The 144,179-nt window shown below is 42.7% G+C and overlaps 2 protein-coding genes across 4 annotated transcripts; both read left to right on the top strand.

The window, feature by feature from the left end:
• The first annotated feature begins 575 nt into the window (after positions 1–575).
• Positions 576–111,867, top strand: MARK1 (microtubule affinity regulating kinase 1). Of its 3 annotated transcripts, XM_060178461.1 has the most exons (18): positions 576–850; positions 54,897–55,100; positions 56,305–56,358; positions 66,703–66,751; positions 68,673–68,738; positions 72,194–72,264; positions 78,341–78,397; positions 83,732–83,968; positions 84,056–84,175; positions 90,541–90,640; positions 91,723–91,835; positions 95,071–95,224; positions 95,519–95,712; positions 97,254–97,354; positions 98,418–98,582; positions 100,323–100,574; positions 105,974–106,018; positions 109,742–111,867. In XM_060178461.1, exons 1-18 carry the CDS (start codon positions 602–604, stop codon positions 110,094–110,096), a joined length of 2,586 nt encoding a protein of 861 aa, XP_060034444.1. In that variant the 5' UTR covers positions 576–601; the 3' UTR covers positions 110,097–111,867. The 3 variants fall into 3 exon arrangements, with proteins under 3 accessions (XP_060034444.1, XP_060034445.1, XP_060034446.1); XM_060178462.1 differs by lacking the exon at positions 105,974–106,018; XM_060178463.1 differs by lacking the exon at positions 98,418–98,582.
• Positions 111,868–129,270: 17,403 nt separating this feature from the next.
• Positions 129,271–140,573, top strand: C19H1orf115 (chromosome 19 C1orf115 homolog). The gene is made up of 2 exons (XM_007521328.3): positions 129,271–129,630; positions 138,371–140,573. The coding sequence occupies exons 1-2, from the start codon at positions 129,355–129,357 to the stop codon at positions 138,488–138,490; spliced, it is 396 nt and encodes a 131-aa protein (XP_007521390.2). The 5' UTR covers positions 129,271–129,354; the 3' UTR covers positions 138,491–140,573.
• The last annotated feature ends 3,606 nt before the right edge of the window (positions 140,574–144,179 follow it).

Consider the following 144,179-nt stretch of genomic DNA (forward strand, 5'->3'; position numbering starts at 1 on the left):
GGGGCCGCGGCTGCGGGCGGCGGGGCGCGCGGGCCGACTGAGCCCGGCCCTGATTGGAGGCGCGAGTTCACCTTCAAAGCCCCGGCGGCCCCGCAGCACCCGGAGCGGGGCGCCGGACGCCGCCTCCCCGGCTCCCCTTCCCCGCCCCTCGGCGCGCCGCCGCAGCCTTCCGGCCCGCGCCCGGCAACCGCCCTCGGCCCGGAGCCCCCGCCGCCGCCGCCGCCGCCGCCCCCCGGCCGCTCCCCTCCTCCGCCCCGGCCGCGGCCTCTCGGCGCGCTCCCCGCCGCGGCCGCTTGTTGCACCGCCCCGCGGCCTGCGGGCGCCGCTCGGCCCGGCCCGGCCCGGCCCCCCGCGCTGTGCCGCCGCCCCGGGACCCGCACCCTGTCGCCCCCGGCCCGCGGCGCGACCCCGCCGCCCGCACAAGATGTCGGCGCGGACGCCATTGCCGACGGTGAACGAGCGGGACACGGAGAATGTGAGTGAGCGCCGTCGCCGCGGGACCCTCCCCCGAGCCCTGGGGCCGCCCCGCCGCGGCCCGAGCCCCCTTTCCGCCCTCCCCGCCCTCCGCGCCCGAGGTCGTCCTCCCGGAGGATCCGGGGTGATGGAGGGCACTGAGGCCGGGGAGCCGGGGAGGGACCGCGGGGACCCCGGGATGCTGGCCTGGCTCCCCGGCGTGGCGTGCGGTGTCCCCACCCGCGTGTTTGCGGGAGCATCGCGGACGCCCCCTCCCGCCCTGCGCCGCTGCTCGGTGCATAGCCCTCCGCACCCTCCGCACCCTCCGCACTGCCCCATGACTTGGCTGTTTGGGACCCGGGTGCACGTCTCGGGTCCTGGGCACCCGAGGAGGCAGGTGGGCAGTCCGGGGGACCGGGCGGCGGGACCAGGCTGGCTGTGTGTTTGGGGGTGGGAGTTGGTTCAGCCCGCAGACTCTTGAGCCGGGAAGAGTAGAATTCCGCCAACCGCTGGGGTGGGGGTGGGGGTGGGGGGGTGCAGGATGGGGGGGCCCGGCGGGGCTGCAAAAATGTTTCAGAGCCAGACAGAGCCCAGAGGCGTTTTCTGCGCTTCCTCAAGTCGCTAGTCTTAAATCAGGGCAGGATTGACTTGAAACCTCTCGCCTGCCTCTCCCAAGTGTCACAAGGTGCATTTCTTTGAAGGAAGGATTTTCTGCGCCTTTGATCCACTTGCCCTGCAGACTTGGTGTGGACATGCAGAGGGCCCCCGGGTGCCTAAACTCTTACAGACCCAAAGAACAAGACCAGTTGTATTTTTCACCTTCTGCTAAGTACAGTTGTGTGTTTAATCCTTTGTGGGAAAGGGATTTTTTTTTTTTTTTTTTTTCTGTAGAAATCCCTTCCTGACCTGTACATAGGACCTTGGCTGGTTTTGCTGGCTTGCTGTAGGGGATGGAGGGTCCTAAATTGTGATAGACTGTTTGTGAGCTCCTCCAGGCTTCCTGCTCTTGGGGGAGCAGCGCCATAGAGGCTTGGTAAGAAAACGTGATGAAGGGCTTTGGCTTTTTTTTTTTTTTTTTTTTTTTAAGACAAAAGGCATCAGAGAGAGGATCACATGCTCACCTCTGAATCTTGGAGGGAGGTATAAACTGATTATTTCATCTTGGTGGGTAGGGAACTTAATATTCATTATAGCATAGACAGGAGAAGGGATTTTAGTAAGAGACCTTTATTAGCAGTCCCCGGAAGATATTTCAGAGCATGCTTTTGTCTTCTCTAGTGTCGTGCTTTTCAGATGGTTTTAGGAGAGTGTCAGGCTGCTGATCTCGTCAGTTATAACACATTCTGCATCATAACTGCTGTTTTGAAAATCTGATGTTTATACTTGACTGAGGTTTATAGATCGAGGGAGAGATGAAAATTTTGGATAAAGTTCATTTGAAAGCCAAGTTGGTGTGGATCTTTTCCCTTTTTCTTTTTCTTTTTTTTCCCCTCCTTCCTTACAGGAACTTTTTTTCTTTTCTTTTTCTGGTATTCACTGTGTCATCTCAGTCTGAAAGAAAACTAAGAGGATGCTGTCCTTGGGTTTTACTAGCAGTCCACAGCATTAACCTAGGAAGGGTGGAAAACACATTGTTTTTATCTTCTTTTGGGCTTTGCCTAGTACAGCTTTTTTTTTTTTTTTTGCACTTGCTATGAATAAGGGACTTCATGCAGACATGGGAGAGCATTGTAGAAAGAAGCATCTAGAATAGTACAGAATGTAGCATCACATGTAAAACGGGGACGGGGGGGGAATTGGTTTGCAAGCTAGGCAGTAGTACTACTCTGACAAATTCTCTTCTACCTTCTGGAAATGATAATGCTGTGGAAAGCCATCTGCTCTGTCTCTGAGCAGAGTATTTCAAAATCACTGTATGGTCTTGTCCTTTGTTGTCATTGTATTGTGTATTATAACCCGCCCCCACCACTTTGCTTACTTTACCTTCTTTCTGATTGTCTCTTAATTGTGGCAGAAAATAGTTCCCCAATAACTAGGCACTCGGCTCTAGTCCTGAGGCGGAGTGAATTCACAAGATCTAATAAGGCCTCTCACCTTCTGGAGTTTACAGGAAAGGAAAATATAATCTCAAATAAAGAATGTACTGTCCATTACTATGTTCATACAGAGCTGAATTCGTTTATAAGTGCTGAAAAGCATTTTGTCAAAGGGACCACCATAGATAGCTATTAAGTCACCTTTTGGAGTCTCGCTTTATTCTCTAGTTGATAATAAATGTCATTATCAGTTCTTATCGCTCATCAATGAGATAAAGTAACAAGCCTGCTTTTTATCAAACATTAATACTATTAATGGCAGTCGATATGTGCATTTGTTTGTGGTGGTGTCAGTTAAAGTGTCGTATTTTTTTTAAAAAATGATTGAAAATTTATAATTCTATGCCTACTAAAAATAAAGACTTTTACGTCATTTGGAGTATTAATAACATAACCAAATTTATTTTTATCACTTCGAGAAATCAAAATAAGCAAATAATGGTAGTTAAAAACTATTTGGATATTTTATTGTCATTTACAGTTAGCATAAAACTGTGTTTCGTCATGGGTAGGCGTATTTGGATTTTGCATCCTTGGGAATATGTTATATTTTCCTTCCCCTTTATCACTAAGTGGTATTGGGGGTAAATTAAAAATTCAAAAGAAGTATGTTTGACCTCCTGTATACACACCTACCGCATAGAGGAGTGAGAATGAATTGCTTTCCTTTGAGAGTGTTCTGTGTGTGCTTTCACAGAAGTATTTTCTTTGATGAAAGATTTGTGTGTACTGCTAATAGGCCTCAAATGACTAAATACAACAGAACAACCAATGATTAACTTTAAAGGCAATAAACACTTCACAGTGGAGTAGAAAAAGGCACACTGCAGATGACAGAGTTAATTTATGCAAGAGTCAGGCTAGAAAAATAATGGACAATTGCCATAACTCTCTTATTCTTCTGTTTGGCTATGCTTAGATGATTCCCTCATGGAAAGAGCTAGTAGTTCAGCATTATGTTACTCTTGTATGCTTTTAACTGATGCAAGGAAAACCTTTCTGGGTGTGTTTTGGAAATTTTGATGATGCTAATTTTTACAGACTCCCACAATGCCCAGACTAGCCTTTTTTTAAAAAAAAAAAAAATCTGTATTTATTTATTGGATAAAGATGGCCAGAAATGGAGAGGGAAGGGAGTGTTAGGAAGGGAGAGAGAGAGAGAGAGAGAGACAGACAGACAGCAAGCCAGCCAGCCACCTGCAGCACTGCTTCACCACTCACAAAGCTTTCCCCTTGCAGGTGGGGAGGGGGCTCAAACTTAGGTCCTTGCGCACTGTAACATGTATGCTCAACCAGGTATGCCACCACCTGGCTCTCAGACTAGCCTTTTTATTGGGAAGTTTTGATCAGTAAGAAGGAGATGTAAATGACCTCTACTTGGGGTGTTTGAAGATTGACCAAATTTATTTGGAAACTTAATAGCCAAACTCTTGGTGGAGATTCTTTTGATAGATCTGAAACTCCGTGAGGATAGTAGGGAGTACTTAGTGGCTGCAAGCATCCACCCGTCTTTGACCTGGCACGTTAGGATTGGTCCCTCCTCAATCGCTATCGAACAGGCCATGGCCGGTGCGCCGCTATGTTCCATCGCTGGGGAGCCAGAGACGACCCGAACTGCCCCTGCGGCTCCAGACAGACTATGACCCACATAGTCAACGACTGCCACCTCTCCAGATTCAAAGGAGGTCTTGAAACTTTACATCAGGCTCCACCTGACGCTGTTGACTGGCTACGGAAGAAGGGCAAACGCTAGAAGTGGCTCACAGTTGCTTGTTCTGTGGGCTTCCTTGCAAGAGGGAAGTCTGCCTTTGCTCTCACTCATTTTAACCTCAGACTTGCCCTCTCCCTTTCATTCTCTGTCATACTGCCCAGCATAGTGTCCAGTGCTGGTATGAAATAGATCACTGCTTTACTTTCTCCCTTTGCAGCTAAGGACATGAGATGGGAAAGACAGATCTTGCTGCACCCTACAAACAGTTTGTTGAAGTTAAATGACTGGCCCAAGGTCATAAAGCATCTGATATTTTCACTTGCTAACCTCCTTGCTGTGGCATTTTAGAGGTAGATGTTCCCCCCCTTTGGATCATTTTGTTTCTGGTTGTAGTTTTTTTTTTCCTTTATTTCCTTTTTGTTGCCCTTGTTGTTTCCGTTGTTGTTATAGTTATCCTTGTTGTTGATGTTGTTGTAGTTGGATAGGACATAGAGAAATGGAGAGAAGAGGGAGTCGGGCTGTAGCGCAGCGGGTTAAGCACACGCGGCTCAAAGCGCAAGAACCGGCATAAGGATCCGGGTTGGAACCCCGGCTCCCCACCTGCAGGGGAGTCACTTCACAGGCGGTGAAGCAGGTCTGCAGGTGTCTGTCTTTATCTCCCTTCTCTGTCTTCCCCTCCTCTCTCCATTTCTCACTGTCCTATCTAACAATGACAATATCAATAGCAACAATAGTAACTACAACACAAATGAAAAACAACAAGGGCAACAAAAGGGAAAATAAATAAATCAAAAAAAAAAAAAAGAAATGGAGAGAAGAGGGGAAGACAGAGAGGGGGAGAGAAAGATAGACACCTGCAGACCTGTGAAGGGACTGACTCCCCTGAAGGTGAGGAGGGAGCCGGGGGCTCGGAAGTTTTTTTTTTTTTTTAAAGAACATATAAGACAATTAAAGAAAACAGGTTTATGCCAGACTTTTACTTCTGAATGTTTGCCATTTTCTGCCGGAGTGCCCTTCTCCTCTCCCCCTCTCTCTAAGTCTTCCTATTTTCAGGAAGTCTTCCATAATGTTTCATTTAGAGGTGCCTTCTGCATGTGTCGATCATGTCGTTGGTCTCCAAACTTGGGTGCCCATTATGAGAAAAAAGTGTCTTTACCTCTGTGACTTCCCTGCTCATTTAACTGCGGTGGTTAAAGCACATGCTCTTTGCAGACCTTGCCACTTGATATAAAAATTATTACCATTAGGTTGCCCTTCCTCCTTTCATCTCCATCTTCACTGTGGGAGTCAATGTCTCTCTCCCTTTTGGTGAGCAGTTGTTACTGATCAGCTTTCTTTTTCAAAATTGAATGTATTTAAACCTTGTTCTTGAAAGATAGCACTGCCCAGTCCAAGTATCTCTTCTAAGTTGACAATTGCTTTCTTTCACTGTGCTGAAGCTAACATCACATTGTCCCCGGATGTCAGTTGCTTTTGTTCAGAAATCATCTGCTAGTGAACTTCACCCTCTCTCTTTTAAAAAAAAATTTTTTTTATTATTTATTTATTCTCTTTTGTTGCCCTTGCTGTTTTATTGTTGTAGTCATTGATGTCATTGTTGTTGGATAGGACAGAGAGAAATGGAGAGAGGAGGGGAAGACAGATGGGGAGAGAAAGATAGACACCTGCAGACCTGCCTCACCACCTGTGAAGTGACTCCCCTGCAGGTGGGGAGCCGGGGGCTCGAACCGGGATCCTTACACCGGTCCTTGCACTTTGCCCCACCTGCGCTTAACCTGCTGCGCTACAGCCCCTCTTTTTTTTTTTTTTTTTTTTTTTTGAGATTTTCAGTTTTTCCTAGGTGTCATGTTTTCCCTGCAGTGTGTTACTGTGGATTGTTGGTGTAGTCTAGAGGAAGGGCACTACACTGGGGCTTACTTCAGAGCCACAGTCCCTTCCTTCTCTGTGACGTTAGAGTTGGTCCACACATGGCAAGGCAGGTGCTATACCCAGTGGGATATCTCTCCAGTGCTAACCTGAAATTTTTTTTCCTGCTTGCTTCCTATGTCTGAAACTATATTTTCCATTAGTTCTGACAGTTCTCAGTTGTCACTTCTTTGAGTATCGCCTTGCTTCTGGTCTCTTGAGAGTTTTCTTTCGGGACTCTCATTTCCCTGCTCCACCTGCCTTCAGCTTCTCATTGGGTTTCCCATGAGTTCGGTACCTCTCTGTTTTTCAAACTATAATTTTGTTTAAGCCTAAACTCTGTGGACCTATATCTTTCATCACTTTGGAAATGCACCAGATGTCATCTCTTGCAATATAGCCCTGCTATTATTCTTTCTGTGTTTCTGGTATGCTGACTACATATGCTAATTTCCCCTCCTATCTTATGTATACCTAAGCTCCAGTTCAATCCCTCCAACTGATTACTTTTCCATACTGCATTTTCCAATATCATTTGAAGTAGAGTATAGTTACTGTATGCAGCACATCTAAATCTTATGTTTCAGCTCACTTAAATTTCTTTAAAAGAGTATTTAAATCACGTGGTCCGGGAGGTCGCTCTCAAGCAGGAGGTCCTGAGTTCAATCCCCAGCGGCACATGTACCAAAATAATGTCTGGCTCTTTCTCCTCCTATCTTTCTCATTAATAAATAAAATATTTTTTAAAAAGAGTACTTAAATCACTATTAACTTCTCTCTAGGTTTTTTCTTTCTTTTAAAAAATTTTTTTAGTTGTGGTAAAACCAATATAGACCTACCCTCTTAACAGATTTCTAAGTGCACATACGATATTGTTAACGATAAGCACAATGTTGTACAGCAGATGTCTAGAGCTTTTTCATCTTGTAGAACTGAAACTTTATACCCACTCCCATCTTCGTCTGTGGCCCAGCTCTACTTGCCACTGCTCTAAGTTTGACTGGTCTAGGTAGCTCATTTAAGGGGAATTGATCATGACCGCTTAGTTTCAGTTAGTAATGTCCTTAAAGCTTACCAATATTGTAGCATTTGATAGAATATCATTTTCTGGTGGGAATATATTCCACTAGTATATGCATATTACACATCTTCTTCATTTGCCCATTGATATACATTTGGGTAATTCTCATATCTGGTAAACAGCACTGCAGTGAACATGGGAATCCAGATCTCTTTGAGATCCTGATTTTTTAATTTTTCTGGATAAATACCTAGCAGTAGGATTGCTGGGTCATGGATTAGTTGTTCATGCCATTTCTCATAGTAGTTGTACCATTTTATATCCTTTCTAGTAGTGTACAAGGATTCCAGTCACTCTACATGCTTACCAATATTTGGTAGTATCTGTTTTGTTCTGTTTTTATTTATAATGTCTATCCTTACAGGATTGAGGTGATATTTCATTGTGATTCTGATTTTCATTTTCCTGTTGATCCATGATGTTGACTCTTTTTTCTGTTGGCCTGTCTTCTGTATACCAGCTGGCCATTTGGGTATTTTTCTTAGAGAAATGTCTATTCAAGTGGTTCACCCTTTAGAAGGAAAAGTCTGATTTTTTTTTCACTGAAGTGAAAGAATTCCTTATATATATCAAATATGTGGCTCGAACATATCTTCTTCTATTCTGTAGGTTGCTTTTTCATTGTGCTTATCATTTCCTTTGCTGTGCACACACTTTTTAGCATGAAGTGATTAATTGAGTGTGATCAGAGCAGTCTGGACTTAACACAAGACACTTTTTTTTTATTAGTGATTTAATATTGACTTACAAAATTATGTATCAACAGGGGTATACTTCTGCACCATTCCTGCCACCGGAGCTCTGAGTCCCCAATCTCTCCACTGCAAGCCACCTAAGGTTGCAGACATGGGCCAGTCATCATCTCTACAACTAACTGTCTACATTTGTACATGATTGCCCCCTTTTCTTCCTGGTCTAATCTCTCTTCCCCTCCAAGCCACTCATGACACCATCACTACATCCAAATGTTCTTCTCCTTTCCCTCTTCTCTCTCTGGGTGCTGATGGAGCTGGAGTTCAGAGCCCTCTTATCCTCTTCCTCCTATCACTGCTCCCCCACTGGGAATATGGATCAAGAGTACTTTTGGGGTGCAGAAGATATGAGTTCTGGCTTGTGTAATTGCTTCTCCACTGGACATGGGCATTGGCAGGTCAATCCACACCCCCAGCCTATTTCTATCTTTCCCTAGTGGGCTAGAGCTCTGAAAAAACAAGGTTCCAGGACATACTGGAGAGGTTGTTTGTCTGGAGAAATAGAAGACACTATTTTTTTCTTTCTTTTCTTTTTTTTTTTTTTAGCTTCATATAGCCCTACCTGTCTGTTGTTACCTTGGTTGCTACAACCAATGTAATGAAACTTTCCCCATGTTTTCTTCTAAAATGTTAATAGTTTCAGGTCTTACATTTAAGTATTTTACTTGTTTTGAATTGATCTTTATGTATTAGATAAAAGTCCAGTTTTATTCTTTTGCATGTCGATACTCATTTTTCCCAACCTCATTTTTTTTTTTTTTAAAGCCTGCCCTTGTGTATTTTTGGTATTTTTGTCAGATAATTTGACCATATAAATATAGGTTAATGTAGATCCTGATTTTGTTTTATGTGTCTGTATGTCTGTCTTTAGGCCGGTATATTACTTTTTGAGTACTATCGCTTTGTAACATGACTTGAAGTCAGGAAGTGAGCCCTTACACTTGGTTTTTCTCTCTTCAGATTGTGTTGGCACATTAGGGTACTTGTGTTTCATATGAATTTTAGGGTTTTCTTTTTCTCCCTTTCTCTGTAAAAAAAAAAAAAGTACTGTTAAGTTTTTGGTAAGGATCACATTGAATCTGTGAATATCCCTAGGTCGAATGAATTTTTTTTTATCAGTATTAAATTTTATAGTCCAAATTTCTAGTCAAAATTAAAATTTTCTTCATATTAGCGGCAAGAATGGGTATTTTCGCCTTGCTTTGGTCATGATTTCAGAGTAAAATTTTAGTTTTCACCTTGGTGTCTAATGCTAGATGTGAGATTTTTTACATATAACTATTATACTTGTGTATAACTATTATATTGATGTAATTGTTCCTAGAAAGTTTAGAATTTTTATCATGAAAGGTAGTTGAGTTTTCCAAGTGTCTTTTCTGCATCAATACAGATATTCATCTGATTTTTATTCTTGGTTCTGTTAATGAGGTCTATCACTTCAACTATTATATGTTGATACATCATCACTGAGATCAACTCTTCAAAGTATGTTACCACATGCAATCCACTACTAAAGTACCAATATCTCTTCACCAAAGTCTATTGGATGTCCTGTATCCTTACAACTCACTACCTCCGTCAGTCTCCTTTAGTAACCTCAATTCTTCAGTTTGACTCTAATCTAAAGACCTGTTTTCTTTCTTTTTCTTTTTTTATTTATAAAAAGGAAACATTGACAAAACCGTAGGATAAGAGGGGTACAACTAGACACAGTTCCCACCACCAGATCTCTGTATCCCATCCCCTCCCCTGATAGCTTTCCTATTCTTTATCCCTCTGGGGAGTATGGATCCAAGGTTATTGTGGGATAAAGACCTGTTTTTATTTGACTTTGCTTATTCTATTTCTTTGTTTCTTCACATACTCTTTATGAGGTCATTTAGTATTTTCCTTTTGTGTAAGTCTCTAACATTTCATATAGGGTTCATTGGTTTGGTGATAGAGTTTCTTTAACTGTTATTTCCGGGGGGGAAAAATACCTCCTTATTATGCCTCCAAATGTAAGTGATAACCTAACTGGACAAAGAATTCTTGGATGTAGGTCTTCAGAGTTCTGGATGGGACAGACCTTTAGACTTTTCTTTTGAGGAGTCAGTTGGTAGTCTTATGTGGGTTTTCTTACAGGTGACACTTTTTTTCCTTCTTGCTGCTTTTAGGAATCTTTCTTTATCTTTGATATTTGCATTTTAAATTATAATATATCTTGTTATATATCTATTTAGGTTTCTTTTGTTTGGAACTCTTAGGGTTTCTTGGACCTGAGTGTCTCCTTCCATTTGAAGAAAATTATTGGTTATTATTTCCTGAAGTGAAAAATCTTCCCCCTTTTTCTTTCTTCACCTTCTGCTCCCCCTATGATGCAAATATTGTTCTTTTTGATGTTCTTCTATGGCTATTTTATATTATTATTATTTATTTATTTGAGTTATTTTTTTTCTTTTTATGATGTGTTCTTCTGTCTGCATTCAGATGCTTTGCCCATTGAGTGTGATGGCTGGGAGCTTGAACCTGGGTCTTCATGAATGGTTAAGTATGCACTCTACCTGGTGCACTATATCCTGCCCCCCTCATATTATTGTTTTTTTATTATATTTTATTTTGCTTCCAGGGTTATTTTTGTGACTTGGGTGCCTGTACTACTAATCCACTACTCCTGGAGGCCATTTTACCCCTTGTGTTGCCATTGTTGTTTGTTGTTGTTATTGCTGTCGTTGTTGTTGGATAGGACAGAGAGAAATGGAGAGAGGAGGGGAAGACAGAGGGGGAGAGAAAGATAGACACCTGCAGATCTGCTTCATAACTCTCCTGCATGTGGGGAGCCAGGGCTCGAACAGGGATCCTTAGGCCAGTTCTTGAGCTTTGTGCCATGTGTGCTCAACCTGCTGCACCACCACTCAGCCCCCCCCCCTTGTATTATTTTTTAAATGCACAGACTCTTTGAGCAAAGTAATACATACATGAGTCATGTAAATATTCCTATAGTGGCCCATACTTTGAATTTTAAAGATAGTAGTACTTGATCAGAAGTCTGAAGATTATTCTATACCATAGAGCTTAGCATTATCCTATATAATTCCTTTCTATGAAATTTTTTTTCTTCCTATGTAAATTGAAAATGCATTGATGTCATAGAGTACTTCCAGATTACAGTTTTTTATATAAATATTTCATTTTATTTTAGCAGAGCACTGCTCAGCTCTGGTTTATGGTGGCATGAGGTATTGAACCTGGGACCTCAGAGCATCAGGCATTAGAGTCTGTGTAACCATCATGCTGACTCTCCCACCCCCATATTACTTTTGTATATCCTATGTTAGCTACTGTAGTTTTCAGCATTTTTGGGTACTCAACAATTTAATAAGCCAGCATTTTGTTTGCTCATTTGTTCTCAAGTATATTGAGTTTATGAACTAGCCCAGGAGATCTTTTCAAATTCCCCTTCTCTAAGCCTTGTGCCCTGTTCCTGCTCTGTTCCTCTAGGGTGGGTTATTTTCATAAACCACCAAGGAATTCTTACTCAAATAATACTGACTAGGCTTTGAAACATACTGATTTATATAGTGATATAACAAATCTCACCTTCCCACTGACATGATTTATAGTTGATGACTATATTATTGAAAGTGGAATGGGAGAGACGATAAGTTCTACTAACAAAGTGGGAAATAACAACAAAGAATTCTCTGGCGTGGGCATAATGGGTAGACTTATGTGGCATTTGTAGCCCTGATTTGAAGCAGGGCCGGCGAGACAGCTGCCTCCCCAGGAAGGCACTGCTTTGCCCTGTGTATAGTTCACCAGATTTTTGCTGGCGAGGTCCAGCAGAACGAATGAGTTCCCCGTAAAGGGTTTCTGGTTATAGACTGAAACTTTCTTGCAAACGAGTATTAATATTGTTTTGACCACTGTCTGTTCCAGTTTAGTTTCTGTTGTAAACAAATCAGAACCTGAGGAGCAGCTCAAAATGTTTCTTGAATTAGGGATAAGGGATACAGCCCAGCCAGTCTATCTTGGCGTTACTCTTGATCGCACTCTTGTCATTTCACGAACATCTCATAAAAACTGCAGCAAAGGTGGGCGCGAGGAATAACATCATTGCAAGACTGGCCAGCTCCTCATGGGGCGCGAGCGCTGCCACACTATGATCATCATCTCTGGCATGATGCTATTCCACTGCAGAATACTGTGCCCCAGGATGGTTCCGTAGCCCCCATGTCCACTTGGTCGATTCCAAATTATACTCCTCCATGAGGATAATTTCTGGAACCATCCGTTCCACCCCGGTTCCATGGCTGCCAGTTCTCAGCAACATCGCCCCGCCAGATATTCGTCGGGATGCGGCATCATCTAAGTTCATTTCCCACGTCTACGCTCGACCGGACCTGCCAATATACGCGGATATCTTCGCCCACCCTGTCCAACGCTTGACGTCTCGTCACCCAATCTGGTCCCCTACGCCTACACTGAACTTCTCTGCTCCAGACTCTTGGAAACAGAGCTGGCAGTCAGCTGAGGTAAAAAACAAACACTTCATCACAGACCCCTGCAAGCGTCCACCCGGCTTTGACCTAGCACGTTATGATTGGGCCCTCCTCAATCGCTATCGAACAGGCCATGGCCGGTGCGCCGCTATGTTCCATCGCTGGGGAGCCAGAGACGACCCGAACTGCCCCTGCGGCTCCAGACAGACTATGACCCACATAGTCAACGACTGCCACCTCTCCAGATTCAAAGGAGGTCTCGAAACTTTCCATCAGGCTCAACCTGACGCTGTTGACTGGCTACGGAAGAAGGGCAAACGCTAGACGAAGAAGGGATACAGTAACAGTTTTATTTTAAATCTGGGAAGAAAATATAACTACTACCTTGTCTTTGGGGATCAGCAATGCTGCTTTCACCATTTCAAAAGAGAGTTTGCTTTTTTCCCTTTTCTGTTTGTTTCCTCTCAGTTGGAGCCCACGGGGAGACAAAGGCAAATGAAACCCATCTCCTGCCCTGGTGGGGGAGAGGGGAGGGAGAAGGAGATAGACAAGAGTCCAGCACAGTGGACAGGTCCACCTCCCCAGCTGCTGAGGGATCAGAATGCAGAGAAGGAAGAGGGAGGTGGGCAAGGGGGCATGCTCAAGAAAGTCAGCCATTGAACCCAGGCTTCAGAGAGAGGTACTCTTGTGCCAGGTGATGTAAACAGGTTCCCCTGGGACAGACCGAATGGTGCGCTTTGTGTGTTAGGTGTGTGGTAGAACACTGTGGTTTTTAAATTTAGTGGACTGCTTCCTTAGGGTCCCTGACAGCACTTCTAATGCAGACTTTGCTTTCTTTTCTCTTTCTTAAAATTATTGTCTTTATTTGTTGGATAGAAACAGCAAGAAGTCGAGAGGGGAGGGAGTGATAGAGGGAGAGAGGCTGAGAGACACCTTGCAGTCCTGCTTCAGCACTTGTAAAACTTCCCCCTACAGATGGGAACTGGGGGACTCCAACCCAGGTCCTTGTACATTGTAACATGTGCATGTAGCATATGCACTCAACCAGGTGCGCCACCACCTGGCCCCTAATGCGGACTTTCTGAAAGCCTTCTCTGGCAGATGGGATAAAGACTTGAGAGAAAGGGAAAGGCCAGTGTTGGGGCAACTCTCTCCTAACCCAGGGCACCTCTGAGCCTTCCTCTCTACACAGCTTTGACCTTGTCCTTCAGGGGCTGTCCTCTTCTTAGTCCTTGCAAAGAGTACTGCTGATTCTAAGTCAGTTTAGGGGGGAAACTTCCACTCTTGATATCTGACTGTCCTGGGAGGATAATCAGAGTCCTCCTCTCCTACCTTTGTTGTCTAAGTACTTGACACTTGTTTAGCAAGAATCCTGCAAGGCCAGTTCTAGCAACATCTCCCTACCCCCCACTCCCCCACACCCATTTCTCCTCTTAATCACTTTCCATCCAGGGAATCTCCCTTTCTCTGCCCCTTGACTATAAATCCTCAGTTGTCTTTGCTGCTATCAGAACTGATCTGTCTCCTGCTGTCATGGTTCCATTTCAGTGTCCGTCCCTTCCTTCCTTCCTTCCTTTTTGAATTCTTTTTTTGAATGATTTAATAACAGTTTAAAAGATTATTAGATCACAGGGGGCATAATCTTGAATATACTCTTCCTTATTGTTTTAAAAAGCGTCAGTTATATACACGATGGGATACTACTCAGCTATTAAAAATGGTGACTTCACCGTTTTCAGCCGATATTGGATGGACCTTGAAAAATTCATGTTAAGTGAAATAAGTCAGAAACAGAAGGATGGATATGGGATGATCTCACTCTCAGGCAGAAGCTGAAAAACAAGATCAGAAGAGAAAACACAAGTGGAACCTGAACTGGAGTTGGCGTATTGCAGCAAAGTAAAAGACTCTGGGGTGGGTGGGTGTGTGGGAGAATACAGGTCCAAAAAGGATGACAGAGGACATAGTGGGGGTTGTATTGTTATGTGGAAAACTGAGAAATGTTATGCATGTACAAACTATTTTATTTACTGTCGAATGTAAAACATTAATCCCCTGATAAAGAAATTAAAAAAATAAATAAAACTAAAAAAAAGCATCAGTTATTTTAACATCATTTAAGAAAAGACGCATACTGTGTAATGAAATTCCATACACGTCTCATTGTGGTCTAGGATGTTTGCAGTAAGCCTAGAGACACCCAAAGACCCTAACAGTGTTAGTAGACCAGAAGGCAGAGACTCCTGACTCTCCAGGGCAGGAGAATAGGGTGGTGTGAATGGGAAGCAAAAGGCTGAGATTGAGAGCTCCCTGCCCTCTCTAGACTTCCTGTCTTTGTGATTCTAATGAATGCTGAGTACTGTTCCTCAAGAGGAAGATTATTTAGCTACCAATGGCAAGTGAATCATTAGTTAATGCCGTCTAACCTTTTTCCTGCTGGCACTTACTAGGACTCACAAATGGTCTATTGGGTTGTTGGAAAAGTCATGACATTTTTTTTTTCTGTGCAAAAAATGCATAATGACTTTTAGAACGACCTAATAGCATACTTTTTTTTCTTCTGATTTTTAAAATTTTCTTTCTTTCTTTATTGGATAGAGATAGCCAGAAATTGAGGGGAGGGGGGAGATAGAGAGAGACAGAGAGATGTCTGCAGCATTGCTTCAACACTTGTGAAGCTTTCCCCCTTCAGGTGGGGATGGGGGCTTGAACCCAGGTCCTTTCACATTGTAGCATATGCACTCAACCAGGTGCGCCACCACTGGGCCCCCTAGCATACTTTTTTTTTTTTGGTAGAAATCGTTTATTGACTGCATAGCATCACTACATTGCACCATTGATCCTTCTGGCCACTCTTGGGCTCAAGTACCAAGGGCCAGAGGAAAATGCATTATGTACCAGTGGCCACTTGTTTAAATCTGGGGAATTAGCTTTCTAGTAAATTCCCAAGTACTAGTGCTGGAAGGACATGGCTAGGGAGAAAGGCCTTAAATCGAGAAGGTTGGCACAGTTGGACTGATTACTTCTTCCCTCTTCTCCTCCTTTCCACTCCCCAAAGGGAGAACAACTAGGGAGGTGGGAAGAGTGTGGCCATGGAGAGACTGCTGTCCACACTGCTAGAATTGAACTTCATGTGCACTTTGCCACAGTACTTTCAAGCTCTGCTGTAATTTTCTTAAACCTGTCCCACACATGGTACTACAAACTCCCTTAGACTAAGAACCCTGTTTCTGATTCCCATGTCAATCAGTCAGTGATGCCTGACATAATTGGCTTTCAAAAGTTTGCAGGATTGCTTGTTGTGTTGCATTTTAAACAGGAAGAATATGTCAGCAGAACACCTTCCTAAAGTACTGAGAAAAGAAATCCTCAAACTCTGCAACACAGCTACTAGGTGGATGTTTAGTAAGTGGGTGCAATTGGGATCCACTTTTGTGGAAGATTATGAAGTGCTTCAAGAATCTGAGGTGGTGCTATGGAGACAGGCGATTTGCTTTTCAAACTCTGGTCATTCTTACAATGAACTTAGGCAGTGTTTTGGAGAGAGGCACCATGCCCTACACTCTTCATACTAACGTTCCTAAGTTAATCAGTTAAAATTTCACTGAAAAACTTATTCAGAAAGTGTATTGACGTTTAAGATAATGTGATCTTTAGCTTATATATTAGGAAATAATTACTGGATTTTGTTAGATTTACTAAATATATCTGAACTGAAGGTCTTAGAATAAAGCCTTCACTAGTAGGGTGTTAAATTCAGTCAAATCCAGTGATTTCAAGAACAAACACCCATTGTAGTTTCTGGTAGGAGTTTGCTATAAGACTTTTATATTTGTGGGAGTGAAATAACCAGGAAGTTTCTAAGAATTTAGTACCATATTTTTTGGCATAATTTAGGCAGATGTTTTTTTCTTTTCCCCTGAGGACTTAGTTGTGCTAGCTCAGAATATCTTCTGGCAGGCAATAGAGAAGGCCCTCCCAGAGGAGTTTTTGGGATACATTGGAGTTATTTTAAGGAGGAGGACCTTAAGAAATAAAATACTGGCTCAACTGTTTATCTCTTATAAAGGGGTCTTTGTCCTCTGCACCCCCACCCCCAATCCAGATAGAGAGGCCTATGTAATTGCTTGGTGAAGGATGCCTGCTTTGAAGTCCAACTGTGCAGGTTCTAATCCCAGCTCTGCCATGTTAACTCTGTGACCTTGGGAAGCCACTGAGTTTCTTTATTATGTGCAAGTTCTATTTCTGTAGCAAGTAGAATAACAGTGGTGCTTGCCATATAAGGTTACTGGCTTTATATGATTGGGCACTTACAGTGTCCCAGCGCCTGGCACACAGGAGAGTCTGTTTAAGGTGTTAGCTATAGCTTCTGTTATTATCTTTTACACTTAGATAAAGGAAGTCAGTCTGCCAAAGATGTAAGTGCTTCCCTCTGTTTTACTGAATTGTAAATTATGTTTAACTTACGAACACGTCTGCATTTTGGGATTCAGTCACCAGATAGCATATGCCACAGTGGTGCTCTGACCTTCCTTTTGTGAAATAAATCTCTAATATATGTATATGTATATGTATATGTATATGTATATGTATATGTATATGTATATGTATATGTATATGTATATGTATATGTATATGTATATGTATATGTATATATCAGTCCTTAGAATTGCCTGCATTTTAAGTCATGCATTTATATTCTTCCTTATGCCTAGATCATAAAAATTACATTAAATGTTAACACAAAATTACATTTTGTGGGGCCAGGCAGTGGCACACCTTTGGTTAAGTGCACACGCTGCAAAATTGCATTTTGTTTACAGTATGAGGTATTACTTTATATTAACAGGACACTTAAACTAAGTGTAAGAAAAGCAGGTGGGAAGCCAGAGAACCCTCAGGTGACATGATAGATGAGGCAGTGGAGTGGCCAGAGGACAGTTGTCCAGAGACAACGCTGCTCTGCGTGTGAGCAGCCTTACTATGGTGGTGTGTCATGCTTAGAAGCACAGACTCTGTAGAAAGGAGATTCCTACGGTTGACATATTCCTAGCTTAGGCATTTAGAAGGTGGATAACATTAGGTTAGTGTTCTTATCTGTAAAGTGAGTAGGATACATACCTGTTGGGTGAATTGTCACTGCTCAGTTATTAAGTGTATTTAACATTCTTTGCAGTGGCCAAGTGTTCAGTGGTGATGCCAAAGGAGCCAGGAGTCAAACTGATGGTGATGAGAATGTGTACAGTTGTGTGTGATGTCATGTATTCTTTCTCCTACCCTCCAATGATGAGTACACACACCTGAACTCAAGTTCTTAGGGTGGCCTTTTCCCCATGTCTGTGTACTGTTTTCTTCATGTCAGTATGCCCATTCTTCAGACTGAGTACAGGTCTACACTTGAGTTTTCTCCTGTTTTAAACATTGCTAGTGGAATCTCTCTTGAGATTACATTGATTTTACTGAGCTCAAGTGTTGATAGAGAAGCAAACTTCAAGTCAGGCATTTGCGTGCTGAAGATACTTTTGACAGTGTCATTGTGTATGCTGGAATATAATTCTCTTCTTTGTCTTTTTTGGATGCCAATTCTTATATTTTTGTCCGTTAGAAATTATAGATAGTGGCTTGGTAGGCAAGGTTTGGTGGAGTGATGGAGAAAGTTCACTGATTTCATCATTTGTTCTCTTTTTAAAGGAAATGCTTTCCCCTGCCCCTAAAATTCATTCTAAAAATTCCTAATGAGTATTTTTTAATTCAGAAGAATTAATTTCTTCCTAGACAAATTTACATAGTAGCGACTTAAATTAGAAATACAGTTCTGTGTTCAACTACTTAAAAGTAAGAGCACTGCAGCTTTACCCATATTGCTGCATCTGAGTTCAGCAGGGGCAGGAGGCTCCTGTGAGTGGGAGCTCTGGAGTTCAGTTAGTTACACAGATGTGGGGATTGACTCAGCTCTGCCTGGAGGTGCTGCACTCAAGCCTAGGATTCCAGGGCCCGGAACCTGCCTGCAGGGCCATCAGTCAGGAAGGAAAGGCAAATGAGAAGTGGGGGTAAACAGGACACATGAGGGTCCTTGAGAATAAGTCAGAAATCCTAGATGTCATCACTTCCCGACCTCTGAGATGGTGACAGGTGTCCTAGAGGGGAAGTGTGTCCCCTGGAAGAGGGTGCAGAGAAGCTCATGCAGGTGGTCAGTAGATTGGCTCCATGATGCTTGAGCTGCAGCTGTGTCTGGTCCTGCACTAGGCTTCTGTGCCTGTCAGTGGCCATGAGGACTATTCCCAAACCTGTACACATGTGGCTTGTGACCTGTGCTCACCCAGGAATAGAATTCTGGGAAATGTAGCATTGGTTTAGTTGAGTCAGTATAGGTATCAAAGCCATCACAGCTCATCCATGTCACCTCGGTCATCCCTTTTAAATAAGGAATGTGATCACATTTCCAAACAAGGGTAATAGCAAAATTAGTGATTTCCCTAGCATGATATAGCCATCCCAGATAAATCAAACACCACGCTCTCGCTCTCAAAAGTGGATGCGAGTCCCTTTGTCTTTGAGTGATACATCTCCTCTGCCTTTTTACCCCCTGTAACTGCAGTATTGACATAAACATTAGCTCATATTGGGTGATTGAGAACTGAAGGAGGGAGATTATAAAAAAAAAATACATGAGAATTGGGTAATATCTGCACAGGTATCTTCATAAGCCTAATGGTCCTTGTCGCTGCAGCTGGCCACGTGGTCATCATTGGTATTTATAGTCACCGCCTTCTGCTACCAGTTCCATAGTCTTTTGGCCTTGGGTCAACACTTCAGTTGACTATAGCTCTTTGGCTGGAGAGGCAGCCCACACCTTCATTCCTGAAGAGTTTGGACCATCCAAAGTGCTGCTAGTATTGGGTTATTGTAATTTTCCACGGTCTTGTCTTAGGACACGGGTAATAAGAGGTGCCCCAGAGAATCTCCTGCATCGAAACCTCCTCTTCCTGAAGCTGTTCTGTAACAGCAGCCCAGTTTCCTCTGGATGGCCAGGATAATAACTCCCTTCTTCTCCTGTTGATTTCCTGCCATGAAGGAGTCTCAACTTGCAGTTTAGTGGAACATTGCTATGACACCTGGTGGGAGTATTTCCTCTCTCAGGTACTCTCTCAGGGTCACTGAGACCAGAAAGAGAAAAAGGATCTCTGCTGGGGGCCAGCTAAGGGCGACAGTATGCAGAGCTGTTCCCACGTGTGTCTTTGAGCCCCATAAATCCTGGTTGTGCACTGTCGACTGGTCACCAACAGAGAGAACATACTTGATCCTGGAAGATGTTACTTTACCTCTGTGTTGTCAGCCAGCTGGCATTGCAACAGAATCTTTCAGAGGCCACTGTGCTATTCCAGCCAGCCAGCTGCTTCAGGGCAGTGGGGGCAGAAAAGACCGGTGAAGTCATCCAGGTCAACCCAGAGCCCTGCTTCATTTGCTCTACTATCAACTCCTTGTGTAGAAGCAGAGCCGACTGGCATATCACCATGATGGTGAAAGTGTGTGCTCTGAGTCTTCCCGTGGTGGTCGTGGCATTATGATTCATGGGCACAGTGGGTGTTTTTCCCCAGTGACATCACAACACGACCCTCCTCAGATCAAAGGGGTTTAGAAGAAACCACCTGCCACCAGGTAACCTCTATCCTGGGAATCGAGTCTTTTGGGGAGCTCAGTATTACTCCTTGCATTTGGCTGATCAGCCTTGGTGAAGTGTTCATCCTTGTTGCTGGGAAGATGGGCGGCTGCAGCAAGCACTGACATCTCCAGCCTGAGTCACCTTTGATGAGCAAGCACATGGGACGCAGTGGTCTCCACATGTTGTGTCAGTCACATCATTTCCCCCAGTCATTAATATTCAGATCAGGTTCCTCCTAAGTCCATGAGCTTTCAGCCAAGCTCAGCCCCAGTGTGCAAATCTCTACAGAGTCAGACATCACACATGCTCTCTTTCTAGGCAAGATAAACAGTTAGCTGCACTGCTTACAGCTCTGCCCTCTGGGGAATCTTCTCTTGGCCCTTCTTCCTTCAGTGTCACCCTGAAGGAAAAAGGGGAATGGGTGATACAGATTGTGTAGGGCCAACTGTACATAATGCTGGAATGTTTTGCTCCTCCATCAGCCAGTCACAGGCATTCCCTGAGACCAATGGTGTGGATTAGAAAGAGCAGCCCAAATAGAATACTACTCAGCTATTAAAAATGGTGATTTCGGGGGTCGAGCGGTAGCACAGTGGGTTAAGCGCACATGGTGCAAAGCACAAGGACTGGTGTAAGGATCCCAGTTCAAGCCCCCCGGCTCCCCACCTGCAGGGGAGTTGCTTCACAGGCCGTGAAGCGGGTCTGCAGGTATCGATCTTTCTCTCCCCCCAGTCTTCCCCTCCTCTCTTCATTTCTCTCTGTCCTATCCAACAACGAATGACATCAACAACAACAATAATAACCTCAACAAGGCTACAACAACAAGGGCAACAAAAGGGGGGAAATGGCCTCCAGGAGCAGTGGATTCATGATGCAGGCACTGAGCCCCAGCAATAATTCTGGAGGTAAAAAAAACCAAACCAAACAAAACAAAACGAAACTGTGTTCCCGGGAGGTGGCACAGTGGATAAGGCATTGGACTCTCAAGCATGAGGTTCCAAGTTCAATCCCTGGACGCACATGTACCAGAATGATGTCTGGCTCTTTCTGTCTCCTCCTATGTTTCTCATAAATAAATAAATAAAATTTTAAAAAAAAGGTGACTTCACCGTTTTCAGCCCATTTTGGATGGAACTTGAAATCATGTTAAGTGAAATAAGTCAGAAACAGAAAGATGGATATGGGATGATCTCACTCTCAGGCAGAAGTTGAAAAACAAGATCAGAAGAGAAAACACAAGTAGAACTTGAACTGGAGTTGGGGTATTAGAGCAAAGTAAAAGACTCTGGGGTGGATGGGTGGGAGAGTTCAGGTCCAAAAAGGATGGCAGAGGACCTAGTGGGGGTTGTATTGTTATGTGGAAAACTGAGAAATGTTATGTATGTACAAACTATTGTATTTACATGAAAGAAAGAAAGAAAGAAAGAAAGAAAGAAAGAAAGAAAGAAAGAAAGAAAGAAAGCAGCCCATGTGCAGGAATTGGGCTGGGGCATTGGAGCCTCCAGCATGTGTAGCTGACCTTCTGCCTTGAGGACCAACTTGTGCTACATCAATGGGAAGTTGGAGCATTGCTGTGAGTGCTGAATCTGACAAAAACCAGGCCCTGGTGAGCTGCCTTTGTCAAACAGTAACCCTATGGCCTGCGGGCAGAACCGTTCAGTCTCTGCCTGGACCCATGAAGAAACTGGAAACTGTTTCTCTCCTTCTCTCTCTCTCTCTCTTTTTTTTTTTTTTGGAGAGGGACGTGGCATAGGCTCAGTGCCTGATTTCTGTCCACCTCCAGAGCTTAGAGCCCCAGTGAGTCTTCTAGGCTCCTGTGTCAGATAACAGCTTCAGGCAGAGCCCTGTTTTTCTGGCTCCCACTCATACCTAGCAGGCTCTCAGATGGTCTGCAGTGGCAATAAGGTATGTGCTAGCTTCAGCATCCTCATGAAGGAATGGGGGACCAGAAGCTTCTCTGTACCCTGGAAGAGATACCAGGACCCCATACACACTGTTTTGACCTCTTGGGGTGCCCATGTGGAGGCAGGTCCTTGAGTTACTGTGCCCTGTATCCTCACTTTCTGGAACACATCAGGTGTCTGGAGTAGTCCTTTCTCACTGCTTTTATCCTGTCACTGTCATTTCAGCATAGCGGGCTGGTCTGATGTCCTGTAGGTGGAAAGGTGACTGAAGCAGGTCCCTGGAGTATCAGTGGCTCTCTGCCGGTGGCAGTTCTGCCTTCTCAAGGACATTGGACAATCATTTTTGGTTATCACAATTGCTGGGGTAGCTAGGGGGAGGCAGGATGCCCCACTGTCTGTACAACTGAGGTTGCACTATTTCAGACTAGATTCCGACTCAAGGCTGCAAGCTTGAAAGCACCTCAAAGCAACACAGTGACAAGGCTGCACTCTGTGCCCGGTGCCCTCTGCTTACACAGAGAGAAAGAAGCTTTCTCCAGCTCATTGCTGCATCCCTGGTGCCAGGAGTGTTGATTTGACCCAGCAGGGAAACCACATCCAGAGGATCAGCTGTAATTCTAGCAGCCGATTAAGCTTTGATAACTGAGTCACCTTCCAGATTTATCTGTCTTTCGCATAGGCCAGGTGGATGAGTGGAATGGAGCAAAGGTGGAAATGGCCATCCTCATGGAGATGCTGATCTCTGCGGTCCCCCCAGGAAGCAATGGTGCCTTTGGTTTACTGTTTTGATAAGACTGCACAGCTCTGCTGGGTTCCACCAGCGCTTATGCTAATTCCCAGGCCTGGGCAGCAGTGGTAGGCCCTGGCTCCTGCTGAGCAGATGTATTCCTACTGTGTGTTCCAGAAGGGGGGGAATGTGACCACAGGACAGATTTGGGGGCCCTCTTTTCTCCCTGTGAAGTCAGCTTGTCCTCAGCAGTTCAACCGTCACCTGGTTTCCTCAAGTACCAGCTTTGATGGGGGTGGGAAAGTGGGGGGAGCCCAGTGGTCTTTGGGGTCCCAATGAGTTGTTGTTCCTGTGCGGACAATTTGGATGTACCTTCAATGCGTCATTCTCCCTATAATTTCTCTTCTGTACTCTCTCTGGGGAAAGCTGCAAGGGAGAATCATTGGGGGGGGGTCTCGAATGTTGCTTTTCCTTCATTCATGGCTTTGAACTTACTCACGTCTGGGGATTGTTTGAGAACTGTGACTCTGTTGTGATTCAAGTCACAGCATGAGTTGCAGAGCACCAGAGCATAACATTCTGCCTTCCGGATCAGGTACAGATTCCTTGAGGCCAATATATTCAAAACCGTGAGCGCAGGGCATTTGGGAGAGATTGCAACATGGCCAAGTTGACAGCATTACACTATCAGTTATGTGGAGCGCAGAGGGTTTGCTGTTAGATCCACAATGGATTATTCAACCCTTCAGGCTGATCTCTGCTGCTTCTATATGACTATTCAAACACTGCTTCAGTTTAGTAACCTGTTTGGAATAGCTGAATGTGGGTACAAGTCCAGGAGCACCACTGGTATGACTTAGATTGTGAGGGTTGAGTCGGGCGGTAGTGTAGCGGGTTAAGCGCAGGTGGTACAAAGTGCAAGGACTGGCTTAAGGATCCCGGTTTGAGCCCCCGGCTCCCCACCTGCAGGGTAGTTGCTTCACAAGCGGTGAAGCTGTCTATAGGTGTATGTCTTTCTCTCCCCATCTCTCTTCCCTTGCTCTCTCCATTTCTCTCTGTCCTATCCAACAACGATGACAACAATAAAAGAAGGGCAACAAAAGTGAATAAATAAATAAAATATTACAAAAAAAGAACATGAGGGTTGTGTCCTAGAGTTCACTGTGCAACACAGTGAAATGGCCAGGATTCCTGTGTGGCTCTGTGTGGGACCAGCATAAGGAAGCCATTCCTGGCTACTGATGCTGGAAATGATACTGTGCAGCTTTTGTGTCCAGATAACATACACAGGACACAATTTTCTCTGCAAATTTTGGGCAGTGTTCAAAATAATAGCTTTCACAAATGGAATGCCTTTGAACACACTCTACTCCCCCCTTAGAAAATTGTTGAAATTTTATATTTTTTTATTACATGTTCATTTAGAACATTTCGTGTACAGACTGAATGTGCACAGATCAATATTGCTAGTATTCTCCCAAAATAGGCAGCACCTTCTTACTTTTCTCATTCTCTGCAGGTTGGGGTTGCCTGTTCCAGAACATCGTAGAAGCATTCCCTTACTTCTTCCACTTAACTGTAAGAGTCACCCATGTTGTGTGTGTCATTTAGGTGTTCATTTTTCTTACAGAGTAATATTCTTTTCTCTAAGCATACCAAAACTTGCCCAGCCACTGTCCATACTCCTGTTCATGTAGATTTGGGTGGTTTCCAAGCTAGTTCAAGGCTCTTAGGAATAAACATCTGTCACGACCATTTTTTAAAGCTTAATTTTATTTGTTTATTAATTAGAGAGAGGAGCAGAATATCACTCTGGCATGTGCAGTACTAGGGTTGAATTTGAGGCCTCATGTTTGAAAGTCCTGCTCTGTATACCACTAAATCCTCCATGGCCGAATCTGAACAGTTTTGCACAAGAGTTTTGAACTTATATTTTCATTTCTCTGGAGAAAATATGTAAGAGTGGATTTTTGTACCCTCATGAGGATAGAAAATGTGACATCAGTACCATGTTAGCTGGGGAAACTGGAAACAAGCTTCGCATGTGATGATCAGAGCGGTCATCTGTGTTCAGAGGCAACTAGGAACAACTCCACATGGGGTGGAATACAGTTCTGAGGAAATGATTTAGGGTGACTCATAGGGAAATTGAGACTGTTAAAGTGTGACTGAGAAGTATGGAGCATAGAATGAAAAAGTAACAATGTACAGCTAATAACCATTCCAGAAAGAAATAATAGAGAAAAATCTTGGGGAGACAGCTTTTTAAAAGATGGTGGCAGGGAGTTATTTAGGAGAGGATATGTTTTCATTTTGTTTAACAAGGAACACTGAGCAAAGAAATTCATACCTAGTGGAGTTGAAACCTCAAATAGAGGGAAAAATCTAAATAGTAGTTGAGAAAATATGAAGAATAGTAGAGTTCTTATCAGTAAGGATAGAGGTGTTTTCAAAATTGGATAATGTCTTTCTCTATATAACTGCCAACCGCAAGTTGTCTTAACCAATTATTTGAGTGAAAGAACAAATAAAAGCCATTCTCAGATCAAATGAAGGTCAAGAGTTTTCCTTCTATATGTTCTTCTTAAACTATGAAAAAAATAATAGTAAAGAAGGGTATTGAATCTAAGTAAAATAATTGAATAGCAAAAGTTATAAAAGGCAAAGAAATTTAGGTTGACAAATACTGATTAGAAAACTAACAAAAAGAGGGGCAGGGTGGTGGCGCACCTAGTTGAGTACACATGGACCTATGTCAAGCCCCTGGTTCCTACCTACAGTAAGAAAGCTTTATGAGTGGTAGAGCACAATGCAACAAGTGTCTCTCTGTCTCTCTTCCCCAAACCTCTCAATTTATCTCTGTCTCTATCCAAAATAAATTAAAAAATATTTAACAAAAGAGTAATTGCTTATTTTCAGTGTGTTGAGGTGGGGGGTGGTCAACAAAATTCCTAGATAAGAATGACACAGGAAAATATCAGGGAACACTGAAGCTAAAATACTTGGGGCATTCTACAAACAAGGAAAATGAAATAGTTTTTAATTTAGAAAACATTGTACCTTTTTAAAAATTTTCTTTATTGGGAAATTAATGGTCTTGGACACTTACAGAGTATCTCAAACACTTACCAGGTTTTGGCTATTACAAATTGTGCTGCTATGAACATAGGTATACACAAATCTTTTTGGATGGGTGTGTTTGGTTCCTTAGGATATATCCTTGGTAGAGGAATTGCAGGGTCATAGGGTAGGTCCACTGCTAGCCTTCTCAGAGTTCTCCAGACTGCTCTCCACAGACATTGGACCAATTTACATTCCCACCATCAGTGCAGGAGGGTTCCTTTGTCTCCACTTCTCCAGCATTTGCTGCTGCTACCTTTTCTGATGTATGACATTTTCACAAGAGTGAAGTGGTATCTCATTGTTGTCTTTATTTGCACTTCTGTAACCATCAATGACTTGGAACATTTTTTCGTATGTTTGTTGGCCTTTTGGATCTCTACCTTGGTGAATATTCTTTTCATATTTTCTCCTCATTTATGGATGGCATCATTTGTTTTCTTGTTTTTGAGTTTGGTGAGCTCTTTATATATTTTGGATGTTAGCCTCTTGTCTGATGTATGGCATGTAAAGATCTTTTCCCATTCTCTAGGAGGTCTCTTTGTTTGGGTGGTGGTATCTTTTGCTGTGCAGAAGCTTTTTAATTTGTTGTAGTCCCATAGGTTTATTTTTGTTTTGGTCTTCTTTGTAATTGGGTTTGTTTTATTAAAGATGTCTTAAATGTAAAAAGAGTTCTGCCAATATTTTCCTCTAAGTATTTTATAGTTTCTGGTCTAGCGTCCAAGTCCTTGATCCATCTGGAATTTGGTTTTGTGTTTGGTGAGATATAGTGGTTCAGTTTCATTCTTCTGCATGTTTCAACAACTAGATTTTTCCAACCCCATTTGTTGAAGAGATTTTCCCCATTTAATAGTCTGGGCACCCTTGTCAAAGATTAGATGTCCATAGGTGTGGGTGATTACTTCTGGGCTTTCAGTTCTATTCCATTGGTCAGTGTGTCTTTTTTATGTATATTACTTCTTTTGAAGTCATCCCATGTGTCTTTGTTATTGTTTTCAGTACCTCTTAATCTCTTTTTTCAGTCTTTTTACTTCTTTCTTAGTTTTTTCCATTGCTAGTTCTGTATTCTGCCTTAGTTATTCTGCTCTCTCCCCACTGTTGTTTTCTGTAACTCAGCTGTTTTGTTTCCCTGTTCAATATTGTCTTAGCTTGTTCAGCTAGTTGTGCTCTTAGCTCAGCTATTTTAGCTTTCAGCTTTCTAATTACCTCAAGATAATTAGTATTTTCTTTCAGAGTCTCACTTGTTGTTTCCCCATTTCTAGCGATATTACTTTCAAAAGCTTTCCTCACTTCTGTCACTGTTGGATCAATTACTGTTTGGATGTTGTCCTCATTCTTATGTGCTTTGGGGGGCTTTTATCTGGGCTTTTGTTCTGGTTCATTTCTCCAGTTTCCTCTGGATTTATTAACCATTATATTTGGTGTCTTATGAGGTCCCTCTCTCACTGCTTTTCAATCCACTAATCACACTTGCTTTTACTGACTTGTGTCTAAGTAAGGCACTTAAGAGTTCACAGTTGTGAAAAATTAACCATTGTTTCAATGTTTTCTCAGTCCCTGAGGTGAATCAGAGTGGCTGTTAAACTATGTAATTTATCTTCCCTGAAGGCTGTGGGAGCCTGTAGGCTTTTTTTAAAAAAATTTATTTATTTTCCTTTTTGTTGCTCTTGTTGTTGTAGTTATTATTGTTGTTGTTATTGATGTTGTCATTGTTAGATAGGACAGAGAGAAATGGAGAGAGGAGGGGAAGACAGGGGGAGAGAAAGACAGACACCTGCAGACCTGCTTCAGTGCCTGTGAAGCAACCCCCCTGCAGGGGGGAGCTGGGGGCTCGAACCGGGATCCTTACACTGGTCCTTGCGCTTTACGCCATGTGCACTTAACCTGCTGCGCTAATGCCCAGCTCCCTGCCTGTAGGCTTTTTAACTGTAAGTAGAGTTTAACCACTCACTTGTTACCAAGGGATAAAACAGGGTGGGGGATCCATAGCACAGTGGTTATACAAAGAGACTCCCATTCCCTGAGGGTCCAAAGTCCTGGGCCCAATCCTTGCTCCACTCCCAGCCTGAGCGGAGCCAAGCAGCACTCTGTGGCCCTGTATTTCTGAGTAAATCCTGATTTCTAAGGAAATTATTCACCCTTTTTCCTAATTTATCAGGAGAATGATGTGAAAAGGTTCCTACTATATAGCCACATCTCCAGACCACCAGGAGTGTAGATTTTCACCTGAGTCACCCAGCCAGTTCTTTGCCCCGCCCGCCCCCCCCCCCCCCGAACCCCCACCCCATCAGTATAGGGCTTCCCTGCTGCTGTCCCATTCCCTGAGGAGCAATAGCATTGGAGACCCACAGTTGTAATTTAGGTGATCTTCTCCTCCCTTCGGTAGTCTTTTTGTTGCTAAAACTCAGACCAGAGGTGGTGCATCAACTAGAAAACTGTCGGACTGGTAGCAGCTGCTCCTGAGTAGGAATGGGCTTTTAGCCCCAGGAATCTCTCCTTAAGCCCCTTTCTGTCAGTGAGCCACATGTGTTTGCACTCACCCGTGGCTTGGAGGGTTCCTAAAGTGATCCTAGTCCTGTCTTGTGTTCTCAGGAAATCTTCTTTGCTATTCCCAGTTGATCAGGGAGAGAAAAATTCAGCTGCTGCTACACACATTCTACTTTTTAAAGTTTAAAAGAAATAGAATATATACTAACTTGAAGTGAGCACAGAATTTTTAAAAAATTTATTTATTTTTCCTTTTTGTTTTTTTTTTGCTTTTTTATTGTTGTTTTAGTTATTATTGTTGTTGTTATTGATGTTGTCACTGTTGGATAGGACAGAGAGAAGTGGAGAGAGATGGGGAAGACAGAGAGGGAGAAAGACAGACACCTGTAGATCTGCTTCACCGCCTGTGAAGTGACTCCCCTGCAGGTGGGGAGCTGGGGGATCAAACCAGGATCCTTCTGCCGTCCTTGCACTTCATGCCACGTGCACTTAACCTGCTGCACTGCCGCTTGACTCCCAAGCATAGACTTTAAAAAAATATTTTTATTTATTTATTATTGAGAAGGAAGGTGGAGATAGAGACACCTGCAGCCCTGCTTCACTTCTTGTGAAGCTTTCCCTTTGTAGGTGTGGACCAGGGGCTTGAACCTGGGTCTTTGCACACTGTAATTTGAGTGTGTAACCATGTGCACCATTGCCTGACCCCATGAGCACAGAAATTAAAGTAAACTAAATTCAATAGAAAGGAGAAAAAGGGGAGTCGGGCTGTAGTATGGCGGGCTAAACGCAGGTGGCGCAAAGCACAAAGACCGGCATAAGGATCCCGGTTCGAACCCCAGCTCCCCACCTGCAGGGGAGTCGCTTCACAGGCGGTGAAGCAGGTCTGCAAGTGTCTATCTTTCTCTCCTCCTCTCTGTCTTCCCCTCCCTCTCTCCATTTCTCTCTGTCCTATCCAACAACAACAACAATAATAACTACAACAATAAAACAACAAGGGCAACAAAAGGGAATAAATAAATAAAATAAATATAAAAAAAAAGAAAGGAGAAAAAGGAAAAATTAGGTGAAATAATCAGAAAATAAATGTAAGAGGATTAGACTTTCCTGTTGAAAGAAAAGGTTTCTCAGCTTGCATAATGATGACTAAAACTTAACTCTAGCTATTTAAAAGTCACCAGAGCTTAATGACAGTGAAAGGTTGAAAAAAGGTGATAAAGCTTGGCATATTAATATTAATATCAGATCAATAAGATACAGGACATATTATAAAGGAGGTCATTACTGTGAATAGCCAAAGCCAAGGACACTATTCATAAGGAATTAGATTAGTGAATCTATAAGCATATCATAAAATGATACCCAAAATATACAAGAAAATTTAATATATGTATAAAATAAATTTTTTTTAAAAATATTTATTTATTATTTATTCCCTTTTGTTGCCCTTAAAAGAAAATTTTAAAGCATTTCTTAAATGAAATAAAATTTGTAAGAACAAATAAAATATGAAAGATCAAAATAGTTATTTTCAATGAACATGTACAGAATTATCTACGAAAAGCAGAACATACTCTTCTAGGAGCTAGGTGGTAAAGCATTTAGTTAAGTGCATATGTTGCCATGCACAAAGACAGGGGTTCAAGCCCCTGATCCCCACTTCCACCTGCTTCTTGAATGGTGAAGCAGTCCTGCAGGGGTTTATCTCCCCTCCCTTTCTGTCCCCTTCCCTTTCAATTTCTCTTTGCTCTATCAAGTAACATAACATTTAAAAACAAAAAGAATGCATAGATCTTTGAACACATAGATTGTTTTAGCTAAAGTAAAATTGAGATGAATATTTATTACCCAAAATGTACATATTAATTAGAAGACAAGGGACTGAAAAATCAGCTAGTTTTAGAAAAAGAAGGCAAATCAACTCAGGACGGTTTTGCAACCCTAAGAACAGGTTAAATATGAGGAAAGCAGAAGGAAAGAAATAGTGAAAATTACAGCAGACATTAATGAAGAAGAGGAAATGAAGGATGAAAGAAACCCGCAATATCAAAATCTAGCTGTTTGAATGGATGACTACAGCAGAAAGGGTGCTCAGGGCAGGCCCCAGTTAGAAGGGATGTAGAGCTGGAGATGAGGCACAAAGGACATTCGGTGACTGGCTAGGAGGACAGTCTGGGGAGTGTGTGTCACATGCCAAGAGAATAAAGAATGAGCAGCAACTGTGTCACATGCAGCTGTTGGAGTTTTTGACATAGAAGCAACTGGTGACCTTACAAGATAAGTCCCAGTGGAAAGTGGGGACAAAACCAGTTGTAACCAAGTCCACTGTTTGCAGACAAAACTGGTTGCAAAGACAGAGATCATGGCAGCAACTTAGAAACATCTAGGAAAGCTTCTTCTCAGAATGTTCTCTCTGTGGGGAAGCAAAGAAATAGAGCTGTAGCTGGAAAGGCATCTTGGTCATGGGAAAATGCCCTCCCTCATGCACGTGTGTGTGTGTGTTGGAGGGGAAGATAAGATCCAAGACTCCTCATATGTGAGAGACATGCACTCTAGAATTGAAATATCCAGCTAAGCACTTTCTCCTCTCAGATGAGATTCAAGACTCTGTTCATGCACTCAGTCCATTTTTAGAGGGGAGTAATTGCCAGTGCAGTCCAGCCAGACTGAGTGCAGGGCTGGAAGCCATTGGGACAGTGAGGTCAGGACCCAGAGTGTGGCTGGATTTTGGTAACAGCTGGGCCATTTCATGAAGACTGTAGATAGTGTAGTATAAAGTGGTTTTCTCACTTCTGTATTACTAATGAACTCTGAAGCAAAATCAGATGACAGGTGGAAGTGAAAGGAGGGAGGAGGAAGCATGACATGGAAGTTTAGAGTGGGGTCAAGTGAGTGTACTCATAATGTAGAGGACTGGGTCCTCTGTCGGATTGTGGCTAAAAAACAAGTGAAATCAGAGAGCCCACTGGTATGTGTCTGTAACAGGGACATTGTGAGTTGTTCAAATGCAGGTGTGAGGTCAGACCAAGTTAGATGCACCTGGGAGAGTTTGTCAAGCAGAAGTGGAAGAGGGAGCAGCGACTGAGACTTCTATTTGTATCCAGGGACTAGTTCTGAGGAAGAACAGGCCCTGGCTTAGGAGGACACCACCGGGGCTAGTGAGAATGGGGAGGGGCCGGTGGGAATTGCAGATTTGAGCTTGAAGAAGAACTAATAAAATATTCCAGTGTGAGAGCTGGGGACAAGAGTTAACTCCTGAAATAAATGCTGTAAATGCTCTCAGCTTCCCTGTGCCAGGACTTCCTCGGGTTATGTGACAAGAAAATTCAAGAGCGCAGGTTGATTACTGCACTTGCATCCTGCAAGGCAAAATGGAAATGTTTTCTGGAAAGACCATATAATTTTCAAGCACACGGTCATCACATGTTTGCTGATATTGCCTGAGTTACAACTAAACTCTGTTGGAGGGGTGTAGACAATGACTATGCTCATGTGGCTCTTGCAAACTGGGCCCGGGTGGATGAAGAGACAATGCGTCAGTGAGACAAAGGACCCAGTGTTTTGCATTTGAAGTTTGGCCAGGCAGCTGTTAACTATGTTCTGTTCACTTCTAGATGTTCTAGGCTTCAGAATTTCACTCATTAGAAATTGTAGTAAATCAGTGAATAAGCAGACAAAGCCAATTCATTTAAAAATAACATAGTTTTAGGTAGTTGGGGGTTAAGCGCATGTGGCGCAAAGCGCAAGGACTGGCATAAGGATCCGGGTTCGGGCCCCCAGCACCCCACCTGTAGGGGAGTCGCTTTATAGGCAGGTCTACAGGTGTCTGTCTTTCTCTCCCCTTCTCTGTCTTCCCCTCCTCTCTCGATTTCTCTCTGTCCTATCCAACAACAGCAATAACAATAAGAACAAGGGCGGGAAAATGGCCTCCAGGAGCAGTGGATTAATAGTGCAGACACCAAGCCCTAGCGATAACCCTGGAGGCAAATAAATAAATAAATAAATAAATAAATAAATAAAAATGGTGACTGTGGAAATGTGGCGCAAAGCGCAAGGACTGGCGTAAGGATCCGGGTTCGGGCCCCCAGCACCCCACCTGTAGGGGAGTCGCTTTATAGGCGGTGAAGCAGGTCTGCAGGTGTCTATCTTTCTCTCTCCCTCTCTGTCTTCCCCTCCTCTCTCCAATTCTCTCTGTCCTATCCAACAACAAAGACAACAATAACCACAACAATGATAAACAACAGGGGCAACAAAAGGGAAAATAAATAAATATTTAAAAAATCTTTTAAAAAATAACATAGTTTTTTATAATAATAAGGGGTATGACGATAAAAAGGAGAGGGAAAATCCCACAGTGCACCTAAGTGACAGTTGAACAGAGCTCTTTGGAGGAGCTGCATCAGCACAGCATCCACCCATGTGGTGACCTGGGGACATTCAAGGGACTGACCCATGGTGGTACAGATGATAGCTCCAGAACCCAAAGTTGAGGCTTTCAGCCAGTCCTCAACCCCATCTCATCATCACTGTACCGTAGACTACAGAACTGAGTGATCCAATCATGTTTGTCCTGGACCCAAGCTTTCTCCATTGTGCTGTCTTCTTTCTGTAAAGTTCACTGTAGATCAGAGTTTTTATTAGAGGACAGAAGTAGTAGTAGTAGAGGACAGTAGTAGTAGTAGTAGTAGTAGAGGACAGTAGTAGTAGTAGTAGTAGTAGAGGACAGTAGTAGTAGTAGAGGACAGTAGTAGTAGTAGTAGTAGTAGAGGACAGTAGTAGTAGTAGTAGTAGTAGTAGTAGAGGACAGTAGTAGTAGTAGTAGACAGTAGTAGTAGAGGACAGTAGTAGTAGTAGTAGTAGTAGAGGACAGTAGTAGTAGTAGTAGTAGTAGTAGTAGAGGACAGTAGTAGTAGTAGTAGACAGTAGTAGTAGAGGACAGTAGTAGTAGTAGAGGACAGTAGTAGTAGTAGTAGAGGACAGTAGTAGTACTAGTAGAGGACAGTAGTAGTAGTAGTAGTGGACAGTAGTAGTAGTAGTAGAGGACAGTAGTAGTACTAGTAGTAGTAGTAGTAGAGGACAGTAGTTGTAATAGTAGTAGTTGTGAGAGAGAGTTGGAAGTTGAAATGGATTATTACATGGTGAGCCAGGGCAGGGGCCTTCCTAGTCATATATGGAGCACAAGTTCAGTCTCTCGCACAAAAAATCCAGCCAGGAATACTTAATTATTTACCGAGATCTTTAGTTTGGTAATAAACAAAATGGAAAGCAATACATGAGTGACTTTTCATTTCTTTCCCTTCTCTATGATTTTCATTTACACAAATGCCTCAGAGTTTGTTGTGCCATGTTCTTTGGTCTGTGATTTTTGTGGCTTTGTTTAGCCAGAGGGCTACTGTTGCTGATGGGCATTCGCAGCTGCCTGGAGGAAGCCAGGTCACAGGTCTGTGCAGTTTGGGATGTTTGCTCATTCAGTCCATACTCAAGGCTCTGTTGGTGACTAGGTATCTTGTACAAGGTGCTTTGGTGCAAGAATAAACACATTAGCCCCTTTCTGTCCCCTGGAAACATACAGATAATTATTTAGTTCTAGCAATCATCTCAGAAGGTGAAAGACCAGATGTGCATGCAGATGGCTTCCCATAGAGAATCCAGATAGGGCCCGGGTGGTGCCAGGTGGGTAGAGAAGATGCGCTGAACTGCAGTCAAGTGGCCCGAGAATACCTGCTTTGTGTTGGAAGCGGCGCCAGCAGATGGAAAACAGCATCCAGTGTGCATCTGCCGTGGCTGCGTCAACACAGCACAACTGTGCGGTTAGCTTTCCCTTCTCACATCAAATAGTCGAGGCCATTCCCTATAATACTGCGCATTCTTTCTGTAGTTGTGGGCTCCCATAAATGTAGGTTAGATCAGACTAAACAATTGGAGCTTAATGGTTCCATCTTAATTCCTCAAGTGAGAACTATCTTTTTTTTTTCCCTTTTTCCCTAAGGCAATTTATTAAAAAACTAAAAGAGGACATTCTTTGAAATACAGACATACCTCACTTTGTTGTGCTTTGTTTTATAATGCCTCTCAGATATTGCCTGTTTCACAAATTGAAGATTGGTGGTAAAAAGATTGTGTTGCTGAAGGCTCAGATGATAGCACTTTCTAGCAATAAAGGATTTTAAAAGTAAAGGCATGTGCCTTCTCTTTAAGAAGTACTGTCACACAATTGAGACTACAGTATAGTGTAGATCTAAGTTCTGCATGTTCTGAGGAGCCAAAAGATTTGTACAAAATGTTCTATCATGATACTCCTTTTATTTCTTTGTTCTGGAAGCAGACCCACACTATCTTTGAAGTTTCGTGCCCTTCTTTCCTCTTACTGTATTCATGAGTAGATTGTTTTCTCATTCTTTTTTTTTTTTTGAAAGAGTGCTGCTCATGTGATAATCTAGCATAGTTTAAAATATCAGTTTTATGCAAAAGGAGTGGAAACCTCCCCCAGGTGTGGAGCATGATGCTCATAGGTTCCGTAAGGCACCGATGGCATGAAGTATGGAATAGCAGATGGAAAAAATGAGTAGAATTCAAGGGAGAAATTTGCGACCACAGCCTCCAGCTATTTTTCCACTCATTTCTCATTGATTATTTCAGCTGTGGGTTGAATGTCCCCTTCTCTCAGCAGTGACCAGCACTTGGAGTCTGGGAATGCCTTTGACCAGCTAATCAACAATCTCACTGCTGATCTCACTAACAGTTCAGCACCCAGCTTGGAACCACCTGTACCCAAATGGGAACACCCAGAGAATATCACTTTAGTGCAACTAGGTAAACTGTAACAGACATCTTGAGGTTGCCTGTAGTGTTTTGGAGGAGTAGATGGACAAGCTGAAAGGAGGGAGTTTGCTCATGCTTTTGCTTTTTTGTGAGTGCTGGTTGCTTGGGAGGCCTCTGGTCTGGGATCTACTGCAAAGCAGCATTTGGAGCAAGCAATTAGGGATAGCTGGGGGGTGGGGTGTGCAAAGGCCTCAAAGGCCTCTCCAGTCCAAATGCACTGGCTAGAGATTGCCTCAGGAAACAGCCCATGCCATGGTGGCCTGTGGGAGATTTCCAGTGGGATCTTCCTGTTAAGATTATTCATTCATCAGGGAAACAGACATGGAGGATACTTAAATCAACCAAGAAGAAGTCCAACCAACACAGGGTGTGGGCGAAGTCTGTTTGATTGTTACATGCTTGCTGCCTATTTCAGAAGCAATTGCAGAATGAAAATAAAATATGGAGAAAAAAAAAACAGTGAAGGCATATGAATTTCCTAAAGCAGAAATTGTGATTGATCCAATTTAGCTACCTGGGTGCCCCGCTGTCTATAGCAGTGCCTTCAGGTGAAACCACTGCTTTCATTATGTTTCTGTTCAGAGGATGGACACAAAAAAGGACATCACTGTATTTGTAGTGGCTAATATATTTTTTTATCAAGAAATATTTGACACAGTGCACTGATTTTTGGATTCTCTTAGAAGTGAAGTGATTTGAAGTTGAGAGCAAAAGAAGGCTTGGATAGAAAGAGGAAATGAGGTCATCTATTGATACAGTGACTCCTTTACCATGATTTATACTGTAAGCACAGAATCAGATTGCTGTTACAGTTACAGATTACTGTCAGCAAGAAGACTAAGCAAACCTGTCCTGTAAAGGAGAGAAATTCCAAGGGGATGATAGGGAAGGAAAGTTAAGGCATACTATTTTCCACCCTCTCTTCTTTCCTTTCCCCACTCCCTTCCTTCCTCCTTTATTTCCCTTCCCCCTCTCTCCCTTCCTTTCCCTATAGAAAGTCAATCTAGTCATGATTGACTGGGCGGGGGATAAAAAGAATGTTCATTAGACACTGACCCCTTCCTCCCACCATCTTGTTTTTAGTATGGACAAAGCTGAGCAGAACAGGGCTCATCATGCAAGTGAATGAGAGCTCCATGAACACTCAGCTTAGACAGGATTCTTTTGTCATTTGCAGACATACTTAAGGTAGGAATAGGAGGGTTTGAGCCAGTAACAACATACTCCAAGAGAGTATGGGCTGTAGAATAAGACAGACTGGGCATTGACTGCTGGGGCTGGCTTTTATTTGTTATGTGGTCGCTGGCCAAGCTTCTGGTATCTTATCTATAAACCAGTTATTAGCTTCTCAAGTTTACAGTGAAGATTAAATAAAATCACAGAGGACATTGTCTACTGACCAATGATAGCTGCTGTTACTGTTATTGGATTAGTAGTATCATTTTGCCTGTTTTACAGATTATAAGTAGTCGCTAAAGTATCCTCGTCACAGTGAGAGAACAACACCGGAAAAGGCAGATGAGAGAAGCAAGGTCCAAGACAAAAGCTGTTTAATCTTCCTTTATGTGTTAATAGATAATATTGTCACACCATTGCTCTAACCACCAGAATTTCCTAATTTGGATGTCTCTTGCAGACCAAAAGTATTTACACTTGAAACTGTCTTTGATCAAATAGATCAAATAGATCAAACTGTCTTTGATCAAATAGTCTCTGGAGATTACACCATTCATTCCTAGGGGCTTTTTTCATGGAAAGGAAATAATGTGAGTGAATTTAAGTACTATGCTTGCTGCCCTCAGGCAGTGTGATTAGGTTGGGCAGGTAGTTTCCAAGCATACCAATATTCATCAAATCAATAGATGAATTTATATTTACATGAATAAAAAAATCAAGTGTCACTGATAAATAACATCGGATTAGTTGGAGGACTAATCTGATGATAGTTGTCTGTATTAGGAAGTGATCACTACAACAAATCTACTTAACATCTGTCAGAATTAATTTTTCCAACTAATGTTTTTGTTTTCTTTAGACAGATATCCAGAAATAGAATTGTTGGATCGTGTGGCAGTTCTGGTTCTTTTTTTTTAGGAGTGTTCATATTGTTTTCCATAGAACTGTACCAATTTCATTCCCACCAATAGTCTACAAGGGTTCCCTTTTCTCCACATCTTCATCATCATTTGGTATTTGACTTTTAGATCATAGCCGTTGAGGTACAAGCTCCTTGGTTTTGATTTGTACTTCCCTGATGATTAGTGATGTGAATATCTTACATATACTTGTTCTTGCCATTTATATATCTTTGGGAAAATGTCTACCCAGATCCTCTATCCATTTTTGGCCAGATTGGTTTTTCTAAATATTATTTTTTTATTGACTTAATAATGATTGACATGTCTGTTGGATAAGAGGGGTACAATTCCCACTCTCAGAGTTCCATATCCCATCCCCTCCATTGGAAGCTTTTCAGTTATTTATCCCTCTGGGAGTATGGACCCAGAATCATTATGGGGTGTAGAAGGTGTAAGGTCTGCCTTCTGTAATTGATTCTTCTGCCTATTTCTATTGTTCCCTAGTGGGGCTAATTTTTTTGTTGTTGTTACTGAGTTGTATGAGTTTTTTTTTTTAAATGTGTATTAGATAGATACATGGCTTACAAATATTTCCCCCTCTTGTAGACTGCCTTTTCATTTTGTTGATAGTTCCCTTTGCTGTTTAAAAATCTGTTTTGTTTGATGGTGTATTTTTGTTTTTGTTTTCTTTGTGTTTGTCATCAAGACATGAAATAAAAAATAAAAAGTTAACATATAGGATTCATCCTACTACTTAATAATCTGTTTATTTTATTTAAGTATTTTGACTACAGGTGATTTATTCCAGTAGATAAAAAAAATTAAAAGGCATGCCAGTGAGAAGTTTTCTTTGAATTGTCATTTCCTGAGTTTGTTTTCAGAGCTATCTCATGCACACACAAGCAGAGTCTCCCCCTTTAAACAAATGATACATGTGACCTCCACTCTGTTCCCCCTGCTTGTTTTGTCACTCTTGGAGGTTATTCCATAGCACTTCATAAAGACCTAGTGTTTTACCGTGTATTTAACCAAGTTCCTTGCTGGTGGCCATTTATATTGTTTCTTGACTGTTGTCATTAAACGTTTTATTGCAGTGAACAAGCCTGTCTTACTTGTGTCATTTCACATTTCTCATTTACCGGAGTTTATTTGTAAGCTGGCTCATAAAGTAAAATGCCTCTGGTAGGGCGTGGGCAGTGCCTGTGTTTTACATAGAAGAGAAGGAGAGTGAGAGTTACAGCAGGTTCATATATTTATGGTATAGAGAGAGAAAGAGATAAGTAGAAAGGGAAGGGGAGATAGAGGGACAGAACTCCGGCAGCACTGCTCATGTATTCAACCAGGTGTGCCACCACCCAGCCCTCTTAGGCTCCAGTTTAAAGGAAACCTTTTAACATTAAAGCTTCTTCAGGCTTTTCCAGATAACCCAGCTGACATATGAAACCTAGAATTGGTGATTATTCTTAATTTAAACTTGAATTTTAAAAATATTTTAATTAATTAGTTATTGGATAGAGACAGAGAAATTGAGAGGAGAGGGAGGGATAGAGAGGGAAAGAGACAGACACTTTCAGCTCTGCTTCACCACTCGTGGAGCTCTCCCCCTGGTGGGGACCAGGAGCTTGAACCTGAGTCCTTGCACACTGTAATGTGTGCACTTAACCAGTTGTGCCACCACCTGGCCCTGTTACATTTGAGTTTTTTTTTTTTTTAATCAAAATGCTGTAAGTATTTGCTTCATCCTGACATCTGACAGGGTCAGTAATGCTGTAGGTTCCAGTATTGACTGGTGATTCAGGCACTATGCTAAATATCTTTATCCATACCATTCTCATTAAGCACTCTTTGAGGTTAGGTAATATTGACGGCTCCATTTTACATATGAGTCAACTGAGGCTCAGGAGTCACATAGCTAAGGCAAAGGAGTGGCTAGATCGTAAGTCTGTTAAGCTTTGTAGCTTATCTTCCTAAATATCAGACTACTTCAGCTTGCTTTCCATTTGTATTTGCTTGCTGGATATTTTCTTTTTCAGGCCTTTCTTTGTACCTTCTGTTACCTACCGTTCATCTTTTTTTTTTTTTTTTCCACTGCACTGGTTTTTGTTTGTGACCTTTGCAGGGAACATGTAGGTGAATTTGTGTGCCAGTGAAAAAGTGTTGTTGTTGTTTTTTTTTAATCTTGCATAGGTTATTTTGAATGATCCACTTATGGCTCCATAATATGATAGTCATATCTAGGTTCATTGCATTGTTTTGTTTGCTGCTTCTTAGTGCTTCGCAATATCTGCACTTTCTCGGGCCCTTGAATACAACAGTATGAAATAAGGAGCTATAGGGAGGAGGGGATGGAAAGCTGAGAAGAGGAATCTGGACAGGGACTTGTGTTGGGGAGAGGAGTTGGCCAAACAGGTGCCTGAGAGCACGGCCCAGGCTGAGGGAAAGCTTCACCAGAAGGTCCTGTTGTGTGAAGGTGCCAGCTGGACTTGAAAGACAGCTGTGAGGCCTGGCATGGCCAGAGGGAGTGCATGAGAGTGGTGGCATGAGGTCAGGCCTGCCTCTGACCTGCCAGATTGTTATTCTGAGAAAACCAGGTTAGATGTAGAAGCAGGGGTGACGTGGAGCTATTGCATTAATCCAGGGAGCTCAGAGAGTAGGGTTGTGGGAGTAGCTGGACTCTGGGCAGGTGTGTGAGAGCCACCAGGAGCTCCTGAGAAGTAGAATGGAGCAAGAGAGGAGGCAGAGGGCACTTGGGAGTTAAGAAGGACCCCAGAGTTCTGGGTCTGAGAACCTAGAAGGCCAGCTTTGCCCTTAGCTCAGGTGAGGAAGCCGTGGCAGAGCAGGTTTGGCAGGGTTTGATGGTGGGGATCAAGTTGGGACTTGTGGAGGCTGTTTGATCAGACACCTAAGTGGACATGTCTGGGTGGCTGGCCAGAGGCAGGCAGTGATGCCAGAGATAGGAATCCTGGAGTTGTCAGCACACACACTAGTTTAAAGCTGACGCTCAGGTGGGGGGAGACACCCCTGGGTGAGTACACATATAACAGTAAGGACCCAGAGGCCCAGGTTCAAGCCTTTCCCCACCTGCAGGAGGAAAGCTTTACAAGTGGTGAAGCAGTGCTGCAGGTCTCTCTTGCCTTCTCCTCCCATTCCTCTCAATTTCTTCTTCTATGTCCTACATAAATAAATAAACTTTAAAAGCATATTAAAATGAATACATAAAAAAATAAAGCTCAAGTTGGGTGGGATCATCAGAGGAGTTAGTCTGTGTGGCCAGAACACCAAATCTGTGTGAGAAGTTAGTCTTTGCAGCAGACAGTAGTTCTGAATTCTGGGGCCTTTTAGGAAGAGGGGAGGGAAACACAACATCTGAGAAGGTGCAGTCTGGCAGGGTAGTGGGAGAGCCAAGTAAAGAAAGTGTCTGAAGGAGCAGGGAGGGACTACCTGTTTGAGCCCTGTGAGACTCCCGCTCTGGTCTCTTAACATCTCCTGCTCATCTGCAGTGGAGGTGAGAAACTTGACCTTGGGGCTCAGCTAGGAGGGTGCTCTGCCTGCAGCCCAGACTCAAGCCCAACCCAGAGCAATGGAGGAAGCTTCGGTGCTGTCATGTCTCTTGTCTCCACATTCTGGAGCCCTGTGTCCTAGGGTTCAGGCTCAGCGCTGCCATCTCCTAGCTCTCTGGGTACTGAGGAGCCCCAGCAGGTCAGTTCTTGTGTCCTTGTGACACAGCTTCATTAATAATTGCCAGCTGTTTGGCTTCTGGCACAGGGTGTCCCAGGTTCAGCTTGTAAGTCTCCTGCCCCCTAGACCTGGGATCAGCTGCTTTTCTTAAGAGCGCTGCTGAGCGCTTGTGTTTTTGAGGACTTTTTCATGGACAGAGTCAGGAAATGGATTTTATTCAAGTGAAAAAGCATGAATTTTTGCTGCTATTTCTACTTAAAATTTATTATTGCACAATCTGAATTTTGCTTTTATACTGAAAATTTTCAATAGCATTGATAACAACTTAATTTGTTTTATCTTACCATATATGCCCATGTATAAAGTACATATGTGCACATCTATAAAATATAATCTCTACTTAAAATCACCTTTAGTAAGACTGGTAAATGATATGTAAGCTATTCATCTAAGAAATATGTACAACTAAGGATAGACAGTAGAGCTATGGCTGTAAAGTCATTTCAAATAATTTCTGGTTGTGTTTCCTAGTCAGCATACAGACATGTTCATTAGGTTCAGTCATGGCTTCCCTAGCGTTTTCCCCTCTAGATCCTGAGGTAATTCCTCATCCATGCCGAGTTCTTCATCTGGTCTCCCTTCCCTGTACCATCTAGCGTCTCTGTATAGCTATGATGTGTGTGATGTTGGGATCTTTTATGTAGTTCATCCTTCAAATGGGGAAGTTTTATCTAGACTTGCCTATTTGCTCAAGAATAATGTAGCTGGGCTTTCTTTGATTTGCCTCCTCACTTAGTGGAAATAGAAGTAGAACTAACATACTAGTACAAGTGTTGAGAGGTTCAAAGTCTCTTTTCAGTTATTTAGTTGCCCGAGGGAAGTGGTAAGTTCTAAGGAGGTTGAGGTTGTGGTGGAGGTTGGGAAGGGATCAGGTAACCTTGAGGAAGGTCTGTTTCCTTATAACATTTTCACTTGTAAGGGCTTGGGAGTTAAACATCAGGCTCGTGGGCACGCTGCTTGGATTTTGGCCTTTGTTTCCACATGGAGCAGGTTTACAGGAAGTGTTTGAGCTGATGTGGTTTGAAGGTGCTTGCAGCCGTCTTCTGCCTGACTGTTTCTGCACCAAGTAGCTGACTGATTTCTCTCCAGCATCAGCCCTCCCAGCTAGGGACTATACGTGAGGCCCCTCTGGAAGGTTCGACCACCATTTTCATCTGATTTGAAGTTTGAGGACTGGGATGCAGCTACGTTGTTGTTACACTCTTAACTCATTTCTTTTCAACTTTCTTATTGCTCCATTCTATAGCAAGAATATTTCAAAAGTGTTGTCCTTTGACCATTTTTTGCCCCAGACCTCCCCTTAGAAATTAAATTTTAGGCTAGTAGCGCAGCAGGTTAAGCACAGGTGGCGCAAAGCGCAAGGACTGGCATAAGGATCCCAGTTCAAGACCCCAGCTCTCCACCTCCAGGGGGAGTTGCTTCACAATCAGTGAAGCAGGTCTGCAGGTGTCTATCTTTCTCTTCCCCTTTCTGTCTTCCCCTCCTCTCTCTATTTTTTCTGTCCCATCCAACAACAACGTCAATAACAACAACAATAATAACTACAACAATAAAACAACAAGGGCAACAAAAGGAAATACATAAATAAGTAGTAAAAAAAATTCTAAAAAAAAATAAATTTTATTTTTTTAACCAGAGCACTGCTCAACTCTGGCTTATGGCAGTGCGGGGGATTGAACCTGGGACTTTGGAGCCTCAGGCACAAGAGTCTGTTTGCATAACCATTATGCTATCTACCCCCCCACCCTAAACATTTTTTTAAATTTGATTTTCCCCTCTTTTGTTGCCCTTGTTGTTGTAGTTATTGTTGTTACTGATGTCGTTGTTGCTGGATAGGACAGAGAGAAGTGAAGAGAGGAGGGGAAGACAGACAGACAGATGGGGAGAGAAAGACAGACACCTGCAGACCTGCTTCACTACTTGTGAAGAGACTCCCCTGCAGGTGGGGAGCCGGGGACTCAAATCGGGATCCTTATGCCAGTCCTTGCACTTGACGCCATGTGCACTTAACCTGCTGCGCTACCACCCAACCACCCTAAAAATTAAAATTTAAAAACACTATCAACTGCTGTATCAATATATTTTTGGTAGAAAACGTGATGTTTTTAAAAATCCTATCATTTTAACTACTTAATTGAATTTGGGTGAGGTTGTCAGCAGCTGGACACAGTGGATAGCATTTGGAGGCATGTGGGACTGCTGGTTCCCTCTTCCCCTTCTCTTAGACCATGTTAAATAATTTGTTTCCGTATATTGAGTAGTTAGTGTATGTGCCTATGGAACAGCTCCCCAAATATTTTAGTAAGTGACATTAGAAAACAAAAAAGTATTGTTTTAATTGCCACCAGGGTTATTGCTGGGGTTCAGTGCAAGCTCTACAAATTCACTACTCTCAGCAGTGGCCATTTTTTCCTTTTCTCTTTTTCTTCTATTTCATTTTATAGGACAGAGAGAAATTATGAGGAGAAGGGGAGATAGAGATGGGGACGGAGAGGGAGATCGGGAACAAGCTGCAGACCTGCTTCACTCCTCATGAGGCTTCCCTCCTGCAGATGGGGAGCAGGGGCTTGAACCCAGGTCCGTGCACATGGTGACTCATGTGCTCATCTGGGTGTGCATTCACCTTTATACTCACTTGAGGCTATGCTGGTAGACTAAATCAGCGTAGTTAAGTTTTGCAATCCAATAATGGTGGGGATTTCTCTGATAGGTGATGCTGACTGCTGCTTGTTGAATTTGTATTAGTTGTTAATTCTAATCTATGATGTATGAGTGAACATTTCTGTTATCACTTTACCAACTGATGCTGTCAGACTTAGAGCTTTACTAATCTAATAAATGAAAATTACTATTTCCCAGAGCTTTAATTGGTATCTAGTCTCTTATGATTATCTTTTCAGATGTTTTTAAGTTACATTAATGTTCTTTTTTGTGAACTAACTATACATACATTTTAGTCTCGCTTTCTTAGTGTTTCTTGAATTGGCTTGTTATAGGTTTTAATATTAAAATCTTAACCATTCAGGATGATTTCATTCATATATGTAATTTAGACAACTAAAGCAAATGAACCTGTGAAAACCAGCAACCAGTTCCTTAGACTATGAGAACTGTGATGGTCAGGGAAGGGTGGGGGAAGCACAGGAGCTCTGCAGTAAGTATACCCTGTGAACTGCACATGCACATACACACATACACACACACACAGAGGCATGAATCTGTACTCATGACATCATATAATTCTGGCAACCATCACTAAAAAAAAAAAGGTATTCTAAGAACTTAATTATTTGTCTGCTACCTGTTAACAAATAATTTATTTTTGTTATCACTGGACTTTTACTGTGGGCTGACTTTGACACACACACACACACACACACACACACACACACACACACGCACACACACCCGAGAAGCAGGAGGGACACTGCTGAAGCTTTCCCCCAGGGCAGTCAGTGCATTCACACGCACACACACACACACACCCACACACACCCGAGAGGCAGGAGGGACACTGCTGAAGCTTCTCCCCAGGGCAATCAGTGCATTGGGGGCCAGGCTTGAACCTGGGTTGTGCACATGGCAAAATAGGTACCTTTTTTTTAGATGAGTTATCTTGCCAGACCTACAAATATTTTTCTGAGTTTATTAGTTATCTTTTTACTTTCACTTAGCAAGAATATTTTAAAGAAACATTTGATTTTTTAATATGATGATGTCAGATCTAAACTTTTTTTTTATGGTTTCTGTCTTGTATCCTACTTAGAAAGGCATTTCTCATACTGAGACTATAAACAGTTGGTGTCTTGCCATTTTTTCCCCTAGGGCTCACATTCATAGTTCCTTTGTCTTTGTGGGCTTGTCTGCTTGTTTGTTTGTTTGTATTTTGTCTTAATCCATTGGAGTTGATTTTGCTGTAGTGAATGCAATAATGTTTCTATAGATCTATCTTTATTGTGACCCTAGTTTTTATCATACTATTTTGTGAGTAGTCTCTTCTTTCCCTCATTGATAGGAAGTAACATGACATCACTGGTTTTCCTTTGTATTGGTGTCTATTCCTTAGGCAAACTTTTGCTTAAAAAAAAACTATGTTATCTGAAAATTCTGTAGGACTTCTTCTCCTTTGTCACATGGGCTGGGTTACAATTTAATTACTGCATTTTCCTGGTTACTTGTAAGCCATGATTCTAAAATACTGAACTTTCTGGAACAGGTCCAGAAATAAGTGGGAAATTCTTTCTTTATATCTCATCTGTATCCAACTGAATTATTGTCACTTGTGAAGTTAAAAAAAATTAACTGCAAAGATTCATAAAATAAATAACACAACTGAGAAAAAAAAGTGCAAACTATAAAGAGTGAATCTAAGAAAGGAAAACGCAGAGATGTGAGAAACCACCGCGAATAATGTAACCAGAAGAAATGATAGTTTAAAATGCTTTCTGATAATGTGGCTTTGAAACTTCTTGGTGATGTCTGAAAATGCAGAACGTCCTACTGACATCACCCCATATCCCTGATAAAAGTACTTGGACATCTGTGACTATGCCAGTCTTGTTATGTATGTTCTTTTCGGATCTTCCAATATACCGACCACTTCTTCTCCCTATCTGTCCACTACATTTTGTGTTCCCTTCACTGTCCAGCTCTGGTTTTTGCAACTTGCTGATAACCTTGGTTGTCTTGCCTGTTGGTTCCTGCTTGACTGATTCCAGACTGGGATATCATACTTTCCCCCAATCACCTGTCTTTGAGCATTTGAAGAAAAGAGCACATGTGGGCTGATTTGAGCCCCAATAAATCTGTGGTTACACATGTCAGCCTGCCAGCAGCTTTACCAGGCCTCTTGGGCTTAACTCACTCCCCTCCGAGTTTGGTTCTCATCTTTTCTCTTCTCTGCACACTTCTGTGGCCTTTCTTTCTTCCAACCTCACCAAGAAATGAGGAACCATCAGATTGAAACCGTCTCCACTTCCCTGTCAGCTGTGAGCCCCTTTCTCCATCTAGGAGGGGCTGGCTCCCTCTCTCCTTGTTACAGAAGAGCTGTTTTTCTTCTGCACAAGAGCAGTCTCCCCATCTGAGCTCTCACCCTTCTCATTTTCCACCTTCCCAGAACTCCACTTCCCTTTTCCTTCTCTGTCTCTTCAGCCTCTCTCTCTCTCCTGAACCCTTCCCCTGGGATTGGAGTGGGCTCAAGTCTCCTACCTTACAGCAAGCAGACGACCACTAGCTTCCCTCCTTTCAATCTTCTCCCTTCCCAGCTTTCTCACTGTTGCCTCTTCTTCAAAGTTGGTCTTTTCAGGGCCACTCTCTGCTCCATTTCCCTCAGTCCCTTGTTTTCTACTGTTTCCTAAGCTCGCCACACCTTGACGTTTACCTGTAACATTTAAAAAATAACTTCTAATAGAATTAGGAAAATAGAGCATTCACATTACTAAAGAAGGAAAAACGGAGCTAAGAAAATCCAACAAACATAGGAAAAATAAAGAAAAAAGAAGATAATTAAAATGCAGAGCAAAACACAGAAATAAGTCCAACCAGGGCAAAAAATTATAACATAACATTAAACTCAGTTTAAAAGAGACTCAAATTACTTTCTCACAAACCCTTCCCCCATGAAATCAAGGTATGTGGTTTCCACCCTGACACAGACCCACAAGAAAACAAAAAGCAGAGATTGGAGAAGATAAGTCAGAAGATCCCAATGAGGAATGGCCACACTCAGGCCCAAATAAAATTCAGCATAGCCACGGGTTGCACTGGACAGTTTATACTGTAACGAGCATCCTCCACGTAGATTCATGAGCATGGCTCTGTCGCTGGGGCACAGCTCTGTCCTTTATTCCATGACCCAGATTGTAAGTCTCCACGTGTGCCTGAAGCAGAAGCTACACAGTAAAAGTCATCCTGCCATGTGTCATGGGTTATGATAATATGTTTAGCCCTGAGCCAGGGGTCTCCAGTTCCATCATTTACTGGCTGTCAGCGAGCATAGCAGCTCAGACTTTTTATAGGGAGAGGGAGATCCTGGAAGAGGCACAGACTTTTCAAAAGGCCTCTGTTGGTGGAGAGTTCACTAGAGACTCAGCACCCGGGGTGGTGGGGGGTGGAGGGGCATTGGAGGCCCATCACTAGTAAAAACTTCACAGCTTGCTTCTCTGTAGCTTCACTTTTGCCAGGGTTTTCTCTCTCACACTTAGCTAAATGGATCAGGGTGGGCTCCCATGTGGAAACTGGAGAACTGAAATTTTCACCCTATTTTTTCTTATTTTTCTAAGGATCAACCTCCCTCCAACTTTTGTCTGCTTTTGATGGCTCTCTGGGGCCTTCCAAAATTGTGTTTGATACTTTGTCATGACATTACATTTTATCTGCTGATATGTCTGACTGGACATTGACTATGCATTCATCATTGGAAACAAGGCATCCTTCCTTTGAAAAGAGATTCTGACAAATGGAGCTTTGTGTTTTTTAAATTGTCATGTCCTATCTTAGTGCGGATATCCAGTGATCAAAGAGTAGTGCTAGGGTCCGAGCTGGAATATTCTAGAGTCCCGTGAGGAGAGCCATCACAACCTAACTTTTAGGTATGGGACTTCTCCAGAACATTTACATACTCAGTCAGCAAGTAGATTAAGGTTCTCGACTTACTTTAATACTAGAGTAAGTTTTAATAAAAGGATGTGGTTTTGTGGAAATGCTGTCATGGTACTCAGCACAGCAGAGAATGGTGAAATAGCTATCTTTGCATGTTGGCCAATAAGGGAAGAATTCACTTCTTCTCTCTCTTTCTTTCTTCTTTTTAAAGTATCTTTTTCGGTATGATCTTTTTGAATGTGGCCAGAGGGCATTTACAAAGGCGAAAAATCCAAATCCATTTTGGGAGTTAGCAGTCTTTTTGGCTTTTATTACTTGTTTGTTTTTTAACTTGAGAAAAAGTAAAAACAAAACAAACAAACAAACAAACAAAAAACCAGGATTCTGTGTGTACACATATCTACCAGGGGAGAGACAACATATATTTATTTTTATTTAATTGTTTTCAGCATGGTTGTTTCACAGGCAAATACAAAGTGCTTGTTTTTGCAAGGAGTTCCTTCCTTAGCTTTAATATTTTCAGCCTCGTCTCTCCCCACATCTCTGACTCCAGCATTTCATTTAGGCCTCTTTGCAGATGTGACCTCATTAGAGACCCTGACCTTACTCTGCCTGATGCCTCTGTCACATCAAGAGCCTCTATTGGGCATTTTATGTCTGAAATAGTTTGCATGCGTATCTTTTTCTCTATCTTCTGCTGCTTTTACTGTTCAGTTTTCTAGTTTAGTTCTAGGTATAATATGAAAGGCTGGAGACTTAGAGCACACAGCAGAGTGTGCACCTGGCTGTGCATGAGACCGTGGCTTCACCCCTGCACTATATCACATGGAACGTCGTGGGCGACACCAAAGGGAACTGCATCATGGTGGAGTGATACTTTCCTGTCTCTTCCTCTCTCTTCTGTCTCTGTGTCTCTCCTCCCACTGGAATTATATGAAATTAAAAAAATGGGCCAAGGAAAGCCACTTGGTGGTATCATTTGTGTGTGAAATCTTTGTCTTATCCTGTGGCACCATATTTAAAAATATATAAAATAGAAATGGCTCAGGCATTGGACTCTGGCATGAGGTCCCAAGTTTGATCCCTAGCATTGCATGTACCAAAATGATGCTCTGCTTCTCTCTTTCTCATCCCCTCTCTCTTTCATTAATAAACAAATGTTTTTAAGTGTTTTTTTTTTTTTTTTGAAAAGGCATGTAAGGTTTGAAAACAAATGAAGCAAAGGACTTCAGAGTTGCTTCGGTGATTTTTTGTTAAATCAGGATTTCTTAATTCCATCTCCATGGCTGAGTGCTGTGTGGGAAGAGCTCTTCCCACTCAACTGTTTCTAATTTTGTGTTTGGAAAGATGTAGTTCTTGTCTCTTTTAGTATCTGATTTGACAACACTTGATGGGTAGCAAAAATAATAAAAACAAATAAACCTTTGCTAAGTTAGTGGGGCAGTGTGTGGAAGAAAATCATCTGTGTTTAAGAAAAGAAAAGAAAAAAAATCAAATTCTGTGTATGAGACATCCTTGAGAGGATCTGAGTTTAGCAATTCAATTTGCACCTGATTTTGAAGGCTATTTACCTTTAGCAGGAGAACTTCGAGCAGAATTGTGGGAGCTTAGATCTGCTTGTGTTTCTGAGGTGCCTGTTTTTCTTTGTTTTATAAATCTCATGCAGTTGCCCTGACCCTTGAAGTCCCCAGGCTTCTTTCTGACTCTTAACAAGAAAGTCAGAAATAGTTCTGTCAATTAAAAAGCTTCAGCCAAAAGACAGCCCCTCCCCCGTAAAGCTTTCCTTTTACTTACTCTAAAAATGTAACCCGTCCCCTCTTAAAAACAGAACAGCCATCTCTATTCCCACAGAATTCCAGCCCTTTGGCTAAATCCACTCCCTGCGTGGCTTAAATCAAATGAACAGCAGTTCTCTTCTTATCCTGTTACTTGGGTGGCCTGGGAGTCAGGAAGTTTCTAAATGACCTTTACACTGTCAACGTTAGAAATAGCATAACTTTACTTTCAGTAGTTTTTTTGGTTTGGGTATTTTTGTATCCAGAGTAAGGACATGGAGGTGTCAACTCCATAAAGAACAGAACCCTTCTGGATAGACACACATGTGCACCTTAGTTTATGGTTATGCAGAACCTGCGTTTATATTCAAAGGCTCTGGCTCCAATGGTGCATGCTCTCTGTGAGATACTGTTCTCATCTCTAAAGTGAGATAATCTGGCATCAGTTTTTTCCTAGAGTGGTTATGAACATCAGGAGAGGTAGTGGAGGTAAGGTATAGAGACAGCTTCTTGAACATACAGCCTCAACAAATGACAACTTTCCTCGCCATTTTCTTTTCTTTCTTTCTTTTTTTTTTTTTTTCCCTCGGGTTATTGCTGGGGCTTGGTGCCTGCACTATGAATCCACTGCCCCTGGAGGCTATTTTTCCTATTTTGTTGCCCTTGTTGTTGTGCTTGTTGTAGTTGTCATAGCTGTCGTTGTTGTTGGATAGGACAGAGAGAAATGGAGAGAGGAGGGGAAGACAGGAGGAGTGAAAGACACCTGCAGACCTGCTTCACCACTTGCGAAGCGACCTCCTGCAGGTGGGGAGCTGGGGGCTCGAACTCCTTGCCATTTTCTTTCTGGATGAGTAAGATACTGCTATTCAGAAGTAGCAATTGTAGTCCCAGAAGGGTTTTCTCTTGATTTAAAAGTGTTTGCTTCAGGCAAAAGAGAGGAACCACTCAGTATGAAATTAGATAACAAGACAGAGATATGGCTTACCTGTCACCTTTTTTTCTTTGTCATTTGTTAGTTGAAGTTAGCTTGCTTAAGTGACCATTTATTTCTTCATTATCAGTTTGTGAGCTGAGCCATACATATGTGTACCTTTTCAGTCTGACTCAATAGGTCAGATGTATAGGGTTTAATATATTTAACTTAAGCAGTCTGAATGTCAGTAGCATAAAGCTGTAACTTATCCTTCAAAACAACTGAATTTTCGAGATGTTGTTTGAAGAAGCTGTCTCATTCATATGATAAATTCAGGTCTATATTCATATGCGCTTTTCTCAGAACGTACATAGCATGCTTTCACCTTGGGATTTTTCTGTCTGCTCATTTTGCCATCTGAAATGTGCGTCACCTGGTCATGTTGGTCTTTGTGGTCTTCTAGTCCTGCTCAGGTGTTATCTGTTCCACCCATCCTCTCCATAAGAGAGTGCCAGCTCTCCCTATCCAGTCGGGTCAAACTGCCTGCTTTCTTTTTAGCTGCATTGCCAAGTACAGTTATTTCATTGGACTCTCTGAACATTTGTGTCTTCTTTCCACTAGACTAGTCTTCCTATAAGTTATATCCTTCAGGATTTTTTCCAGTCCACCTGTGGACTTCAAAAGGTCCCTTTTCCTCTTGAGTGAGGAAAGCCTTAGGTGGAACAGGAAATCCAAATGTTACAGAAAATGACCTAGTAGCAGTTGCAGGCCACACATATTGAGGGGAATGGCAGAAACAGGACTGGTTTTGTGGTCTCAGAGTTGAGTTATTTCTGTCTCTTTATTTGTTTGTGTGGTTTTAATTAGCAAACACTTACTTATATATAAGGAAACAGGCACAGAAAGGTTCAGCATAACTCGAGGACACAGAGCTGGTGTCTGGCATTTCATTTGACTTGGTGTTAACAGCAGAGGAAATCCTACTGTTGGGGAATTGGAGTCTGATGGTCACTGAGGTGCAGACTTGAAGAGCTGGTGTACACCGTCACCTATAATCCTTTGCACCTGCTACACTTGGGACAAACTATAGGGGGTCATGTCCCTGCTGAGAAGGAGGTCTAAGATTGAGCGACAACTTGAGGAAAGAAGAATGACCAGATCTGAGATTGCCATCTTTGCTAAAGATTTGGACTAAAACTTAGAGGCAACTATAATGGAGCCATTACAGTTTCCTGTTTCTAGCAGCCTTGGGGATGAGAAGGGTCTCAGTCACTGTCACAGTTCGGTCCGGCATGAGCTGAATCTGCATTCTTCCCAGAGGTCTGCTAATGCTGAAGGAGTGAAGTCAGTTCCCCCGTGTTGTTCGTCAAAGAACCTTCACAGGATGTTGTTTTCCTGAGTGGTGTTGTGGCCATGCCAAGGAAAGATGTACTTGGGGGAGGATATTTGCTTGGGTGGTGCTCAAGTTCTTGTGGGTCCTTTCAACACTGCCCAGGAGAACCCTGATGAGTACACAGCATGTCTGCCTTCTTGACCACAGAAGGGATATCAAGTCCAAAGTGAAAGGACTCTCGGGTTAACTGGGACACTGTTTCCCTCTTTCATCACTGCCCATAATAAAAGTTGTTAACTATTCTATTTAGTTTATCAACACTCAAGTAAAAGCATTCTGTCTAAGTTGGGTGGTTGCTGAAATGACGGAGCTTAATACTCAGTTCAGATGACAAAGAATGTTCTGCCTTCCATAGTTCAGGAGATGGGGTGGGGAGGACTTATTTTCAGAACAGGACTCTGTCCTCTCTGCTCTCTGAGCACAGACCCAGCTGTACTCGTTCCCTTTCTAGAATCTCCTGCTCTGTTGGCAGCATCTCCCAGAGCAATTTAATTCTGCCTCTCCAAATATGTGACGTGTTTTACCAGCGGACAGCCAGCTACACCCCACAGGCCAGTCTAGTTTTCTTTTGGGTGTGTGTGTATGGCCTGACCTAGTATTTTTCCCCAGCTACCTTCATACACCGTTTTTGGTCATCACTGGGGCTTTATTGCTTCAGGCCAGCCTATTCCAGTAGAGAAACAGAGGTAGACATAGAGTGTGAGAGACACCACAACCCTGAAGTTTCCCCTAGTGCACTGGCGACCAGAGCTCGAGCCCAGGTACCTGCGTGGCAAAGCAGATGTCTTCCCAGGTGAGCTCTCCTGCTGACCCAGAGCTAATGTTTTTGAAAGAGTGAAGAAACTATGAAGGTGCAGCAGACACTGTATACAGCCTGCAGAGGCTCAATTATTTATCCTTTGGGTTTTTAGAGCAAGTCTGCCAACTCCTCTGTTTCACCATACTTGCTGGGGACACAGAATAGTCTCAAACTCTGCCGTTGGGCAGCTTCTCTGATCAAGAGTTACTCTTTGGAGCATTACCTGACTACTCCCCGTTTGTTGGCAGGCTCAACTTGAATTCATACATATCTAATAGAAATCATTTAATTGCCTGTGGTTCCCATATGTTTACCTCTATGGGGGGGGAGCAGTGTTTTTTCTGTGTTAGAGAGAGTGGTGTCAAGAGCACACTGCTCAGGCGTAGATGGTTTCGAGAACTGAACCTGGAGCCTCATGCATGTTGGTCCTGTTCTCTGACTGCAGAGTACCTTCTTTGTATCTGTATTTGTGAGCTTAATTTAGTAATTGGACTTAGTCTACTGTGTAACTTATGAGGATTGAGGAGCTTTAGATTTGGCGCTGAAAACAGCTCATGAACAAATACTTGTAAGTTGGTGTGATTATTCCAGTAATAGAAGTTTTCACTGCAGATTAAAATAACAACAGAAAAGTGGGGTAATTGACTCTGCAGAGGGTGGCGAGGACCAGAAAACTTGTTCAGGAGACTGTTCACTTTAAAACTGAAAGGATGGACAGAGGCCTGCTCCCCACAGAACAGGTTCAGGGAGAGAAGTGCAATTTATAGGAAATGTTAGTGCAATCTGTGAAACTCTTAAGAAACCAAATACAATTATGGCCTCTTGTTTGCGCTCAAAATATAGAAGTCTCTTAAAAGCCAGTGAATGACTGTACCTTATCTCTTTGTATTATTTCTTACAGTAGTTTTCCAACTTTGGCATATAGCAGACTCACCCTGAGGACTTGTTTAAACACAGGCTGCGGGGCTCCACCTCAGAGCTTGTTCTGTAGGTCTGAGTCAGGGCCAGAGAACCTGCATTTTTAACAAGTTCCCAGATGATGCTGAGTGTGCTGGTCCAGGGTCGACACTTGGGGGATCACTGCTTTACTGAATTTCATTCATTCTTTCCTGTGTGTCTGGCACTCTGCCAAGGGGTGAGGGTGTTTCAAGATGAAAAGGAAATCTCCCTGCTCTCAGTTTGTTTTTGGGAGGCTAGCAGAGACAGACAGGGGCAGGTGTAACGGGAGCAAGTAGAACGGAAGCTCCATGCATGCACATGACACCAAGGGGGCACTGACTTAGAATGCAGCCACAGGCAGAAAACCCCTTAATCCTGGGTTGCATTGAAAGCAAAACCAGAAAGTAATAACAAATAAGAAAATGACCTTGAGCTGTGCTTTGTATAAAGCCAGTAGACTGAGTCATCCCAAGTGGCATTGCCTTAAAGAATTCCTGATCCAAATATTTTAGACACATTTTCAGTTGTATGAGTGGGACAGTGTAACCTGGTCGAGTTCCTTAGCAAATAAAAGTCATCCCCTCTCTCTTCTCATTTGTTCTACTCATCTCCAGCTGTTTTTGAGAAGCCAGCCAGTGAAAGATGTCATGTGTATTGTAGTTGAGTCTCTGTTTTCACAAAAGCTGCTGGAAATGTTTTGTTTGTCAGAAGGTAGGCAGAATGAGACAAGAGCAGGAACAGAGCTGGCGAGGCAGAACTGATTAGCAGCTGGGCCCACAGGTGGCAGCAGGACCAGCACCTCCCTGCAGCTGCAGGCTGCTGTGTGACTGACACCCTCACATTGCTCAAGAACAGCTCTGAGGAGGCAGGAAGCATGGGGATGAGGTCATGGGTGTGGGCTGGGCAATGGATAGCTTTCGCTCGGGCTTGGTAAGCTGAGCCAGGGCTTGGGCAGCAATGTCTCAGAGATGTTCCTGAGTGTTCAGCTGGCTGGTCAAGGTTGAGCTTTATGCACAGAAAATGAAAGGACCAACTAGACAAATTGTGGGTCTGGCTTAGAGAAACAAACCGTACTGATGAAATCAGTCTTCTTGGCTTGAAAGACACTCTTCCTTTTGAATGACCTGGACTTTGTTGTCCTCTCAGCATAAAGGGTGACACCTTAGAGGAATTAGAAGGGGCTTCTGGGTATCTATTTTTGTTGCTTAATCAAAACCATATCCTGAAAGTTTTGCCCGAGATTTCACACTTAGTAGTAAGATTTCCCTGGCCAAAAAAAAAAAAAAAAAAAACTAGTGTCTAGTAGAAATTGCAAATAAGCTGTTCAGACTTGAAAATCACTTGGTGCAATATGTTTTATTTAAGACACTGAATTATTAATAAAGTTATTTTTGCAGTCTTTTGAGCTGTCCACTTAAAACATAATTGAATTGATAATGAAACCTCGTGCCTTGTTTCCTAGCATACCTCTGTAGATGGATACACTGAGCCCCACCTCCAGCCCACTAAATCGAGTAGCAGACAAAACATCCCACGGTGCAGAAACTCTGTCACATCAGCAACGGACGAGCAGCCTCACATCGGAAATTACCGTTTACAGAAAACCATCGGGAAGGGGAATTTTGCCAAAGTGAAATTGGCAAGGCATGTTCTAACTGGTAGAGAGGTAAGTTTCATGAGGTCTTTCCATATTTACCTGGATCTCTCCAGAGTCTCATTAGAAAGCTTTCCTCGGGCTTCTTCTTCTTCTAGCGTTTGCCCTTCTTCCGTAGCCAGTCAACAGCGTCAGGTTGAGCCTGATGTAAAGTTTCGAGACCTCCTTTGAATCTGGAGAGGTGGCAGTCGTTGACTATGTGCTGATGGTAGGAAGAAATGGCAGTGCAATGTGGTAAGCACTGAGAATGGAACCCAAGGATTGAGAGCTCTGCACGCTGTCTGTGTGCTGTGAAAGGTGACCATGTAGCATGTAGGAAAGAGTCCTTCATGGTAGTTTCTCTCTTTCACTTTCTTATTTTTATATATATTTGATAGAGACAGAGAAACTGAGAGGGGCGAGGGAGAGAGACAGAGAGACATCTGCAACCCTGCTTTACCACTTAGGAAGCTTCCTTCCTACAGGTGGGGACCGGGGGATTGAACCCAGGTCCTTATGCACTATAATGTGTGTGCACAACCAGGTGCACCACCTCCTAGCCCACCTAATTTTTACCTTTTTAGAGGCCATAGTGAACAAGTATATGTTTTTTAAAGATTTTTTTTTTAAACTTTCTTTATGTAATTTGATAGAACAGAGAAAAATTGAAAGGGAACAGGGAGAGAGAGACACCGGCAGCATCTCTTCACCACTTGTGAAGCTTCCCCCCTGCAGGTGGGGAGCAGGGGTTTGAACCTGGGTCCTTGTGCATGGTAACATGTGCTCAGTCAGGTGCACCACTGCCTGGCCCCTGAACAAGTATATCTACATAGGTATTTTCACAGATCGTAAGAGAATCGGGTTTCTAAAATCTCATGCATTTTAAATTATGTGTACTTATATGTGAATACTTATTTAAATTATTAAGTTGATATCGTTTGTAGCTTATAAAGATTAAAAACAAAACACAAACATTTTTCACTCTATAATGTGTATTGGTACTGGATGCACTTAGAACACTGTGAAAAGTCTCAGTCATAGAATATATTTTCTAAGGCTTCACTGGGTTTTCCAACAACCCAATATTGAACTTTTACGGTACAATTATGTGAACACCCAGTTTAGTTAGTTAATATCTAGTTAGTCAGGAATGAAACAAAAGATGTTTCTTTTACAAGTTTTTATTCATTAAATTATGTATATCAAATATACTTTATAAATTCTCCTTTTTCTTTAGGTGGCTGTGAAAATAATAGACAAAACTCAGTTAAATCCTACCAGTCTACAAAAGGTATTTACTTATTTTTATAGTAAATAATTAGAATGTGAATTAATTCATTACTCTGATATCCTAGAACCAACTATCGACAAATTTTAGGTATGGGGAGTTGGGCTGTAGCACAGCGGGTTAAGCACATGTGGCGCAAAGCGTAAGGACCAGCGAAAGAATCCTGGTTCAAGCCCCCGTCTCCCCACCTGCAGGGGAGTCGCTTCACAGGCAGTGAAGCAGGTCTGCAGGTGTCTATCTTTCTGTCCTCCCCTCTGTCTTCCCCTCCTCTCTCCATTTCTTTCTGTCCTAACAATGACATCAACAACAACAACAATAATAATAACTATAACAACAATGAAAAACAACAAGGGCAACAAAAGGGAAAGTAAATAAAAATTGTTTTTGTGAATTTAGGTATGGCATAACATTTCATCCATACATGAAAAGACATGATATGACATACTCTTTATCCTTTAAATGATATTAAAATAATATCTACAAATTAATCGAAAAATAGTACTTATTTAAGGAATTTATCTTTTAATTCAGTAGCATAAACTATTGCATCAGGCATTTTCAAGTTTTTACAGTTCTATTTCATTAACATCTACTTGAATTAATTTTGTACATAGATTAATTTCCTTTTATGGCTTTTCATTTTCTCGTACCATATCTAGTCTTCCAACTAGCTTACAATAAAAGGTGGGAGCATTTCTTCAAAGGTTGAAATTATACAGTAGCAGGGGTCGGGGGGAAAAAACAGTTAAGGCACTCTGATAAACCAAAACTTTAATTTTACTTAATTACTTACTTCTATGAGAAAACTTTCTCAGATACTCTGAAAACGAAGCAAGTATTTTTTTTAATGATATTTTATGATATTTTTGCCATGAGTGTTAAGTTTATAAACAGTGAGGTATTGGGATTTTATTAGAATGTTATAGGCATCATAGTCACAGACAAAAGTGACACAGCAACTTCGGATTCCTAAAAGAAATTTTATGTTAAGAAATTACTTAGGTTGCAGTATCAAGGCTTTCTATTGGGCTCAGTACTAGATAACTCAGTTTATTTTATATACTTCTACTTAGAGATATATCTTTGTCCTTACTAAGATTCTTTTCAGTTTGATAACCAATCTGAATTTTCATAGCATTGGCATTTCTGACTGATGAAAATGTGGAAGGTTTGTGGATTGATATGACTTTGACGTGAAATTACACTGATTCTTTTTTCTTTATCCTCTTCTGTGCATCACATATTCATATGAAATATTACATTCCTTTACCAATGTCAGTGATAAAGGAATCTAGTTTTGGTATCCCAGATGTTCAAAACTTGTAAAATATATAGCTTAAAAAGTTTGGGAGGAAGTTAAAACAAAGAAGCAATTTTGTCCATACCTCACATATATGAAATCTAACATTTGCTATTATTTTCTCAGAATCCCTACTAGGTTGCAACTTGGATACATTAGTTTATATACAGATGGCAAACGTTGTGTTAGCCTTTCACTTATGGATCTGAGTAGATTCCAATTACCTGTCATCTGCATGCTGCTTATTCATGCGTAGTTCATTGTTTTACTGTGTTACATTATATTCCCACTTCGCAAAAATGGATCAGTGACTCAGGAGGGATTTGCATAGTAGCAGAGTCTGTAAAGAAGACAAATAAAATAGCTATAACTGAGAATTATGCCATTAAGTAATAAAAGAGGCTGTTGCTTTACAGTTACATAGAATGTGGATCTTTCTGCTGGAACAAAAATTTGCACCAGAAAGGGAAGTTTAAAAATATTTCAGCAATTGACATCTAAAAACTAAACTTTATTAGAAGAATGGTCCATTTAGTGCTAGCATGTGTTATGCTGTCAGAAGGTGACCATTTCAATTTAGCTGGATTTTCATATAAAGCCCAAGGATCTCTCTGCCAGGCTATGCTGTCCAGAACATTTGCAAAATAGTATCTGCTACATTGATAGATCCGGTCACTGAAGGGTGAGAGGATAGCACCATGGAAACAATAATTAACAGAAGTATTTTTCTGCTAATAAATTATCAGAAAAACCAAACTTGTAAAAACAATCATAAAGTTAGTGATAAATATTTTGATCAAGAAGAAAGTAGAAGCAGCTCTTTTGGCAATTTTCCTTAACATACCTCAGTTGGACATACGTTGAGTTAACAGTTACTGTCACATGCATGCTTTCTAGCAGATTTTACTTGGCCACAGAACAAAATCACCTATGTGCTAAACATGTCTTCGAGTCCTTTTTACAGGTGTGGGTCATTTAAAGGGACAGTTTTGACATGCGTGTGTGTGGGCATGTGTAAATACCTAAGTGACGAGAGTTAGCAGTTGTGAACCCTGCTCACTAAAGGAAGCTTCAATGCTGTGGCCCCTTTTACAATCTACCTCTCTTTCAAAATAATAATAATAATAATCTCAATTGTGTGAGCTGAACTGGGGTGAGGAGAAAGCTTTGTCTTTGAATTAATAGTGAAATATAGGTGGACATTCCTTTTTCCGGAGTCCTGTAAGGAAAAGTACCTGAAGAATGTTTATAGTATTCTGTGAATAAGCAAGATTATCTATAGTGCCCAGTCACTTATTGCTTCATTATCCATGGAATTAATGGTCAGCAAAAGGCCTCTGATCTTGATTTGATTTTGAAGGAAATACTGAAACCAGACATTATCATGACATCATGGCTATTAAGAGAAGTTATTTAAGCATGCAGTGTGAAAAATTGGTGAGAAGTCTGTCTTTCACACTGCTGTGTGATGGATACTGAGGGGGATTATGTTCAGACAAGTTTCTTTTAGTAGGTATTTACCATTAATGTTAATGTCCAGTTATAATACCTATAGTCTGTAGTTGAAGACAAGATAACCAGATTTTTTAAAATTTATTTTTTATTTAAGAAAGGATAAATTAACAAAACCATAGGGTAGGAGGGGTACAGCTATACACAATTCCCACCACCCAATCTCCATATCCCATCCCCTCCCCTGATAGCTTTCCCATTCTCTATCCCTCTGGGAGCATGGAACCAGGGTCGTTGTGGGTTGCAGAAGGTGGAAGGTCTGGCTTCTGTAATTGCTTCCCCGCTGAACATGGGCGTTGACTGGTCAGTCCATACTCCCAGTCTGCCTCTCTCTTTCCCTAGTAGGGTGTGTCTCTGGGGAAGCGGAGCTCCAGGGCATATTGGTGGGGTCATCAGTCCAGGGAAGCCTGGCCGGCATCCTGATGGCATCTGGAACCTGGTGGCTGAAATGAGATTTAACATACAAAGCCAAACAAATTGTTGAGATAACTAGATTTTCTAAAAGGATAAGATTGTTTTTCACTGACCAAAAAATCTGACAGGTAAATCTCACTTATCTCTTTGCAGCTGTAGGAAAAAGAACTCAGTGTCATATTGTTGAGCATTTTAACTTGCAAATGCTCCACCCAGCTAATGAAAAATGCCTTCCAGAACCAAGCATATTAAGAATTTCCTAGCTAGGAGTCGGGCAGTAGTGCATTGGGTTAAGCGCATGTGGTGCAAAGCACAAGGACCGGCTTAAGGATCCTGGTCCGAGTCCCCGACTCCCCACCTGCAGAGAAGTCGCTTCACAATCGGTAAAGCAGATCTGCAGGTGTTCTGTCTTTCTCTCCCTCTCTCTGTCTTCTCCTCTCTCCGTTTCTCTGTCCTATCAACAACGACAACATCAATAACAACAACAATAATAACTACAACAATAAAAAACAAGGACAACAAAAGGGAAAATAATTTTTAAAAATTAAAAAATAATAATTTCCTTGCTATTATCTCTCAGATTGAAATACCCAATCTTCCAACTTCATGATGAAATTAACAACCCAGAATCCGTCTTATAATTTTGCACTATTTCTAGGGAGAAATACTTTGTTAGGGCTAGATCAATGGATCTAATCAGTCTGAATTTCTCTGACACATCATCTAATGCTGTTCCTTTCCCCCAAGCAAACTATGATTGTGACTTAGGATTTTCAGTTTAGTAGAAACATGAGGTCAAACAGGAAGAGAAAAAGGCAAATTAGAAATGGAGACTCTTTTATGGTTCAGCTTAAGCGGCACTGAACCAGATACATGTGTTTATTAATTCTTAGTTTACCAAATGCTTGTTGACAGAACATTCTAGTTCTCCTTATGTTTTCCTCTGCTTTTTCGACTGCTCCCTTCCTTTTTCTCTTTAATGGAGTCATTATCTTTTTTTTTTTTTTTTGGTCACCGCATGTTGGAGACTCACAGAGTTGGACTGTAAAACTTTTCTTCCTGTAGCCTCTTCTTAGGCTGCTTCTTAGGTAGCAGCATATATGGGCAAACAAAAGATTTATATCTTCAAGTCAGCCCTCCCCTAAATATCCATATATAGTCTCTCCAAAGTAACACAAACTCAGAGCATCCAGAGCTGGGCTCTGATCTCTGCTCTGTCTCCCAGAACCCCACCCACCTGGTCCTCTTCCTGTGTCCTCACTCAGAGTGACAATGCTCCCGATTTGTGCAAGCCGGAAACCTCCCGGTCTCATCGTTGTGCCTGTTTCCTCCTTCCTCCTGTTGCCACCCTCACATCTTGACTACTTTGGATAAACCTACTATTATCTGTTTTGAACAGGCTCATTGGCCTTCTGACTGGTCTTTCTACATCAGCTGTGTGTCCCTACACACATGTATACACACTCACTCTCTCTCTCCCTCTCTCTCTTTCTCTCTTTTAAAAAATGTCAGCAAGGCTGCAGATACATGTGTATGCCATTTTTCTACTTAGATATTTGATTGACTAGAAATCAGATCCATTAGCATACCATTCAAGGTCCTGTCTTCCTTCTGGTCCATCAACTTCTTCCCTACCACACCCCCAACTCCCTTTCCCTCCAACTTAGGAATTTTCTTTCATCTGTCCCCATTTGTAGTCTTTATATCAGCTCATTTTCACGTCACCCTCTGCTGGATAAGGCTCCACAAATAATCCTTTATTTTGATTTTGGTCCCATTTAGGGAAACCTTTCCTGTCTCCACACAGAGTTATTAAATTGTCTTACTCTCTGAAATTAAATACTCACAACCAAGGATTACTCATTAAAGAAATCACTTTTGCTTTGATTTTTTTGTTTTGTTTTACTAGTAGTTTTTTTTTTAATTTTATGTTTTTATCCTGTCTTTACCTCTTAAGTCTTCTATTTCCCTTGCTGGCTTTTAGTAGTTAGAAAACACACATATATAAAATTTACTAAAATGTGGAAGAATCTTCCATTGGAAATGGAAGGGGTAAGCATCTTTAAAGCACCTGGGAATTTTAGATGTCTTAAAAGTCTTATTTTCATTTAGTTATTTGGAGAATCACACTTCCATCTTTTTTTCTTTTTTTTTTTTTTTTCTAAGCTGGGCAGTCTGTTGACATTTTTGGATGGCCTAGGACTTCAAGCTCCCTTTGACATTTAAAAATTGTTGCTTTCTCATTATATTCATTTATTGTACTAAAATTTTTGTTTCAGGTTTTTATTTTAAAAAGAAAGCATTACAAGTACAATTGAAGGCCTGTATATGCTATCTTGGGCCCATTCCTATCATGTCCTACCTAGAAATAATTCCTGTTCTGAATTCCCTTTATCACCATTCAAATTATTTTTATTTTTAATGTCATACATGTCTCTGTACACCAAGTATTACATATTATTTACTTTTGAAGTATTCACTTCGTATATATCTGACTTTTTAATTTAACTTTGTCTACAGCTGTATTCCTTTGTTCTTACAGTCCAGTTGACTAAGTTCTCTGATGTCAGTGTCTGCTGTTTTATAACCAGGCCGTTCTCCCAGTCATAGTCAACAGCTTACTCATTTTCCTTTTGGTGACTATTTAGATTGCTTCCTGTAGTTTTCTAGTTCGTTCGTTCTTCTCTCTCTCTCTCTCTCTCTCTCTCTCTCTCTCTCTCTCTCACACACACACACACACACACACACACACTTTCTTCCTTTGTAGGTTGTTAGAATTTTGTTGTTGCTATTCCACACCACACTACAATGATTACTATTATGTCTTTCTACCTCAACTCTGTCCATCTTCCTAAAGCAAAGCAAGTGCTGCTAGGATTAGCACCTTGGAGCTGGGCAGTGGCACACTGAGTTGAATGTACACATTTACCTAATGAGCAAGGACCTAGGTTTAAACCCTGGGCCTTATCTACAGGGAGGAAGCTCACAAGCAGTGAAGCAGTGCTGCAGGCATCTCTCTTCTGTCTCAATTGCTGTCTTTTCCTGAGAAGGAAAAAAGGTCACCAGGAGTGATGAATTCATTGTACAGGTTCTGAGCTCCAATGAATGATAACCCTGGTGGGGAAGGGGGGGATTAAGGAAGGAAGGGAGGGAGGGAAAGGAGAAAGGGAAAGAGTACCAACAAGTACCCTTGTTGGTAATGTATGCTTTGGGCTAGAAGGCCACATATGTGGCTCCCTGCCCCTTAGACACACAGCTGAAAACATGTGACTCTGATATCAGTTCTCTGTCCTCTGTGCCTTGAATCAGAATCCAAGACACTGGGGAAGGGAGAAAAAGGAATCAGAGAGAATGAGAAAGTGCTTTCTGATGAGAGCCCTGGCCCAGCCTCTGACTGTTGATATGACTTCATCTCCAGATGGAATTGGAGCAGCGTTCTACTCAGGGATTATTTCTGTCTAGTGCTCCAGTTCTCACAAGATGTTTTCATCACCTCTGATTCTGGTAGAATAAAGTTGGTCCCATTCAGAGACGAAATGCATGAATGTGATGTTCTCAGGGCTCCAGCTTAGACAACAAACAAGAACAGTATTGATGGAGGGACATCTGAGGGTTAGGCAGCGAGCCCCCCGTTCCTTTAGATTGCTTGCTCCCAGACACGCAGCTGCCAGCAGACAGCAGGATGTCTTCATTCCTTGTGAGCTCCCTCTCCACCCTGCTGCTCAGGGCTGACTACCTAATTCAAGATCACTGGCTTGGCAATATTTCCCTCACTGTTTTGCAAGCTGATGTGCTTCCTTGAGACAGGAGAGGAGTTATATCAAGAGGCCAGCTTGTCATCTTCATGCTGTACCCTCACTGGCCATCCTCCCTGGAAATGGCTTAGCCACTTGGAAGGAGAAATAAAGCCCTTTCCACGGTGGACTATGGAGCTTTCCATTAGAAAGTCGGTTAACAGGAGGAACTATTACAAATCAGGTAAATAAAGATCAGAAGAGAAAACACAAGGAGAACCTGAACTGGAATTGGCATATTGCATCAAAGTAAAAGACTCTGGGGTGGGTGGGGGCCAGGGGAGAATACAGGTCCAAGAAGGATGACAGAGGATCTAATGGGGGTTGTATTGTTATATGGAAAACTGGGAAATGTTATGCATGTACAAACTATTGTATTTACTGTCGAATGTAAAGCATTGATTCCCCAATAAAGAAATAAAGAAAATCATGTAAATATTTATCATTGGAGTTGAACACATAAATGTATATCCATCAGCCAATTCTTCATTCAGAGCCAAAGTTGTTTTGTATTTTAAGATTAGGTCTGCTAATTGGTATTCTATCTTGTTTACTTTGTACAAATCACACTTATAAATGTCTGCTGCTGTTCCTAGTATTTTTTTATTAATGTAGAATTTAAGAAATCCAAGGAACAATTTGAGAGCAAAATCTTAGTTTCTACTATTTTATTTCTATTTTTATTTACTATGAGAGAATAAGAAACAAGAGAAAGAAAGAGACTAGAGCACCACTTAGCATTTATTTAAGGGATTTCCATGTATTGTGACTTCTGGGAGCTCAGGGAAGATTGATTTTAAGGTAAACTCTAGTGATCCCTCCTTCTGGTATTTATGTCTGCATTATTCTGTTATTACATCTGTATTATCCCATTACCCTTGAGTGTGAATAGGATCTGTCACTCGTTCTAACCAGAAGAATAAGGGAAAAGTGATGGGACTTCACTCCCATGATCGCATAGTTAGATCGTGTGAGACTGTCTTGCCAGCAGTCTGCTCTAAACACCATCCTTGCTTCCTTGATGAGAGCCTGTTAGCAATATCAGTGTGTTATAGTGGTGGTGAGAAAACACCAGCGGGATTGCAGTAGACTAGTGCTATGTGGACAGAACGGAGAATGCAGAACAAACATAGAGTCCAACAGGGCTCCGTATGACATTGCTACAGTGAGTGGGCAGAAGTTGATAGATTTGAGACATATTTTGGAGGTATAATCAACAGGTCCTTGAATGGTTCTGGTCTAGAGATTGCAGAAGGTGTTGTTAAGGTTGATTCTAAAGTTTCCAGAATAAGGTTGTAGGTGGATATACAGGTTGGAAAGCCCAAGGAATGATCAAATTTGCTGTAAGAAATCATATTAAGCTTGAATTCCTGTTGGATAGCCTAGTAAAAATAGTGCAGAGATGTTTGAATTTGAAGGTCAGGTAAGAGGAATGCTTAGGATGAGAAATTAACCTTAGCAGACACCAGCATGTTGGTACTGGAAGCCACAACAGGTCACCCAGGGAGAGCGTGTACAGAAGGAAGACCGGGGGTGGGGGGGGGGGTTGGTTGGGGGGAATCTTCAGAATCCCTGAGTAATTACATAGTTAAAAATGATGTGTAGGGAAGATTAGTCAGAAAAATACAAAACCACTGAAGCTGGAGGAAAATCCTTGAAGATGTGAAATTAGAGGTCTCAAGTGTATTGAAGACACCTAAGAAGTTCCTGTCTAGGGCCTGGCTTTCAGTACTTTGATATATATATATATATATATATATATATATATACTTTTTTCCGTATCCTCACCAACATTTGTTAATTTTTGTTTTGTTTTGTTTTGCACAGTAGCCACGCTGATGAGTCTGAGGTGTTTCTTATCATGGCTTTGATATACATACTCTCATTAAAAGTCAATGGCATTGAACATCTTTTCATGTTATCTTTTCATCTTTTCTCTCTCTCTCTTTTTCCATTTGTACAACTTCCTTGGGAAAATGTTGCTTCTGAAAGTACTTTTTAGATTTTACTCTGACCAAACCATAGGCGCTAATAAAGATTTTAAAAGAATGTCAACAGTTATTCTATTTTCTTTTTTTTTTTTAAATTTGTGATTAATAGTAGGTTACAAGATTGTAAGATGGTAGTCTATAGTTCAGTGCTATACCCACCATCAGAGTTCTGTATCCCCACCTCCCAAAGATAAGAGCTATACTTTTCACAGATCTTAGAAACAATTCACTTCCTTCTGTTTTATTTTGTTTTTAAGTTCATATCTGTCAGATTTCTAGATTCCACACGAATAAAACCATCTGGTAACTGTCTTTCATCTCTTTACTTATTTCACTAAGCATAATCACCTCCAGTTCCATCCATTTTTGTCCCAAAGGACACAATATCATCTTTTTTTATTGCAGAATGGTATTCCATATCCAGTTTTTCTATTTTTTTGATACTTTCTTAATTATAAACCTAACTCATATTTAAAGACAATGTAGAGAAAAAAAGAAGCCAAACATGCTTTTAGAAAAAATGAGCCTTATTGGGCTGGGTGGTGGTGCACCTGGTATAGCTCTCATGTTATAGTGCTTAAGGACCTGGGCTCAAGTCCCAGCCCTGGCCTGCAGGGGGGAAGCTTCATGAGCAGTGAAGCAGTGATGCAGGTGTCTCCCTGCCCCCCTCTCTCCCTGCTCCTCTCTTCCCTTCCTCCTTCCACCTCCCTCTCTATTTCCTCCTTCCTTCTTAATCTCTTTTTCTTTCTTAAGTAAATAAATAAAAATTTAAAAACAGAAATGAGCTTACATTGATTAAAAAATAAATAGAAGGAAAACTAAATATTCATGTTTCAAGTGACTTGTTTTCATTTTGCTTTGATTTTATATAAAGTGGCAAATATATATTTTATTATTCATTAATATTGTAGAAGTCTCCCTAAAATGCTCTGAAAATAGTTTTATTCTTTTCAATTTTAATTTTGAAAGTAGGTTGATAGCATTCTTCTTGTACATCTTAGATATGGACATAGGAGGTGTGTGGATTGTAGAAAGGCTCATTTAGTTTAATGTCCACTGTATTTTTTTCTTCCTCGTGGTGAACAATAGTTGAATAAAGGTTTGTTTTGAATGTGTGTGGGATAGTCCACGCACAAAGAACCATTTGGGTTTCTTTGGCGTAAATTGTCCTGGAAACTGGTCTGGGATGGAGAAAGAAATCTCTTGTTTCTTAGTTCATTACCAGGCCCCTGTCATGTCTTGTATAAGCACATGAATTTATTCAGGTGAGCATTTTGATGGTTCTCTGCTTGAGTTTTCTTTTTTTAACATAATTTTTTTTTCTTTTCTTTAATAGTTGTTTCGAGAAGTACGAATAATGAAGATATTGAATCATCCAAATATAGGTATGAATTTTACATGTACAAGTAAGGATGAAGCAATTTTTGTTTTGAAGGTATTTTAAAAGATTTCCTTCTATGGGTAGTCTATATAAAGAGAAGACAAAGAAAACAAGCTGAGAAAAAGTTATTTTCCTTTAAAACAGACTATCAAGTTAACTAGAGGCTACAAATTACTTGTCTACCATCTTGCTACCTGATTTTTCCCACTGAAATAATGGCTATGACTTGGAGCTAATATGTGTAAATGTTTTCTGTCTCTTTACCTCTTTACTAGATCTCTCTGTAGATTATACTCCATCTAGGTATTCATAAAAATTCATTCCATGAAATTTAGTAATAGACATTTGATTTTGATAATTTATAGAAAAACAACTAATTTGTATCTTAACAAAAAAAAGAGTAATTTCAATTTTAATGAGGTCTATGTTATACAAAGTCATTGTATACATCACTATTTGTAAAGAGTACATAGAGTAAAAAGCAATTGTCCTTTTTTTTTAAATTTTATTTATTTATTCCCCTTTTGTTGCCCTTGTTGTTTTATTGTTGTAGTTATTATCGATGTCATTGTTGTTGGATAGGACAGAGAGAAATAGAGAAAGGAGGGGAAGACAGAGAGGAGGAGAGAGACAGACACCTGCAGACCTGCTTCACCGCCTGTGAAGCGACTCCCCTGCAGGTGGGGAGCCGGGGGCTCAAACCTGGATCCTTTTGCCAGTCCTTGAGTTTGGCGCCACCTGCGCTTAACCCGCTGCGCTACCGCCTGACTCCCCGCAATTGTTCTTTTAACTTGTTTTATTCTGTTTAATTGCCACCAGGGTTACCCCTGGGGCTGGAGCTTAGTGCCTACAGAGTGAATCCACCACCACTCCTGGTGCCCATTTTGTGTGTGTGTGTGTGTGTGTGTGTGTGTGTGTGTGTGTGTGTGTGTGTGATATTTTTTGGAGGTGAAAGATAAATTGAGACAGATACTGAGGGAGATGAGAAAGACAGAAAGGGAAAAGAGAGACACCTGCAAGCACTGCTTCACCATTTGTGAAACTTTTCCCTGCAGAGGGGGAACCAGGGTCTAGTACTCAGGTCCTTGCATATGGTAATGCATGAGCTCTACTGGGTGCACCACTGCCCAATATAAAATACTTTTTCTTGCACTGAAAAACAATAACTTTATGCTGAATGTGATTCTTTGTGGCTTATAATTAACTGAGTAAGTCCGATAAGTTTAGTAGACTTTTAAACAGAATATTTGTATAACATTCTTACAGTTTTATTTATGTAAGAAGATTATTTAACATTTGTAATAGGCTCACTATTATGTGGTATCTTTTCCAGTTTATGTTAAATTTTATTATTCTGATTTAAAATTTTTCCTTTTGATGACCATAGACTCTTAAGCAGAAGAAATTGTGAGGTTTTAATCCCAGACCCTTACCTCTCTTTTGACCCAGCAGTCACTTGATGGTAAATAGTTTTATTCCATAGTATTAGTGGCCCTTAAGAAAATTTTCGGGAGTCGGGCGATAGTGCAGTGGGTTAAGCGCACATGGCTCAAAGCACAAGGATTGTTGTAAGGATCCCGGTTTGAGCCCCCGTCCCCCCACCTGCAGGGGAGTCACTTCACAAGTGGTAAAGCAGGTCTGCAGGTGTCTTTTTCTCCCCCTCTGTCTTCCCCTCCTCTCTCCATTTCTCCCTGTCCTATCCAACAATGACAACATCAATAACAACAACAATGAAACAACAAGGGCAGCAAAAGGGAATAAATAAATATTAAAAAAAGAGAAAATTTTCACACTTAAATTTGTAATTAATAGCATTTTAGGAAATACTCAGGTACTCAACTGGTTTTGTATTAACCCTAATATTTCTCAAGGCATTTCCAACATGTTAACAATCATAGAATTTTATCTCTGATTTCTTGTTCCAGTGAAACTGTTTGAAGTCATTGAGACTGAGAAGACCCTCTACCTAGTCATGGAGTATGCCAGTGGGGGTAAGGATGAGATGATTGAGAAGCTGCATTTGGCGAGACAAGGAATTATTAACACCTAGAGATTCATTAACTCATTATCATTGCTAATGAATCCATAGCTTTATTTAAATGCCTTTAAATGATAGCTTAAGGAAAAGTTTTTGTTTGCTTTCAAAACTTCGTGATAACACATTTGAAAGGTAGACTTGGAGTATATTTAAAAATTAGAGAATGTAACTTTGCATTGTTACCTATGAATATTTTGATTCTTTTTCTTAAATATTAAATTTCAGTTTGATTATTGAAAGCTTTTGGCTATAAGCAGGAAGTCTCAGATTCATAAAACACTTAATAAGGTTTACAGTAAAGTCATGCTCTGGATCAAATGTTTCATTGTTCTGATATGATAAATATCCATTGTTCAACATATTCAAGAAAATCCATGGAATATTTTAATTTGAGCAAGCATTAATATGTGCATGTGGATAGATAACGGCATACCTTTTACTAGTTAGAACATTAAGTTAACAGAAAAATAGTAAGAAGCTTTGTAATAGAATATAATGTTCATTTCAGAGTCATGAAGTCAATAATAGGAGTGACTTTTAAACACATATTTAATAGAATCTCATTTTACCTCTGGCAAAATCACTCTTCTGTTAGGCATGGGTCTCAACATTCTCAGAAAGAAGTTTAACATTTACGTTATTAACTAACTTAATAATCAAAGGACTCAAGGACTGTGAGAAGAGGGAAAGTTACTGAAATTATTTTACTTTGGGTAACTTCTTTTTTCCTAGTCAATAGAAACACTTGGTGGTCCATTTACTAGAGATTTTAAGCTAATTAAGTAAGTAGGTTTGTAATGGTAGATACAATTTACGCAACTAGAATAGGAGATTTATTCTACCTTTATGTATTTTATACTGTTTTTTTTTTTAGATTAAGTATTATCTTAACTGCTTTTCAGTTTTGTATGCAGATTCAAAGTTTTTTTAAGTTTAGATTTTTGCATAGCTTTTATTCATCCTGAAAATATTTCAGTGACATCTTATGACATAATGTTTTCTGTTTTATGGTTTTAAAAAAACCCCATAGTCTTATGTCCTTGCAAAACTGCCTAAAATCTAGATCTCTAATGAAATAATTGAACCTGACTACCACATGATTGCCTATTTCTCTTGTTTATGCCTTAGTTAAACTTGCTTAACACTTTGTCAGTTTGGGTATCCCCAAGTGTTATTTAAAGTGTATCTAGACTTCTGTTTTCCTTCTGGTGGTCTAAGTCCAGAGGGGGCTGGACATGCTTTGCTATGAGGAGTTGTAGATTGTAGGAATCTGTGGCAACAGTTGTGTCTTTATGAATCCCACTTGAAGGCTGTGTTGACATTAATATGCACAGTACTTTAACCATGGATGGTATGTACAGTCAACTCTCTATTGGTGCAGGGAAGGGGTGCACTGGCTGGGGCAGGAGAGAATGCACAGTTCCCATCTTCACTGGCACAACAGGGAGGGCAGGGATCTTACCAGTCAGTGATCTTACAATGAAACCTTCTTGCCTCTAGGGCTGCAAATCTCAAGTCAGGTTCTTGCCTCTCTAATGTATAACAAGACTCTGGAAAATAAAGCATTTAGTATTTCTGTTCTGAAATGTCTAGTTATTTCAGGCATGACTCTGACATGCATACTAGAAATCTAGCATGAACCAAGAGGTGAGTCCACCTCTCTGCCAGCAGTGGATCTGTTGATTCTGACTCACTAATAAGGCAAAAGATCTCCAGTGACTAGGAAGGCAGGGAAATACTGTGTGATTTTTGAGCTGCAGTTAGCCCCAAAGAGGCTGCTGAAAGGTGCCAAGGCATCTCTGAAACAGTATGTTAATTCCTTTCAAATTCATTTCAAATAGTGCAAACACTATTTGTTAAATGTTTGCTACATACTAAGGAATATTCAAGATGCTGGGGGCATGTGGATGAGCAAAGATAATGTCCCTGTCCACAGAAAGGTTGCAAATCAGGACCAAATAATAGGTAATAAGTGAAGGACTGAGTCATGTAAACGTCTAGGATATGAGTGTCCCAGGTGGCTCTAAAAGTAGTCTGGATCTTTGAACACTTGTACATGTATTGATATTTCTCAGTCTGCTCATACCTAGAGGTTCTCTAGAATATCCATTCATTTCTGTTTTCATCATCCCATTTAATCACTTAAATATGCATGATTTAATATGCTGGCTGACATTGTAGATGTCTTAGTTTCATCTGACATCCATCAATACATATTTGGTTCTGTAAATATTTCTTTCTCAGGATTGACATTACATATATGTATATGGAATATATCTGTATACCAAGATATAAATAAATTACTTATTGAGTGCTTTCTCTGAGCCAGTTACTGTGCTAAGCATTTGCATTATTTCATTTGACCCTCACAGCAGCTATGTAAGATAAGCTAGGCCAGGATTCATGCCAAAATTGGTCTTATTTTGAAGCCTGAGATTTTAACTTCTTTGTTGTCCTTTAGAAAAGGTCTCTTAAGTAACTTTGACTTTTTAATATGCATGTACATGTGTATGGTACAGATTATAAAGATGCAGAAGTAAATTTCTCCCTTGCAATGAGGTATTTTATTCTTTTTTAAAAAGATATTTTATTCTTTCCTATTGTAACTAAAAATTGCTTTTTTTCCTACCAATTATTGACTAGCAGAAAGAAAATTAAAAGAGACGTGTAAAGTAATGGCTCTGTTAGGAATTTTCTTTAGTTTCTGGTGATATTTTAATTGATTCAGCAAATCTATATTGTCTATCTACTCTGTGTTCTGTCATGAGACCGGGGTTACAAGTCAAGTCCAGCTGTCTATGTTTTGCTGCTCATTGGGCTTGGTAAGAGATGCACATAAAGATGGTTGCATTCTATATATTAAGTGAATAAGTACCAAAACAGATGAAATGAACACGGAGCAGACATGATTAAGTTTACGGAAGGGGAAAGAAAGAAGTCAATGTGAGTGGAAGAAGTAAGGTGGAATTTGACCAAGGCATCACAGCAAGTAGAATTTGAAAGACAGCAGTCCAACACTATAAGACTTTTGCTATTATGTTTTTTTAAAGTTTGGGCCCCAAGTACAAAGCCAGATGTAATTTTTGATCGCCTTCGCTGCAACTTCCCTTCTGAGAATGGATAATAAAGAGTTGACTGTGTCTTTACATTATACTTGAAAACAAGTTTTTCTTTGTTATCTTTTTATAACTTTTAAAGAGTTTCACTAAATTCTAAGCTCCTGCAGTTAGTCAATTCTATGTGTGATTTTTTTTTTCCAATTTATGTAATAGTTGCGATTCACATAGAGCTATCAGAAAATTGTGCCCCAAAAGCCTCTTTCAAAACAAGGCAAAAACTTGACACTGCATTATTGTTCATTGAAAAATCTATGTATATTTTACTGCTTGCTTTGCCTTTCTGATTCAGGTGAAGTATTTGATTACTTAGTTGCCCATGGAAGAATGAAAGAAAAAGAGGCCCGTGCAAAATTTAGGCAGGTATGGAAAGCAGTTTTCAACTCTTTGTTTTGCTGATATACTTAGTGATGTACAATGGATAGTACCACAAACTAGACTTCATGGTATTTTACAAAGAAAAAATTCTGCATATTTATACTTTTGAAGAATGGAAAACAAGGAAAAGCGCATCTTTTTCCTAAATTAAATTCTCATATAGTTGCAAATGGTTATTTTTAAGCAGTCATAAATAGTGAGTTGTTTGTAGGGCAACTCATTAGCTCGTTGATAGTCTTAGAAATACAGAGTGGATTAAGATAGGAGAGAAAATTTTAATCTTTTGTCCAATAATTAATATTAGGTGTTATTAGCTTTATTATGTAGTAAAGAAACTATGTTGTTATTTTCTTCTATAATTAAAGGTGTCTTGGTGTTAGAACTCTTTTATTTTTGTAGACTTAGAGAGTAGCAATTTGAGTAAGTCAAGTAGATAAGAAGACTTGCCCATGCAGCAGAAGAATATGGTGAAATATTTATACTTCCACTTGAATTTGCATATGGCTCCTTACAGAAATGACAAGTAATTTAAGTTCATCTAGGATTTTATTTTTAATTTTTAGGAATGCAATTATTAAAATTAGCATACTTATAAATTACCATAGAAATGACAAATTAACAGTTTGTAAATCGTCTATAAAATGTACTTTTGTTTTCAGCAGACAGCTTACTTTATCTCAAACTTTCCCTCCATGAATTTAAAATATCTCATCTGAAAATAGTTCGGTACCTGTTCTATAAGGCAAATGCTAGTTCCATATCCAAAGGTGTCCTGTAGTCAGTAAGTTTAGGGACTGAACACTGTTATTTCTTCCTCTGAGAGATGTGTTGTGTGTTACCATGAACAACTGGAGAAGTCCTAAAGGAGAGGGGATGGAAAAGTCTGTTGAGCTGGTTTAGTTTTTACTTTAGCATTTTCAAAGTTGATCAGAAAGTGAGTTTGTTAAACCTTTCTTATTATTATCTCACAGAATCAATCATTTCTGTATGGAACTCTGTTTGCAGAATGCCTTATACCAAAGACCTACATAGCTCTTTTACTCAGGCTAGATTCCTCCAAGCACTGATCTTAAAAGAGCTGCATCTAAAGCTAACTGCCATTACCAGTGGCAGGGACCCCTGGCTCCCACTACAGGGAGGAAGAAGCTTTATGACTGGTGAAGCAGTGTTGCAGGTGCTTTTGTTCCTACCTCTTCCCTTCCCTCTTAATTTCTCTCTGTCCTATATATATATTTTTAATTTTTTTTTATTTAAGAAAGGATTAATTAACAAAACCATAGGGTAGGAGGGGTACAACTCCACACAATTCCCACCACCCAATCTCCATATCCCACCCCCTCCCCCGATAGCTTTCCCATTCTCTATCCCTCGGGGAGCATGGACCCAGGGTCATTGAGGGTTGCAGAAGGTAGAAGGTCTGGCTTCTGTAATTGCTTCCCCGCTGAACATGGGCGTTGACTGGTCGGTCCATGCTCCCAGTCTGCCTCTCTCTTTCCCTAGTAGGATGGGTCTCTGGGGAAGCTGAGCTCCAGGACACATTGGTGGGGTCTTCAATCTAGGGAAGCCTGGCTAGCATCCTGATGGCATCTGGAACCTGGTGATTGAAAAGAGAGTTAACATACAAAGCCAAACAAATTGTTGAGCACTTTTTTTTTTTATGAGGAAATTTTAAAAATATAAAAGTAGATTAGGGAGGAAGGTAGATAGGTAGGTAGGTAGGTAGGTAGGTAGGTAGATAGATAGGTAGGTAGGTAGGTAGGTAGGTAGGTAGATAGGTAGATAGATAGATAGATAGATAGATAGATAGATAGATAGATAGATAGATAGATAGATACAGCTGGTCGTTAGGAAGGTGCCTCTAGAAACTGAATGATAGTCAGCTACATACTATTTGATTCTTTCCTGCCCTGAAATGGAGTCTAGGCTTACCCCGAGCCCCACCTTCATCACAGTAGTTGCAGCTGTTCCTGTTCCTGTCACCACCAGCCAAAAACCTCCCAGCTGGCATTAAATAATCCCACCGAGATCTTAATGTACATCTGCAAGATTGTTATTGCTCACTCTTACTCATGATAGCTAGCTGGTCATATTTATTGACTGGAAACATGTTGTATGTAGAAGATTGAACTGGGTATTGCATAGAATTGGAATAAGTCAGATTCCTGCTGTTTTCAAGAGCTTGCTGCGTTTTCCTGGTGGGAAAAGGATGAGAGACTGCCGCATAGATACTCAGCTGAAATCAGCCACATTTACCTCATGTTACAGAGTAATGCCAAATCAAAGTTATTTAAAATGTAAGACATTGGGAATTATTTTCTTTACAATTACTCATTTATTACAAACATTAAGTGCATGTATTATCTACATGTGTATTCCTCCAAATTAAAAAGTCAGCTGCTCACACATTTCAAACCTGAGTTACACAAATTCACAGTTTTGTAGTTATTTGGTAAAAGCTTGTATTTTTTTAAAATTTATTTTCAAGGATCTTATTTTTCTTTATAAATCTAATACTTAAACAATTAGTGAATGTACATCTTATTTCTATTTGCTTTGTATTTCATGAAAGTTTAACAGTATTATTAAAATACTCTGTTAGCCACAAGGCATTGGATTCTCAAGCATGAAGTCCTGAATTTGATTCCTGGCATCGCATGTGCCAGAGTGATGTTCTGTTTTTTTCTCTCTATGCTTTTCCTCCTGCTCTCCTTGTCTCATAAATAAATAAATAAATAAATATTTTTAAAACTAAGACTCTTAGCAAGTATATAAATACATGTGTCTCTTTTGTTTTTTTTTAGACTTTTTTTTATTAGTGATTTAATATTGATTTACAAAATTACAAAATAACAGGGAAACAACTCTAGACTGTTCCCACCACCAGAATTCTAGATCCCTAATCCCTTCATTGTAAGCTACAGCAGTTCTCCCACGGTTACAGATATGGTTCACCTATTATTTCTACAGTTGTCTGTCTATATTTATACATGTGTCTTTGTACTGTGAGGAACAGCAAAGATCATGGTACAGTTTGAAATCACTGTAGCAACCACAGACCACTCAGCACCTTTGCTTTCCTTAAGATTTAAGGTTCTCCTGTAAGAAAATCATGCTATTGATTTACATTTTCCAGTACTGAAGCTACTACTTCAGGCATGGGAGTTCCTGACCCACTTATAAGTAATTACAAAGCAACCCAACAATTGCACTTCACACCAAAACGCTGACAAGTCTGGTCTTAGGGTTAGTGCAGGGCTAATTGTAAATCATGTTTTCAAACTCTCTAACAGAAAGATCGAGGAGATTCCCACATTCTACTTGTGAATATACAGAATGTTTTAAGACAGGAGGGTCAGCCATAGAATCATGTGGTAGAACATGGATTTGCGAATGGGGGTTCTCACAGGGAGTCTGAAGACAGAGCTTATCATTTGTACCAAAACTGTACCCTAGTAGGTACAGGTAGTAATATTGTGGCCATGTCTGGTTGCTGAAGGTCAGAGGTTATAGAGTATGGGGAGAAGGAATCCTTAATATATATATATTTTTTATATATTTTATCTATTTTTCATAGAGACAGAGAAATTGAGTGGGAAAGGGGAGCTAGAGAGTAGTCAGAGAGAGAGTCACCTGCAGTACTGCTTCACTGCTTGTGAGGCTTCCCCCTGCATGTGGGGGCTGGGGACTTGAATTGGGATCCTTGTGCAGTGTAACATTTGCTCTACCAGATAAACCACTGCTCAGCCTTTGGAATCCTTAATCTATCACATTCTCAATTATATTTCCAGTTTTAAATCTTAAGTAAATTTTTGGAAATTAGTACTTCATATCAGATGATTTAGAGACCATTCTGTCTCATGCTAAATACATGTTTGGTAGCAGAATAATTATCAATAATACATTCTGTTCACTAGAAAGATAAAATGACCTGAAGGGCTTGGCCATGGCACACCTTGAATATGTATTTTATAATACCAAGGACCCAGGCTCAAGCACTCCCACTACACCTGTAGCGGGAAACCTTTATGAATGAATCTTGAAGCAGTTCTGTAGGTGCCTCGCTTTTTCTCTATCTTCCCCATCACTCTTGATTTCTCTGTGTCTCTGTTCAATAAATATTACACATAATAAAAATTAAAAATGGCTTTAAGAAGATAATGCTGTTGCTTTCAGATTTCTGTCATCCATAATTCAGAAATGACATTATAGAGTGACTATAATGTAGCTTATATATTATGTTCAGTAGGACGTATTAATATTTACATGTACATGTATTTTTTTTGACTAATGAACATGCTTAGTGAAAATTGAGTATCAGAATTTTGAAGCACGTAGCTTGGGAAAAAAAAAAACTGATTCTACCAATATTCATTGTAAGACCCTACAGTGTCATGACACTTCAGTTGGTCATAGTCATTCACAGTTGTCTGTAGTTTCTGCTTGGTGGCTTGGAATTTGGGACTTTTTGCCAATCTACCCATTAAGGTTTAACTCCCGTTATTAGGATTTTTCAAGTACATTGCATTGCCTCGGTCTCAATGCATTATTCAACCTCCCCTCAAGTCCCGCATCACCAGACCTCCATGGTTTAAAAGCATTAATTACTGTCCTTCAAGGATGACTTAGGTCAGATGCCACTTATTCCTGGAAGCAGTTCTAGTTATACTCTAAGGTCTTATGATTCCTTTACTTCTTTGTGCTTGTTTCTGTGATTCTGCCTTGTACCACAGTTGCTCATACTTACGTATTCTCCTCTAAGATAGACCATCAGCTAGCTCCCTGAGGGAAGTTCCTTGTAGTATGTATTTTTGTCTTCCCCTGACACCCAGCACTTTTTCTTTCACATAGCAGGTTCTCAATAAACTTGCTATTGAATGAAGATAGATTTAAATGAATAGTATATTCACTGCAAGGTGATGTTGTTTTGAATTCATGTTTTTTCTGTGTTTGAACCATTTTAATATACATAAGGATAATTGTGTAGTAATCAACGATTAGCTTGACTGTCAAATACTTTGAGCTTATTTTTGACCCACATTTCTATTTGTAATGTCATACATCATATCATCTTTTGTTTTTTTTCACACCTCATTTCTACCTTCACTTGTAAATGCCTAATAACATTCAGTATTCACACTGTCTTTACAGTTACTGAATCACAGGGTTGAATGTGCACCAATCATGTCCCTCTGCACCAGACATAATTCCCTATGCAAAATGGCTCTTACTTGATCGCTACCGGATTCTTTCCACTTCTGTATGTCATGCAATAAAATTGATAATGTAGAATATTATACAGTCTGTTCCTCATTTGTATCTTTGACTCTTAAGACTGTTGGGTTCCTCCCTCTTCTGCCCTTATCTTCACAGGGCCCCATGAAAGGTTGAAAATGCATTATAATTTACAAAGAAATAGTACTTGTATGTATAGAAAATTTTGCCCAACTGTAAAGGTGACAGGTTTAAGAATAAATTATACTTTATATTTGCCTTCTTTCCTTTTAATAACCAGCTTACTTTTTTAAGGCTCAGGAACTTTTTATGTCTTTATATATGAACAGGCACATCTAGGATGTTGCCAAATATCCTACTGATGATTTCTTAGAAAACTGGCCCCACTAAAGACGTATGCCTTGTACATGTTTGCTGTGATTCCTAAAATAGCTTTGTTTTTTGAAGCTAAACCAAGTATCTTAGAGCGGTGATTTATATGTGCCACAGATCTGACTCCCAACACTAGAATAAAGCACTGCTACATTTGATTATGTAAGCAGAGGAATTTACTAACCTATACTAATCCTTATGGACTCTGATAAAAATGTTCTAGTGAGAAAATACTACTCTAGACTTTACACATTTAAGAGTGAAAAAAAATTTTTTTTAAGTAATGAATTTTTAAAAAAAAAAAAAAAGCAAAAAGGAACTCTGATTGAGATTATGAAGCATTACATTGAAATCCAAGTCAGTAATGTCTTTAAATTGAATATGGTAATTGGAGAGGAAATTAGTAATTTTTTTACCATAAACTAATTTCAAATCCTTTATCCAAATCTTTTTTCAGATTGTGTCTGCTGTACAGTATTGCCATCAGAAATGCATTGTTCACCGTGATCTTAAGGTGAGCCACTGAAAGAACACAGGGAAGACGTGACTGTGTGATCTTTTATCATCAATGAGAGCCACCTTTTGGTACTCTAATTGTGCTGACCTTGCATGAGGAAATTCTTTTTTACTTCATCCTCACAGCCTCTTTATGAAGGATAATGGCTTTCACTGAGGGGGGGGGAAATGAATGAGAAGTTACCTAGCAAAAACTAGAGTCTTTGTTCACCATTCATAAACTTGTCTTGAAAAGTGTAACTTTTGTCCCAAAGTAAAATGCCATTATTCCTATTCTGAGTCTTGATGGAGCTGGATTTCAGAGCACTCTGGTCACCTTCCCCTAACATTTCTCCCCACTCTGGGACTAGGGACCAAAATTCTTTATGGGTTGCAGAAGGTGGGAGTTTTGGCTTCTGTAATTGCATCCCTGATGGACATGGATGTTGGCAGGTGGATCCATACCCCCAGCCTGTTTCTATCTTTCCCTAATGGGGTAGGGCTCTGGAGAGGTAAGGTTCTGGGACACATTGGTGAGTTCATCGACCCAGGGAGTGCAGGATGGAATCATAGTAGCATCTGCAACTTGGTGGCTAAAAGGCAGTAAGATATAAAGCAGGACAAAATGATTAATGAACAGGAATAAAAAAAAAAAAGAGGACTAAAGCAGATGAGAATAGGGATCTTAGAGTGGAAAGAAGCTAGGAAGTCTATTTTAGGTATGTTCCTAAGGGCCCATGACTTCCATAGTTTTTGCTTGAGTTTGATAACTAATATGGAAATAGACAAAAATATTGTCTGGGAAGATGGTGTCAGAGTTGAGAAAGGGCTAGAAAGCTGGATTAGGTCAGAGAGTAGCTCCCAGTCTTGAAGAAAATCTATGAACACAAATAACTGTTTACCCCATCAACCTGACTCGGGATCCATATCTATTCATATTCATATTTAGCACAAGAGCCTATGTAACTTCCAAGTCCCTGTCAGTCTGAGCTCACAGTTCATGGTCACAGCTGGGAACATTCTAGGCTGCACTCACTTCAGAACCAGTCTTCCTCAAGTGGCAGGATAGTATGACCCAGACTCCCTTCGCAGAGTGGGGCAGTCCCTGCTGTTGTTGTTGTTATTATTATTATTTGCCTCCAGGGTTATTGCTAGGACTCAGTGCCTGCACTACAAATTCACTGCTCCTGAAGGCCGTTTTCCCCCGTTTTGTTGCCCTTATTGTTGTCCTTGTTATTGTTGCCATTGATGTTGTTGTTGATAAGACTGAGAAATCGAGAAAGGGGGAGAGAAAGACACCTGCAGACCTGGTTCACTGCTTGTGAAATAACCCCCCATACACACAGGTGGAGGGCTCAAACCGGGATCCTTACACCAGTCCTTGTGCTTAACCTGCTGCCCTACCACCCGACCCCTGCTGTTGCTATTTTATAGGGAGGACAAGTCCCTGGAGTGGTTCACAAGAGGGCTTGTGCTGACATTCCTGATGGAAGTAACCAGTGATGGTGGAGAGAAAAGTCTAGTAGAGGTCTAGGCCCATCATATCTATATGAGAATCAAAAGATTTCCTGATGATGGGGTGTCTGATATTGACCATAAAGGCCATCATTAAGTGAGCCAGTCTCTTGCCCTCATCCAGCTTTTGTATTCCTTTCTTTATCTGACGAGCTTAGACTTTCTACCAGTTGTTAAAACCTTGAGTGTCATGTGTTGTATCCAAGCCAGTATTATGGGATCTGCCTTCTTTGGGCCTTTCTACTAGATTGCCAAACTTATTTGATCTAAGTCTAACCAGTTAGAGAATTTGTGATACCTTCTCTAGGTCCTTCAGCTAGGATCCCAGATTTATTAGGTCTAAGTCTAACCACAGTGGGCTATTAAGCACTCTTTTAAAAAACTATTTATAAAATTAAAAAATAGAAAATACCGACAAAACCATAGGAAAAGAGGGGCACAATTCCCACCACCAGAATTCTGCATCCCATCCCCTCCTTTGGAAGCTTTCCTATTCTTTATCCTTCTTGAGAGTATGGGCCCAGGATCATATGCCATCTGAAATGAAAGCTTGCACCAATTTACATTTCTGCCCTCAGTACACAGGTTCCCCTTCCCCCCACATACTCACCTACTCTTGCTGTCATGACAGGTGGGAGGTGGTGGTTTCGGTGCTTTTCCCTGCTGATGAGTGATAGTGAGAGCCTTGTCATATACCAGGTGGCCTCTTGGATGTCTTCTCTACACATACATCTGTTTGATCTCATTGTTTAAATTTGGTTGTTTTTTTTTTTTCTGTCAAATTGTATGAACCTTTCATGTTTGGGGATGTGAACCCTTTATCACATACATGATTTTCAGAGATTGTCTCCCACTTGGCAAGTCACCTTTTCACTTAGTTGAGGCTTTCCTTTTGTTGTGCGGGAACTTTAATTTGATGTTGCATGTTCACTTTTGCCTTAGTTTCTTGAGCTTTTGGTCTTATATCTAGTAAAGGGAACATATCAATATTGATTGTTGGGAGTTTGCTAAGAGAGTAGATCCCAGGTGCTTTTAATACACACAAAAAATAGTAACTATATGAGATGATGGCCTGTTAGCTCAGCTGAGCTTTTGTTTGTAGTTTGCTTTGTTTGTATATAAAGTTATGATATTGTGCACTTTATATAATTTTTATTTTAAAATATAGTAACAATAATGGAAAGAAATTGTGGCCAACCTGGTGGGGCTGGGGGGTGCAGTGAATAGAGCGCTGGACTCTAAAGCCTAAGGTCCTGAGTTCAGTTCCCAGCATCATGTGCTGGAATGATGCTATAGTGCGCTTGGGCTCGCTTGCTCACCCTCTCCCTCTCCCTCTGTCTCTCTCTCTCTCGTTAATAAATCTTAAAAAGAAAAGAAATAGTTGTGTTCAAATAAACAATACCCTCAGCCCAAATTAAAAAGTCTCTGAGCTATAGCATTTGTTTCTTTTTTCTCTTCTTCCAAATTTAAACTGCATTATTAAAGAAAATGGAGTCTCATGTTTCTTTTTCACTCCTTTCCCCATAGTTTCCATCAAGTACCAGTGCTATTTTGTGTTGCATTTGAAAATACTGACTTGCACTGTCAGACCATGTATTTTGACTCCATTTTTTCCTGAGCTTACAGATTGTCCACTGCTCCAGATTTTTCTACTTCTATTTTGTACCTCTGCTATTTAAATAGAAAAATGACTTCTGCAAAGGAAAAGGAAAGGACCATTCCTCTGCCTATGTAGTTCACTCTGAGATTATCATTTCCTATGTGAAGGAAAATTCTGTAAATGCTCATCTATATTTATGGGCCTGAAGATAGGTCACCTGTCAGACACATGCCTTACCATGTGTGTGATTCTGCTTGTGCCCAGCACCACAGGATAACATGACAGCACCAGGGAAAGCTCCAGTGCTGGGGTATCTCTCTTTCTCTCTCTCTCTCCTCCCCCTCCCCACATATATATCCAAAATTAAAGTAATGGGGGGGGGTCGACTAGGCTTGGGAGTGGTGAACATGCACAAAGAATTAATTAAAATAATTAAGAGTACGTGTAATACCCTGTGTTCCTCTAGTCCAGTAGAGGCTATCTCCTGTCCTTCCTGGAGACCTCAGAGCTCCCTCCTGGGTTTTGTACCACAATCAAACATCTTTAGAGAGATGGAGAAATATTCCAGCTTTTCTCACAGATGGCCTCTTTCTCTCCCCCTTTCCCCGCTCCCCCCACCTTTGTATGAGAACCTAGTTTTGGCACACAGCCCATAAATGCTAGGATTTAATATAGATTTTCTAGTTTTATGTGCTGTTCCAACATGTATGTCATAAATGACAGCACATTTTTTTCATATGTATTGGGTGCTGGGTCTGCCTGCATTTTCCAAAACAAATATCCCAAGATAGCGAGCCCTAAACAGAGGAAAAGGAAGGAAAGGCTGGCAGAGGGAAAGGCTATATGGTTGAGAAAGTGCCCAGCTCAGAAAAGACTGGTGCTTTATTGTGAAAATTGACTCCTTGCTTTTGTAACCTGGTAAGACACATCTGCAAGATAACAAACTTTGCTAGTCCATAAGGTAGAACATAAAAGTTTGAATGAAAATCCATCATTGAGTGGTTTGCATTTACAAAGTGTGGAATCTTTTCATTGAGTGATTCTGAGACAGAATTTGAGAAAGCCAGCATCTCAAAGCACTGAGGGACAGAGCGGGTGTGGCCATCACTTTCTGCCATACTCTGCCTCCAGAGACGATCAGAGCAGCAACGGGAAACTTAATGCACACAGATTGAATGGAGTTTGTATGGCATAGCCGTGTTGTACTGTAGGAACAGGGCTCGGGTGAGGAGACAGTCTATAAACGAGGACCCTTGACTGGCTGTTTTCCGGGTAACTCTTGAGTCTTGCATTCACTTGTGAAACGAAATGTTGTTGAATTGTGTGCTTTGGGGGTAAACTTGTTGGTTTAACCCCAAAGTGGATGAATTTTGTGTTGAGTTACATCCTATAGAAGAGGTGATATTACAGCCAGAGAAGCAGCTTAGGGGTTAGAGCAGAGGACTTTCATGTCTTAGGCTCCTGGTTCAAGCCCTGACACTGTATACCCCAGGGTTGTGTTCTGGTCTGTCTCTCTCCCCTAAAGTAGACAAATTTCTTTAAAAATAAAATGAAATGACTCTGTAAAAAATAATAGTAATAATACAGACTGGTGGCACACCCAGTTAGGAGCACACATTACATGTGCAAGGTCTTGGGTTCGAGCCCCTGCTCCCCACCTTCAGGAGGGCACTTCACAAGCAGTGAAGCAGTGCTATAGGTGTCTGTCTTTCTCTATACCTCTCTGTCTCCCCTCCCTCTCAACTTCTCTGTCTTATCAAGAATAACAGAGAAAAATAAAAAAAGGAAAAAAATGGCTGCACAGAGCACCAGTGATAACCATGGTGGCAATAAAAACTTAAAAAAGAATAGACAGTTTATAAATATAGTTCCAGAATATTTCTACCATGATTGAGGATAGGCATATACCTGATATACATATATATAGTCTTAAGTTCTGTTTGGTACAGAAGTAATTCCAAACAGTTACACATTGAAGTACCAAACTGGATTTCTAAATATGATACTGCATTTTTCAAATAGAAAATATGCATTTGGGATCTGAAGCAATTATAATGAATATTTTTGTTACATAGGTTTTTTACATTGTCCTTATAATGAATATTTTTGTTACATAGGTTTTTTACATTGTCCTTATAATGAATATTTTTGTTACATAGGTTTTTTACATTGTCCTTATAATGAATATTTTTGTTACATAGGTTTTTTACATTGTCCTTTTCATTATTCTCTTCTTAGGCTGAAAACCTTCTCCTTGATGCTGACATGAATATTAAAATTGCGGACTTTGGTTTTAGTAATGAATTTACAGTTGGGAACAAATTGGACACATTTTGTGGAAGCCCACCCTACGCAGCCCCCGAGCTTTTCCAAGGGAAGAAGTATGACGGGCCCGAGGTGGACGTGTGGAGCCTGGGCGTTATTCTCTATACACTGGTCAGTGGCTCACTGCCTTTTGATGGCCAGAATCTGAAGGTATTAGCTGGAGTCCTCATCCGTGTCTTGTCCCCAATCATGCTAACTTCAGAAGCTGGTGGTGACACTTCTTTTGCCTTTTTTAAGGAACTTCGGGAGCGCGTCTTGCGAGGGAAGTACCGTATTCCTTTCTACATGTCCACTGACTGTGAAAATCTCCTCAAGAAACTACTAGTGCTGAATCCCATTAAGAGAGGCAGTTTGGAAGTAAGTGATTTTTTTTTTGATGTCCCATATGTAAAGTCTGATGATTAGAATACTCCAGAGGGAGTCGGGCGGTAGAACAGTGGGTTAAGCTCACGTGGCACAAAGTGCAAGGACTGGCATAAGGATCCTGGTTCGAGCCCTCAGCTCCCTACCTGCAGGGGGTGGTCACTTCACAGGCAGTGAAGCAGGTCTGCAGGTGTCTCTCTTCCTCTCCCTCTCTCTGTCTTCCCCTACTCTCTCCATTTCTCTCTGTTCTATCCAACATAGACGACATCAGTAACAACAACAGTAATAACTACAACAACAATTAAAAAAGCAACAAGGGCAACAAAAGGGGATAAATAAATAAAGACTATTCCAAAAACCACAGAGCACTTTCAGCAGTTTTTCCCCCAGTGTCCTTTAAGTGAAAAATGCCAAGTCATCTAATTTGCCTTTTGTTTAAAGGGAAGAATATGTTATGATTTTTTTTTTCTTTTTATTGCTGAAAAGTTGTCACAGAACGTTTCTCCACAAACTGTTAGTTTGTCTTTACCCTGAAGCAAAGTATTAAATTAAAACAGTATCACAATAGGGGTAAAATTGACTCAATTCAGTACAGAAACCTTATGTTTAGAAAGCACAAATGTTTTGAAGATGAAGATAAATAGAAATCCTAACCCAGTGAATGCATTATGATGGTATCTGAAATTAGTATCTAATATTTTAAAAAATCAGTGGAAGTATCTCAGCATTAGTGCAGGAAATTTATAAATCCTTAAAGACATTTTGGGAGCTGGCAAAAGAGCTCACTTGCATAGTGCACTAATTTGCCATGAGTAGGTCAACTTTGCTGCTTTATTTGCAAGTTTCCTGTGTCTCTTTACTTATCTGAACAAGTCTGATAGCTGCATAGATTTGTGTCAGCTCTGGTCATTTTACTAAAAAATATTTCCCCTTGTTATTGTATATTTATTTTTTCTTTTGTTGATGCTACTTGAGTTACTGGTTAGAGTAAACCCCAGTCCTTCTTCAGTTTATAGTTGCTAATATTGAAATTTGATTCAGAGATTCTTGTCTGCATTCTTATTCTCTTATTCTACCTATGTAACTGGTTACCTTCCTATTGCTGATCAATGACTGCACCCTTTATTGAAATGTTTTCCCCGAAGTTAGATACTTACTAGTAACTTAGGCTATCTTATTTGCCTCCCCTAAAAATAAAAGCAGTGAAATTAGCCTCACGGTCTCCATGACTGACTTGTAGTTGCTTCTAGATAGGAATAGTTACATAGTTTTTTTCAAGTTGAGTGTGAAAACTGTTAGCAGTTGTTGGCTGCAGCAATAATAGGCAGAAAGTGCCATGTGTGACCTTATTTGAAAATTTTTTTTATTTATTTACTGGTTAAAGACAGAAATTGAGAAGGAAGGAAGAAATAAAGAGGGAGGGAGAGACAGAGACATCTGCAGCACTGCTTCATCACTCGGGAAGCTTGCCCCTTCTTACAGGTGGGGACTGGGGACTTGAACCAAGCTTGGATGTTGTAATATATATATACCTAACTGGGTATACCACTGCCTGGTCCCCATGAGTGATTTTAAAGGATTTGTATTCTGTGTTAGATACTATGTCTTTATTTTTCCTACTTACTGGAATATTGATGTGTCTGGGCTTTTTTTTTTTTAAGTTACCACTGGGGTTATTGCTGGAGCTCAGTGCCTGCACGACAAATCCACTGATCCTTGCAGCCATTTCTTCCTTTTTACCTTTTTTTTCCTTCTATTTTTATTAGATAACACAGACAGAAATTAAGAGGGAAGAGGGAGACAGAGAGAGAGAGAGAGAGAGAATGACACCTGTGAACTTTCTTCCCCTACAGGTGGAGAGCAGGGGTTTACACCTAGATCCCTGTGCCTGGTAACATATGCACCCGACCCTGATTTTCGTTTTTATCATTAGAAAGAAACTGAAGGAATCTGTTGCACACATGTTACCAGGTGCATGGATCTGGGTTCAAGCCCCAACTCCCTACTGACTGGAGGTAGGAAAGTTTCTTGAGTGGTGAAGTAAATATTGCAGGGGTACTTGAATTCTTGTCTTCACGTTTTCTGCCTGTCCTCTTCTCGCCTCCACCTCAGCCCTCTATTGTCTGCCTCCTAGACATTTTATCAAGTGTGTTCTTGTTGATAATCTCTTCTCTGCATGTTATCTTACCCAGGACTTTGGCAGCAGCCTTATTTTTCAAACACTGCCCTGTTCAGAAGCAACAATAAGCACTTGTGCTGGCAAGATAGTGCAAGGCCTAGCCTTTGTCCTCAAGGACTACAGTGCAGGAGAGAAACATATACACAGCAGCTGGAACCAAAGGCAGCATGCGATAGCCATGACAATAGCATATAAACAGTCCCCTGGCAACACCCAGGAAGGACAGATGAGTGGCCAGGGGGGTTTTCCATCTAGTCTGCAGGTGTGCATGGAGAAGGTAGTGGTAGAGATGTGGAGCTGAGCAAAGCAAACACGGGTTGTTGTTTGGGTTTATACATACATAAGCCTTCTGTTGAGTTATCTAACCCAGAACTCACATATCTTCAGTTTCTCTGGGCTCTTTCCCCCTCCCCCATGTCCATTATTTCTGGGTACATGAGGAGGGTGTCATTGTATTCAAAATGACCAGACTATCATATTTAGACATACAAAACAACTCACACAAACTCACTTTTTGGTTAAAAAGTCAAACTTTATAAATGTCAAATAAGCATACAAAAATTGAAATAAATATTTCATTTGATTACTAAAGATAAACTTGAAGTCGTTGCATGGTTGCAACATAGTGAACATACAACACACACATATGGAGACACTTGGAGTGGCATCATACACCGTAGCTGAAGCTCTTATCTCTCTCCCTCCCTCTTCTCACCACTCCAGACAGACTTTCAGATGGAAAGAAAGTGTAAGGCCACAGCACTGAAGCTTCCTTCAGTACTGGAGTAATCCCACGTGGGGTACCAGGAACTTGAGCCTGGGTTCAAGCATGGTGAAGCTGGTTCTGAGCGAGCTATCTGCTAGTCCCTGAAGCCATTATATTTAGTAAGGAAGAATGAACCTGCCATGAGATACAAAATAATTCAGTAGGGAGTGCTGTGTGCCATCCAGAGAGAAGATTAAACTCTCACTTCCACTTTGCTGCGTGGAAGCACATGGACAGTCCAGATTTATGGTTGTGACTTTAAATAAGTTTTAAACTCATTATTACTAAACCAGCAATTGCTGAAAAATCAGTGAGGTGTTTGCTATAGAGTATAATTTCTCATCACGGTATGTTTTAGGTGTTATCATTACAACAAGAGATGAATAAAAAGAATTCCCAGTAGATTTATATAACAGTTAAACATTCCATGCCTTCTGTGGACTTCCTCAAGTGCATTTTATATAACAGAGTTTATTGATTTTTATCAGCCAAGTACTGAAAATATCTTTTGTCTGTTGCCAATGCCTGCCTTCAATTCAGATTGATACCTTCTGTCTGTGGAATCTAACTAAGAATCCCTCAGTTGATTTCTGTTTTTTTCTTTTCTTTTCTTTTTTTCTTTTTTTTTTTTTTTTAACCAAAGCACTGCTCAGCTCTGTCTGATGGCTGATGGTGGTACAGGGGATTGAACCTGGGACTTTGGAGCCTCAGGCATGAGAGTTTTTTTTGTTGTTTGTTTGTTTTGCATAACCATTATGCTATCTACTCCTCAATTGATTTCCAACTCTGCTACTCTCTACCACTGGTTAGAGACTCAAAGTCATACCCTTCAAAGATACACCTTACTTGACAGAAAAGCAAAGCCTCATGATTTTGTCTGTTAATTCCCATCCTCATCTTGCCCCCAACCCATATTAAACTGTGCTCTCTAGTTGCACTGAGTTTGCCTCTTCCCTGCTGGAATGAGCCCCCATCAACACACCTCATCTCCTGTGCCAGCATCAGCCCAAGGCCTCCCCACCCCTTTCCTCACAGGACTGACTCACACTTTCTCTTCCAGAATCCAACTGTTACTTAGGATCTACTATTTATATGTCTTGTCTCATTAGATTCTATTTTCAAACACTTGATATTGTCATCTTGCCTTAGAGAACAAGCACCAGGAGGTGATATTGGGTGGAGTTGGCCAGGTTCACAAACCTCTGTGAAGAGGGAGTAAATTCAGGAGATGTTGTCACCTGCGGTGGGCTGACCACAGTTAGCAACAGGGCAGTGCTTGTTTGAAAGCTGCAGGAAGAGTAGATCTTATAGAAGTCTCTTCCCAAGATAGGGTGGGGTTTGGGGAGATATATAGCTGTGCAAGATAGTGGGTGTTAGTGAAACTTACTTGGTAAGCATTTCTAACATACCACACATCAAGTCATATTGCAGACTCAGAAACCATGCAGAGTTATATGCTAGTTACTTCTCCATATAATGCTTAGGGCAAAGGAAAAAAAAATACAGTATTCTTTCAAGAGTTACATATCTGTATAATCATAATTCTGTGTACAATTTACATGCACAATTTAACTAAAATAAGCGTCATGTGACCAAGACATTGAGACAGTCTTTTCATTCTGAGCAGCAGCTTTCTGCCAGTGGCCATGGACCACCTGTTGTCTAGAGAGTGACTTTGGATAACTGATCTTAAGTGAAGGAAAGGAATTTATCATTTTTAAATTAAACATGAACTAAAGCAGCCAAAGAACCAGATCAAAAAGATCTACATTTGGGAAGTTAATATTAAATTTATAGACTGTTGGAAAATAAAATTTAGAAAGTGAGAATATATTTTTCAGGACCTGGAAGAAAAAGAATATTGAAATTTCAGCACCTAGAATGTTCCAAAATGAAAACTAAAGATTTCTGTAGAAATAAAAAGTTGAATTTCCCTTCTAAATCAGTGCAGCATTAGTCCCTATTAGTTTGCTCTTTTGTGTGTGCAGTAAAACAAAACATAATGAAAATGCACCCTCTTTGCAGTTTTATTAAGTGTTGACCAGCAGATCTCTGGCGTGCTGTACCTTTGAATAGTAACTCCTCACTTCCCCCTCCTGTAATCCCTGGGAAACACCATTCTACTTCTGATTTTATAAGTTCGATTAATGTAGCTACCTGATGCACGTGGGGTCATGGAGCACGTGTCTTCTTGTGACTGGTTTATTTCACTTAGCAGTGTCTTCAAGGTTTCTCTGTCATATAGCACATGTCAAGATTTCCTTTTTAAAGAGTAAATAACGTGTGTTCTTATCACATTTTCTCTAACTATCTCTTGGACATTTAAATTGTTTGCATATCACAGCTGGCATGAGTGGTGCTGCAGTAAACATGGATGTACAGATAATACGGCAAGATCTTGTTTTCAGCTCTTTTGGAGCGATGCCCAGAACCAGAACTGCTAGATCATAATACTTCTGTTTTTTACTGTTTTGGGGAACCTCCACACTATTCACCATAACAGTATACTAGGGTTGTAGTTTTTTCTCATCCTCACCAAAACTTAATATTCTTTTTTTTTTTTCTCCAGCAGCAGCCATCCAGATGGATGTGTAATGATATCTTACTGCTTTGGTTCTTTTGATGACTAGTACTTGTTGGCTGTTGTATCTACTGTGTGTGTATGGGGGGGGGTGAATAACTGTTCAAGTCCTCTGCTTATTCTTCAGTTATGCAATTTTTTTAATGTTCTCAAGTGGCAGGGGTTCTTTATAAATCCTGGATGCTAACCCCCAACGAATACAGAGTTTGTGACTATGTCACCCATTCCACAAGTTATTTTTTAATAGGTCTTGGCTTCACTTGACTCTGGTCTTTTACTACATGTTTTCACTATGGTTCTTACCAATCCCTTATTCTAGGCTTAAGTTTTGATCACATTCTGCTTCTATATTAAGCTAAACTTTACTGATTAACTCTTCTTTTCTATTCCCCAGCATCTTTTTCCACATGGTATAGTGAGTGGTGATCTTCAGAGAGTGGTAGCACAAGTTTAGTAAAAGTAAAGGGGAGGGGGCTTCTTTGTTCATCTTAAATGCAAAGCTGTTTAGCAAAGGTTAAATTCTCAGTAGGTTCTCAACATCAGAACTACCAATTGTGAAACTGCCCCTTCTTCAGCAATGTGGGCTGCAAGGTATTTTAGACTGGTGCATTTCTTGAGTACATGGCGTGCTCATGCTTGTGGTGTTAGCATATCTCTGTGTCTCTATACCTCTTGTTGGCCTGCTGAATAAACCAGAGATAGTAACTGTAGCTTGCAAGTGCCACATGACTCCTGTTCTTGTTGGATGGATCAATAAGTCCCACACATACAGAGCTAAAGTAAGCCGTTGACTTTTCTGATTGGCCAAACATAACGCAGCATGTGTTTCCTAGCAAATCATGAAAGACCGGTGGATGAACGTTGGTCATGAAGAAGAAGAACTAAAGCCATACACTGAGCCCGAACCAGATTTCAATGACACAAAAAGAATAGGTAAGCAAGCATTTAGCCACTGTGCTGTCCCTAGGAGATAAGCCAGGGTTCTTGAGTCTCCCCACAGTGTTTAGAATACAGATGAGGAGCAGCTTAGGTTTGGAAGCATTTGGATTATCTTTTTTCTTTCTTTCTTTCTTTCTTTCTTTCTTTCTTTCTTTCTTTATATATATATATATATATATATATATATATATATATATATATATATATATTCTTTCTTTATATATATACTAGTCATTACAATTTCCAAGTTCAGAGTCCATTACGTCATTCTCATGCTTGTTATAGGCTGACTGGGTACAGCAATATACCCCTCCAGCATCCCCTCATAGGAGGAATGACTGACTTGAGTGGCAGCACTGGTCAGACTGATGAGAATCAGCAGCGCAGACCCCGTGTGTTAGCCAGAAGTGCAGAGGTGCTGAGTGAACACGGGCACTTCCTGCCCGCTTTCTGCTGTCTCAGCAGGACCCATCCTCCTCTCCCCAGGCAGATTTCTGCTTCCAACCTCCCCCCCTACATAGCTCTCCCCTTCCCAAAGCCATCAGAAGCTTATAGTGAGTCACCTCAGCTGTGCCAAGGGCAGAATGGCAAAGGCAGAGCAATCTAGGGTGTTAGGAACCTGGTCAGAATAGACATGTAATTCAAACCTCCCAAAGAAAAACTGTCATGCCTGCTGCTGCTCAGACAGCAGAATTGGCTAAGAGAGGAGACCTGTGTATGGATAATGTGTAAAGGAAAAGAGAAAGAGACTTTATGTGTGTCACTGATCAAAACTGTGTCTCTGACTGGACAAAGGAACTCATCTCCGGTCCATGTGAGACACTAAGAAATAGACTGGGCCCACAAACAGATCAGCCTTGATGTAGATGATTGCTGCATGAAAAATAGTGTACCATGATACCTATGACTATACAGCGTCTGTGTTAAGGATCCAGGCATATGCCTGATTAATACTACACACTAAAAGTTCAGAATTTAGTTTTTGTTTCTAACATTGACTCACTTGTTCATTGTTTGTTTGTTTACTGAAATCAATACATTTTCAGAAAAAGGTACATTTTTTTTTTCACTTCCAGATATCATGGTCACCATGGGTTTTGCCCGAGATGAGATCAATGATGCCTTAATAAATCAGAAATATGATGAAGTTATGGCTACTTATATTCTTCTAGGTCGAAAACCTCCTGAAGTAAGTTTCTTGCTCTTCTAAATACAGATTATTAAGTGAAGTGACAGCTAAGGGTAATTTAATGCTAACCAATATAGTCTGTGTAGTATCAGAAATAGTATGAAGACTCTGACATGCTTATGTATTAGAATTCAAAAGTCAAGGTGCTATGTGATGGACTTGTTTCACTTCTAAGCACCTGGAGAGGTTCTGTTATGAGAGAGCAGACTGGTGCCTGGCTTCACATTCAGCTTGTCTTGGACAGTGATGTTCCCTGAGGTGATATATCCAGTGTACCAGTCCTGCCCAGGGTCATGTTCAGGGCTTGCAGAAAAAGTGGCAGCATTTGAAATACAACATTTGTCTTCAATGATGTAAATAGGTGAGAGCCCTAGGAAAGGTTATTGGGTGATACTTAGCCATGGAGAGTGTCAAGTAGCTTTGGTACATTCCACTGGGATTTTTCCAGGCCAGGAGAGAGCTGTTATAAGGAGAAAGACTAAGCTGTTTTAAGTAGAAACAACTCTATGTGAATGGTGACATGAGCCATGAACCTGGGGGAACCACAGATATACAGGTAGAAACTGAGAGCCAAAAGCAGCCCAGCATACTGGCGGTCTGCTGAAAATTAGCTGTCAGTGGGAAGCATCTTCTAAAATAAGCTGAAATTACTTATACTTAGAGAGTAACTATTAGCAAAACGGTGTATTCTACTGAAATTTATTGAACTTCTTTGTTCCAGAAACAGGGCTAAATACAGTGGTAGAAAAGATGAGAAAGATTCCATTCTCTGGATCCTCAGTCTAGAGGGAGAGGAGCATCTGTCGGGATGGTATGGGTGGGACACTTCTGATCTGGGGTGGACAGAGCATTCTGAAAGCTTGTAGGAGGATGAACCCCCACAGCAGGACAGTCCTATAAAAGGCACTTGGTAACCAATAGGTAATGAGATACAGGACACCTCAGATTTCTAATAAGGGACCGCTATTTCTTAGATGTACTTGCTAAGTTCGGAAAAGAATGGACATGAGAAAGATGAGCAGTTTAATCAACTTGGGGGGTGGGTGATTTTGAGGTTCATGTTGAATGGCGCCGCCCACCAGACTTCTGGATATAAAGCTCTAGTTCTGGGAGACATGATGAGCATCATGGCTACACCTGAGAGCAGTCATCAGAGGAGCACTTGGTCACATGCCTAGAACTTTCTTCAGGCTCAGTCTGGACTGCCTGCTCTGACCTCTCACTCACTAGGGGGAGAGGATACTTCTGTGGAGCCACTGTAGCTAGAGAAATGATGCCAAAGAACCCAAGTCAAGGGAATGTTAAGAAGTGGGGAAATGGGAGTCGGGCGGTAGCGCAGTGGGTTAAGCGCAGGTGGCGCAAAGTGCAAGGACCAGGCGAAGGAATTTGGTTTGAACCCCCGGCTCCCCACCTGCAGGGGAGTCACTTCACAGGCGATGAAGCAGGTCTGCAGGTGTCTGTCTTTTTCGCCCCCTCTCTGTCTTCACCTCCTCTCTTCATTTCTCTCTGTCCTCACCTCCTCTCTTCATTTCTCTCTGTCCTATCCAACAACAACAACATCAGTAACTACAACAATAAAACAACAAGGGCAACAAAAGGGAATAAACTAATTAATAAATTTTTTTAAAAGTGGGGAAATAAACAGATGGTTAATTCTGAAGTTGTTTGATTCACATTTCAAGCCTGAAGTCTTCACTATTCCTGTTAATTTAATGTGGAAAGGAAGCACTTACAAGTATGTCACCTAGCCCAGGCCTGAATCTAACTGGAGTCTGGGTTGTACCAGATCTAAATTAGTGAGGCTGATCCAAGGAAGAGCCTGGACTGTCAAGCCAGGTTCACTGTCCCTGAGTCCCCGCTGCTCCCCCACCCACCCCAGCACAGCCACCGACTATGTGATTTACTGCATTTCTCTGCACCTCTATTTCCTGGTCTTTAAAATGAGGATCATGATCGTAGCTACGTCTGCAGGCCATTAACCCAGAAATAGTAAAAATAAATCATGAAAGCGTCTAGAGTCCTTAGAAAGTTCCTGCGCTAGCTTCATCTTCTGTGATTTCAGCAGCAGCAGTTTTTTGCTGTTGGTCATTAGTATCTGTACATATAAATTGGTATTTCCATGGGGGCGGGGGGACAGTCATCTAGTTAGAATTTTGCTGGCAAGAAATGTACAAAGAAAAAAGCCGGGAGTTGGTCGGTAGCGCAGTGGATTAAGCGCAGGTGGTGCAAAGCCCAAGGACCGTTGTAAGGATCCGGGTACGAGCCCCCGGCTCCCCACCTGCAGGGGAGTCACAGGCGGTGAAGCAGGTCTGCAGGTGTCTGTCTTTCTCTCCTCCTTCTCTGTCTTCCCCCCCTCCTTTTCTCTTGGTCCTAGCCAGCAACAATGACATCAACAACAACAACAACAACTACAACAATTAAAAAAAAAAAACAAGGGTAACAAAAGGGAATAAATAAATTTAAAAAAAAAATCCAACAAAACTGTCAGACACAGTGAGAATTCTGGTGGCTCCTGAAGGACAAGAGGGAGAGAACTGGGTGGAGGGGCCGTTTAGAGGAAGGACACTAGAACTTCGGTGCAGGGTGTGAGAAGCCTTAGACACACAGAGGTGAAAATTATACCACTGAAACTAGAATATCCTAAGCGCAGGATAAATCAGCTTTTAAAAAGTTTGCTGGCAGTAAACCTCTTTTGTATTTGTCCACGCCCAACTTTAGTTCTTAATAGATGCAATTACTCCATCAGGTCCAATACACCAAATTTCATTCTGTAAATGTGGTGAACAGAACAAAAAAGATAAGTGTTTGAATCCCAAGATATCCATGGACTGTTCCAGCCTCAGTTTTTCCATCACGTGAGGGTTCATAAAGCAGAGGTTTGCTGTAGTGGTAATAGAGGGAAAGAGTCAGAATGGTGCAAGTATCCAGTCACTGCTCAATAAGCCAGCAGCTAGTGTGTGGCATTTTGTCTAGACTCAGGCTCCCAAACCCTGTGTAGGATGTAGATAGTCACACTCCAGCAGCTTCTCCAGGCAGCCCCTTCTTCCAGTCAGCCAACTAGCAGTCTCATGGGCAAGGTTCTCCTTTTCTCCCCACCACACCCTACCCCTTTAGTTCTGACTACTGCTTGTATGGTTTGGAGTAGATTTGAAAACTAAACGTGGATGCTATTCCACAAACATTTTTTTTTTCTTTTCTTTTTGTTTTAAATTCCTAACTTTCTGTCTTGTCACAGTTTGAAGGCGGTGAATCACTATCCAGTGGGAACTTGTGTCAGAGGTCACGGCCCAGCAGTGACTTAAACAACAGCACCCTCCAGTCCCCTGCCCACCTGAAGGTCCAGCGGAGCATCTCGGCCAATCAGAAGCAGCGGCGCTTCAGTGACCACGGTGGGGCAAAGTCATATGAGTGAAAAGCCCCTCTGGTTCCACCCAAACCTGAATCTTTGCTAACCACTACACATTCTCATCCTTATGTACTCCTGTCTTCCCAGTTCTTACAGGTTTATACTCTGAGTGGGGAATCTAATACTTTTATAGGGAGAGAGCCCATTTTATCATCAGAGTTTATCCTTAGTTCAGAGTGGACTACATTGTAAACTTCTTTAAGTTAGTTTTCATTGGTGAGGAACTCTGTCACTTGTTTAATCAGCTAATTCCGTAATTATTTTTTTTAAACGATAGCTGGCCCATCCATCCCCCCCGCCATGTCCTATACCAAAAGGCAGCAGGCTAACAGCGTGGAGAGCGAGCAGAAAGAGGAGTGGGACAAAGACATGACTCGGAAGCTTGGTAGCACAACAGTCGGATCAAAAAGCGAGATGACTACAAGCCCTCTCGTGGGGCCAGAAAGGAAAAAGTCTTCAACTATTCCGAGTGTGAGTAAATAGTCTGGACATGATGGTTTTAAAATTTTTTTTCTTATTATTATCTGTGATTTGCAAAATTCTAAGACTTCAGGGGTACGGGCTAAGATTTCAGGCATCTGTCATTTCACTTACCACCAAAGCCCTGCCCTGCCTCCTCCCCTCACCCCACACACCTCCCCACCTCCCTGATAGTCACCGTGTTCATAAAGTCTAGGAGATAGTTTGGTTTCTCACTGTGTTTTTTCACATTTTTTTTTTTAATTATTTGTTGCCAGAATTTTTTGTCTACAGTCTTTTTGAAGGCCCTTTTACCTATTTTTCAAAAGTCTTTAAGGGCCAGTGAAATAGCTCACTTGGATAGTGAGCTGCTTTGCTGTATGTGAGCCTGGCCCCCACTCTATTGAAGGAAGCTCAATGCCGTGATGCCTCTTTATCTCTCTCTCTCTCTCTCTCTCTCTCTTTCTGCCTCTCTGCCTCTATCTAAAAGGGTTTAAAAGTTTTAAAGTGAGTCGTGCACTTAACATGTACAAGGGACCAAATTCTCCATTAATGCAATTTAAGAACACACAAAAAAATAGAATATGGATTATTATAACCTAATGGGTCATGACATTTTTTTCTACCTTACTCTTCCTGATTGTAACGTCTACTTAACATTATATTGGTGCATGTTGTTTAATGTTCACAAATAAGCTGATGTAGGCCCCATGAAAGCTGTTTACCTGATCTCATGTATGGGAAATAGGAACAGAAAGAAGGAAAGTACATTAAACAGAAACGTGAAATAAGGCATCAAAAAGAAAGAAAGACCATAATCTCAATTGCAACTGGGTTAAACTCCCCAACACCCAAAGCTTTACATAGTTAATTGACACCCTACCCTTTTAAAGTATGTGATCTGCATGTCCCCTCTGTGAAATGGACCTGCATAATGGCATTAAGAGCTGATAGATCTAGCCACTGGTCTGTGTGGAAATTATTCAATCATAAGCATTTAATGTATTTTTAAAGTGACTTTCCAGGCCAACCATTGTTTTCCCATCTCTCAACATCAACTGGAAGCCAGTTCCCAAAGACTCACTGTCTTCATAACAGAAAGAAAAGACTGGAGTCCCTGTTTTCTGCCACTCCCCAGTAGTAACAGTCCTCAGGCCCAGTTTGCTCTTTCTTTACATGAATATACTCAGCTGTCTGGCCTCACAGCTGTGCAGATGTCTCCTGCCTCTGTCAGCCCCTCGCTTGTGGAAAAAGCCTGTCTTTCCTATCCTTTCTCTCGCCACCTTACAAGAGGTAAATAAAAACCTAGTTGTTTCATCAATATTGTTCAAACATCTGCTCCAGGCTGTGGTAGCACAGGGAGGTAAATCTAGGCAGCTGGTTCTGCTTTGGCTTTCCCCCTGTATTCTTGATGAGAGAGAGAAGTTAGGATCCTGGGACCTTAGTTCTGGACCATGAATTTTTCTTTAGAGCTATTTGAAGCTTCAGTTTACTTCTGTTACTTTCCACAGCCACAGACAGGATTTTAAAATGGTTTCTCCTTCCCCCTTAAGAACAACATGTACTCCGGAGGTAGTATGGCAAGAAGGAACACATACGTCTGTGAGAGGACGACAGACCGGTACACAGCACTGCAGAACGGCAAGGACAGCAGGTACATCACCATGTCAGGGGAGCCTCCCCCACTCACTGTCCTGCGCCTGCAGCTGAGCAGGTCGGGAGGAGAGGAAATACAAAATGGCAGCTTACAGCCAGACTTCCTGGCAAAGACGGTTCCCCTTCCACACCAGAATGAAGGGATGAGAAATGAAGCCTCAAGAAAACTGCAGAAAAATTACTTTCTCTGCAAATTTCTGGAAAAGTCTGAGAACAACTATTCTTCTGAAACAAAGCAGGCCGGGGTTTCCTAATCTGGTCTTCATGGTCTGAGCCTTACAGACCTTCACAGTGGCTGCCTCCCCCTTACCTCCTTCCACTGCAGTCCTGTTAAGTCATGGTTATTTCCAAGTAGTGACAATTTTACTTTCCTTTAAAAAAATGTGGTGCTGGGGAGATAGGTGAGCAGTACTCTGGTTAAAAAGAAGAAGAACAACAACAAATACAAATAATAAGAACAAAGTCATGTGAACATCTCAACAGTCATTGAGAACCCCATAGTCCTTGGCATATTTTTATTTTAAATAATGATTCATATTTTATTATTTTAAAAAAGGAATGAACTTCTTTTAAGCTATAAGGTATAAGAGCCTTTGGGATATAAGGGCAGTTGAGGATTAATTGCTGGCTTATTGTTTTTCTTGGACTAAGTCCTAACTAACCTGCAACTCTCTTAGTGTTTGTGATGGAATTTTCAGAGGTCATGTTTTTGCTTACTCCATAGTGGACAATAAGCCACAGTAACATCTCATACCAACCTGTGACTTTCGGAAAGTGACAGATGTCTTCATTCATTATCACTTTGCCCATAAAAATCACTTTTCACCTTCTCAGATGCACATACAGTAAGAGGTTTGAGAGCCCATTGCCATGTAAGGTGGTGACAGATTCAACCTGTACGGTTCTAACGAGGATACTATTTTGTTAATCGCTGTAATGCTCCTGATGTTAATTTCCCTTTAGAATTCCTTTTAAACCTAGTTCTTGGAAGTTTAGTCACTTGCAGCTTCTCTTCTCTTTTTGCATTTCCATGGATTTCTCCAACTGTGTTGTGTCGACAGTCTCACGGAGATGTCAGCGAGCAGCTTATCTTCTGCCAGCTCTGCTGTGGCCTCTGCCATCCCATCCGCACGCCCCCGCCACCAGAAGTCCATGTCCACTTCTGGTCACCCCATTAAAGTGACACTGCCAACCATCAAAGACAGTTCAGAAGCTTACCGGCCCGGGTAATGTGCTGGCTACACCTATCTTATTTACTGTGACAGGCCTCTCTTTTTTTTGTATAGCACCATTTGAAAATACAATGATAATATAAGGGTAACAGACAGTATGATACGGCTATCTGCACAGCTTGTTACCAGCAGAAGAAAATTTAATTGTGATATCAGCATACTGCATTCCAAGCTTTTATCAGAAACATCACTAATAATTTAAACCATATTCTAAAGGGCATTTCTCTAAGAGTGCGATTTTAAATCCATCTCTAAAATAGTACTGCTTGATTCACCATTCATCAAAGAGATGTAGCACATACCCACAAAAACCCTGGATATGTGAATGTTTATAGTGGTATTATTCGTAATAGGCTCAAACTTGGGAAGGATCCAAATGTATATATCAGCAGGGCAAAAAAAAAAAAAAAAAAAACATTTAAGTAAATTGAATTTGTCATGGGCTTAAACAAAGGCCCAGGAGACAGGGAGTTGAGGCCCTCAGGCTCCTGCCAGGTAATTTATTTCTTAATAAGATGAGCCTTTTCATTGCTCAGTCAATGAAGCAGATGACCCCAGAGTCCTTTCAGGTGTGCAGTCATGCGAGGTTCTATATGTGGTGTTAGGCTCTCCCAGGCTCAGGAGCGCCCTTGGTAGAGCACTGTCAAATCAGTGCGGCATTGCTCTGTCACAGAAGCTTGGATTACAGGTGGAAATGGTCCCACTTAAAGGCTTTCCGACAGACGTCACTGAATGGTTTAAGAAAGTTTTTTGAGGGAGTCGGGCTGTAGCGCAGTGGGTTAAGCGCAGGTGGCGCAAAGCACAAGGACTGGCATAAGGATCCCGGTTCGAACCCCGGCTCCCCACCTGCAGGGGAATCGCTTCACAGGTGGTGAAGCAGGTCTGCAGGTGTCTATCTTTCTCTCCTCTCTGTCTTCCCCTCCTCTCTCCATTTCTCTCTGTCCTATCCAACAACGACAACAACAATAATAACTACAACAATAAAACAACAAGGGCAACAAAAGGGAATAAATAAATAAAATAAATATAAAAAAAAGAAGAAAGTTTTTTTGAAACAGGGCCAGAAAGATGGATGACTGAGCAGTGGAGCACAGACCTGCGGTTCTGGAGGTCCCCCAGATCCATCCCAAGCACCCCCTTGTGCCAGAGATGGACAGTGCTCTGTCTCTCCCTCTCATAGTCTCTCAGAGAAATCACTCAGCTAATCTTTTTTAAATTAAGAAGTGATGGACAGATAGCTAACCTGGCTTGCCATGCACCTGGCCCAACCACATGGGGTTACAGAAGCTCTAGCACTTTAGCGTCTCTCTCAAGCACGCTCGCTCTCAGAAAAAAGTCACCTGAGAGGTAAAATCATACATGAACAAGGCCTTGGTGTTGCCAAAATAAGTAAAATGATTGTACCGCCTGGGCTTAGAATTCCTGACTGAAAAACATTTTTCAAATCCCTGCTTCAGTCACTTCCTGATCTACAGTGGATGACTACATTTTTTGATGGCTTTCAGTTTTAAACTGAAACTCTGTCTCTCTGCAATGAAATTGTGAATAGCTAACACTGCACTTTGAGAAGAAGCAGGGCAACACTGTGTTACATTCAGTGCTGGGAATCAAACCTGGGACCTGATGGGTGCTGGGTGCTCCCGGCTCTCCTGGTGACCCCTCTGAGATTGGGCTAACTAGGAGCAGCCACAGCCCTGGAGCTTCCAAAGCTAATGAGCGCCTTGGTCCCCGCAGCACGACGCAGAGGGTGCCCGCCGCCTCTCCGTCTGCCCACAGTATTAGCGCCAGCACCCCGGACCGCACCCGCTTCCCGCGCGGCAGCTCCAGTCGCAGCACCTTCCACGGAGAGCAGCTCCGTGAGCGCCGCAGCACCGCATACAACGGGCCCCCCGCCTCGCCCTCCCACGAGCCCGGTGCCTTCGTGCATGCCCGCAGGGGCACCTCCACCGGCCTCATCAGCAAGATCACCTCCAAGTTCGTGCGCAGGTCAGTGCCAAGCCGGCTCGGCCAACCCCGGCCTCACAGTGACTTTCTCCAATGGTCTTGGGACCATTCTCACTGCTCTTCTGCAGGAGTTTGGAGAAGAGGATCTCAGATGATGTAACCTCTCTTTTTCCCTAAGAGCCTGGGGGAGGGGGCGGGCAGAGGAAATGGGCAAAAAGAGAATTTACAAATTCTGTGGAACAGAATGGAAAAAACATCAGTAGTGTGCTTCTGCACGCCCATACTGCCAAAGCCTCGAGTTAGGATAGGGAATTCAATCACAGTCTACATCCATCCCACAAATGGGATTTCCAGGGAGTGCTTTCGGATGCTGATACTAGGCAGACTGCTTCTGGGAGGAGCTAGGCCCTCACTCCAGGCTCATCTGAGCAGAGTCCTGGCTGAGAAGCCCCACTCCAGGCTCTGCCCCATGTTGATAAAATGCCTCATCCTCAGAGTTACTGAGTGCTGCTGAGATTTCAGAGCGGGAGTGTGGGAGGGAGAAGCGAGCGGCAGAGCGGCAGTCTTCCTCTCTTGCCTTCTCTGTTGCTATTTATGACTGGAGCTCAGGCATCAGTTTGGCCTGGACCCTACAGCTGAATTTAAAACCTCACATCCGCATATGCAACCTCAGCTTCTCCCCATATCACCCACTTGGATGGGAGCCATGCAGCCCAACCCCTTAAGAGAGAAAGGCCTAGAAGCTCACCCAGACAGCAGGAGACTTCAGCAGTGTCCTCGGAACCGCTTACTCCAACGGTGTCTGCCCTTGACATTTGACTCAGTAGTTATAGCCATTTGCAGAAGGCAGAGCTATTTCTTCATGAAGCCAGGATTCATTGTGAGTTCACTCGTTGGCTATTAATCGTTCATTCAAAATGTAGATTCTAGAGGAAACAAGAAGTCGGGGCAGAAATTGTCAGGATATGCCAGAGACAGTGTACCTCAGATGCAAAGACCCACTGTGTATAGCCCCTCACTGTTGACTGCCGCTAGAGTGACAGATGGGACTGTCTGCCCTTCTGCTGCCACTTGCTGTCTTGAGGGGTCCACACAATTAAACATCCCCCGAAGATGGCTTCTTCCACCAGCTGTCCCTTTCCCAGCTCCTTGCGGCCTTTTTAGGTCTTCTTGCCTTCCCCACCCCCAGAGCTGACTGCCCCAGGCTGGGCACATTGCCCTCCCTGCTTGTCCTCTCTCTCTCAGCTGATGTCATCCAGGTCATGACATTGAATTTCATCTTCTGTTAGCAGCTGCCGAATTGGTGTTTCAGACTCAGATCTTCTTTCTGCACTTTGGTCCACATGGATGCAGAGTGACTGCCCAACAGAGGCCCACAGAGGGCTCCCCAGCCCTGTTCTTCACCTTGTAGGGAATGGCAGCGCCAACTTGCACATTGTGCCCAGCCTGTGCCTTCTGCTCAGCTCTTCTTCTTCCACAGATCACACATCAGTTCTGTCAGCAGGCTGTCAGCTCTACTTGGCACTGTTTCCAGAAATGAACTGCTTCCATCTCTCCCCGACACCACCTTGAGACTCTAAACCACAGTTACCCTTCTGCCTCTTAACTGCTCTCCTGCTTCTGCCCTGGACCACCTACTCTGTTTTCTACCACTAAATCCTTCACTTAAACGGCCAGTCCGTAGACTGCAAGACAGGTGCCTCAGGACTAGAGCACAGGACTTGCATAAGCGACTGCCTGTGTCTCATCCCTAGCACTATATTTGCCAGTCATGCTCCCACACTCTCTCTCTCTCTCTAACCTGTCTTTAATTTTTCTTTTTTAACTATCAAGCCTTCTACTTTCTTGTGTCTTGCTCATAATTTAGTTCTGAGCACCCACAGTGGCCTAGCAACCCCTACCTGGTCTGCACCCTCTTCTGCTCTGACTCCTTGTCCCCACTTGACCCCCAGCCATGGTGGGCACCTGACTGCTCCCCGTTCAGGACTTTGTTGTTCCTTCTCCCCACACACCTGCATGGCAGGGCTGCCCCAGTCTGCCCTCAGGACTGATTTCCTAAGCAAAGCTTCCTCAGCCCCCTCTTCCTCCCAGCACTTCCTTTTCCTGTCCCATCTTCCACCAGGGCACTTGAAACAGGCACCTTGCTGATTGATTTGTTCATTGTTGGAGTCTCCCAACTAGAGCATTACTTCCATAAGAGCAGAGCTTGCTTTTTGCTCACCTGTTCGTGCTAAATCTTGCCCTGAATATTGAGTCATACTGTGCCACATATAGGCAACTATTGAGTGAATGAAAAATAAATAGTATAGTCTAGAAGGCTATGCAAAAGTAAGCAAAAGGTTAGGGCTATCCTCGGTTCTGGAGGGTTCCATGAAGGAAAGAAGCTTGCAAGTGAAAAATGAGGCCAGAGTACAGGGCTGTCAGCAGGGCTTTGGGGTTTAGAACATGGAAGTTTTTACAGTTCCTTGGAGCACTTGGTAAATTTTGGACAGACTCATTTAGTGGAGGAGCAGGGGAGGGTGAGTGGAGTAAAGCAGCCATTTGATGTTTTGTTAGCTGTTTGGTAGGATTTTTAATATCTCAACGTTTCATATTTTAATTAACTCAGGATTTGGTTGGGGACGAGAAAAACAATTCTCATTTCTCCTCTGAGGTCACCTGTCACCAAGTGAACGGCTTTGTATTACCTGCAATGCACTAGCCTTCTATACAACATGCTACCTCAGGCAGCATTTGGGAAGCTTGAGGTGGGTTACATAACAGACCACAAATGATTGCATGGGGGAGACCAGCAGAGCACTAATGTCAGTGCCAGGAATGAACCTGTTGAGTTCTTTAATGTCTGACAGAGTAGACATTCAGTGGGTGTGACTACCTTTGCATAGGCTGATGATCTTCCTGAAGGGCTAGAGATTTCCCAGAATGATTCTTGGTGTTCTGGATGGACTCCAGCTTTAGTACCTGCCCACCTCAACTCAATCTGCAGGTTGTCAGTTCTTCCCCCTTGTCTCTTCTTCCTAATCCTCTCCTGGGTCCCAGCCCTGCCTTTCTCTCTGTCTTTGCTTTTTGCCTTCCTAACTTTATTGTGCTCAAAGCCAAAGAAAAGGAACCCACATTCTAACATGCATACGCACACGCACACACACACATGACCAGCATGAGCTGAGGGTGCTCCATGCACCAGTTGGGACCAGCTAAGCTGATGTACCACTAAATGCTTTAAAAAAGAATCATAAGCAAATTTGGGGGGAAAAAAAGAAGTTAAAATATTAAAATGGAAAATAAAGATTTTAGGGATTTTTAAGTTTACGAAAGATAGAATAAAGAATAATTCAGAGTCAGTCATTCTTGCATTTGAAAACCATAATTGCAAAGAGTCAGCTGGTGAGTAGCCCTGATGAGGAGGTTGCATGAGTCAGTGCACTGAATGAGCTGTGTTGAGAGCTGTTTTCTGATCACGGGAAAGGACCTTCTGAGTAGTAAGCGATTTCAGGAGAACCGTATCTCCAGGGAGGATGTAGGTGTACCATTTCAGAAGTCTTTTCAGTAACAGTTCGGACCAGGACCATTTGTGTTAGATAGTTTCTGTATGAACTGGAGATTATGTCACCCTTAGAATTTTTTAACCATCACTCAATCCTATATAGAGAAAACTGAGTTGATTTGATTGATTATACATTGCCATACAGAAGACATTCAGCTTTTTAAGCTTCAGATATTGGAGAGCCATTTTCTGATGCAGACACCATTACAGACAGCTGTGCTTCCTCTGTCCCCCGGGGCAGCAGAGTGCTGACTTGCTGGGCTATTGGAGACCACTGCCAGGCGGCAGAAATCCTCCAAGCAGTGTTCCTAGTGGCATCTAGGAAGGCAGGAATAGGGTTTGGGAAATGAGCCTTCTGCTTCTTCAGCAGTGTGACAAGTCCACTGCTGTTCCCAGTGACATCAGGAGCGTGAGGTCTAGAGGTGTTGTGTCCCTGATGCAGCAGCTGTGGAATGGTGATTGCTAATCCAGATTTCCAGCAGGACAGAGAAGCCCCGTGTGTGACTTCTGCCCCTTTCCAGCACAGGGCTCAACAGAAGCCACCTGCATCCCTCCTTCTTGACCATCTTTCCCAGTTTCCCCATCAACCCCTTGCCAAGCTGATGAGCTGATTCCTGTTAGTGTCAGTATATTTCACCTTGAGTCTGCTTGAAGTGGGGTTTTCTTTATTTCAGTGTGTTGGGGTGAAAATAGGTTTGTATAGCTAGCATGGAATTTTAGTTTTATCCCCCAATGAAAAATGCCAGTTATTAAAAATAGAAAATTAATTTTATTACTCTTTAACATTCAGATAGGGGCATAGTTTCAGTTTTAGTTCTTTTTTTATATACAATATGTTTGTCAAGAAAAGCCTATAGCTAAAAGCCCTGTGAAGCATAAGGTGTGGATATTTTTAACAGCCAGTTAAAAGTTTTAGAGCTGAGTATATGCGTATGTTTTAAGAACTGGGGAGAGGGGGGAGTTCAGGAAAGTGATTCTGATTTTATTCCTGTTATGTTTGTTTTACATATATTTTTCCAGAATGACTGGTACATTAAGAAAGCATTAACTTAACTTCAACTTGTCAGTTTTCCCCAGCTATTTAGTAGTATTTTGCTCTCTCTTTCTCATAAGCCATCTCTTATTATACTTAAACTGGGTTAGAACTGGATCTTCCTACATAGAGTTTCTGTTCCCTTTGGAAAATGACAAAGTATTTAAAATTTCATTAGGCTTTCCAACATAAGGGCATTGGTAGTTTGTTTGATTTTATTTCACAGGTAAATACCCAGGTAAGAATACTATTTGCTTAAGCTCGAATTCATGTCTTTAGATTCACCTAGATAGACTGTAGGATTGCTGTATTGTGTTTGATCATGTACATGCATGTGCTATTAGCAGAGCTTCTGACAGAAGTTAATTGCCTATTTAAAAGTTGGTATATATTTTAAGAAATATTTATATATGTGTTGAGCATACTTATTTCTGACTACAAAGTTAATTTGTGTATTTTCTGAATTGAGCGACTACTAGACTTTAGTTCAAACAACAAATGAAAATTGGAACCTTGCTGCTAGTGATTATCAAAAAGCTTTAGCTCATATTGAACCAAAGTGAAATGAAAACTGAACTAGGCCCTTAAAGTTGTGGCTGAGAATTGGAAAATCAGGAACTAAAAAAAAAGAATTCCCAACTTGGACGTGGCTTGCTGGTACCAGTAGACGCTCAATGGCTGGGAGTCTAGTGGTGATGGTGGGTGACTGGAGAACCAGTGTCAGACCAGCCAGAAATGCAGAAAACTGTGCTGATGATACACGTTTGCTCAACCAGTTAATTCTAAAGATCATTTTAGATGTAGGTTTTCTTGATCAACTTTTCACTTTTTATCATTAAATCTCAACCTTCACTTTGTTTTGAGGGATCCAAGTGAAAGCGAAGCCAGTGGCAGAACCGACACCTCCAGGTGAGGAGCCACTATTAATCCCTGGTGCTCAGTCCCCATGGTGACGGCAGCGGGGACTTTTGAGGCTCTCCCTGCCCTCAGTAGAAGCCAATAGCACCTGTAGCTGGAGAGTGCGCGCCCTTCAGATGTTCACAGTGGGATGGGTTTGCCTGGTGTTACCTGCCACTTAGCTGAGTCTGTGTTCATCCACTTGAAGTCTGCATTTTTCTAAACATCACTTCCACTGTGTGCTTTGTAAGAAATCACCCTCCTGCCCTTGGCGGAAGAATCCATAGGTTAAGATGCTCTACTCCTTCTGTCAGTAAAAGGAAGTAACAAAACTAGCTTGGTTCACGCAGCATATGGAGGCAGTCAGATAGCTGACGATTTGAGATCAGTGATGCACTTCTGGTGAGCACGTAGAGGTGAGCTGTGTTTTCACCCTAATTGCCTGGGGATGTGACTCCGTGGTGGAGGACACGCCTCGCAGGCATGAGAACCCAGCTTCTATCCCTAGCACCCACAGACACAGGCAATAAACACCTGGGCCATGCTGTATGGTTTTCTGGCCCTTCCTGTTGGCTACATTTGTTCTACCATTGGGTCTCAACCCTGACTACAAGCAGAACCACACAGAGGTTTGCTAGAACAGACTCTGCCCTCCTCCCCAGGTTTGTGAGGACACTGATTCTTGTGTCCATGTTGTAAGTGGGAGATTTCAGCAGTGAAGACACAGAATGATGTTGAGCGTATACTGGTGTTCACGAGTCTGGTGTGACTCTCAGAGCCCAGAGAAGAGTTCCTTTCCTCACTAGGACAAATGCAGATAAGCTGGTCGTAGCCTCCGATTTATTTTCTACTATTTAAAATTATTGGAGAATCAGAGAGATGTTAAGTGGTGGCACACCAGACTTGCATGCCTGTGGCACCAGAAGCCCAAAGTTCAGTCCCTGGTTCCTCCTTTCCTTACTCTCTCCCTCTCTTCCTTCCCCATTGCTCCCTCCCTCCCATCCCTCCCATCCTTCCCTTTCTTTTCTTCCTTCTTCCCTTCCTTTTCTACCTCTCCCTCTCTCTGTCTTTAGTAAATCTTTTTTTAAAAAAAAAATTTGAAATACAAATTTGGGGGGCAGCTTTATTAAGGATTCCTGTGTAGTCGTTTTTTTTCCTTACAAACTGCGCTTTATTCTCGTTGAGTCACAGTTCTTGGGGTGTTTCTCTAGGGAGTGCAGTACCTGAGCCACCATGGTAGGAATCCGAGGGAAAGCAGGACAGACACTTTGTACTTCCTTTTGTCATTCAGTGAACCAGAAGGACTTCTGCTTCAGCCCCACCCTCACTTTGCCATCACACCTGAGCCCCCTCCTGTGTCTCATCCTCTCTCTCCACCCAGTATCCCTCTTAGACATCCGGTCGTGTCCATCTCACAAGCGGCCGCTGAGCTGCGCTTCACCTCTGCAGTCTATCCTTCGAGTGTGACTACGTGTCGTTCTGGCTCATTGCTGGATTTTGTTTTGTTTCATTTTGAGCTTTTGAATTTGCTCTTGAGTACCTGCTGTCGCTAAGGCACTCGCTCGCCATTTCATCGTCGCACCCACCAAGCAGAAGAAAGTGTTGCATTTGCGGATGGGGGAAAGGACCACTTCTGATGAGACTGTCATCTCAGGGAGGAGTAGGAGTGGTGGGGAGAAGCACCAGCTGTTGCCAACAGTGCAGACTGAGCTGTCTGCCTGGCAGTGTGACCTTGGGAACGCTAGCTCTCTGTAGACCCATTTCCTTACCCTGTCTGCCTCCTAAAGTCAGTGAGGGTGTGGGGAGTAAAGAATCCGTGCTAGGCACTGAGACCAGATCCCAGAACCTAGCAGTACTTACTAAGTGCTAGCATCTGACTTAGCAGTGGTTACTCCTTCAAGGTACTTGAGGGAAACACCCACTGCATAACCTTTGCCTAGGAGTCATACGTGTGGTGGGTGGCAGGAAAACCAGATTTCCAATAGGGCCCCTGATTTCCATGCTCCACTTCTCAATTCACCAGTTCTGTGACCCGAGAAAAGGAATTTAAGTGTCCACACCACTGTTTCTGTTTTTAAAACCAGTATTGGGTAGGGGATCTCCTGGGTTCTTCTAGCCCTAGCAAGTGACTTCCCTGAACTGAGCTGCTCCTGAGGTCCTCATAAGTGACAGGCTGGAACCACACCCAAAGAGGCCTATCACACAGTGACTTAGATTCAGGGAGCAAAAAAGAGAGCTCTAGGAAGACACAACTCTGTTCTTGCTGTCTTTCTCAAGTTGCACAATCTACAGAGCTTGGGGACTCAAGTGTCTAGGAATGAGGGGGAAACATGTATATAAATAGCCATAAAAATCCACATATTAATTATACAAATGAATACACATTATATATAATACTGATGAGGCATACATAAAGAGTATATAGGAGATCATAAACTTCTTTCAAAGAATATCATTCCTTTAAGTCACATTTGACTGAGAGGTTAATAAGTTAAACTAGGGTGGGGAAGATAGCATAAAGGTTGCTGCAAAGCACTTTCATGCCTGAAGCTTCAGGGTCCCAGGTTCAACCCCCTGCACCACCATAGGCCAGAGCTGAGCAGTGCACCTGAAAAAAAAAAACACACACACTTGCAACATCTATTTTTGAATAATCCATCAGTTGTTCTCTCTATGGTTATTTAAAGTCGGTTTTCTGGTTCTGTATTTTATATGGACAGCAAGCAGTACGGAAGATTTAATAAGGTCAGTTCACTTAACAAATACGTGTCAGTCACCTATGAGCCAGCCCAGCACAGTTCTGAGGTCTGAGATTATCAGTGAGCGGAGGACAAAATTCCTTGGCTTTCTGGAATTTACAGCCAAGAGGCAAACTCAGGCCTTGAGTAAATGCATAATAAATGTGTGGATTAGATGATCTATGACAGTGTGGAGAGCGCTGTGAAGGGTGCCTAGAGCAAGGGCAGGGCCGTGGCCAGGCCAGGGTAACACCTGGGGCAGGGTCCTGTGGTCATGCTAGACCTGGGTGGTGCTGGGGAAGCATAGGATCTAGCAGAGATCTGGAACAAGTATGCGAGCAACTCCTGAAGGGAAAGCATTCCAGGCACAGGGTACAACTTGTGCAGAAGCCTTCGGGAGAGTAAGATGGGCCAGCATGTCTTCAAATGGTAGGTGGGCAGTGGGGCCAGCCTTGGAGCCAGGCCTCAGGGAGCCTTATCTTTAGTTACAGGCTGAAGGACCTGGCGTCTTTACCTCCTCAGTCCAGCATTCCATCTCCATGTTATCAGCTCCAGGTCATCCCTCAGCAGCTGCTACTGCTCTGCCCTTTACCATTCTTTCTCCTACCCAAAAAAGGGAGAGGCAGCTTTCTTTATATTTCAGAATGCTAATAAAATGTAGAAGTGGAGTATCTGCTTTTGCAGAGTCAGAAATGTGAAAGAAACTGAAGAAAACAAACAAAAAGAGCTAGTAACCTCTCCACTTTTGTCTACAAGCAAAATTCCCCTATACGACTATACTTATGAAGATAGACTCTTGTAGATTGAAGTTAGTGGTGAAGGTCAAAACAGTCGTGGTCCTGGGGTCTGTTCTCCAAAGGGCAAAGGGAACAGGAATCTTTGCACCTGCCTGAAGGCAGCCTGCAGATTGGGTGGTTTTTTAGATCTTCGGTATATTTTGATGTCTTTGCTGAATGGATGTTTGTTCTGACTCCTTCCTTTTGCCCTCTCCTTCCAGAAGCACATCAGGGGAGCCAAAAGACAGAGACAAGGAAGAGGCTAAAGATTCTAAGCCCCGCTCCCTGCGGTTCACGTGGAGCATGAAGACCACTAGCTCAATGGACCCCAACGACATGATGCGAGAAATCCGCAAGGTATTAGATGCAAACAACTGTGACTATGAACAGAAGGAAAGGTTCTTGCTTTTCTGCGTCCATGGAGATGCACGGCAGGACAGCCTGGTACAGTGGGAGATGGAGGTCTGCAAGCTGCCTCGCCTGTCCCTCAACGGGGTCCGCTTCAAGCGAATATCTGGGACGTCCATTGCCTTTAAGAACATTGCATCGAAAATCGCAAATGAGCTTAAACTGTAAAGACACTCACATTTACAGGATCAGGGAAGACACATCCATACCTGAGGTACAGTTTTTGAATGTACTGGCAACACCTAATGTGATTGGCCTGTGAATCTCCCCATGTAGAATTTGCCCTTTAATGCAATAAGGTTATACATAGTTACAAACTGTAAAATTAAAGTCAGTATGAACTATAATATCTGTAGCTTAAACAGTAGGCTCACATGTACAGGTAAGTATACTGTGTATTTTTTGTTCATTTTTCTGTTCATAGAGTTGTATAATAAAACAGATGATTGCTGAAAACCTTGTATAGTTGTCTAGATTACTGCACATAAATGTACGTTTAATGCTTTTGAGTTGAAAATGTCATTCCCTGTTATTTACATTCCAGTGGATTTTTAAAGTTCTTACCTCCATCATGCAATTTGGAAAATTGTGTCCAGACTTAAAAAGTGCATAAAGAAATAGTCTTTACAGGTGTAGCATGGACTTTTAAAAATTATTTTTAAATCATATTTAAAGCAGAAGCTGATGAATAGATCAGCTTCACTGTACACAGAATTATTCCTGCTTAATCTCTGTTCTTGTCCTTGTTATCCAACAAGGTTTAGTTGAAAAGATGCAACATGTTTACAGTGTTGGCACGTAGAGGTTTTAAAATGAAGTACATGAACATAATCATAGCTTTGCCTTGGGCTAGCTGAGAAGTTCTGGGGGGAAAGTTAAAGCCTGCATCATATTTCTTTTGAACTCACAAGTGTTTTCTGGCCCACTGCTAATGATATCAGCAAAATTTAAAAGGAATCAATACTTCATCTGGCTGTAATAATGTAAACTGTCACTTAGGTTTGCTGCCTTCTGAATATGCCATATATCTGCAGAAATAGGACAATATTGGGATCATTTCATAGCACAAACACGTCTCCCGGGTTGATCAATGCAGCAGTTAGGAAATAATGCAACCTCAGGAATTAACTGGCATTGGAACATTTGCCTCCTCCCCCTCCTCCCCTTCCTCCTCTTATCCTCTTCGTGTATCCCAACACAGTAATACCTGTAAGTTCTTCGAGACTTCTGAACAAACCATACTATTTATAACAGGATACTGTTGATTTCCACATAGGTGACTGTTCAGTTTTCCACGTAACCTGATTCTTTGCGACATTTTGCTAGTCTTCTCGTATTTATTCCCCCATCTGTTTACCTGTAATGTGCAGCTTTACAGTTGGGCACTTGCCTACTTTTCTTTCATAGTGAGACATGCAGTGTCAAACCACTAGTCAAGGTACATTTTAATACTTGCTATTTTATACTGAATTAGCCTTGGAGGTTGACTGTGCATTGTTATTTAATGTTGTAACTACTGTAATATCAACATGTGGACCCCATCTGCACACTCTGAGAAATAGAAAGTGTTTTCAAATTTCATCAGTTACAAAAATAGTAAAACTGTGATAAATACTGTAATTCTAACCTACATTCGGAAGCTCTAAGTGTAGGTAACGCACCATATCTGAATGGCTTCCAGACTAGGGTGAATTTTACTTTCTGTACTGTACTGTGATGTAGCTTTCTTCTGTAACAGTTCTCTTTGAAATGAAGTGTATTTCTTGCCTTAGCAAAGGGTGGTGTTCTGAAAAAAAAAAAAAAAAAACTGTGTAGCCCCTTTTTAACCTAGTGTTCATTCAGAGAAAAAAATGATGCAAACTTTCTTCACTTTCACTGGTGCACACTGAAATTTTACTTGAAAAGTTCTCATAATAAAGCACTTGTCTTTTGTTCTTTATCAGAATGAATTACCTGTTTCCTAGTATAAAAATATTCTGTATGGGGAGTTGATTCTGCGTGTTCTCAATATGGTCGGCAAGGGTGAAGACGTCATGTGGGTTTTGAAGATGTCATGACAGGAAAAAAAAATTAATAATAGACTGTGTCTCTTCCAACATAGAAACTGGTGTTTCTGTTTTTGTTTTGTTTTTATTGTTGTTTGTTTTTTTTTTTAACATTGTCTCATTCTGGCTATATCTCTTCTGTGTTTGTGGCAAGGAATTTTACTTTGATATACTTTATGAGCTGAAAATTAAATCTTGGTGTATGTATATATACATATATATATATACACTTTAGTTTTTCCCATTTTTATATGTTCAAGACAACATAACTATCTTTTGAAGATTTAGAGGAATTTTATAATGTTTGCATAAATAAATACCAGTTTATGTTCACTGGCTATATGATATCAGGATTTCCTTGGTTTCTGTTCAAACATTATTTGATATGACATCTTTAATATTGAATCAATTATTTTGGTGAGTCTGGGGCAGTATTTAATTTGATAAAATACACATTTGAGGGGCCTGGTGGTGGTGTACCCAGTTGAGAGTACATGTTACATAGCACAGGACCCAGATTCAACCCCCCAGTTTACACCTGCAGGGGGAATGTTTCACACGTGGTGAAGCAGGGCTGCAGGTGTCTCTTTCTCCGTCTGTCTCTCCCCTTCAATTTATCTCTGTCTCTATCTAATAAATAAAATATTTGAAAAAAAATACACATCTGGTTGAAACCATGAAATAAACTCTAGGTCCTTGGTCCAATGAGGTAGGATTTGATTTAAAGCCTTAAAGGCTCAGTTGTGAAGTACCGTTTCATAGTGCAGGCAATCAGACTACCATGTGGCAAGCAGCAAGGCAGTCGCCAGTTCACGAGGCCTAAGGGATCCCACCAGCATGTATACATTATTGGGATGGCCTCTGCCTTCATTTTAAAAATATTTACTGAGGTGTTTACTCTTCCATAAGATGATCTCTTGTTCTCCAAGATTCCACTCCATTTAGGGAGAAAGAAATGGAGACACGCAAGTAGGGGCCAGGTGGTGGTGCACCTGATTGAGCGCGCATGTCGCAGTGTTCAAGGGCCCGACTTTGAGCCCCCAGCCCCCACCTGCAAGAGGAAAGCGTTGCAAGTGACGAAGCAGTGTGGCAGGTGTGTCTCCGTCTCCCTTCTCTACCACCCCTTTCCCTCTCGATTTCTGGCTGTCTCTATCAAATAAAGATAATTACCCCCAAAAAAATTGGAAAAAAAAAATAGGAAACCATGGAAGTGCACAAAGACAGAAGATGCTATGGGAATTCAGAAAAGGGTGTGTGAACATGAGGAAGGAAATGCCAAGGGTTTTGAGGATAGGTGATATGTCAGGGGCAGGGTAGAAAACACCCTCCAAGCCCCAGCCCCCATCTGCAGGGAGAAAGCTTCACAAGCAGTGAAGCAGTGGCACAGAGGTCACTCTTTCCTCCTCTACCTCCCCCTCTCTCAGTCTCTCTGTCTCTATCAAAAAGGAGGAGGAGGAGAGGAAAGCAGTGACCTCCAGGACTGGTGTACACTGAGCCCCAGCGATAACCTTGGTGGCTATAAATAAATAAACCCTGGGGATCAGGCGGTAGCTCAGCGGGTTAAGCGCACATGGCGCAAAATGCAAGGACCGGCGTAGGGATCCCGGTTCCAGTCCCTGCTCCCCACCTGCAGGGGGGTCACTTCACAGGTGGTGAAGCAGGTCTTAAGTTGTCTTATCTGCCCCCCCCCCCGCCTTCCCTTCCTCTCTCCATTTCTCTCTGTCCTATCCAACAACGACGATATCATTAACAACAACAATAATAACTACAACAGTAAAAAAAACATGGGCAACAAAAGGGAAAATTAATAAATAAACCCTTTAAATGGATGAGAGATGGCTATAAGAAACATGGCAGGAATGAGCCACTTACAGATTATGTGAAGCTCTGATTGGCTGCCTCACTTGAACTTGACCTGTACTTAGCGGGATGCAAGTGGGTGACTTTTTCACCCAAAGAAACACAATTTGGGCATTAAAGATAAGCAGTGTATTAATTAGGAGACTTTGTTACAAAGTGCCAGTCAATGTACATGAGATCACAGGTCGTAGGGAAACAGCATTTTAAAGGACTCAGAATTCTGTGGGCTGCTTGAAGCCTAGAGCAATAAAGATCTTCTCAGAGGCAATTAGTAAGGAAACACATGTGAAATTAAGACTTAAGTGAAGTTGCTTAACACATATCAACAGGGTGGTGAGGCGTATGTGTGAGAGACTTCAAAAGATGTATCAACGTGAGAGAGATTGAGTAGGATGTGGACTATAAAAAAAGATGAGAGGGTGACAGGCAGAGCTTCCTGGCATCTGATTCAAGTTTTCAGCTTGCTTGTGAGGACTTCCTCTTTGATCTCACAGGGATAACAGGTACCAGAGGATTTCCATCCAAAGCAAGAAAAGAACAGACAAAACAGGTGAGAGGACAGATTCAGGCAATGTTTCCATTTTGATAAAAGATGCCCTGCAGTTGGTTGTGCTCACTTCTTAGGTCCTACATGCACAGGGAAAAATGGGGGGGGGGGTGCAGTGAAAGAACCTTCTGCAAATCTCAGAGGAAGCACTCAGCCTGCCTGACACCAGACCAGTGCCTCTGCCACCCAGCCGCAGTGACAGACCGCTGGGCCCATGGGCCAGTGGGTAGGGTGCTCACGAGTTCTGCCTAGACTGTGGGAACTAACAGCCCTTGGTCTTGCTTAAAAGCTTACTGAACAACATCGAGAAGGATGACTGTTTCTCAGTAAAGTATGCTTGAATAGAGTTTAAGAGGAGTAAGAAATGGGCATTCACCAACATGGTAGAATTCACAATATCTAGCACCGTTCAGAAGTTTTCCTGCAGACAGAAATGCATATGGGAAAATGCAGCCCATATTGAGAGAAATACCAGGCAACATCCAAAAGTGATAAGAAGACAAGGATATTAAAACAATCCATATGCTTTATAAGTTCAACAATCTAGAGGAAAGATGAGATATGTTAAGTAGAGACCAGTGGTATCAAAAAAGCAACATAGAGGGCTGAGTGGTGGCACACCTGATTGAGCACACATGTTTTAATGTCCAAGACCTGGGTTCAAGTCCCCAGTCGGTTCCCACCTGCAGGGGGGAACCTTTGTGAGTGTTGAAACAGTGCTGCAGGTGTCTCTGTCTCTCCTCATCTATCTCTCTACCCTCTAGATTTCTAGCTATCTCTATCCAATAAATGAAGATAATTAAAGAAAAAACTTATTTTTTAAAAAAGCAACATAAGTATTTCAGAAAAACTACAGTTTCTGAGAAGGAAAAAGCATGTTGGGTAGAATTGGCAGGTTAGTCATTGTTGAAGAAAGAGCGTTAACTTGAGTAGATAGCAATAGGAACTATAGAAAATAGACAAAGCAGGGAGTCAGGCAGTAGTACAGTGGGTTAAGCACACGTGGCGCAAAGCGCAAGGACCAGCTTAAGGATCCAGGTTCGAGCCCCTGGCTCCCCACCTTCAGGAGAGTCGCTTCACAGGTGGTGAAGCAGGTCTGCAGGTGTCTGTCTTTCTCTCCTCATCTGTCTTCCCATGCTCTCCATTTCTCTCTGTCCTATCTAACAATGACGACATCAATAACAACAACAATAACTACAACAAGAAAACAACAAGGGTAACAAAAGGGAATAAATATTTTTTTTAAAAAAGAACATAGACAAAACAATTGTAAAAGGGGCCTGGCTGGGGGAGCAGGGACTCAGTGATCTGTAGGCTAGTTTAAGTGATCTGATGTACATGTACAGTTCATGTAGAAGCGGTGGAGGGAAAGAGAGAAAAACACGGGAAGGTGGGTAGTAGTTCGGTTTGTTTGTTTAGATCTGGTAGAAATCAAACTTTCAGTTTAAAATCATTTTTTTTTAAATCTCAGGGTCAAGAAATACGAAGAGGACTCTATCAAAGTATATCACAATCTAGCTGTTTTAAAATCAGTGATTTTAATAAGTGGTATAGTGACCAAAACCCTGCACTTGCAAGCAGGTGGACCCCAGTTTGATCCCCAGCATTGCATGTGCCAGAGTGATGCTCTGACTGTCTCTTCCTGTTAATAAACTTTTTTTAAGTAAGCAAAGTAAAAATGATGATTTCAGAATGAAAACCTATAATGAGCTACAAGATGGTAAAAGACACTACAGAAAGAGTAACAAGAGATAACAAGCAGACCCCCTGGCAGAAACGAGGCAGGTCAAAAATGCACTAGGAAAAAAAAAAAAGCAACTAGAATTTTATGCCCTAATAAACCATCTTCTGAAAACAAAGGTGAAAAGATTTTCAGATCTACAAAAGCTAAAAATAAAAAAATTAAAAAAAAAGATCTCCAGCAGTCTTAAACTAGAAGAAATGTTCAAGGAACCCCTGGAAGTAAAAAGTACGATATACCAAACTGAAGTCAGCAGCAACATAAAAGAATACGGAGCTCCAAAAATAACAGCTGTGCCTAAAACTAAAATAGTGGTGTGTGTAGGAACTATAGCATGGAGAAGTCAAACTCAGGAGACTCGTGCACAAAGATCTAAAGATTTTGCAGCGTTTTCTATGCCAAATGCACTGGCGTTCGAGCACCTGAAGAAGGGATGTTGCTGACTTGATGGAGTCCTTGAATGGTAATGTAAATTGCTTGCATTTTTTTATTCAAGGGATTAATGCTTTACAGTGCAGTCATTGTCACGTGCAAAAAATTTCATTATGCACTGGTCCCCACAGTTTTATTCTGCCTCCCTCCTCCCTTTCCCCAGAGTCTCTTACTTTGATGCAGTACCCCATGCCCAGTTCATGTTTCATTTACTTTGTTCTCTTTCTCCCCGATCCTAATTATTAGGTCCCAATTTTAAGTGAGAACATTCGGTATTTGTCCTCTCTTTGGCTTGTCTCACTTGGCGTGAACTCTCCCAATTTCAGCCAAGATGACGCAAACAACTTCATTGTTGTTGACCGCTGAGTGGTGTTCGATCGTGTATATGTACCACGGTTTTTGGTTTGTTTGTTTGTTTGTTTTTTAGCTACTCATCTGTCCTTGGACATCAGGCTTGCTTCCAGGTTTTGGTGATTGTGCTGCTGTGAACATGGGAAAAACTTAAAATAAAACAAGATTTAAAAAAGGAAGGCGATGTTACGTTGAAGATGTGAACTATACATTTTTAAGCAACTACTAAAAATGTGTCACAGAATTATAACTAATGAACCAGCAAGTGAGATCAACTATAACTAAAAATAATAATCTAGAAGAAAACAAGAGAAAAATAAGAGAAGAACAGATGGAACAATAAGCAAGTAGAAGTTCAAGTGACACCATATAGGGAGCATAAGATAGCTCAGCCGGGAAGGTGCCTGCTTTTCCCGCCTCAATACCCAGGCTGGAGCCCAGCCCCCGCTGCCCTGGAGGAAGCCTCAGGGCTTGTTGTCCTTCCCACTCTTTTGCCAGGTGATAGCAGATGGATGTATTTCCTCAGTAATTGCTGTTCTCCCAGCCCACCAATGGTCTTTCAATCTTGACCTTCATTTTTCTAACCAAAACAAAGCTAAAAGCTAGCTTAGTGATTGACTTTGACAGCTGAAGGCAAAGCAGTTTGAGGCTGGCCTTGGAGGAGTGCTGGAGAAGTGGTGAACCCCTCTCTAGGTGTCTGTCACACTGTGCCAGAGATGCCATGGGGACAGGAAACCCCTCCTGCTCCAAGTTTGTCAGTAACCAATTGTTCTTAAGCTTTCCTATAAGGTCCTAGTTCAAGCCTTCTCACTTATAAGCAGAGCTGTAGGATTCCATCTTGGACTCCCAAATGTGCACTCTATTAAGACAGACGCAGGATTTATACTGAGTGGGCCACTTCTATGCCACCAATTAAATGATCCCACACGAGATCTTCTGAGGTTGGATAACACATGAGTCCACTTTGGGCAAATTTCTATCTCTCACAGTAATTTGTCCTTACTGTCGCGGATTGCGCTTGCTACCATTTCTATTCAGTATTTGTTGACTGAGGCTGTTGCTACCCTGGTCTGCAGTGGCTGATACTGAATGTGGTGCAAGCATCAAAATAGCCATGGTGTGAAAGGGTTTTTAGCAGAATCTGCCTAGGCTGCCTCCCCAGATCTGCTGCTGCTTCAAGAGCAGCAGAGGAGAGGCCAGCCTGCCTTAAATACCCTCAGGGACAGACAACACAAAGAAGACCATTGTGGGAAGCTCAGCCTCTTCCCCACCCTCTTCCCTGCCAGCTCCTGCCTGTTCTGGGAGGCCCCAAGCACGAATAGGTGGGTAATCCATGAATCTCTGTGCATTAACCACTTAGGGGACTTAACAAAGCTATTGTCATTCAACTCCCTATTCTACAGTATGGTTTTGCCAAATGTTTAGCTTAAATCTAGATACAGTGCTCATTGGTGATAATGATACCAACAAGAACAAAAGAAAGAAAAGGAAGGGAGTCGGGCTGTAGCGCAGCGAGTTAAGCGCAGGTGGCGCAAAGCACAAGGACCGGCATAAGGATCCCGGTTCGAACCCCGGCTCCCCACCTGCAGGGGAGTCGCTTCACAGGTGGTGAAGCAGGTCTGCAGGTGTCTATCTTTCTCTCCCCCTCTCTGTCTTCCCCTCCTCTCTCCATTTCTCTCTGTCCTATCCAACAACGACAACAACAATAATAACTACAACAATAAAACAACAAGGGCAACAAAAGGGAATAAATAAATAAAATAAATATTAAAAAAAAGAGAAGGAAAAGGATTGAGTTGACCTGGTAGAATGCTTTTTTTTTCAATATTTATTTATTTATTTATTCCCTTTTGTTGCTCTTGTTGTTTTATTGTTGTAGTTATCGTTGTTACTGATGTCATCGTTGGATAGGACAGAGAGAAATGGAGAGAGAAGGGGAAGGCAGAGAGGGGGAGAGAGAGATAGACACCTGCAGACCTGCTTCACTGCCTGTGAAGCGACTCCCCTGCAGTTGGGGAGCCCTGGGCGTGCACGGGGATCCTTACACTGGTCCTTGCGCTTTGCGCCACGTGCGCTTAACCCGCTGTGCTACCGCCGACTCCCGGGAGCCCATCCTAATGCTAATAAATGTCTTCCACCTTCCTAGGTTCTTGACTCCCTAAGTCACTCACAATTTTTTCCTCTATTTGCATTACTTTAATAAATTGACATGAATATTTCCATTCTTGATTCTAGTTTCTAATGTGGTAAATAGTTACAACCATAAGCCCTTTAATAATCTCAATAGGATCTAAGGATCTAAAAGAATCCTGAGGCAGAAAGAAATTGAGCATTATGTTACTGAATTTTTTTTATAAAATATTTATTTTATTTATTTATTCCCTTTCGTTGCCCTTGTTGTTTTATTGTTGTAGTTATTATTGTTGTCGTTGTTGTTGGATAGGACAGAGAGAAATGGAGAGAGGAGGGGGAAGACAGAGAGAGGGAGAGAAAAATAGACACCTGCAGACCTGCTTCACCACTTGTGAAGCGACTCCCCTGCAGGTGGGGAGCCGGGGCTCAAACCAGGATCCTAACGCTGAGCCTTGTGACTCCCCTGCAGGTGGGGAGCCGGGGCTCAAAGCAGGATCCTTACGCTGGTCCTTGTGACTCCCCTGCAGGTGGGGAGCGGGGGCTCAAACCTGGATCCTTATGCAGGTGCTTGTGCTTTGCGTGGCGCCACCTGCGCTTAACCTGCTGCACTACAGCCCAACTCCCTACTGAAATGTTTTTATCCTATGTCATTTCAATTGCAAGTTAGGGTTTGCTTTAGTTTCTGTTTTTGGAGTTATATTATTTTACTATTACAGATTAAAAACAACCTATTGGGACCATATGGTGGTACACCTAGCCGAGTGCTCATGTTACAACATGCAGTCATCTGGCTTCAAGCTCGCAGGCCCCACCTGCAGGGGAAAAACTTCACTAGTGGTGAGGAAGGGCTGCAGATCTCTCTTTCTCAACCTCCCTCCCCTCTCAATTTCTGTCTCTCTCCAATAAATAAATAAATAAATAGCCATTATTAATTCTCAAAAATGCCACATGACTTAATACCGTTTCTGAATATTAAATGAAGTTAAATGGGTTTTGGTGTCTACAAAATAATTGTTAACTGTATAATTATTATAAATGTAATATGAATAATATACCTTAACTATAAACAAATACAAAACACTTGGTAAGAGAAATATCTGGCTTAATAAGTGACAGCTGCAGTCTTCAAAAAAAAAAAAAAAAAAAACTTTTCTAGAGATGAGTGTTTACCTGCCCCAGCAGTCTCTAGGTACTGCTCTGCAGTCTGAGTCAGCTTTTTAATGGACACTTTACAGCATTCCATCAATTTTATGAGTGAGCAGTTTCTGTGCTCATGAAGGTTACTTTTCCTTCCAGAAGTGATAAGACAATTAAGAAGAGCAATGAAAGTAATCTTATGCTATCTCCTGCTCAAAGAAATAATGACATCTGTCATTCCTCATCCTGTAAAAGTGACACACAGCTGATGGAAATTGGGGAGCTAGAGGGAAGGCATTTGCAGTTCTGGATGATGATGTGAGAAGATCCTGACCTCACCTCACCTCCTCCTCCCTCAGACACTAACAGCAGAGCGATTCCCTCTGAAAGAAGCTCACGATCAAGCTGAGCAACTACACATCAGGAGAGGCCCACACTGAAAAGGGAAGAGTGGACAAACACAATGTGACCTGAAATGCAGTGGCATATTATTCATCCTCGAAAAAGAAGGGAGATTCTGGCTCCAATGACAATATGGATAAACCCTAAAGGATATTATGTTAAGTGAAATCAGGCAAAGGAAGAAAGAGAGAGAAGAGAAAGGGGGGGGGGGTGGGAAGGAATGGCATCATTTCACTTACAGGAGACAGGCAGGAGTCAATTTCAGAGGCATAAAGAGGTGTTGCTAGGGCCTGGGGGAATGGGAAACGGAGGATTTAGTGAGTGTACAGCCTCTCTCTCTCTCTCTCTCTCTCTCTCTCTCCCTCTCTGTAGCTTTGAAGAAATAAAAGGATAGCTCCCCGTTTCACTTTTCCAACAGTTTCCTTTTTTAAATTTTATTTATAAAAAGGAAACACTGACAAAATTATAGGATAAGAAGGGTACAACTCCACATAATTCCCACCAGAACTCTATCCCATCCCCTCCCCTGATAGCTTTCCTATTCTTTAACCCTCTGGGAGCATGGACCCAAAGTCATTATGGGATGCAGAAGGTGGAAGGTCTGGCTTCTGTAATCGCTTCCCCGATGAATATGGGCACTGACAGGTCAATCCATACTCCCAGCCTGTCTCTCTCTTTCCCTAGTGGGGCAGGGCTCTGAGGAAGTGGAGCTCTAGGACACATTGGTGGGGTTGTCTCTCCAGGGAAGTCTGGTTGGCATCATGCTAGCATCTGGAACCTGGTGGCTGAAAAGAGAGTTAACATACAGAGCCAAACAAGTTGTTGACTAATCATGAACCTAAAGGCTAGAGTAGTGCAGATGAAGAGTTGGAGGGGGGGGTCCTCCATTTTGTAGATAGCTACTAGGCATATTTTAGTTATATTCCAAAGGGCCTGTGGCTATGCTACTTTTTTTTTCCCTGAGCCTGAAATCGGATATGCTGATGGATCCTAGTTATTGTCTGGAGAGATGATGTCATGGCTGGACAAAGAACTAGAAAGCTGGATCAGGGAAGAGAATAGCTCCCAAATACGGGAAAGGTGTATAAATATTGTTGACTGTAAACCCCATCAATGTGATGTGATCTGGGGCCCATAATTAGCTTAGGGGCCTGTGTGACCTCTGCATCCCTGTAGATCTGAGCTCACATTCTGTGGTCATGAGTAGGAACATTCCAAGCTGCCCCAATCCAATATCAATCCATCTTCCTCAGGGGTAGCATAGAGTATATTGTCCAGCCTCCCTTCGGAGGATGGAACATTATCATTGTTGATCCAAGTTGAGAGCAAGGTCCTATGGGAGTCCACAAAAGGGTCTGTTTTGTTGTTCCTGATACAGATGACCAGTAACAATGGAGAGAGGGATTTATTCATGGTCTAGGCCCATCGTGTCTGTTTGGGAATATCAAGACTCCCTGAATAAGGTCCAGCTTCCTTTCAGCCCATCTCCCCACCATATTAAAAGTATTTTCACAGCTGTTACTATTTGAAAACTAAATAATTTCAAATTTCAATTCAGGCATAAAGCCGGAATGATTTTTCCCTCACCTGTTTTTAAAGGGGCTGGAAAGGGCAGGCTAAACACAGCAGGTTTGCTTCTAGTGCTACATGCAGAATGAGGTCTGAAACTTGGATATTAATGTTCCCTGTAACCTCTGCTTCCCTTAGTGTGGTCCTGTTTGGTTAAAGGGATGTCTCATTTACCTGTAGAAAGGTGTCAATCTGGACTGAGAGATGGTTTTGTTTCATTTTTAAGCTGTTACACTACACACCAGAACATTCACATGGGTGTGACCTGAGGAACTGTCTCATCCACATCTGGTTTCTCTGAGAGCAGCCGGATCACAGTTCCATCTTGCCCATTAGTGCTGCTTTCCTCAATGGCCAGCCCTTTTACATCTGTCTTGGTGGGCCAGACTGTAGAAAAGTCTGGTCTGCCAACCATCTGCATTTAAGTAATAAAACATTGTGTCCAGGATTCTGTTCTATGTGAGATAATCCTTCCTAATGAACAGAATCCACTTTTTTAAAGATTTTTTTTGTATATTTATTCCTTTTGTTGCCCTTGTTGTTTTATTGTTGTAGTTATTGATGTCATTGTTGTTGGATGGGACAGAGAGAAATGGAGATAGGAGGGGAAGGCAGAGAGGGGGAGAGAAAGATAGACACCTGCAGACCTGCTTCACCGCTTGTGAAGCGACTCCACTGCAGGTGGGGAGCTGAGGGCTGGAACTGGGATCCTTAAGCCAGTCCTTGCACTTTGCTTAACCTGCTGTGCTACCGCCCAACTCCCAGAATCCACTTCTTTTGAGGTTGTTTTTTTTTTAAAAAAAAAAAAAAAACATTGAAATTGTCCTGTCCTGTTATAATAGAGAGTGCCACTAGAGGGCAGAGAGACTCATTCCCAACAGCTGGAACCCTAGGGACCAGTCTATATGGCTGTCACCCCTCTCCTCCTACCCCCACCACTCGCACTTCCAGAAGGCGTGGTCTCAGGGCCTATGTCCCTTAGGTTTGAGGCTCACTTAATGACTTCAGCTGGATTTTTTTTTTTTTTTACTTTTTTTTACTTGCTCAGGTTATTAAAAATCTTTCCATTGGATTAAAAAGATACCCATTTCCATTCCAGTGGAGTCCTTGTATCCAAAATGAATGCTGGTTTTCATATATTTTCTGAATTTCTGCATCTGTTCCTATTGTGCCTGTCTAGCCTCCATGAATCAGATTCTCATTACCAAGTGCTTTTTTCTTAGATGACTGTGACTAGCTGATGACTTTTCAGGGTCTCAGTGGCTTCTAGTCATCAAAAGCCCTACATCACCCAAAGCAGTTCTTTTTTTAAATTTTTTATATTTATTCATTTATTTTCCCTTTGTTGCCCTCCATAGCAGTTCTTTAACTGACCCATGAAGCCTTTGACAACAAAAGTGCACAAAAAATTTAAGCGTGTTTGCTTTCTGGTAACAAGTCCTTCTTGGACTTTGCCTGTACCAGACATGTTCTCAGCAAATTTTCTAAGCTCCAGTTTCTTTCAGCAAAAGTGGATATTTCAAGTATACTAGTGTGTTACCTTTGTGCCACTGGGATGATGTGACTTGTAGATCATGTCAGTGGACAGAGATGGGGTGAACATATACACAGACATGTTGTTGAGCCAGATGTTGTAGTGCGCGGGCCGCAGAGAAGAGAGAGAGAGGGTCCGGAGCGAAGAGGAAACACAAATCTTTATTCACGCTGGCACCTCAGAGTTGGATGTTAGAGAAGCAGGTTGGGCCATGTGGAGGTAGAGAAAATGGCCGCCTCACGCAGTAACCTTTCCTGCGTCTGAACACCGGAGTGGAGCGCCGGCAAGAGAGAGAGGTGCGGAAAATGAAGGGTTTTTATAGGAGCAGCTTTCGCGAGAATGGGAAGGGGGAGGAGTAACCAGAGCACTCCAGATATCGAGGGGATATAGACAATGTCCTGAGGGCACAACATGGCTGAACAGGCACTCAGAGAATGTCCCAACTCTCCAGGGAGCTAGCAGTAGCCTGAGGGGACAACATGGCAGATGTGACTGCATTGGCACAGTTTCCCAGCACAGACATATGTGCCCAGTCATTTTCATCTAGCCCTAATATCTCTTCACATTTTTAATGTCCAATTAATAATCCTCTAACTAAGCCATTGTTATAGCTCCTACATATCGGAAACGACTCATCTTGGATTATGATACTAAGATGCAATTTCTTATTTTTCATGCCAGTAAAGGAAAAATGAATAACAGTATCGATGATATTGATTCTAATTATAAAAATGCTCCATGAAATTCACATTGCAATTTGCACTGCTGTTAGCCCCCTCCTCCTCAAACACAGAGTAGCTGAGCTGTGGCCCACGTTTCTCAGCAATCAGTCCCCCAAGCTCTGGGCAGGGAGGAGCTGTGGAGATGTTTGAATTCAGTTCTGGTTCAAAGGAGGTCTCAAAACTTTACATCAGGCTCAACCTGATGCTGTTGACTGGCTACGGAAGAAGGGCAAATGCTAGAAGAAGAAGAAGTTCTGGTTTGAAGGGGACAGCTCTGCATCCTCAGCATTTCACTTCCGCTTCCTACTTTGTAACTTCAGCCACAAGCAAAAGATTAAGTCTATCCTCTTGATTTACATAATGAAGAGGAGTATAATGACTTCAACTGTTTTGGCCCTCCATTGCCTAGTGGCCCTCAGACAGGTGCAGGGAGCAACACAGAGGACTTTCTGGAACATTCCAGAGTGGTTGAAGCCAGGGTCCTGCTGGAGTTGAAGTGGAGCAAAATGCCGATGCTCTGCTTGTATGCACGTTGTTCCTTTGGTAGCGATGGCCCAGAGGGTGGCTTGGGCCAACCAGAGGGGACTCTGAACGTTAGGGCCACAGCCCTGTCCCTGCCCTCCAAGCCTGGTGCACTGCAAATAGTCAGGCCCGAGCAGATGCCAGGAGGTAGGGAGAAGCTTGCTCTCTTTGGGAAGCAGAAAAATTTCAAACTAGCCCTTGAGATTTCAGGAGAAACCATTTACGGAGACTTCTGCTAAATAAGACAACTGTAGCCTGGCTTGGGAGTCACCCCCTGCTCATGTTATATCTGAGGACGCTGTGTCTGAAATCTCCCTTGAGTATAAAATTACCAAGTGCATGTTTAATACTTAGGTGCCATATTTGATATACATTTTAATAGTTAAATGGTAAATGTCTGTTACTCCATCTTATCATCCTTTGAATTAAAAGATACCTAAATCCTCCCATTAAAAAATAATATTCTGGGGGCCTGGCGACAGCTCACCTGGAAGACTGCACACTTGGCCACATGCAAGGGTGCAGGTCTGAGACCCCACCGTCACAGGGGAACACTGTGCACAGAGAAAGCTTCCCGAGTGGTGGGACAGACAGTATTATGGTGTCTCTCTTCTCTCTGTGTCTCTATTTTTATTTCTGAAAGGGAAAAGTAGTTGACTGGGAGTGTTGGGACAGTCAAGTGGGGCTCTCCAGAGAAGCCTTAGTGGCAAATAAAAAAATAAATAAAACCACCTTTTCTGATAGTTTAGAATTTGAAACTAAATCATTTTAACTATTAAAGAACTTTTAAGATGAATTCATGGTTGACTTTTTTTCCTTTACTGAGAGGATCCAAAACCTTCTTTCTCTTACCATACGTTGAAGTTCAGGGAAAATTAAACTTGTTAGCTGTTTTCTGGTTTCCAGCCAGCTTTTAACAGCTCCAAAGTTTTATTTCTTTTCTTTCTTTTTTTTTTTAATTTTTTTAAATTTTATTTTATATTTATTTATTCCCTTTTGTTGCCCTTGTTGTTTTATTGTTGTAGTTATTGATGTCGTCGTTGTTGGATAGGACAGAGAGAAATGGAGAGAGGAGGGGCAGACAGAGAGGGGGAGAGAAAGATAGACACCTGCAGACCTGCTTCACCGCCTGTGAAGCGACTCCCCTGCAGGTGGGGAGCCAGGGCTCGAACCGGGATCCTTATGCCAGTCCTTGTGCTTTGTGCCACCTGCACTTAACCCGCTGAGCTACAGCCTGACTCCCATTTCTTTTCTTTTTTTTTAATTTTCATTTATAAAAAGGAAACAGTGACGAAAACCATAGGATAAGAGGGGTACAACTCCACACAATTCTTTACTTCTTCTTGACTCTATCCTGCAAAGTTCAACTACCAGTTTAAAATGAGTTTAATTCATAAAACTTTAGATCTATACAGAATCCCCCCACCCCAGTTCACTTATTTATTACAAAACAAAATATAACACACTCTATAGGTCTCTGGAACTTTGTCTTCAATGAAATGTCTGTAATTACTTCTATGAAAGATATTCCAAGTAAGTTATTAGTTTTAAGACTCCGAGGTCTTGGAGTGTTGTTTGAACTCATCAACAGATACTGTATTTCTGACTCTTAGCTCTGCAATGTCCTTGTCCTCTGGAGGACAGGTGAGAAAAACATCTGACCAGACTGAAACTTCTCTTCCCCCCCTCCTTCAGTATCCAGTCATCTTTGGATACTGGGAGGGGCAGGAATGTTCCAGAGTCCCTTGGGTGCTACAGGGAATTCCCAGGTTCATGGACTCAGGTGCTTAAGGAAGCACTGGGAGGCAGAGTGCAGTGAAAACCAGGTTTCGGCTCCTCCTCAGAGCTTCTAAGAGGAGCCACAGCCCTGTGGGTGTTAGCTTTTGAGTATCAGAGACCAGCTCTGTCCCTGGGTTCGCATGTGTCAAGACGCAGGGCAGGAGGTGCCAGATGTTGGTGGTGTAGACCAAGCAGATGTGGCTGACTCTCACTGTGAAGATGGGGAGGACTCCAGAGCGCAGTTATGATAGAGTGTCTCTGCAGCCAGCTGCTGGGTGCCTCAGCTTCCTGATGGCAGCACAAGTGACAGCTCTGTAGTTCTAGAAGTTTCCCTGAGGATGGCCCAGCATTGAGTCTGCTCCTCCAGTTCTTCCGGTCATCTGAAGGCAAGGAATTCTCTGCTCTATGGCCAGTGCCATGAGGCCACCAGACAGGTTACACGTGCAGGCTAAGGAAGCCAGAGCTCTAGCCCAGGATTCCTGGGACTGGGTATGAGAGGACTTCTCTAGGTGGTGTCATATCCCTCCATTGTCATAAGAGGACATTGTTCATTCAGAGCAGATTTGCAGGGACAGCAGGAACTGAGAACAGACACAGAGAGGCACCAACAGCATGTCGAGGCAAAGCTTTATTCTGATGGAGAGCTCAGCTTAGCTGCCTTGTGCTCTGTCTCTGTTCAGCAGCAGCTCTGCAACTTGGCAGCTGCTCAGTGGGTCAGCAGCCTGGTCAGCTCCCAGGGCAGCAGCAGCAACAGCTTCCTGGGTCAGGAGACAGATGCTGCCCCAGGGGTCAAGAAGTGGGAAGGCAGATGCTACCCCTCTGGCTGAAAGTGAAATTTACTTACACCAGATCACACAAAAGGGCACATTGCCAACCCAGACGTCCAGGTGGTCAGGCTGTCGCCACACAGAGATCATGTGCAGCTGCGGTGAAAAACACGTTTACATCATGTGCTGCAGCAGAAATGAGAAACCTGTTTACATGGCTATATGGTTTCTGCTTGGCCATCTTCCGGCTGAAGGCCCAAAGCACCCATATTAGCTTGACGTAACTACATTCTCTCAGGCTCCCTTACAGGTGGTGGGCAGGAGACTGAGCTGTTCGCAGTGAGTGCTGTAAGGGCAAATCCAGGAACGTGCCAGCTTCAAATGCTTGCCAGGTCCCCAGAGAGACAGAACCTTGAAGAAAGTTAGTTTCAGAAGGGTCAGAAAGCAGTCTGCAAGCTGGGACTCCTGAGACACAGCAAGTGGTAGGGTATGGAAAAGAAACAGTTGCAACTGCTTCTCCACCAGCCAGGTGAGCAAGTAGAGTGGATGGACAAGTTTGAGGCTTTCAGAATTATCTCAAGGAGGGCTGGGGAGATAGCAAAATGGTTATGCAAAAAAGTCTTTCATGTTTGAGGCTCTAAAGTCCCAAATTCAATCCCCAGCACCACCATAAGCCAGAGCTGTGCAGTGCTCTGGTAACATAAATAAATAAGTAAATATGTAAATATTTGGGGCCAGGTGGTGGCGCACCTGGTTGAACGCACATGTTACAATGCGAAAGGACCCCCTTGATGATGACTTTCTCAAAGTTAGTCCAATGGATTGGTACCCGTGAAGAGTATGTCAGCACCGCCATCCTAGGATACTTTCTCCGGCACGGAATACAATCTTTGTAATTCGAGTTTCTTTTTCTTTTTTTATATATTAAAAACTTTACTAAATTCCATGCCCCACCCCCTCCCTGCGACCTCCCGCCCTTTGTCAATCGAGTTTCTTAACTTTTTAAAAAAAAAATTATATATATATTTTTCTTTTTTATTTAAGAAAGGATTAATTAACAAAACCATAGGGTAGGAGGGATACAATTCCACACAATTCCCACCACCCAATCTCCATATCCCACCCCCTCCTCTGATAGCTTTCCCATTCTCTAGCCCTCTGGGAGCATGGACCCAGGGTCTTTGTGGGTTGCAGAAGGTAGAAGGTCTGGCTTCTGTCATTGCTTCCCCGCTGAACATGGGTGTTGACTGGTCGGTCCATACTCCCAGTCTGCCTCTCTCTTTCCCTAGCAGGGTGGGTCTCTGGGGAAGCTGAGCTCCAGGACACATTGGTGGGGTAAAAAATTATATTTATTTATTTATTTTCCCTTTTGTTGCCCTTGTTGTTTTTCATTGTTGTAGTTATTGATGTCGTCGTTGTTGGATAGAACAGAGAGAAATGGAGAGAGGAGGGGAAGACAGAGAGGGGGAGAGAAAGACAGACACCTGCAGACCTGCTTCACCACTTGTAAAGCGACTCCCCTGCAGGTGGGGAGCCGGGGGCTCGAACCGGGATCCTTAGACCGGTCCTTGAGCTTTTACAGTGAATTCAGTGTGCATCATTTTAGAGCCCTCGTCGACCCCAGGACCAGCTTGCCAAGGGCGGACCGAGTCCCATCACTCGGGAATCACTGGGCGGAGGCTCCGTCCATACCTCGCTTCCCGCGGCCACAGGTGGGCTCTGGTTTGGGGGCCCGATGTGCTTCCGGACCCCGCCGCCAGGGGGCGCACGCGGGTGCCCCGCCCCGAGGCCGTGGGCTTGGTGGGGGCGGGCTGCGGGCGGCCGGCTGCGGGCACCGGGAGGGCGCCGCCTGCCCGCGCACTCGGCCCGAGCCCTGCGCGGCAGCATGACGGTGGGAGCCCGGCTCCGCAGCAGGGCGGCCCGCAGCCTGGCGCGGCGCGGGCCCCGGGGGCGGGCGGAGCGCGACGAGGAGGCGACCGCCATCCTGGAGCAGCTGGAGGGCGCGGACGAGGCGGCGGACGCGGAGGGCGCGGGGTGCGGGGCGTCCCGCAGGGTGCACCTGGCCGCGCTGCCCGAGCGCTACGAGCCGCTGGAGGAGGCGGCTCCGGGGGCCGACAAGCCCAAGAAGAAGTACCGGCAGAAGCTGAAGAAGTACGGCAAGGTAGGCGCCCCCGTGGGGTCGGGGACGTCCCGGGGATCCGGAGTGCTGGAGGTGGGGGGCACCCGGGGCAGGGCTGGGGGGGTCTTGGCGCGCCTTGGGGGCGGGGGAGAGTTGGGGTGCCCTGAGGAAAGGAGGTGTTGGTGAAATCGAGGATCAGAGAGCGAGGAATTTGGAGCGTCCAGGGGAGGAGGAAGCCGGGGCTCCCCGTTGGTTTGGGGGCGCCCCCGGGACCGCGGTTGGGGGCGTCTGCGCTCTTGGGGACTCGTGGGAAATGGGGCTCCCCGGGAATCCGGGGGCTTGGAGAGCCTTGGGGACCCCGCTGGTGGGGGGACAGTGGTGTCCCGTAGCTGGGGAGCGTTGGTGTTTTCTGGGCATCGTGAAAACTGCAAAGTACCGACCATCAGATCAGGAGAGCTGGGGCGTCCTGGGGACCAGGAGAGTTGGGGTGTCTCAAGGAGTGGGGTCGTCAAGGAAATTGGAGCTCCCCGGGAAAGGGAGTGGGGGAGTTGGAGAGCCCTGGGGACCGAGAATGTTGGGGCGCCCTGCTGATTAGGGCGACTGAGTCCCGCAGGAGACCGAGAGAGTTGGGGCGTCTTTCTGATGGGAAATGGGGCACCCCGGGGATGGAGGTGTGGGTCTGACTGTGCCCAGTCACTCCAGGTTGCCCCCTGCACCATCCCCCCATCCAAACCCACTCCCACCCCCCCTCTGTGCAGTCTCCCAGAGAGCACCCTAAATTCTTCATTCTTTAAACTGGGAAAAACTCAGGAGTTCCACTAGGCAGCCTCCGGGGCAGCCCCCATAGCTTCACCCCCCAGGCGGTTGGGGTCTGAGGTGACCCTCTACCCCCAGCATCTCTAAAGCAGACAGGATCAGAATCAGTACCCTCATTTACAGGGAAGAGCACTGAGGCTCTGCCAGGGCTGGTGACTTGTAGAAGGTGACCTGTTATCTATGTACCAGCCACATCCTCTCCCGGATAAGCATACTTCCCCCCAATTGTTTGTGCTGGCCCCCCTACCCCCAAATACTCCCAAGGTCAATTTCAGGGTGGGGGAGCTCAGCAAACACACAGGCAGCTGCTTATTGAATCTGCTTTCCTCTCCTCCCTCCAACTGTCTGTGTACTCTGAGACCTGCAAACATGCCTGTGGTCTGGAGGGTGTAGAGACAGACAGACAGACAGACAGACAGACAGCTCCAGAGGGAGGGAATAAGGATCTGAATATGAACAAGCTGATTGCCCCTGCTCCCCAGGAACGGTAGCCCAGGGCAGTTCCCAGGTGCCTCTGCATAGGACCCCTGGTGGCTGCTGCTGTGTCTGTCCTGTCTGTCCATCCACCCCTGCCCCCCCTCCCTCTGGGTCTGGCCAGAGCCACCCAGAGGGCAGTCACAGAGTTCACTGTGCCTTGGTCAAAGGTCACAGACTCTCATGAGTCATTGTCCAGCTAACTGGGTCCTGCAGTGACTTTTTATCATCCCTGAAACCACTTAGTGGCAGGACCATTTGCTGAGCTATGTCACCTTCTATGAGTGGCCTCGGCGGCGGCTCTCTCAGAACATGCAGCAGCAGCAGTTGGAGATAAACAAAGAGACGCAGTGCAGGGACCTAGGGGCTTAGGGTCCTGCGAGGACTGGCCCTCTTTCTTGCCCCTGGGCCTCTCAACTGGTGGTGTAATGTGGACTCTCAGTATGGACACTGGCACGTGAAGATTTGGAGAAGCATTCCCTACGTGCCAAGAACTGTGCCAGGTACTAGAGACGGGGAAGAAACAGACACAAAGAAGTCCATACTTCTCTGGCATCCCTTGGTATCATCTAGCTCAGAACTTAGGCATCATTCCTCAGCAGCAAACCTGTAAAAGTTAGGAAGCTTTCAAACCTACAGGGACATAAAGACAGGGTGCAGAAGGACAAATTTAGGGTCCCAAGAGAACAGTGGAGCACCACTTCACACCCAGGAGGGTGGCTGTTACCCAAAACACACACAAACAAGACAAGCAGGAAGGATGACAGTAAAGGTGTGGAGAAGTAGACCTCAAGTGAATTGTGGGTGAAATAACAGACAGCTCAGCTGCTGTGAGAACCTACTGGGCCATCCAATTTCGTTCCAGGATGTCTACTCCAAATGTTCCAACTGAGAGTCGGTCATGCAAAATGCCACAGTCACAGCAGCATAATTTACAGCAGCCTAAAGGCAGAAGCATACTCAAAGTCCACTAACTGATAGACCATAAAAATAAAATAAAATAAAAAATAAATCAACACCATGCTATAGCCCATGACAAGGAATTCCTTCTCATTCATGGATGAACCTCTAAGACCTTGTGCTGAGTGAAAGAAGCAGATGCACAAGGTCACAGCTTGTGTGTCGGATTCCATTCACGGAACACACCCGGACCAGGGTAGTCCAGAGAGACAGAGCAGATCACCGGGGTCAGGGACCAGAGGAAAGGGACCGGGCTGTTTTGAGAAGCTGATGGCAGTGTTTGGGGAGCGACATTGGCACAGTACTGTAAGTGTGCTAAGTGCACTTTATTTGATTATGTGAGTGAGAGAGCAAAGCACCCATCCACCATCCATGGTTTGTTTTTGCTGCACTTCTGTGGTGCCAAGGACCAAATGCAGGAGCTCACTCATGCAAGGCATGTGCTCCACTGCTGAGCCACCCTCTGGGCCCCTGAATTGTACACTTTTAAATGGTTGGTTTCTGTGTTGTGTCTGATTCACCCTGAGGAAGAATGAGAGGAGAGGAAGCAGGGCATCAACAGGTTCAAGACTCTTATCTTTCCCTTTCTCTGTCATTCAACCACTATCCAGATATTAAGAATGGTGGAGTCAAGCAGGTGCTGAGCCCCTGAGATAAAACTGGTGACAATAAACGAAAATAAAAATAAGTAACATGTCACATTCTACTGTGACCTGCTAAATGTGCAAGACATCATATCTGAGAAACAAATCAGACAGCTTAGTTCCAAAGGACACATGATTTTAGAAAAGCCACAGTGACTTGCTTAGGGAAGGGTTGTTCTAAATCTCCAGTTAGCAAGAAAAGTAATGTCCAAGGAAGGGAACTCAGGCAGAGAACAATAAAAATGGTGTGCCTACAAAGAGATGCATCCTTTTATCTTTAACATTTTATTCATTTTTAAATACATTTAAAGAATGTTTAACTGTTTCTTTTATAGGACAGAAAAATTGAGATGAAAAGGGGTTGGAGAAGGAGAGATACTTGCAGTACCGCTTCACCATTCATGAAGCTTTCCCCCTGCAGGTGGGGACCAGAGGGTTGAACCCAGGTCCTTGTGCATGGTAACACATACACTTAACCAGGTGTGCCACAACCTCCTGGGTTCCAAAGATTTTATTTATTAGTTAAGAAAGAGAGAGAGAGAGAGAAGGGAAGAGGAGTAGGAATAGGAACCAGAGCATCACTCTGGTACATGCAATGCTGGGGACTGAACTCAAGGCCTCATGCTTGTAAGTCCAGTACTTTATCCATTGTGGCACCTCCTAGCTGCAGGTGTGTGTCCTTATGATGGCTGGTGGGGGCCCACCCAGATAAGGCAGGACAAGCCCCAGCTCAAGAATCTTACTTATATACACCTGCATGTAAGGCAGCATGCTCACAGGTTGTGAGGCTCAGGACTTGCGTGTCTTGGGACAGCATTATTCTACCTAACACACTCACCCTCTGCTCCCTGAGGCATGTTTTGGGTGAAAAGTACTCAGGTCAAAGACTCCATAAACTGTTGTCCCCTGCACTGCTCCAAATGACACCAAAATCGCCGATAGTAGATGTTTCACAGTTCTTGACACCACTTTTCTCCAGTCTGTGTTTTGACAGGGTTTTAGCTAGTGTGCTATTTTAGTAAGCTTTTTTAAAAAAAAAAAAAAAACTTAAATGCAAAAGCAAAGTGACAGTCTTTTAAAATAACAGACTGAGGGAAATGACTGCAACCCCCCCCACTACCACCCACACACATACCAAGAAAAATGGTTTAGTGCAGACCCTCGGGGTGTCTCTCTGATAGCCTTGCATAAGGAAAGCTGCTCTTAGGGCTGGAGACATAGCTTACTGGGTAGGGCTCCTGCCTTGCCAGGTGCAAAGCCCAGGTTCAAGCCCCAGGACCATGTGGAAAGTACTAAGGTATTCGAGGAAGTCCTGATGCTGTGCAGTGTCTCTCTCTCCCTCCTTCCCTCTCCCTCTCTCTCTCTCTCTCTCTCTCTCTCTCTCTCTCTCTCTCTCCATCTGAATGAGCTGATGGTGGAATTGCAAATGATTGACAAACAAATAAATTGGAGCTGCTCCTTCCTCTCTTGTGCTTGCTCCAGAATTTAACAGGGAAGTGTGATTCTGACAGTGGGTCTCAGCATACATTTCTAGTGCTGTGTCTCTTAGCAACACCCCTGCCCACACAGCACACACACAGACAAGCTCCGACACCCTGAGAAGCCAGGGATGTTACGCTTCTCCCCAGCTCCTCAGTTCACCTGCGGGGACCAGAAGAAACAGTCCAGCTTCTCTGATACTGGGAGTACTGGGGGAGCCTAGCATGGTCCTCCTCCTTCCTCACCTGATGATTTGGGAAAGCTGGGGGAAGCCAGCAACCACAGGGAGTCCATGCTTAATTCCTGGGCAGTTAGCAACACAGCTTAGTGTTATAAAATGCCACCACAGACCTGCAGCACTGTGGACAGACAGAGGAACAGCTGGGGGCCAGGGAGGGAGTGCTCATGCCTTACATACTTGAGACCTTGGATTCAGACTGCATAAAATAACAATAGTGTTTTAATCTCCCCCTTCCTTCCTCCCTCCCTCTCCTTTATCTCTCTCTCTCTCTCTCTCTCTCTCACGCGCGCGTGTGCACACACACACACACACACACACACCTACCTTACAGTCAAATAAAAAGACTGACCTTCCAGGGGCACTTATGCTGCCTCTACCTGATCCCAGGTGTTCTCTTAAACACTTTACTTGAGCCAGAGATAGTTCACTAGGTAAGGCACCTGCATTGTCCTACATATGGCCCAGATGCTAAACCTGGTACCACCACCACAGGAAAAAGCCTCAGTGCTGTGGTTTCAGTCTATATGAATAAAAAAGTGACCCAGAATTCAGGCCTGGTTCCAGTTAAATAAATAAAATATTTTTCTTTCCTACTTCTGCTGCTCCCCCCCCCCCAAACATTATTCTGCTCTTGTTTATGTGGTGCTAGGGAATTGAACCTGAGACTTTTGGGACCTCAGGCATGAAAATCTTTCTGCATAACTGCTATGCTATCTTCCAAGCCCCTGATAACATGCGTAAACTCATTTCTTTCTCTTAATCGGCATAGAGGTTTTTACTGAACATCACAATTTTCTAAGTGAGGAAACAGGTCAAGGGAAGGGATGAAGTCAGAACTGGAATGTTGGCCAGAGCATTCAGGCAGTTACTCACCCCTCCCTAAAGAAGTGAAGCAGCAAGGCCAAGCTGGTGGCACAGTGGTGAGAGCACCGCAGTTCAGTGCCCAGCATTGCCTGTGCCAGAGTGCTGCCCTGGCTTCCTTTCCTCTCCCTCTTGTTAATAAATCTTTAAAAATAGTAAGAAGAAGGAAAGCAGGATGCAGGGGCTAAGGTCCTGAAGTAAGAATCTTTTAGGACTGAGCTTAAGTGCTTCCTTTTCTAGCTGTGTGATCTTGCTCCTTCTGGCTGATGCTCGCAGCCCAAGGCCCCAGGAGCACGCTGCAGCCATACAAGGTCACTTCCCCAGCCTGACATAGCCAAGAAGAGTGTGATTCCCAGGATTCTCAAGAGCCCAGAAAGTGGAGAGAGCCGTGTATTTGATCAAGGTGTAGGAGTTGCTGATAGACAGGGAATAGTCAGACGTCGCTTATGACTGGGATGCCTTCTGAGAAATTGCTGTCAGGCCGTTTTGTTGCTGTGCAAATCTTGTAGAGTGTGGTTACACACCTGGGTGGGCCAGCTGGCTACACACCTGGCTATATAACGGAGCCATGGGCATGTCCTGTTGCTGACCGAAACGTGCATATGTGTTGCCTTGACTGTACTTGAAGTGGCTGGGAGTGGAGTAGACCACTGAGGGAGAGAAAAGAAGACAAAGAGATGAGGAGGATGGAAGACAGGAAGGTAGAGAAAACGGGAAAGATAACTCAGAACTGAGTGCTGAGCACTTTTCTATTTTGCTGCTGGGTAGAGAGGCTAACACAAGAAAGGAAGCTCAGGAGGGGGCTGGGGAGGCAGTCTGGAAGTCCTGCAAAAGACTCTCATACCTGAGGCTCCCAGCTCCCAGGTTCAGTCCCTAGTACCACCATAAGCTAGAGCTGAGCAGTGCTCTGGTCTCTCTTTGCTTGTATCAGTCTCTCTGTACGACTCTCTCTCTTTCTCATTTAAATAAAATATCTTTTAACAGGTATCTTTTTATTTATTATTATTATTATTATTATTATTATTATTATTATTTTACCAGAGCACTGTTCAGCTCTGGCTTATGGTGGTGTGGGGGATTGAACCTGGGACTTTGGAACCTCAGGCATGAGAGTCTCTTTGCATAACCATTATGCTATCAACTCTCCGCCCTTAAATAAAATATTTTGTAAAAGAAAGAAAGAAAGAAAGAGCTTGGGCAGGTGACTCAGGGGTAGAACTTAGGACTTGTGGGAGTCGGGCAGTAGTGCAGTGGGTTAAGCGCACGTGGCACAAAACGCAAGGACTGGCATAAGGATCCTGGTTCGAGCCCCCGGCTCCCCACCTGCAGTGGAGTCGCTTCACAGGTGGTGAAGCAGGTCTGCAGGTATCTCTCTTTCTCTTCCCCCTCTCTGTCTTCCTCTCTCTCTCCATTTCTCTCTGTCCTATCTAACAATGACGACATCAATAACAACAATAATAACTACAACAACAATAAAAATACAACAAGGGCAACAAAAGGGAAAAAAATTAAAAAAAAAAAAAAGAACTTAGGACTTGCACGTGTGAGACTCTGACTTCAATTCCTGGCATCCCATATGCTGGAACTCTTACTCTGGTCTCAGTGTCTCTCTCTCTCTCTCTCTGTCTCACTAAATGAACATTTAGGAAAAAAGGAAGCTGTGGAAGGGCTGCCTGTGCAGTAGAAGACCCAGAGAATGTGACATCACAGAGGCTAACTGATTGTCAAGGGTGAAGGCTTCTGTCTCTGGCACAGGACAGATTACCCAGGAGATAGCTCACCTGGTAGAGCGCGTGCCTGGCTGTGAGAGAGCACGGGCTCAGCCACCAGCGCTGCAAGCTCCATGGACAGACAGTAGAGCTGTGCAGTGGTGTCTCCTTTCTGTGGCACTAAGAGGTCAGGAATGAGAAAGCAAGGACTCCACCTCACTTTCCTGTCCCATTCCTTCCTTCCCCAGAATCCTTTGCTTTTTTTTACGCCACACCCAGACCAAGTCTCACTTTGTGTCCCCCTTCCCTCACTGCCCTTGCTTTTAAAGTTCCACCTGTGAGTGAGATCACCCAGTACTGGTCTTTCTCTCTCTGGTTTATCTCACTCAACGTGGTCCCTTTAAGTTCTGTCCAAGAGAAGGCAAAGGAGATGACACCATCATTTTTTTTATAGTCTTGAAATAATTTTTATGATACAAATTTAGAAACTGATCTTTGTAAAGGAGTAGGTCTTAAATGTATTTACCTTGATATATTTTTCTCCCAACACAGATAATAATTGATTAATAGCCATCAAAAACAGTTGCCAGCGATAATCTGCATGAAGGAAAAAGACCTGGCAAATGTCTTTCATGCTGAAGTGTTTTTTTTTTAATTTATTTATAAAATAAAAAAACAGAAAATATTGATAAAACCATAGGATAAAAGGGGTAAAATTCCACACATTTCCCACCAGCAGAATTTCATATCCCCTCCCCTCTGTTGGAAACTTTCCTATTCTTTATCCCTCTGGGAGTGTGGACCCAGGATCATTATGGGATTCTGGAGGTGGGAGGTCTGGCTTCTGTAATAGCTTCTCCACTGAACAAGGTCAATCCATACTCTCTGCCTGTTTCTGTCTTTCCCTGAGGGCTCTGGAGAGACGGGGTTTCAAGGTACACTGGTGAAGTCGTCTGCCTAGGGGGAGTCAGGTTGATATCATGGTAGCATCTTTGACTTGGTGTCTGAAAAAGCACTATGATATATTGAAGAACAAATTGTTTAATAATCTTCAACCTAAAAGCAAGAATATAGCAGATGAGATTTGGAGTTCCCATTTTGGAAAAAGTTAGTAGGTCTATTTTAAGGATATTCCAAGGGACCCATGGCTTTACTAATTTTTGCCTGAACCTGACAGCTAACATGCAAATGAGCCAATGGTATTATCTGGGGAGATGACATCATCATTTTTCTTTATAACTGCAGAGTATTCTGGGGTGTGTGTGTGTGTGTGTGTGTGTGTGTGTGTGTATGTGTGTGTGTGTGTGTTACAACTTTCTCCATCAACTGTTGTTGGGCAACTTGGTTGCTTCCAAGTTTGGACTATTACAGTTGTGCGTCGGTGAACATAGATATGCATAGGTCTCTTCAGACAGATGTAGGGTGGAGGGAAAGGACCTAGGTTTAGGGAGCGACCACTGTGGGGAGATAAGAGGTTGTACCTATGTGACAACAACTGTACTGAAGACCATTCACCACCCACTCAATGAAGTATGACAAAGTCCTAGGGACACATTGCCTGTGCTAAGCCTTTGCCTCCTCTCTCTCCCCACAAACAGAATGTTGGGAAGGTCCTGAGCAAAGGCTGCCGCTACGTGGTCATCGGCCTGCAGGGCTTCGCCGCTGCCTACTCCTCCCCGTTCGGTGTGGCCACCAGTGTGGTGTCCTTCGTCCACTAGCCAAGCTGCCATCTGCTGGACAGAGGCTGTCACCCTTCGAGGTGCAAATCCACGAGCATTTTGAACTTGAACCCTTGGAAGTCTTGGAAGAAAAATAAAGAAATGATTTTGTTGAATTAGACACGTATTAGGAAGGAGCCCTCCCTGCCCAGCTCCTGTGGACTTTCAGCCCCAAACATTCCCTCAGGAGACCGGGATGCTCAGGATGTTGAGGGTGTCATGACTGTTTGAAGCCACCACATGCTTCCCCTTCAGAGTCTTCTCAGCCATGAGTGGCAGCTGGAGATGAGGGAGGAGGAGGGCCCCAAGGTGGACATCAGGCTGTCAGATGGGGGCCGCTGGGGCTGTGGGCCCCATCATGTCTGGTTCCAGCCCTGGACTTCCTCCTGCCCCAGCTCCTTCACCTCCTCTCCTGGTGAGGCTGAGGAAGGATGAGAGTGTTGTCCAGAGAGAGGGAGACGCCATACCTTCTAACACAGGTGTCTGCTTTCCAAAAGGATCCAGTATAGAGGAGACAGGTATAAGGGAAATCGTGACAGGAAGGAACGTGAAGGAGAGAGAGGGAAGTAGGAAAGCCAGGTCTATTGCCTACATTGTTGGAAAGTTCTAGGTGGACTGGGCTTTTGGCTCCAGGAAGGATGAAGGGGCCACAGCCAGTGTTCAAACCCTTGACTCCCATGAACTCACGTGGGCTTCCCGAGTCTGGCTTGGTTTCTCTTGGACTCAAAGGTGTAGTGGGATTGGCGTCTGGTCCTCCCTGATAATGACCATGGGTAGCCATTGAATCATCAGATGAGAGTGGGAGAATGCATCCTGCCTGCCCCCACAGTATGCCACCGTTTGGTTTCTAGAATGCCCAGAAGTTCAAATAGTTGCTGCCAGCCAGACTGGAGGAGCATGGTATCACCTACCTGTGGCCCAAATAGTTTACAAAGGAGGCCTCCACATCTGGGCTTCCCTCATCCATCCCCACCAAGAGGGCTGGGAAATAAGAAGATGGGACGACAGCCAGCCAGATGGATAAATGGAAAGGAATGGGTAGAGGAGGTGTTTGTGGCTGGGGGTCTAGAGTCAGTACATTCTGGAGATGAACTAGAACCTAGTTTTTGCCTGGAGTGTTTGTGAGGAAGAAAGCAAGAGGAGGAGGAATGAGTTTTTTTGGAGCTTGAGTGAGGAAGTTGACAAAGGTATGATTTTTGTGCCTGGGAGATAATTAGAGGCTGCCCAGGGCACGCCAGAAACCCTAAAAAGTAGAGATGGAAGTGGAAGAAGTACTGTTAGAGGGAAGGAGATGAGGCTGGAAGACCTGCTGGTCCCAGGAAAGGAACATGGGAGGCTAGAGCCCATGGCAGGTTTGGGGGACACCGACCAGCCTAGAAAGGCCCACCTAGTGTCCTTGGAAAATGGCAGTGTGATCTGGGGAGGGATGAGAGCTGGCGGCCTGGCTGAGGGACAGCTGCCCTACCCATCCCCAATTGTAATGTACTTGGCCCCAAAATTCATGGAGCCTAATTAAGAATGAACCCAGAGGGAGTCGGGCGGTAGCGCAGCGGGTTAAGCGCAGGTGGCGCAAAGCACAAGGACCAGAGGAAGGATCCCGGTTCGAGCCCCCGGCTCCCCACCTGCAGGGGAGTCGCTTCACAGGTGGTGAAGCAGGTCTGCAGGTGTCTGTCTTTCTCTCCCCCTCTCTGTCTTCCCCTCCTCTCTCCATTTCTCTCTGTCCTATCCAACAACAATGACATCAATAATAACTACAACAATAAAACAACAAGGGCAACAAAAAGAATAAATAAATAAATAAATAAATAAATAAATAATTAAAAAAAAAAAGAGTGAACCCAGAAATTTCCAATCAAGATCCTGGGGGGGAGCCCGAGTCGTGGACAGAATCTGAACTTCTCCAGAGGCCCCACCCAAGACCTCATTCCTTAGAGACTGACCCTTACATTTCACTTTGATATATTTTTTATAAATCAGCATCACGGCCCACTGAGGATTGATCTTGGAGATTTCCCTGGCTGGGGAGGGCCTCCTTTTGTACCCTTCCTTGGTCTCTGTAAATAAAGGGCTCCTTTGTCTAAAACCTGTGTTTTCAGTCTTCTCTTCCCTTCCTGGCCTGGCTGAAGGAGCTTTCAGGATCTACCACTCTTGCTGGCATCTTCATCTTGAAGGTGAAGGGCATGTGGAGAGTGGAGGGACTGAGACCCCAGTATGGGCCCAGTGCTGCTTGAGGCCCAAGGGAAGAATGAGAGCCTGGATCCCCAGGAACTCAGCTGGGGGAGGAGGGAGGTTGAAGGAGGGCCTCTGGGTTCTGACACCAGCATCTGCTAGGTGCCAGTACCAAGCTGGCAAATGAGGTCTTGGTGCTGGGACTGGCAGAAGACAATCTTCAGGCTTTGGATCGCTGTCAGAGTAGCCACTCAGGTTGCTCTTAGGCTTCCAGCGAAAGCTCAAGTCGGGTCCTGGGTGACTTCCGTCCCTGTTGTCCTCTCCCCTCTCCCTCACATGACACCTGTGTTGCTGGGTCAGGGAAGCCATGACTGGCATCTGTGACCAAGAAGTGAATCCAGATGTGAACCTTAATCAGTCCCAGCCCTGACTGGCACCACAGCTTTGGCCTAAATGGAAAAGGTTCAACTTTGTCATGCAAAGGCACAAAGAAGGTTGGAAGGTTGGAAGACTGGAGCAGGACTCCAATACACAAGAGGCTGTAGAGTTGAGCGTGTGTGTGTGTGTGTGTGTGTGTGTGTGTGTGTGTGTGTGTGTGTGTGTGTGTGTGAAGAGACTGAGTGAAGCCCTGGCAATGACCAGACTCAAGAAAGACACACACAGAGACACATGCGCAGGCCCAAGCAGGACTTAATCAGTCAAATCTCTGGCCCTCATCTGTCCCTTGGCTCACAACTTTTCTACAAGCTGGGGGGTGGAGTTGGAAAGGGAGCTGGAGGGTCAGGGGTGGGGGGTAGGGGTGCATATTGCTGTGTTGCAGGATGGGGCCCTGGACCACCTGGGTCACAGTGGCCTGTCTGAATTTCCTCCAGAAATAGCTCCTAACAGGTCTTTACTTGTCTTTCATTGTTCAGAAAGGGTGAGGCCTGCAGAAGTGGGGGAGGGGAGTCTGTTGTCCCTTTGTTCTCCAGAGTCTCTTTTTTACATTTTAACCCTTCCTTGAAAAGCAGTCACCTGCTTTGTCCCCAGGTCTCAGGTGCAGACCCCCTGCAGTCACCCCCCCCCAGACCCCTGAGCTGAAGCAGCCCTGCTTTGGGGAGCTTTCCATCCAGCAGAGCTGCCTTGCTGGGACCCTTGGACCAGCCTGCCCTTTGCTGCCTTGACTCCACAGGCTTATGAACTAAATTGATATTTTTGATCTGCTATTCTCAGAATGGTTTGAAAGCTTCACAAGTGCCCCTGCATGCTTAGGGCACTAATTATGATAGAATTTAGGGTGAGGGGAGGGCAAGTTCATCTGCACCCTCGCAAAGGCTGCCGTTGTTTTATTGTTGTTATTGATGTTGTCGTTGTTGGATAGGACAGAGGGAAATGGAGAGAGGAGGGGAAGACAGAGAGTAGGAGAGAAAGACAGACACCTGTAGACCTGCTTCACTGCTTGTGAAGTGACTCCCCTGCAGGTGGGGAGCCGGTCCTTGCGCTTTGTGCCACCTGCATTTAACCGGCTGCACTACCGCCCGACTCCCGGTAAAGTTATTTTTGAGCCAAACCATTCTGCTAAAGCCAAGAGGGAAACACAGTGTCTTTGGATTTTCTAGAAGGTCCAATCCCCAGACCCAGTGGGTGGAGGAACCACTCAGGAGAGAGGCCAGGAGGGAAGAGGAGGTAGGAAAAAAAAAAAAAAACTTGATTGCTGACAACCAGCCAAACATAGGCCTCTGAGGAACCTTCTATGCAGCTGCTCAGGGAAACACAAATTTGGATTCAAATTCAACACTTCCAGGACTGACTGCTTTTTTTAAAGGTGCTTCTCAGGTGATTCCTCTTGCATAACCTGTTGACAAGGCTCTAGACAAAGCAGACATGAAAATCTCAATTCACGTGCTGAGGCCTGTTGCAAAGTCTCATGCTTTGTTTCACACTTGTCTGGGTCTTTCTGACAGTGACTTGGAATTACCGCAGAAATGGGGTGGGGGGGAGTCGGGCTGTAGCGCAGCGGGTTAAGCGCAGGTGGCGCAAAGCACAAGGACCGGCATAAGGATCCCGGTTCGAACCCCGGCTCCCCACCTGCAGGGGAGTCGCTTCCCAGGCGGTGAAGCAGGTCTGCAGATGTCTATCTTTCTCTCCTCCTCTCTGTCTTTCCCTCCTCTCTCCATTTCTCTCTGTCCTATCCAACAATGACAACAACAATAATAACTACAACAATAAAACAACAAGGGCAACAAAAGGGAATAAATAAATAAAATAAATATTAAAAAAAAAGAAATGGGGTGGGGGACACTGGCTTTTTTCTCTGGGGTGGGAGGGGACTTACCCACTGGGAAACTATTTTACATTTCTGTCTTCTTCCATCATTGAAATGACCCACACCATGAGTTAGAATCAAATCCACATGTCTGGAAGCAGAGTGTATCCTGCCTTCTTTCCAGTGGGGTAGGAAAAAGCAGGCAGCTTCCCATAGAAAACCAGACTGTGTGTCTTAGTGTTTTCCTCCCCCAAAATCAGTGTCACTCTATGCTTCTCGGAGCCTCCACTTCAACCTGCTCCCCAGGTCTGTTAGTATCTTCTGGGCATGAGGCTGTGCTGGTAGCCTGAGATCCCCTCTTTTGTCTCTTCTCCTCTCCTCTCCTCTCCTCTCCTCTCCTCTCCTCTCCTCTCCTCTCCTCTCCTCTCCTCTCCTCTCCTCTCCTCTCCTCTCCTCTCCTTTTCTCTTCCCGCCCCACCTCTTCCTTCCTAATAACACAGTTAACAAGATAAGCAGGGTTATTGTGACCTGGTCTGTCATCGTTTGAAGCTGAAGTGATTTATTTTTATTGTACATAATGAGAGAGGGAAGCAGAGCACTGCTCAGTTCTGGCAAAACATGATGTCAAGGCTCAAACTTGGGGCCCTGGTTGGAGTGCTTTCTGCCCACCTCAGCTACTTCTCATTTTCATTTCCTCTCAATCTATTGTTGAGGGAAAAGTTACCGCCCAGAAATAGGAGTGGTTACAGGTGTAGGTGGGGCCTTTGGGTTTAAAAGACTTGACCTTTGGGGGCCCTGCTCTGTTTGGCCTGGACTATAATCACCATGTAAATCAGTCAATCCCTCTTTCTCTCTCTATCTCTCTCTCTGTCTCTCTCTTCCCTCTCTCTTTCTCTCTCTTTCCCTCCCTCCCTCAAAAATAAATAAATAAATAAATAAATAAATAAATAAATAAATAGATAAGGGGTAGAAAACTGGAGTTTCCAAACCACACAGCTTTTGAGTCCAGTGCTCTACCCACTAACCCACTTCCCAGGCTGCGCCAATTCTCATTTTAAGTGAGTTCAGTTGAGAGTGGGAGTCCTGCAGAAGCCTGACCCTGGAAAATCCCAGAGACTGTTCTGAAAGAGTTGGCACCAAGGTCCTGTCCTGCTGTGGAGATTTTATTCACTGTGTATGCATGAGTGGAGCAACATACTTAGGGGTTTTAATAAGTGAAAATATTTAGGAGTTTCACTAAGTTCAGGTACTTTCTTTTTTAATTATTTAATGAGA

The sequence above is a fragment of the Erinaceus europaeus genome, chromosome 19 (assembly GCF_950295315.1).
Source record: "Erinaceus europaeus chromosome 19, mEriEur2.1, whole genome shotgun sequence".
NCBI lineage: Eukaryota > Metazoa > Chordata > Mammalia > Eulipotyphla > Erinaceidae > Erinaceus > Erinaceus europaeus.

Coding starts and splice junctions, on each gene's coding strand:
- MARK1 (XM_060178461.1), top strand. CDS start 602: ATGGAGGGCACTGAGGCCGGGGAGCCGGGGAGGGACCGCGGGGACCCC. Junction 78,398..83,731: donor TTGTTCACCGTGATCTTAAG/GTGAGCCACTGA, acceptor TTCTCTTCTTAG/GCTGAAAACCTTCTCCTTGA. Junction 100,575..105,973: donor ACCTCCAAGTTCGTGCGCAG/GTCAGTGCCAAG, acceptor CTTTGTTTTGAG/GGATCCAAGTGAAAGCGAAG.
- C19H1orf115 (XM_007521328.3), top strand. CDS start 129,355: ATGACGGTGGGAGCCCGGCTCCGCAGCAGGGCGGCCCGCAGCCTGGCG. Junction 129,631..138,370: donor AGCTGAAGAAGTACGGCAAG/GTAGGCGCCCCC, acceptor CCCCACAAACAG/AATGTTGGGAAGGTCCTGAG.